This window comes from Polyodon spathula, chromosome 7 (assembly GCF_017654505.1).
Source record: "Polyodon spathula isolate WHYD16114869_AA chromosome 7, ASM1765450v1, whole genome shotgun sequence".
Taxonomy (NCBI): Eukaryota; Metazoa; Chordata; class Actinopteri; order Acipenseriformes; family Polyodontidae; genus Polyodon; species Polyodon spathula.
The window spans coordinates 31,492,146-31,634,255 of NC_054540.1; the positions used below are offsets into that span (position 1 = coordinate 31,492,146).

At 39.0% G+C, this 142,110-nt stretch overlaps 1 protein-coding gene and 1 pseudogene across 2 annotated transcripts; both read left to right on the forward strand.

Annotated features, from left to right (window-relative positions):
* The first annotated feature begins 63,437 nt into the window (after nt 1-63,437).
* Nucleotides 63,438-120,409, forward strand: LOC121318525 (peroxisome proliferator-activated receptor alpha-like). Of its 2 annotated transcripts, none has more exons than XM_041255282.1 (7): nt 63,438-63,601; nt 85,976-86,221; nt 90,101-90,261; nt 101,805-101,943; nt 109,136-109,335; nt 115,584-116,031; nt 118,872-120,409. In XM_041255282.1, the coding sequence occupies exons 2-7, from the start codon at nt 86,014-86,016 to the stop codon at nt 119,114-119,116; spliced, it is 1,401 nt and encodes a 466-aa protein (XP_041111216.1). In that variant the 5' UTR covers nt 63,438-63,601; nt 85,976-86,013; the 3' UTR covers nt 119,117-120,409. The 2 variants fall into 2 exon arrangements, with proteins under 2 accessions (XP_041111216.1, XP_041111218.1); XM_041255284.1 differs by lacking the exon at nt 63,438-63,601 and adding an exon at nt 64,740-65,015.
* Nucleotides 85,032-85,804, forward strand: LOC121318526 (annotated as a pseudogene).
* Nucleotides 120,410-142,110: the final 21,701 nt, after the last annotated feature.

The window sequence follows — 142,110 nt, forward strand, 5'->3', positions numbered from 1 at the left end:
TAGAAATATTAAATACTTTAACCTAATTAATAGTGAATACCAGAAAAAAAAATGTAAAAAGATCTTAAAGAAAATGTGTGTGTGTGTGTGTGTGTGTGTGTGTGTGTGTGTGTGTGTGTGTGTGTATATATATTATCCAGGCAAAAAGTAGATGTCCATTTACATTCTCATTTTGAACAGTAAAGACAGTTATAGTTTACATTTCACTTACTTTTGTGAAAATAATATTAAATATACTTTAATGCCAACATTTGTATTCATCTTTTAATTTGATCAAATTAATGCATTTCATCATATGTGAAGGGAGGTTATTTAACCTTTAAACAATCTATGCCTCTTGTGTGGTTTCTTTTTTCACACATTCTTTTTTCTGTCAGGCGTTGTGGTGTCCAGTCTGCAGTGTGTTTTTCATAAATGTAGTATTTTTGTTGTTTTTATAGCATCTTTATTTTAAGTTTATAGGTCTGTTGTATTTTTCAGTCAATGAGCACAAAATATTTAACCTGATAGGATAAGGACTCATGGCATCTAGAGACATGTTAAATTGGCTGTTGTATTAAATTCTTTCATTTATGCCTTTTCATGAAATAATAGTTTAATTATTTTAATTTTACATTTTTCTTACTTTATCTGGGGTGCTTTAATTGTCACTTAGGAAAGTTCTTGTTAATTTCAAATATAACATACATCATATCAAACGAAAAATGTTACTGTAAAAAGCTGCAGTTTTTAATTTTAAAATGGCAGAGTGAATCTAGAAGCAGAGAGTGAAGGGACTGCTGTTTGTTTACAGTTGGGGATATATACATGTACTGTGGGTTATCATTTGAAGAAGTGGAAAAAACTGTTCTTTGACATCTTAAATTAGGCGTGGCAGATGTGTAGTGGAGCTCAGGAATGAGGCAATATAGAAGCCTATACTGTTTAAGGATTTGGCACCCAGCCAGGAACTAAAGTTTATCCTCAAATGAACTTTCTGCCTTAAGTGTACAGTGGGAGAGAGCCCTGATATATATCTCAGAGTCTTAGTGAAAATATAGAAGTCAACACAAGCTAAGTATTCTGAAAATACCACATTGAAGACTGACTAATACTTTTCTTTAAACTTAAAACTGCTCAGCGACTTTAAAGCGATATATACTTTTGATTACATCAGGGGTTTTTCAATTGGTTCACAGACGTGGCGAGATGTGACGTAAAAGCACTTCTGCCTGAGAAGGGGATGCCAAAGCAGCCGTTGCTATGAGAGCTTTTAAAGACCCCATTTTTCTTCTTTTTTTTGACTAAGGCTAAGGGATATTGCAAGCAGTTTCAATTATACCAGGGGTCTTTGATAAGCTATCAGTAGTGCAGTGAGATGGTAAACACCAGATGATAAAAAAGAGATTCAGGCTAGTGGAAAGTACAGTACAATATGAAACTAACCAGCATAAATGGGGTTATTTTTCATGCAAGTTCTGCAGACATAATATGTGTGTGAGGCTGTGAGAGAAGCAGCGGCATCAGCCATGTTAGATCACAGACAGACTTTAATCAAACAGTGTTGAAGAAAGAAAGTTTTAATAGAAGTTCCCCCACCTTTTGATTTGCAAACAGTCCATAATAGCCCATGCTTCTCTTGCTGAAGTACGTGGATACCGTAAACATTTTAGTCCACATAGCGGATAGATTTTAAAAGAATCTTTTTTATGCTGCTACTTCAGAAGAAAAAAAAAGTTTGATCTGTTAACTTAGCCTTGTAGTTTCTGGAACCAGAGCCAAAAGAGGCAGGAAGTTGTTTTTAGAATAGCTTTACAGTAATCTGCCACAAATGGAAAAAGCCAAATGTTGGTCGAGAGAGAAAGAGAGGGAGAGAGGGAGAGAGAGAGGGCGAGGGAGAGGGAGAGAGAGAGAGGGAGCGAGAGGGAGAGAGGGAGAGGGAGAGAGAGAGAGGGGGGAGCAAGAGAGAGAGGGAGAGAGGGAGAATGAGTACTTACTGAGTGACTTGGCTTTTCTGACTGAGAGTGTGTATCCCGACGTATAACATGGGTAAGCTCAAGATAAGAAAAAAAGCAAGCACAGTTACTAGAAATGTGACTTTTGGCATAAATCCTTGAGTTTGCTTAAGGTTAAGGGATGGGGGAGGGGGGGAGCAGGCAACGCTTTTGACATTTCACAGCTTTAGAGAGGGGTCTTAAACTCAACCATTTTTTTTGTCATTTTGTGTGTGTGTGTGTCTCAATTCAGACCTGATGGGGTTTTTTGTGCATTCTCAATCAAATCTCAGTCATGGCAGCTGTTTTTCTTCCAGCACAGCGGTTGAGCTGTCTCGCCCAAATGCTTATCAGCTTTTGACTCTTTGCCAAAATAGTTAGAAGGGCCAAGCAGTTTTAACTGTGCTGGGCTGGTTTAGAAAGCAAAGGCATAAGAAAAAAGACAACAAGAAGTAGTTCATGTTAACGCATTTTACTTAGCAGCAATCCCATTTTGAAGTACTATGTTATCATTGTGTTCTGTTCTCTTAACAATGGCTTTTTGTGCCAGCATAAAAGCAATAGGGACAGAAGGCTGGAAAGATGTTTTTTAAGTGCCACTTTCTCTCTTTTTTGTTAATAATTTTTGTTAATTAGACAAGCTGCATTCAGGAGTGTGCATACATTAAAAATTCCTTGATCTGTCTATTTTCTCTCTCTCTCTCTCTCTCTCTCTCTCTCTCTCTCTCTCTCTCTCTCTCTCTCTCTCTCTCTCTCTCTCTCACCTCCCTCTCCTCTCTTTCTCACTAAACAAGGTGTAAGTGGCAGAGTGTGAAGGGTCAGTCTGCACTGGCGTGGTACAGCCCAGCAGAGGAGAAGCAGATCCCTAGTCAACCCTCCGAAGTACACATGCTGTCTTACACACTCAACACGCACACACAATTCCTTGCCATGCTGTGTGGATGTGTGAAAAACAGCTCACTCATGCACTGTGCCGTGCCTCTTATTTCATCATCAGCTGAGCCCCTCTCGCTAGCACACACGTCCTCCTCTCTCTCTCTCTCTCTCTCTCTCTCTCTCTCTCTCTCTCTCTCTCTCTCTCTCTCTCTCTCTCTCTCTCGTCTCCGTCTCTCTCAGTCAGTCAGCGAAGGGGGGGGGGGGGGGGGGGGGGGGGGGGGGGGGGGGCGCATTGGGCTTTGCAAAAAAGAACACGGTGACTGCTGCTATTTCTGCTGCAAGAGCCTCCCCTTTAGACAGCTTGTGCCAGAGCAGGAGTTTTTCACTACAGCTAACTGGATTTTAACCCTCTACCTCCAGATTTGCTGTGTTTGCTTCAAATAACGACCCAACACGGACTACAAAACATAGTTGTGCTTCTTTCTGTTCCTTTTTGCTTTTTTTAAATCAGTTGTCATAATATTATCGGGGAGGCCACAAGTTCCTCTTTTTTTTGGTTACATTGAATATTTTAGTTTGTTGTAATTTTTTAAAATCGCAGTTGCAGATATTTTTTTTTCCCTCCTCTTTTTTTCTTGGTTTAAGAAAGGCAGAGCTTTGTGCTGTCCATCAAAAATGGCTGTATTTTGTGAATTCACTGCGCATCTGCGGGTAAAGACAGCGTACGACTTGTAAGTGGCAGTGGCTATATTGGAAGTATCTCTCTCTGCCTCTCTCTCTCTCTCTCTCTCTCTCTCTCTCTCTCGCTTTCTTTTGCTTGCTTGCTCTCGCGCCGGCCCTTTCTCCCGAACAGGGGAGGGAGAGGGGTGTGCAGTCGAGCTCTTTCTGGGACAGGTGCCAACTCCTAAACAAAAGACATAAAAAAGGCAATGAAAGAATAATGCATAGATTTTTTTTTTTTTTAAATGTGTTACATAGCGAATGAAAGTAGTGACGTTTGATATAATATATTTGTCTTATCTTTTTTTTTATTATTTGTATTTTTGTGTCCAATAAAAAGCACAGTTAGAGTACTTTCTGTTCTCCAGTAGTGGAGTAAAGGCATTTGGGTTGAGTAGAGAAGGTGGGGATCCTTTTTCAGACTGTTGAATTATTCATAGGCCCAGTGTTGAGGTCGGACCAGCAATGTTATTAGCATGCATCAGACATACTGTTTGTCTGTTTGCTAGCGTTCTTCATTCAAAGACTTGTTAACTACCAGACTAGCTTAACACGCGTCTTCCAGCCACCCCTACGGCCTCCTATTGTTGTCCGTGCTGGCAGCCAAGGGGTATGAATGGCACAAGGAGCATGCGGCTGGGAGCTGAGGGTGGTTGCTAGGTAGGTACTGCCTTTTTACGTTCCTCAGGCCTGCCTTTACTTCTGTTTAGCAATGGAGCTGACTGCCTTTTTGTTTTGTTTCACAGGGCTGTGAAACCCACAAAGTGAAACCTTTTTTTTTTTCTTCTAACCCTTGCCTGTGCGTCTGGCTGCTGCTGGCTGGGTTCTCCTGCCGCTGAATTCTGGTAAGGGTTTCTTTTTTTCCTTTTATATTTTTTAGAATTATTATTTTTTGTTTTTAATCTTTATTCTTTATTGTATTATTTATTTCAAATGTTCGAATGAAGCATTCTTCATTTTTGACTGTCTCCTTCAGATCAGCAACTTCTATATTTATTCCCTGAGACTTTAGAAATTCATTTTAATTTATAAATTTGAGGCCAATTTAAAAAAAAAAAAAAAAAAAAAAGCGCGAATCATGTTCACTGCATTGTTTTTTTTTTTTTTGGAATCTGCTAGTTATTTTCAGTATGTTTATTGACTGTTTAATAGCTAAAATAAACATTTGATTTAATTTCTGGGTGAAGAGTAGGGGCAAGGATGCTTTCATAGTTTTTATTTTACTTTCATTCCACATTTGAAGGTTATAAGATTAGAGCCACCCTTCCTGGGTGATATTGTGGCACCTCCTGTGATGCCACACTGACCAGCTCTCCAGTCTTGATAAGGAAGGCCGTATGTTCGTGCTAAAGATTTTTCATGTTTCCTTTTGTTTAAATTACAAGATTTACAAATAAATAAAACAATGAATGATGAATGCAGTAATGCATGATGTGCATTACGTACTTGTGATAATATATATATATATATATATATATATATATATATATATATATATATATATATATATATATATATATATTTATTAGGTTATTTTCATGTAGTGTTTTTCTGTGTAAGCCTATACATTTAATAACTTCACATCAGATTTGATACATTTTGATTTTTTCCTAGGTTATGTAATTTATTAAGACCAAATAAAGTGAATCACAGGTTTATTTAGTTCACATTTTTAAAATGTAATCTATCTCATGCGTTGGTTTGTACAGATTTGTACAGAAAAAAAAAAAAATACACTAAAACAGAATTACGCTGGCATGAAACACAGAGTTTATCTGCTTTTGATTTTAAAACAACAAGTACCTTGTGATTTGTGTATTGTGGATGCATAATTTTCCATAATGGTGTAATCTGCTGTCACTTTCTGGTCATTAATTTAGTCACACATAGGGCCCAAATCAGACGGCTCTATCACAAATAAGAACTTGCAGCTACACTACCAAAAACCACACAAAGATGGTAATTTCATTTGTTTTACAAAATAAACTTCATCCTGTCATTTTTCAATTGTTCTTTCAGAGAAAAATGTAACTGTACTATAAATATGACTGAAAAATACATCTCAACTATTTTGAATGAATAAATATAATACTGTAGCTGTTTCATATCCCCAATTCTTATATTACATTGCAACAATAATGTAATCATGCAATTGCTGGATATTTAGAATGTTACAATGTAACAATGCTTTACACACACACATACACACACACACACACACACACACACACACACACACACACACACACACACACATATAGTTTTTAATAAATAAAAAGGGAAATAAACAGCATCTTCCATAATCAATGGCACATCTAAAAACCCTTTTTCACAAAGTTTGCGTTATATAAAAAAAAAACCTGGAATTCGACATAGGAATTTTATTTTCCTCTGCCAAATATATTATTTGTTGTGCTGTGTAAGTAATATATAATGTATTATTTTGTATCAGTACATTTGTAACGTTACTGAAATTGTTTTTTTTTTTCTTTTTAAAAAAAAAAAAATCCAAGCCATCCAAATCAACAACATATTATTTCAGTAAACATATTCTATAGATATATTAAATACAACATTTAATAATTACATTTTTATTGGATGAAAACAGCATTGATAAATATGGTGATGATCAATACAAGCAAGAAGCTAATTATAATATTGAGTTATCCTGTTGTATAATTATTCTAGTGATTATTTCTTGTGATTGATATTCTATTTGATTTAGATTCTTCACGGATATAGTGCTGTTTGTATTAGATAAATAATTATTTGCCGATATTGAAATGTTTTTAGTGACTAGCTCTAAACAAGTAATTGCCGCAATAAATATATATATAAACTTGTTTTTGTTTATATATAAACATGATATGATTATATATAAACAATATCTATTAAGATGACGATTGAAATAAATAAATGCCTTACATGTGTAAGGGAATTTTTTAGGTTACAGAGTTTCCATTTTACTATTGAGAATTTTGTACTGTAATACTGTGCTATAGTATACATTTTCTTCAGCTAATTAATTTTAAAAATATTAGAAAATTGTTCTATGTTTTCAAGGCGTATTTGAACCTGAAAAGTGTGTATTTGTCCCACGAACACTAACATTTTTCCACTGAGCATTGGCAATGGGGTTTGGGGGGGGGGGTTGCAATCAAGGGGAATACGTTTGAATTTGCTGCATGTAACAAAAGTGAAAGTGGTGGATAAAAGGCATTTGAAGCTAAATGGGCGCTTGTTGTTTGAGAGGGAGAAGACTTTCTCAAACACACTGGGATGACTTCACTGCAATCACGATGGGGTCTACCAGTCTGAGCTGCAAGGCTCAGGTTTGATCCAGCGCAGGGAGTCCTGAGTGGATCGCAGGCAGGTTTTAAGTACCTCAATGGACTTATTTATTATAAAGAACATATTTTGCATATGAATGTCAGGGTTTCAGTTTTAGAAGAAAAAATAAGCTGGGTTGCTATGTGTTTATATGGAAATCAGTCATTGAACAAAATATTGAGGTAAGCAGAGGGTATACCAATAATACCTACAATGCTGTATTTTTCTTCAAAGCTGTAACATATTCATTTTTATTTTTTGGACTAAAGTAGAACAGTGGTGACCAAAAGTATTGACACACTTCTATTATTTCAGTGTAAAATATTTAAGTCCACATTCATATTATTACTACCATACTGTAAATGAAAGTTCTTATCAACGTTTAATTCCAAACTCTGTATAAAACATCTGAATTTTACATTTTGAAATGAAAATGTATGTAAAGATAATTTGTTTTCCAGTTACAGCCCTTATTGAATTAAGATTTTATAATTCCAAACAATAAAATTAAGCAAGAAATGAAAGAAAATAGTTTATAACAACTTGTTTTCAAAAGTTGTTCGTTTAAAGTCATATGTTTTACATAATAGTTTTCATATGTAGTACATATATGGCAATTATAACAACATTTTGCAATAATTTGGAATATTACAGTATGTATACAGGGAGATTTGTAAACAACGCACACACACAATAGGTACAATGAAAAACAGAAACATGGATATCAGTCGGGACAGGAAAGGCAAGCATCACACCTAACATTGTAGACCATGTCAGAGCTAACTGAAATCTTAAAATGGCGGAGCGCAATGAAAACATGTTCAATAATAGAGTGCTTTTCATGTGGTGCTTTGCTTATGAATAAACCTGTAAAATGTATTACTTAATTATTTTGTATAGAAAGTCTAAATATGCCCATGCTAAACAGTGTAGGTCTATTGTATTAACAGTGACAAATATAAATAAAATAATTAAGATAGGGTGCTTTGTGCCAGAGGTGGTACAAATCAAATCAATTGAAGCAGTGTTTTTCTTTACCTCCGCAATGAGTGTTTTTTCAAAATGAGAAATCTCCAAAATCTTTTTCTATTGGTCGATTAAGTGTTTGTTACGAAAAAAATACTTTTTTTTTTTTGTTATATTTCTTTTCCGAGTGTAGTGAAAATAGCTAGCCTCCTTTAGAATGCAGTCTTTGATTTCCTGAAGTTAATTAAGGCCTTCAGTGAAAAAAAAAAAACCTTAAAAAGGATTTGTAGCAAATAGGCAAAAGTTACAATGGACTATAATTTACCACAACATCCAACCATATTGTTCTTTTTCTGAAACAATGCCCACTAATTTATGTGGGAAATAATTCCTGCATCTAAAATATAACAACAAGAAAAGGAGCACAGTACTGTGACATCATCAGGAGTTTAATGTGCAAGACAAATGCAAACATATTGGATACATGTGGGATATTTATTGGCCATTTCCCTGTGTTTTTTTGTATATAATACACATTCACATAAGATCAGACTACTCAATTTTGGGCTGTCTTTAGGCCTTCTTATATCAATAAAAAAATAGCCTTAACATCATTTTTTTTTCTGTTTTGGGCAGATAATCAAGTGGATGTTACTTTTACCAAAATATTTAGGAAGGTTATTTTCAGGTAGTTGATCTACTTTGCTGTTATTATTCTAACTGGGTTTAGAACGAGATTAGTTAACGTACATAAAAGCCTAAAATCAACTGTCTTATTTCAACCACATTTTAACATATATTTATTTGGTTACTGTCAAGTGTCCCGTGGGCTCTCAACCAGAAAGGCATTTGTGTTTATATCTATCAGACCCATATAGTTTCTGATTATGAGGATGTTTTTCTGGTGTGTGTTTTTTTTTTTTTTTTTTTTCCCCACCACCAGCATTTTTAAAATCTGCGAGAAAAAAAACAGTCTTGTAAATGTTAATGACTGTTCGTAACGAGGTGTGTTGATTTTTTAAATATATTATGGGGATGGGAACGCACACATTTTTAGTATTTTGTGTATATTTCACTGTTTTCAGTCTTTTGGGAAATAAGACTTCTCTTTTCTTTTACCAAATGAACTAATAAAAACAGTTATCAAATAAAGTAAATGAAAGTGTTTTGTGGATGCATTGTTTTACTGCATGTCAGCAAAGTGGATGCTGGGTGATGACTTTTAAGAATACAGATCTTTAACTTGTCAAAGTAAAAATAATTTTTTTTTTTGCTTGTTAAAACACGCATTTTGCAGGTCAAATTCAAAATAACATTTAGCTTGACTGCAATATTTGGAAACAGTAATGTAGTCAATAATCTCTGAATGGGCGTGTACGCATTGCTGTAGCCTAAGCAGTGTAACTGCATTGCAGTTTCTGCAGTGGCCTCTACGCACACAGTGCCTGGCATGCAATGAATTTTTTTTTTGTCTGAGCCAGTAGAAAAATAGTGCAGCTAGTATCTGGTGTTACAGACCAAGACACATGTCACCATTCAAATAAACATCTAATGATGTCCATTTTAATGTATATAGTCGTGGTTATATTATATGTTAGATACGTTATGTAGCAGTATTTTACAGTACTGTTCAGAAACTTAAAGAAATATTTTCTGTTTAGGAAATTCATCACTTCTTCCACTCTGCAATCAATATCAGATTGTCTTTTTTTAGTTTGTTTGTTTGTCCAGGTATGGTTTTGCTATCGGAAAGTTGATTTAAAAAATGTTAGTATGTTATATAAGGAATCACTTAGCTTTCACACGTTTTTTTTAAAAAGCATTAACTATAACTATAAGGTGGGGATATTGTGGAGTTTTACATGTACTGTATCTGATAAACTCCTTATCCAAGTATAATGAAGTTTGGTTAGAACACGTTATTGAGAGTATCATAATCTGGGGATAAAAGGAACTGTCTGTTTGTTTCCAATTATATCTATATCTGGAGACCTGCTTACCCTAGTGTGATGACACTTGAATCAGACAGTCTTGGTTATTTAAAGTTTCAGAATGGAGGACCCTGTTCTTCTGTCACACTTAAATGTCTACATGTACATACAGTGATCAAGGGGGTGTACTTTACATGATACTGGTACGCTGTTTTTTTATTTATTTTTTATTTTTTACAGCAGTGGAGAGAGATGTGAATACTAACATATGTGGCTGTATTTGTTTTTTAGGTGTCTTGAGAAAGAATTCAGGGAAGAGAAACATTGAATATGTGACAGTAACTGCAACAAGCTTTGATCTCCCATAATGACAGGTATTGTGGTTCGTTATTTTAATACTGTATATTCTCATTTTGTTTGTGTGTGTGTGTCAAGTTACATAGCTTGTGGGCGCATAACATTATTGTATGAGATGGGTTTAACCTTTTCAATCCTGATTTTTTTTTTTTTTTTTTTTTTTTTTTTGTCGAGCTGAAGAAGGAAGTCCTTTATTAAGTGTACATGAGAACAGGACAAAAGATTATGTTACATTATGTTAGACTGAGGCCGAGGATTCCCATGAAGTTCCAACATGATTTCCAAAGCATATGTTAAAATACAGCGCTAAGGACTGAAAGGGTTGAAAAAACAGATGGTATACAATATGTGATGGTAACAATATATTTTGATGTATCCTGTGTTTAAATACACTATATCAGAGCAAACACATGTAGGTACATTTTCCATTAAAGCCACACAGTGCCACAATCAGCTTTTGTTTTAAACCAAAATGTAATTCCTATGTAAACTCTATTGTCCGTATCCAATCATTTAACCATCTGTGTACTCTAAATCATCGCGAAGGCTTTGTTGACAGTCCAGTTTGTCCACCAGAGAGCACTGCAAAAATTCTAGTTCCTAAAAAGTAATGTAGCTTTTGAGATAGTACAGCAGAGAGCAATTGGGCTAATCCCAGGTCTGAAAGGTAGTGCTCTATTTAGCCTAGAACAAAGAAGGGTTATGGGAAACTTTATTGAAGTTAAACCTAGTCAATATTTTAACCACAACTTATAGAGCAGGAACATTTGGAAATTGAGTGATTGCTGCTGCTTCATGTGGTGCTTTAAGAAGCATTTAGACGAAGTTCTGGAAGGGCAACTTGTGCGTAACTTTTCGTATGTTCAGGATATTTTTTAGGGACATCATAGTAGGTAGTTTTATATCTTGTGGTAACTGACCAGAAGACAGTGTATCAGGGACACTATGACTAAAATCTGTTTAAAAAATATGAGGTTTACATATATGAGTCCATGGGTGAGTGGGTGGATTTAGTGTGCCACAAGTGATTCTTTGTTTATGTTCACGAAAACACAAATAGTGTACTTTAATGAAACCAGCATGTGGGCCTTTTGTTTGAAAGAAAGATTAAAGAAGCTATTCAGTCTAATATATGTAATGTTTCATGAAATCCAGGATTGTGTGCTGCTTTATATTAACCTGTTCCCACAAGACAGCATAAACATGTAAAATGAGTTAAAAGTGCATGGATTGTTATGGCAAATAGAGAATGTTTTTAAATTTTAGAAAGAAAAACTACTTATTACGCCAGAACTCACATTATTTGGTTGTGATTTCATACAGTATGATTTCTCTTTGGAGGAGCTTGTAATAACCTCAGCAGGGACCCTGCGCTGAATCAGTGCCCCTGCATGGTGCTAGTATAGCCTCAGCAGGGACCCTGCGCTGAATCAGTGCCCCTGCATGGTGCTAGTATAGCCTCAGCAGGGAGCCTGCGCTGAATCAGTGCCCCTGCATGGTGCCAGTATAGCCTCAGCAGGGACCCTGCGCTGAATCAGTGCCCCTGCATGGTGCTAGTATAGCCTCAGCAGGGAGCCTGCGCTGAATCAGTGCCCCTGCATGGTGCTAGTATAGCCTCAGCAGGGAGCCTGTGCTGAATCAGTGCCCCTGCATGGTGCTAGTATAGCCTCAGCAGGGAGCCTGTGCTGAATCAGTGCCCCTGCATGGTGCTGGTATAGCCTCAGCAGGGAGCCTGCGCTGAATCAGTGCCCCTGCATGGTGCTGGTATAGCCTCAGCAGGGAGCTTGTGCTGAATCAGTGCCCTTGCATGGTGCTAGTATAGCCTCAGCAGGAATCAGTTCCCTTGCATGGTGCTGGTATAGCCTCAGCAGGGATCCTGCACTGCCCCTGCATGGTGCTAGTATAGCCTCAGCAGGGAGCCTGTGCTGAATCAGTGCCTCTGCATGGTGCTGGTATAGCCTCAGCAGGGAGCCTGCGCTGAATCAGTGCCCTTGCATGGTGCTAGTATAGCCTCAGCAGGGAGCCTGCACTGAATTAACACCCCTGCATGGTGCTAGTATAGCCTCAGCAGGGAGCCTGCGCTGAATCAGTGCCCCTGCATGGTGCTAGTATAGCCTCAGCAGGGAGCCTGTGCTGAATCAGTGCCCCTGCATGGTGCTAGTATAGCCTCAGCAGGGAGCCTGTGCTGAATCAGTGCCCCTGCATGGTGCTGGTATAGCCTCAGCAGGGAGCCTGTGCTGAATCAGTGCCCCTCCATGGTGCTTGTATAGCCTCAGCAGGGAGCCTGTGCTGAATCAGTGCCCTTGCATGGTGCTAGTATAGCCTCAGCAGGAAGCCTGCGCTGAATCAGTGCCCCTGCATGGTGCTGGTATAGCCTCAGCAGGGACCCTGCGCTGAATCAGTGCCCCTGCATGGTGCAAGTATAGTCTCAGCAGGGACCCTGCGCTGAATAAGTGCCCTTGCATGGTGCTAGTATAGCCTCAGCAGGGAGCCTGCGCTGAATCAGTGCCCTTGCATGGTGCTAGTATAGCCTCAGCAGGAAGCCTGTGCTGAATCAGTGCCCTTGCATGGTGCTGGTATAACTTCAGCAGGGAGCCTGTGCTGAATCAGTGCCCTTGCATGGTGCTGTAGGAGGCACTGTGCTGCAGAAGGTTCCTCCCACAAGCCAGCTTCTCTGTGTTTCAGGGCAAGACACTCGCAAGTGTTAACCGCTGTTTATAGCCACACTGCCTGGCTGTGTTGACTGGAATTGACTAAAGCCGTGGAGTTAGTGAGCAGCTGATTTCAGCATCACTTTAGCGAAAGAGAGACACTGACACTTGTCCTCTAACGTACCGAGCCCATACCGATTGGCTCTGAGCCCTTTGGTCTGCACCTAGCCCATGTTGAGCATAGTCTGACTATTTACTGTCAGTACCAATGTTTTTTACACTCTGTACCGAGAGTGCTTTGGTCGGTATTATTATTATCTCTTTCTTATCAGACGCCCTTATCCAGTGTGACTTACAGTCGTTACAAAATCACAGTACCACAGTACAAAGTATCACATTGTAAGGTATTACATTTCAGAATGTATTGATCCAGCTCCAGCATTACATATCCAGCTCCGATCATTGCTCGCTGATACATCCTGCAGGGACATTGGGCGATTGCATCTGGTTCCGATTCAGCACCAGTTAAAAAAAAAAAAAACACATTTTATTTTATGATCATCTATCGCTTGCTATTTTCAGCTCCTGGACAGCTCTGCTGTACCATAGTAAATTTCAAAGCATCTTTGCTTGATGCCCCAGTTAATGTACACCGGATAAGATGCTGCAGCACTGTATCCAGGTACAGGAGTCCTCTAGAGTGGTGGCACGCCTTCTCCCTTAATAGAAGACCACAGCTCATAAGCCTTCAGCGATACACAGACTGTCTAGGCCTCAAAACCCCCCGAAGCCAGTACATTCTGCCATTACTTTCACAAAGGAGACGCTGTCAAACAGCCCTAGGGTTTTGCTGGCACAGGCCCAGGGCCCCTTTCACGAGGCCCTTCTGGATTACTGGCAATCATGCACCGTGAACACATGGGTGTTCACTACCATTCAGACCGGCTCCCTTTTAGGGCATGACCACAACAACGTTCATGAATCCACAAGGCACTATCTTGGTGTTTCAGGAGGTGTCAGCCCTGTTACAAAAATCTTCTCGATGAGTGCCAAAACGGGATGGCGGCCTCAGACCAATCGTCGACCTCAGGCAGCTCAATCTGTTCTTTAGGCGAAGGAAATTCAAAATGCTGACAACGCAACAGCTGTTGCAGACAGTGAGGCCAGACAACTGGTTCACCACAGTGGACCTCAAGGACGGCAACTTCCACATCCCCATAAGACCCAGTCACTGGAAGTACAAGTGATTCGCTTGCATGGGAACCTCTTACGAGTTCCGTGTCGTACCATTCGGCCTCCTATACAGAGGTATATCCAATCAGTAATGGATAACATTTCAATTTCAGGGAACCAGGGTTATGATATATAACCTTACGTTTTGAGGCCTGTATTGTAGGCTGTGTTGTTTTCATACCTGCATCGAAGAGTTTCAAAACAAAACCTTCTAGTCTGGACCCTTTTAAACATCATTCGTTAATAATCATAAAAAAAGATATAGGGTTTATTATTGGAAACAAACACAATTAAAAGCCTACAGTAAATACTTGCTTTGTAAAACACAAAATATGTTATCTACATACAATATACAATATGATAACTCCTATGCCTAACTATCATATACTTATATATATATAGATATATATATATTATTAGGATATATATATATATATATATATATATATATATAATATACTACGTTATATATATATAATATTACTGTACAACCATTTACCTGATTGAATTACCCGGTAACACTATGGCACAGGTCACTTCCATGTAATTACACAGTAGTTACCAAATAGGATCCTGTAATAACTAGTAATTACACGATTATTGCATGTATTAGATGGTTATCCGTGCAGGTCTTATCAATCTGTTTATGTTGGTTGTGTTTATATATGCTTAGTAAGAGCAGAAAGCACTGGTAGTTACCCAGTTGATACTCTGTTATTACATGGTTATGTAATGCCCTGTAATCTAAAGTGTATCTGTAAAGTGCTATAAATATATCTTTGGTTGTGTTTCGTTTTGAGTTTTCATTTTGTTACACAAACCAATAGTTTCTTCTTGTTTTTCTTGCGTTTAACATCTTTTGCTTATTTTTCTCAGTTATTACAATATAGGCTTGACAAATAGTTGCATCTGAAAACTGTATCAATGGATGAAGCCCACTGAATCCATATTTAATACTGCCCAGTAAAATAGTGTACATTAAATTATAACCATATTAATGAAATTAATTTAGTATTTACAAAACTTTATATTTGTATATAACACTCAGAAACACAGTAAATGTTTGGAAAATTAGTTATTATTATTTCAGATTTGTATTGCAAATGTAGTCTACAAAAATGTATATTTGAATGTATTTATCAAAGGCTGTACTTTGCTAAATATGTTTATTTTCCTCTGTCGGACAATAGAAGACTTTGATCTGGCTTCAATGGAATTTTTCCATTCATTCATCATTGGCACTTGAGAACCTTTCCAATGTTTTAGCCCCAAGGAAGCATGCAAAGAAACTAAGAAAGTATCCTTAATTATTAAATACTGCTGTGCAGAACTAGAATGCTGTTGCTACAATTCAGAAAAGTATGTTTTAATTCTGAAGATTATTTTTATTTATATTAAGAAATGCATTAAAACAACATTAGAGTTATAACTTGTCATGTATAGAAGCCATGTAAACATGTTGACCTTTGTATTAGCATTAGCAGTAGTTCTACAGCCCCCCTCCCCATTCTATTAAATATGTTTTGGTTTACTTATTCATTTACATTTTAATTTGGGATGCATTTTGAATGTGGATTTAACATTGCTGGTGCTTCCTTTTATAAATGGATCCATATAAAATAAATGAGCCTGCACTTTCCTCACCCTTTTTATTGTCATTAGTGATGTTAATAAGGGGATTCCGAGTGGCACATCCAGTAAAGGCACTCCGAGTGGAGTGCAGGATGCACCCTATAGCCTGGAGGTCGCCGGTTTAAGTCCAGGCTATTCCACTGCCAACCGTGGACGGGAGTTCCCAGAGGGCGGCACGCAATTGACTGAGCGCCACCTCGGGGGCTTAGATCAGCCAAGGTGTCCTCGGCTCACCGCACACCAGTAACCCGTGTAGACTGGCCGGGCACCTGTGGGCTTGCCTGTAAGCTGCCCAGAGCTGCGTTGTCCTCTGAAGTTGTAGCTCTGGGTTGGCTGCATGGCAGGCCTGCAGAGTGAAAAGAAGCAATCAGCTGACAGCACACATTTCAGAGCACAACGTGTGTTCGTCTTCACCATTCCCAAATCAGTGCAGGGGTGGTAGCGGTGAGCTTAGCCTAAAAAAATACATTTAGCTATTTCAAAGTGGGACAAAACCAGAGTAAAATCAATTGGCAATTACTAAATAAATAAATAAATGAAATTTGTGATGTTAATTAATTAGAGGGTCAGTAAACACCAGTGGGAGTAATATAGTGTTGAAGGACAGTAGTATTTTGGTCCACTGCATTCCTCCCCTGTCTGTCGCTGCTGCAGTCTGAACCTTAACTAGGGCCTCTTCTGTACTGTGGCATGGGGCAGTGTGGGGGTCAGGTTCTGCCAAGTCTGCCTACAAGTACTGCAGGGAATCATTGCCATATTCACAGAGCTAAGAGCTAAATGAAGAAGAACCAGCATTTTGTGTTTTTTCTTTGTTTTTCAGAAATCAATCACAGATAACATCTGAATTATTTGGTACTATGTACGGCGTATCCAAGCTCATGTCTAATAAATGTCATTCACGGGCTAGGGATTTGCAAGGTTTTCCATAAATGTGAATCTTAAGAAAAAAATACTTTTTTTTATTTTCAGATAAATGTATTTATAATGTATCTGCTTTCGTGCTAGTAGCATCAGGAATCAATTTTCATGGTGCTTTTTATTATTTGCTTTTGTATGTGTTTTTTAGTAGTTGAAGGATTGCATATTATATACAGTAGATTAGGAAAGTTGAAGTTGCTTTGTTTATAATGGATAGTTAACTTGAGTTTTAGAAGAGGAAATTAGTGCTTTTACCTTAACTAGAAAGTCGACTGTCTATTTAAACCGTAAGCTAACCCTGTTTAAGACCTAATCATTTAATTATTCCTGAACAGATTTTTTTTTTTTTTGTTAATAATACATTTGGAGGAATGCCCACTTGCCCATATGATTTAGTTGAAATCAGTGAAGTGACTGATTGGAAAATTGTAGCTTTAACACTGACAAACAAATAGTATTAGTAGTACTAGGTAATTCATCTACAACTTCAAAGCACAATTGATAGATGAAATTAAACCTTTTAAGATGACTTAGTTCCAACATTAAATGTCTTACTTGTTTATTTCTGGTTTCATAACTATTGCTGTGTTTTGCAAATGCAAATACTATTTGTTTAATAAAGTGTACTGCTTTCTTTGTAGTGCTGAAAACACTACTGGCTCATGTTCAGGCATATAACATAGTGCCAATAATCATTTAAATATTATAGGGTTGGGCACGCAACAGCCATATCATGCATGAGAGGTGAACACATTCTGTGCAATCATTTAGCACTGCAACCAGGCAGAGAAAAATCCCCATCTTGTTATTAAAAATAAAACATAAATAAACCCCAGGTGATTACAATGACAAGGTGCTTGTATATTTATCAGGACGTTTACATTTGAGAATATTTGTATATTTATCAGGACGTTTACATTTGAGAATATTTTACTACATGTATGAGTACCATAGGGATCAATATTAGGTCGTCTGCACTTCCTAATCTACATTAATGACTTAGGTCCTTGTTAAATTTGCAGACGACACAAATAGGAGGAGTGGCAAACACTTGCAGCACCAAAGGTCATTCAAAATGATCTAGACAGCATTCAGAACTGGGCAGACACATGGCCAATGACATTTAATATAGAAAAGTGTAAGGTACTGCACGCAGGTAATAAAAATGTGCATTATAACTAGCATATGGGAGATATTGAAATTGAAGAAGGAATCTGTGAAAAAGACCTAGGACTTTATGTTGACTCAGAAATGTCTTCATCTAGACAATGTGGGAAGCTATAAAAAAGGCCAACAAAGTGCTCGGATATATAGTGAAAACTGTTGAATTTAAATCAGGGGAAGTAATGTTAAAACTTTACAATGCATTAGTAAGACCTCATCTAGAATGTTGTATTCAGTTCTGGTCACCTCACGATAAAAAGGATATTGCTGCTCTGTTAAGAGTGCAAAGAAGAACTGCCAGAATTATTCCAGGTTTAAAAGGCATGTCATGTGCAGACAGGCTTAAAGAATGGAATCTATTCAGTCTTGAACAAAGAAGACTACACGGTGATCTGATTCAAGCATTCAAAATTCTAAAAAGATATTGACAATGTTGACCTAAGGGACTTTTTCGACCTTTAAAAAGGAACAAGGACCAGGGGTCGCAGATGTAGATTAGATAAAGGAGCATTCAGAACAGAAAATAGGGAGCACTTTTTTACACAAAGAATTATGGGAGTCTGGAACCAACTCCCCAGTAATGTTGTTGAAGCTGACACCCTGATTAACACACCAGTTCAATTTCAACATTTGTTTGACTTCCTGTAGATGCTGTAATGTTTATTATAGCCATGCCGAGGACAACATCTTTATCAAAATGGCAGCTTTCTTCTGCTTTCATGAAATCTAGATTGTGTTTATTTTTTAAATTTTTTTAATGAGGTTTCCTAGAATGTAATTGATGATGTTGGTGTTATTGTATTTGGCAATAATGCAGGGAATTGTGTTGTGTGCGAAAACAAGAACAGAGTATAGAAAAGATCTGAATTCAAATAGTGCACCCATGTTTGCTTCATAATACATCAATAAAATACAAACGTAAGGGATTATCAAAACAATATTGTATTTATCCCTCCTGTCGATACAACATTGATAGCAGTTGCTGTGTTCAAACATTGCTATTATTTTAAACTATATTTTAATAATTGTGTGAAAACTAGTATTATTTTTACTTTTGATGGGCTACGACAAGTGTACTACTACTGCTACTGCAACGGTGGAAATAAAAACAAAATATTCTACAATTTAACGTGTAGTGTTTTTCACAGAAACATGTAATATGTAGGAAGATTTGTTGCATAATAATTCTAGAGCAAATTATCAATTTTGAATGTGACAGATAACTTAAAGTTAAAGTACTTCCTGATCAATAGCAACGCGATTCGTACACACTGCCTTCACCCGGCAGCAAAATGGCTATTTCCTCCCTCCCCTAGCTCTGCGCATCCATTTTGTGTGTGTGTCTCACACTGCCGGAGCTGTTAGGTAACAGTATAAGAAGGCGAGAGTTGCAGCTTGGCATAAGGGAAATGGCTGTAGGAATACGAAATTTGGGTTTTCTTATTTAGAGGCTTAATTGTTGCCGACTGGCTGCATATAAACAAGCAGTTTTGCAGAGTCTGGATCGTTCCCAGTTCATTTGCTCAAAGAGCTGACCTTGGGTGGATGCAATAAACTGTTCTTTTCCATTGGCGCAAATATGTTGGCAAGGCTACAGCTGCACAGCCCCCCAGATAGAGCAGCCAGCCCAGAAACGGAACCTGCTTACAGTGCAAGAAGAATCCAAGCTGTAATTCATCTTCAGCAAGCTTACAGGCATCGACCCTGCCGTTCTGGAATTCAGTTCATGCCAAATCTGTTATTACGAGGCAGACAAGTACACACACCAGAGATACAGCATCTCATTTTCACTACTGTGAACCGAGCTGAGGAGGATTGTCACCAACCAACCAAACATCCAGTCAGCAGAGAATTGGAGGTCTTCTGCTGTGTGCAGAATTGAAAAACATTTAAAAATACAATGAAGTAGCTGTAAGTGGCATTAAAGTTTGGAAAGTGGAACTCTCCCCATATACAAAATGAAAACGTTTACCAATCTGTGTATAGCATACCATCACAGTCCATTGCACATTGTGAACTGGAAAAATACACACAAACAAATCAGAAAAGCAGATTAAAACAAAAACGGGGTCTAGGTGGTGCAGCTGACATGATTCTCGTGTCTTTCCTCTCAGGAGAACAAAATCCATTATCTTCAGCATACATTGAAATGAATATCTCATGATTGAGTGTTTTGAAGTTATTGCTGGACATTAGTCCCTAAAACCGCAACACAGTTTAGCACCATTGGCAGTCTCTGCTTGAGGAGGGTCTAGAATTGAATGGCATTGGGTGTTCAGGTCACAATTGAGATTTGTTGCTATGTTTCATGAGCACCAAATTTGGAAATGATGTAAAATACAACTAATCTATTTACAAATACAGACCATAATTAGCAAAGAGGTACCACATGATGACCACGTTAGCTTTGAATACCTTAGATATATAGTTCTTTGTTGAGTTCTACTAAAACAAAATACTGTATTGGTCTGTTTCCCCCATGCTGTAGTTTATTCATCCTTTCATTTTCCTTTTTTTATTTATTTTTTTGCAGAAGTTTGTGTTATATACCATAGATACTATAAAACCACCCAATATTGTTAAATTTTGAAATACTAAATTAAACTGATAGAAGACTAGGTAGTTTTGAAACCAACTTGTCTCTGTGTTAATCTGTGATCCTATGGCACACTTCTTCATTCTATATGTATGAATGTTATAAAGGAAGAAATGTATATAGAGCTGTGTTAATTGTCCGGCATATACATTTTTTAAAAATCATTATATTACTGATATTATTTTCTTTTTATATATATTTGGTTCACAGTACTTACATCTTTGATTATAGGTTTCTAACTGTTCATAAAACAGCTTATGTTTCCCAGAAAGAGTATGATTTTAGAATAATTATAGATTGTTGTTACAAATACTAAATGAAACTTAAATTCAAAGACAAGTGTTTTGGTTAGAGGTCTATTTCAATGTCTTCTGTCTTCCCAGCATTACACTGTCCTAATTAACAAGCATTACTGTGCAGTATTCCATGCAATGACAGTATTGAGCCTTGGAAATAATATGAAGATCTTGTTCCTATAATGACTGAACCTTGAAACATAACCAGAAGACATCATTTTCATCATGAATTTAACTATGTGAGATGTAAATTGTACTGTTTTGTTATGTTCTGGTAAAGTCATTTGTTTCTTGAGAGATTATGAAAGGCATATGTGCCCCCAAAACTGGAAAAAGATTAAATAAAAGGTGTAACAATTTCCTTATCCTGTTTAAAAATACATTTAGCATCTCCTGCACGTTTTGGAAACTGCTAAGAACTGGTTGATATGGTGTTGCAACAAAAGTTTATAGAGTTTAAAGGGCCTGAGGGCTAGCCTGGGAGAGTTGAACTGGATAAACCTACTGTAGGGTCTGTTCTCTTTCCTTGGGTTGGGTGAGCAATGTTGAAATGAGAATTTAAAAAATGTGACAATGGCTGTCAGAAATATGCTGAATGTGCCTAAAAAAAAAAAAAGTGTTGTGGGGTGTCTAAGTAGCAGGCACTGTATAAAAACTTGAGTTTTACGTTTAAAGTCACAAGTGCATGGACACGTCACCACTTATTTAAAATATTTACACCAAGTATCTATTAAAACGTAGATTTACAGCCATTTTCATTTTAACTGGGCATGTTAGCAGTGCTGGTGAGGGTGACTAGCCTGATCTCAGACAGCAGGCTGTCGTTTGCTGCCCCTGGACTTGTATGTGTGCGTGTGCGTGTGATGGAATGGCATTTGGAGCACGCAGCCGAGGGATGGTCATTCTGAGTCCCCAACAGAGGACACACACCTGCTGAGAGGTCACTCTAAGGGTACAGTGTCTGACTTTCACCAAAATATCCCCCCAGCTTGTAACTGGGCAGATAGCAGCCTTGTATATGTTACAGGACCTCATTAAGACTAGCTCTGATATAAATAGATGTGCATACCCCTTATGTTAGCCCAGCAGAGAACTGTGTTTCCCTTTTTAAACTCTGTGCATGTCTGTCTAGATTCCTTCTGCAGTGCCCTTGGTACAGTTCTGTGCAGTGACTTGTATTTGTGATATATCCAGGAAATGTTGATAAAGGCTAAATATAGAACAGATGTTCAGGATAGAGTGAACTAGCGTTGACTAAAGGGACAGCTTGTTTTTGCAATATGCATGGAGCCCCCTTGTGGTTATTTGAACATATAGTGGGCCCTATCCTGGTCCATGGAACTGTAAGCCCATCGATTTCTTATGGATATTCTAATTCCAGTGTTCTGTTTGGTCACCAGTCAGAGTGCAGGGTGTTCACATAATTTAGGATTTCTTGTAAAATGGGTATTCTTTCATGTGATTTTTTTGTACATGTAGGTTGTGTATTATTGTGTATTGTGTTAGCGTTTAACCGGTTGTCATTGACTTTCTAAGGGTATAGGTGAGATATTATAAATATACTTGCACATTCACTGTTGCAGCAGCAGCTTAGAGGAATTATCCATGTGTGTGGAAGGATCCTTGTTGTCAAAGCAGGATCACGTCCTGTGAGCTATTTCATTTGGAAGCTCTAGGAACCCCATCCCTTTTTAAAGTGGATCAAAAAATATTTTATCTATTAAAATTGTTAAACTGATGTTAAAGTCCTTATATTAAACTTCTGAGATGCTTGCTGCTAGATTTTGTAACTTAAGCAGTTGTGTGAACCTATTTTAGACTTTGATAAGTCTACCCCCTTGCACTGTTGAGAACCAGCAGACATGCTACCAGAACATAAGAACATTCAGCCCATGCTTGTCCTGCTCCTCGTAGCAGATAGAACAGTCCGGATGTTAAATGATCCGAATGATTCTGTCCTCTGGTCCTGGTTTCTGTACAGTGTTTAAAAGTATTGGCTGGGGTTAGCTTTGTTTTTAAGCTTTTTAAAACTCAAATCAAGGTGCTAACTATGCCATTCTCTTTCCTGCGGTCTGCTGTTGCTCCTCATTACATTTCTTTGTACCTTTTTTTATCCTTGGCATTTCTGTGAACTGGTCAAGTCAAGTAAACCCCATGCGTAAGACACAGACCCAATCCTTATAAACTTCTATGTTAATAAATGTGTATTTTGGAAAATCTATTAAACTACTGCAATGATTTAAAAAATGGTTCATTTTATTGTGGAAACAGCACTGATGCAGAGAATTTGCAAATATGGAACACATCACTTTGTAGGTGAAGTTGTCAGGACAATTGCACCATTGAGGAGGAAGATAGTGGGCATTGAAATAAGCACCCATACACTTACACACAGACCGTGTAGAACATATTCAGATATGAAACCTAGTGTATAGGTTTCACTGAGTGAATGTCTGATTAGGGATACCACCAGGTTAAACCGGCTTAAGAGATTAAGGTTCATGAAAGGTTCAATAAATTTAAAAAGGAAAACGCTTATTGAGATAATGCATATTTTTTACAGGAATGTCCTGAATAGAATAGAAAATACATACATCAATGCTTTATGAGGTAGAAGGGAGCATAGTGGTAAAAATGTGGTTGGACAGTGTAGATCTGTGCTGTTCTGTAACCTTTTCAATGCACATGGTAGAACTGCTACTTACCCTACTGTGCCACCACAAGAATTGCAACTTCACAGCTTTGTTTCATTATATGCAAAACCAAGCAATAAGAAATCTCAATACAGTCCAAAAAACAACAACAACTCTTCTTCTCACTATAGTTATTTTATTTATTGTTTATTTGTTATTTTATAAATTGGACAGGTGTCTTTGTCTATTAACAGTTGATTTAAAGATTAAACACTTTGAAAATAATGCAACCTATAATGCAATGAATAACTGCTGGGTTTTATAAATAGGTAAGATTATACTGGATTTCAGTGCAAGAAGAGCTAAACGAGACTTGTCTGGATTTGTTGTAGAATTTAAATTATCTGGCAAGAAGAAGAAAAGGACATTTTGGTGAATTTTGCTTGCCTGGCATGCTTTTTGAATGATAAAAACAACCCTTTAGACTGCCATTTCAATTGCACTGAAGTATGTTTACTACACATATCAACAGCAGACAAATCTGACAAACTGGTTGGAATATTATAATAGAAGGCATTGTAACCTGCTGAATTAGCCACTTCAAGTGCTTCATTGCTAAAGTGCTCTCCAGTGCTGTGTTGGCGTACTGTAACAGTTAAATTGTGATAAATTGTGGTTATTTTAAAACTGCCCCATACTCAATTGCCGTTTGTTCATTTGGATTTCTAATTAAGTTTTTTATAAAATTGAGGGCTTTGTTGTTTTATTTGTGTAGTCTAGTATTCTGGTATTGTTCAGGTCAGTCTACTAATTATAGATGGGTTTCTCCCACAGCTGAGTTACTGTTCTTTATATGCAATTTAGAAAGCTTATGGTCTACCACACTGAGACCTGGTCCCACGATTAGCTTAGGAATCTAGCCACAGCTTGTTTTCACCCTTTGGAAAACCACAAGTGTATGTGACGTATGATAGTGTCAGCATTGCATGTGGGTTACGCCACAGGTCATCAGAGCCAGAATTAACTTTGAACAGAAACATTTAATCCATTATGCACACCGGGGAGTCTATAGCTTAAAGATAGTTGTAGGGGTGGGTCGCACAATTAAAAACACATGTGATGTATACAGTAGCACGTACTTTTGTGCAAATGTGCTGGCAAGCTCTCACTTGCAAGACTCCCATACATTCTGCAACATATAAAAGCTGCATCTCCCAAGGCCAAATCAGTTATGATAGGCAAGACAGCAGATCTAGCAAACTTTGATAGGAGGCCTATAGATGTCACACAGTTGGCAGGTGCTTCCTTAACCAAGAATGCACAAATTACAATAAGTTGTGACTGTATGAGCTATTTTAGAAAACAGACTTCACCACAGATTGCCAACCCCATATTGAAGGAATGAGAGGCTGGTAATCACTGAAGTATGGTCACGTACTTCCAAAATAATTACTACTTTGCAGTCCTATTGATAAAGCTATCACAGGTGTTGCTATTTTTTTGTTCAGTCCCTGTAAGTGTCTTGACGTGAGGAGTAAAGTATTTTCAGGCCTGTCAAGAAGATTAACTCGTCATCTGCTGTTGCTTGTCAAAGCACTACTAGCTTCTGTAAAAAAAAGCCATGTGGCAATCAGCTGACCTCTGTTTCCTTGACCTCAAACCAGCTGTCCCTTAGCAAAGGATTCATCAGATAATATTGGCCTCTGCTTTCACCAAGGTAAAATAGGATGGCAGTGGTGGGGATCAACCAAGACGTAGCTTCGCTGTAATTTATGAACATTCAGCGCTTTTCATCCACCAGGTAACGTGAATTCTCTGTTGGTTCAGTGTTGATGGCTGAAGTGTAATGCTGGCTCCAGGGATCAGCCTATTTGCGGCCTCCATAGCGCCTCAGCATGGCAACTGTCTAGAATGGTCTGGGAAGCATTTTGCATGGGTCATCTGGTGGGCTTGGCACCTCCCATCTCCGGTGTTTCGTCGACTAGCCCACAAGACCTCAGGAAGGCTCAACAGAGATCCTGGCGTCCCAGCACCGCCACCCTCCATCCCCCACCCAAATCAACCCAGCTCAGTTTACTTACCTTAGCCGTTCATTCTTTTTCATTAATGTTAACTTGCTCCAACACCTCTATTTTGAGGTCCCCAATCGGGTTGCCAGTTGCTACTTCTCTCTGCCTCCTCGGATGGAGGCTTCACTATACGGTGCAATTCCTGTTCATTGAATCCATTATCTCTGAGAAGCCGAGTCATAGTGTGCACTACGAATCCCTGACAACCCACATCTACTGGATAAACCCGGCTTCTCCACCCCACTGTTCCACCTCAGTGGTCAGCTCAGCATACTGCAGTTTCTTCCTCTCATAAGCCTCATCCACGGAATCCTCCTATGGCTCCTATAGCTCCACCAGGAGAACAAGGCGTGCTGAGACTGACCACAGGACAATGCCTGCATTTTTCAATATCTAGCAGTCTTCAAATCTTAGTTCTAATAGCCTTTCCGGCTGGTTGCTGTCATGGACAGAGGAATGATGTTATCTGTGTGCCAGCTATTTCTCTGATATTGGCGAGTTGTTGATCTTATTATAACATTCTTCCAGTGCTAATGCCAAGAATCTCCTCCTGCTTTTGCACTTCAGTAACTACCAGCTTCCTTCTTTTACCTGAAGCTACTTTGTGCCATCTCGGGGAGCCAAACTAAAGCCAAGGCCTCTTCTTCCCTGTTGTACTTGCCCCATGTTATGACTTGATATGAAGGGCAGCCTTTGCATCTTCCACAGAGTGTTTGCTCCCCACTTTCCTCCAGTTCTCACTACGGATGCTACCTCCCTCACACACTCATTACGCGATTCCATCAGTGCGATTCCTGCCGAATCTTAGCGCACTTGAATTCCTCAATTAGAGCTGAGACCTGGAAGCTCCAGTTTCCCCTTACCATAGAGTGCTACCCTGCTAAAATCTGTTAGGTTGTTTGTTTGTTTGTTTTTACTCTATAGAAGTAAAAGTAGCTTCTACTAAGCTGGTGCCAAATCACTTCCTATGAATCATAAATCATGTTAAATATACACAGTGCTCCCTCGCTATAAGGCTCTCGATTATAACGCACCTCAGATATAACACTCCTACAGCACATCTCCCAGTTCCCTATACTAGTGATTCATGCAATATTTCTATAGTAAATACACTACCAGTGTTGTTCAAACTGTAAACAACTTCTCAGTCTAACTTCTGTTTCTGTCTCTCCCTTTTCACACAGTATCTGAACTGAAGAAAAGCTGTGCCGGCACTTTATAACACAGACATCTTATTCAGCATTCGTTCTATAACTAAATATATTAGGCCTACTGCATGGTTATCTTTCTTAATGTATTTACTTTTTTGCTGGGAGAGGAGCCGCAGCTTTCTTAGGGAGACGAGACGCTTCAGCCCCGCTCCGACAGCCGAACCTGGGGCGAGCCCATTCCCTCTTCCCCTCACCCGACCAGCTCTCCTTCTCGCACTTGGTTTGCTTGTCTGTCGCTTCAAACTGAATCCACAACCACTGTTTATCCAGGCTATTTATAGTTTAAAAACTGCTAATTAAAATGATTCACAAGTGGGAATGTTTTTTTTGTAAAGAATCTAGCATTGATTACATGGTGCTTTTTGCATTGTTAATTCACGGAAAGTTACATTTTTGCTTCACTATATATGCATTATAGAGAGGGAGTTATTTTATTTTGTATTTTAGTCAGATGTGTGTTGTTGTGTTTGTAACGTTTATAACGCTCTTCGGTTATAATGCTCATATTGCGTCTCCCCTTAGACCTGCGTTATAGTGAGGGAGCACTGGAGTTATATTTTTATGTCGGTTTTACCACATAAACTGCTCAAGAGTATTGAAAAAGCAAACCAAGCCAACACAACTTTTGTTGTTTGGAGATATTAGGAGGCTGGCAGGCTCGACTGCCTGACCAAACTTGTCCAGTCTTTTACTGCAAGCCATTCTACAGCTATGGCCAAAACCTTTGTATCACCCTTGAATTTTAGGATTGAGACATAATTTTTTTTTTTTTTTTTTTATTATATAAACATCATTTTATGTAACATCATGTAATCAAAGACACTACCAAATGACATCGCAAAAGTCTACTGGAAGCCATAATAGTAGTACTTTGTATTTGCATTGCATTCCATTGTGTTTTTAAGACTTATTTAATCCTGTCAGGCATGGACTCAATGAGGCACTGAAGGGTTGAGTTATCATTTAGATTCCTCCATGCAGCCTTTACACTTGATTCCAGTTAGTTTCGGTTGCAAGGTTGACTTTTCCTATCAGACCCCAAACATTCTCAATGGGATTAAGTGGCGTTATACTGAAGCCATTATACCATTTCTTCACTTGTTTGGCTCGAAGGCAAGGGGCGTTGTCATTTTGGAAGTAGAAATCACTGTTGGGAAAATGGTTCTGTGCCGTAAGGAGGAGGTGGTCTTGGAGTGTGTTCAGGTACCAGTCCTTGTTCATAGCTGTCCCCTTGGGTAAAGCATGTTGGGATATGGACAGTTTCCAGATGCTTTGTCATTGGGACATACTCTCTGGCTTGTATCTTTCTCCTTTGCGCCTCCAAACTCTTAATCCACCTTGGTTTCCAAAGACAGCTGAAGGGGGACTCGTCAGGGAAAATGACTTTGGCCCAGTCCTCTTTGGTGCAGTATTTGTATGTGTGACACATGTTCAAGTGATCTCTGATGTTTCTCTTGCTCAGAAGGGGTTTCTTAATAGACCTCTAACTTCTTTCCATTACCACATCCTGGCGAGCAGAGCTGGCTTTTGGGCTTCCAGAAATGGGGGCAGCTTTATACAGCTTCCAGTCTTCTTATGTCTCTGGATGATCCTAGATGCTGTGCTTTGGCTCGCATAACCTCTGTTGGATATCTGACAGATGCTAAAACCTTCCTTATGAAGTGCAATGATGGCTGAGCGTGTTTCCAAGGAAGTATGGCTCTTCCCCATTGCTTGCGCTGAAGTTACAAAAGCTATGTAAAAATCGTGCTTATAAAGCTTAGATCTACTCACTACCACTTCTAATTGTCACCTTTTGATTACTTTAAATTCAGTAACATGTGTCAAGATTTGTGATGTCTTTGGAAATCGTATTTTTTTCATGTTATATTTCTAAATTTCAAATTTATAAAATGTTGTCAGTTTTTCGTTAAGTATATGGAAAACTACAAAGCGGTAAAATTATACCATGTATTTCCATGGTTAACCGTGTTATTACAAAGCTTTCCAATACTATAGTAAATGTTTTAAGAGTCAAAATATTGTGCCAATGAACCAATGTACACACATATGGAGGGTCTTTGTAATCACGTTTAAATAAATGATACCCAAATACAACCTATTACTATATTACCAAACATCCTGTAATATATATGAATAAATCAGCATTACAGCACTGATAGTCATAATGGACAAGACACATGACGGACAAGATAGCAGGTATGGCAGATTTCAAATGAGGGCTCATATTATTGTGCTTTCGAGTTATACCAACCTATGTAGGTAAGATAGTCATTCAGAGAAAAACCCAAATTAATTATTTATAGCAGCCGTGGACCCATGTTCTTCAGTTTCAAAATTAGCCTGTTTACTGTAGTTTCACAGTGGAATTCAGCACATGGACTTTAGGTGTAAGGAAAAGACACTTTTTAAATGAGAGCCTAAAAATATCTTGGGCTTCTCTGTGATTTTCACCAATGTGAGCTTTAAGCATTGGTTCTATTAATTATGCAGAAGAAGAATAAAACACAGCATTGAGCCCCAACAATGGGTCTGTCTGCTTCCAACACCTAATCTCCTGCTATAACTAGATCTGATAAATGTTTTAGCAATCAAAGGCTTAAACAGGGGGTTGGCGTTTGTAGTGTTCCCCGTGAAACATAAGGAAAAACGAAGGCTTCCACTACCCGTTGTTACCCTCTGTTTGAACCTGCTGTGTTTCAAGTGTAATCTGTTCTTGAAAATGTACCCTTTAAAGTACATAGCTAACAAAATAATTCCAGTATATAATATGTAATATGTAATATAATATGCATTACAACACTTTGTAGATTTCACATTTTCCTATATGAAATAAGCACATAAGTTTTTTTTTTTATATTGCATTTATAAACAGTAAAATTGGTGATGTATCTTACACTCTTTACATGCTTGCTTCTTGGCATTTGAGTCTTTGAAGGAAGAACAATTCTAAATGACAAAGACTCTTCATAAGTGCATTTATATTTATTTATATTTCTCCAGAAAATAGATAGCTAGACATAGGCTCACTGCTTTTACATGACTGATACGATTTCAATAGCCATTAATCCTTCATGGTGAAGTTGACCGTAACTACAGTGTTGAAATATCTGCAATATTCAACAGCCCCACATTCATCTTTACCATTGTTCACATATGCTAATCTGAAATCAACAAAATTACAGCAGTATATATCAGGGAAGATTTACTGAACTTACATAAATGGCCTTTGTCAAACGCTTTAGCTGTTCAATTTTAGCTGTTTTTACATTGAAGTACTGTGTAAAAGTACTCAAAAAGCATTGGGACAGGTGAAAAATGCAGGATCAAATAGGATGCTTTGGAACTTGAGCATTGTACCTCAGTAGGCATTTATGCTAGAAACATATTGTTCAGGTTTTATATGCCAGCAGATAAACATGCTTTTGGTGATGCATTCTGTACTGTCTTTTATTTTTGCAGGTGATGTCTACGCCAGAAATGCAGTAAAGGTTGAAATGGATCGTTATCTTTCCCAGCTTGTGAATATTGCCTTTTCTTGTATGTGTGCAAGTGAACAGATGAGAACCATTAGCAACAGAAGTTAAACATTACAAATGTCTAGAGTTGTCTGTCTGGTCTTATAGAACGTTTGAGAGTAGGTCTGACATGTTAACCAAATTCGATGTAAACTAATTTGATAAACCATATCTGGTAAATAAATTATATATAAAAAAAAAAAATGTGAAAAAAGATTATTAACAGGGTTTGCACAAGTGCTTAAAATTTGAAAATTATGGATAATAACTTGATAAAATCAGTCCCTGGAAAACATTTAGTGTTCCTCTGGGTATTTATGGAACAGTAAAAATCACCACTCTGGTTGCTAGCAGTTCATGTAGAAGTGGAACACTGATCACTGCCTCCCACAGAAATGTTCAGGCCAGGGACAAGTTTTTACATCAGGCCTCTCTTCACCTCTCTGATCACCCTTATCAAATTATCTTTTATGTAATAGTTGTTTAAGTCAGTGGCTTGAGCCATCAGTTAGAATGGTACCACAGTGGTAACTTTTTTCATGTTTTGACTTACACAGTAGTATAGTGTGAACCACTCATACACACTGTTGCTAATCCACTGCATTCCCAGTAGTGTAATCCCTTAACTGCACCACTTGCTGTTCAATGTTTGCTCCAAACCTGTTGTCATTGCTGTTAATGTTGTCTACTAATTGTGTAAAGTTTATTCAGGGTTCACCCAACTTTCCCAGGTAAGGAAGAAAATATTTCCTATAATATCCCCTTACAGTCCTTGAGCCACAAATACGGTCGTGGGTTTTTCTCTGCGTACAAGAAAGCAAAATCAGGACTGATATGAAGGTGACATTGCTTCTGTGTGTTATTGACTTTTTTTTTTTTTCAGATGCATGATGCTGTTCCTTTTGGATAAGATGGAGACTGTTATGGTATGATATGAGAAAAGTCAGTTTTTTCTCCCCCATCATACATTTTAACAGGTAGATTGTAGGGTCTTACACTGGTGTATGCGTTTCCTGTTGGAGTTCGACTGTCCTTTGGGGTGAGGTAGTAGGTTGTATAGTTTTAGGGTTATACCCTTCCTGTCAGATAACTATACAACCTACTGTCTTTCCTGAAGTGGCTGTAAATTCGTCGCTGGATGAGTGCTCACAAACGCCTGCAGCGTGCATCTGTTTTAAAAACAACATACTGTATGTACTGCATATACACAACCTATGTTAACATATTTTTTGTGCTGAGCTAAGAGGATGAATCTCCCAAGTTTTAAAAGCTATTTATTTGTTCTTTCCAGTGTAGGCTCAGCAATATGACAGCGCAAACGTGTGTACAAGTCAGGGATTGTGTTGTGAAGTTGGGGTATAGGGACTTCGATGAAAGAAAATTAAGCAATATAATTCTAGCTGTTTTTATTTCATGTGCATTTGAGTAAATGTATCTATAAAATAATAAATATGATTTGCTTTTGTACTGTATTGCACATATTATATATCTTTCATCAGCTTTTATTTAATTATAAAAATACAGTGCAAAATATAGCATCTTTAATCTTTAGTGCAAAGCGCTTTGTAATACCTTGAAAGATTCCATATCGGTCCAATTGATTGTTTGTGTGTGTGGTTTTATACTGTGGCTGTTTCATTCTAGCAGTTCATGGTTAAAGGACATTTACATAGCATAAGTTACCAAGCTTTGAAAATGACCACTTTTCCACAAAGGTAGAACATTTTTAGCTGCTTAGACGTTTACTTCAGTCTTTAAATAACACCTGTTACAAAACGGACTTCTGGGAGTTGTGTCATTTCAGGTCATATCAAGCATGTATAAGCATGTATTGTTTATCATTTTTGTACCAGTAACATGAAAATGTATCCGTCCAGAAATAGGAGTTGATTAAAGACTGGCACAAACTCTTTGAAAATGTGCCCGATGGCTGTTCAAGGTGCTTCTCATGTATTAGGATTACAAATAAATCTGTTGTGGTTTCCTGTGTTATATTACAATGTTTAACAATGCACTTGAGGTTTCTCACGAGCTGTGTAAGGCTCCACTCAGTGCAGTTCAGTTTTCACTGGCCCACGTGCTTGTTGCTCTCTCTTCTCTGCTGATGTTCGCACAGGGTGAGGTAGTAGGTTGTGTGGTTTCAGGGTAGTGATTTTGCCCCATCAGGAGTTAACTATACAACCTACTGCCTTCCCTGAAGGGCAGCAATGCAACACAAAAACAAGCAACAGTAATCTTTAATAGTTTAGTTTCAGCAGGCGAAATATGTAGGGGACATTTTCAGTTTTTTCCATGCAACTTAAAACGTTTCCTAAAACTAGTGGTTTATTTGAAAATAAAAATGTATCACACTTTTGTGGTTGACTTGAAAATTAAATAAGATAAAGTTGCTTACCATGGTACAGCAGATGCATTTCAAAGTTTGTAGTGTTTCACTGTTTTCAATTAAGGTGTTCTCACAAAAGATAAACACACAGCACCAGGATATGCATCACCAGTCTGCTGTATGTTCCTTCTGAAATTATGTGTAAATGTGTCTTTGTTTGTAAATTTTCAGTACATTATAGATAAACAATTAAACAAGAATAATTAAAATGAGTAATTTGCTTTGTGTGTGCCTGTCAGGATGTGAGTAGTGTGTGTACAAAGTGAACTTCCAAAACTGTATTTATAATTCAAAACGTCCTTGGTTTATTACAGAACACAACAGAATAGCTCCAACCCTATACAAGCAATGGTATAGGGTTAGGTCCACGGTGGGTATTGCAGGTCCAAACACAAAATAAACACTCCAGTAACCACAATCCTCTGTGCTCGAAGCTGCTGTTCTGTGGGGAAAGTGGTCAGTGTCCGTGTCAGTGTCCGTGCTGTGCAGTGAGGGGAGTGCGCAAGGATTTGTGCTCTGTGGCTGCAGCTCCTGGCTTTAATCCTCCTCTGAAACAGGCAAGCAATACGTTTCACAAAAACAACACACACAGTGCTCCGGCTTCATTCTGTCTCCAGTAAGGGGCCTTATTCACATATCTGCATCCCCTGTACTACCAGAACTCCGCCCTGTAATCAGCCCGTCGCCATGGTTTATCCAATCGCTGCCTGCCCCGCAGCTGATCGCAGTGGAGTTGTTCCGTGTACGTGCAGATATGCGCTTACCCTAAGATGGCCGACTTCCGGTTTCCACCTACTTTATAGGAGGCTGTGTGGTCCAGTGGTTAAACAAATGGACTTGTAACCCAGAGGTCCCTGGTTCAAATCCCAGCTCAGCCACTAGCTCTTTGTGTGACCCTGAGCAAGTCACTTAACCTCCTTGTGCTCCGTCTTTCAGGTGAGACATTGTTGTAGGTGACTCTGCAGCTGATGCATAGTTCACACACCCTAGACTCGTATCTTGTAAAGCACTGGGATGGTGGTCCACTATGAAAGGCGCTGTATAAAAATAAAGATTATTATTATTATTATTATTACGGTCGACTCTGCCAGCCTAGGGGGAAGCATACCACCCACCTTACACAGTGCCTTAACTGGGAGAAAGGGAGATTTACAGCTCAAATACCTTCTCTCTATGTCACATATCTCACCACTCAGAGTGATGCCGAAGGAACAGTCAGCCAACTCTAAGTCCCATAATGGCCCCCCTTCCCGTGGAAAAAAAATTCTTACCCGCACAATGCTTCACTGTGTAGTGGAAGGGTTGCAGCGCCAGACACCAGCAAGTTATCCTGGTGTTATTGTCATTCATCGTGTATAACCAACTTAAAGGGGAATGGTTTGTGACTAGAGAGAAGGAACATCACAACAACTAATAGCCAAGAGCGTGAGTGGCCCATTTGATGGACAAACACTCCTTCTCAATGACGGAGTAGTTAATCTCCCTCTGAACTCTACTGGAATCTGGTGAAATGAGAGCTGGGGCATGGTATAATCTCCTCTTAATCATATCAAAGACCCCCTGACCTTCCCCTGTCCACTTAACTAATTTCAGAGCAGTCTGTAGTGAAAAAATTGAGCTCACAATGGTTTTTGATTCAGAAACACTTTATGTACAAGAAAGGTATGCCTCCAGTACAATCATATAAACACGAATTATAAACTGACTGTGGACAAGGCCTCAGTACAGCTCAGTGCATGTTTTATCAGAAAGCATGGAAGAGATGAAAAGATTTATGAAACTTCAAACAATTGTTGACTCCCCTTCAACACGACTGGTTTCTGTCCAATAACTGAGGTAGTCGTTCTCATCACACACTTCCTCTATGGAAAAGGTGGCAGTGTTCTATGACTTTATGGTCATAGAACACTGCCTTGAGAACACTGAGTCTTGTAATGCACTTTCCCCCCATCTCACAGTCAGCCACGTGTAATGTGACATGGTATATCCATTTTGTCTTTTAGTTCCCCTCCCCCATCGCACACTATCTCTGCTAATCTCCTGCCTTTTGGCGTTTAACTCGGACACCTTTCTGTGACTTTGAGTCGTGTTAGGCTATGCAAAACTGCACATAGCTGGATTTTTTTTTTTCCAATGGGAAATGAAAGAACTCGAAACTTGCACAATACTGAATAGAAACTTTATATAAAAGCACATTAAAGCAAGTGAATTAGTAAGCACATTAAAATGACTATAAAAAACATAATTACACAATTTACAATTTAAACATAATGATTAAAAACAACTGTAAAAGACACACATAATGCAAAACTTATAATTAATAACATAAATAATACCTCATGCAGAAAGCCATTATTACAGATCCACCAGGGGGTTAACTATGGTGGCATAGTCAGGGGTAAAACTGTGATAATAGCCTGCCAACCCCAGTAGTGATCTCATCTGAGACTTGGTTTTTGGGATTGCCGTTTCCACCAAATCCTGGCCTTTAGAGGCGACGGCTTTACCCATAATGTGCAGAGATATTGGGTCTCTTGTTTGCCAAATGGACACTTGCCCAGATTAGCCATCAGCCCTGCCTCCCGCATAGACTGTAGGACGTCTGAAAGTCTAATAATATCCTCCCTCACCACATCATCAATGTATGCGGTAGCATACTGCTGATGGGGTGTCAGGAGCTGAAAGGTGATGGGGCTCCATGCAACCCAAAGGGCATGGTCAGGAAATAGAACAAGCCATCTGGGGTAGAGAAAGCAGTTTTCTCTTGCGAGCACCGAGTTAGCAGAATTTGCAAGTATCCCTTATCAGATCCAAATTCGAGATTAACCACGCCTTTCCCAGTCGGTCAAGGAGTTTGTAGACCTCAGGCATGGGATATGCATCAGACTTGGAGATGACATTGACCTTTCTAAAGTCCAAACAGAACCAAGTGGAGCCATCCTTTTTCGGCACCATCACTATCAGACTGCACCACACTCTGGGAAGGCGCAATGACACCAAGCTCGAGCATTTAATTCACCTTCTGGCCAACAGGACCCCTGCAGCTTTCCAGGATCCAGTACAGTCTTTGTCACCTGCAGGAGTAATAATAGCATGCTTAATAATATTAGTTCTGCCGGGCAGGTCAGAAAAAAAACATAACAAAACCTTTTCACCAACTCATGGAGCTCACACTTCTGATCAGGAAGTAACTGTTCCCCCATCAGAATGTTAACTTTAGTTGGTGGATTGACAGTGGGACCAAAATCCTCTAAAATACTGTTATAAGAACCTGTCCCAGTGCTACTTGCTGGCATTACGGGCATTCCATCACTTATCTCGTCACCTCACTATAACTCCCATCCAATCAAGTCAAGCCACTATTCATTCCTGAGTCTTTTTGCTACCTAGATGTCCTGAACAACGTGAGCCAGCCGCATGATGTGACTTCGAAAAGACTGGGGAACGAGCAGTTGTTTTACAATCTGACCTGTGCTCATGGCTTGGGAAAGATATCGGGTCACCTGGTCCACCATGTGAGGTCTGACTCCAGAGGGCCATTGGTATTCTCGGAACTGGCAGCGATAGATTTCCTCCGTTATATCCATGCTCCGGTAGGCCGCCTGGACTTCCCCAATCAAGCAGTCTCAGTTGAACGGCCCAGTACTCCCAAGGCCATTGGGGGGGGGGGGGGGGGGGTATAGTGTAATTATACACTATTTGCTGTATAATTCTGGTGTACAAAACTGTGCTCTCCCGATTTACAGCTGAAATTCCTTCTCTCTCTGGCACATACCCCCTGTGGCAATGTGGCTGGTAAGGAGAACAGGTGTAGCAGTGATGCAGTGCAGGAGTGATGAATAAGTGTTTTTATTGCTCTTTTTCCAGGTCTGGTGACCGTCAAATAATAAATCCCCGGCAATACACAACAATGTGTAAAGCACGGGGATGATGAAAACAAGGGCACAGTCCCGAACAAAAACAATGGCACAGTCACCAGTCCTGGGTGATCGAGAACATGCAGGTGCTCATTGCAGTGATGCTCCGGATAGTGCTTTCCTTTCGACAGCTCCGGAGGTGTGTGTTAACTGTCCAATAGTGCGACAAAAAGACAGACAATGACTCACAGACAGAAATAAACACACAACACGTAAATTCTTTTACACTCTGAGAGCTCCTCACTCAGTCCTTCTCTCTCCCACCGTTTAACCCAAATGAAGGAAAAGATCAGCGTTACCCTGGCCCCTATATGTACTCCCGTATGACATCTAGTTAAATGGTTGCAGCTGCCTTATTACTTGCAGCTACCCCTCGCTTACCTTTCAGGTCAATACGGTCATACAACAGAGTCTCGCTTCTTTCCAGGCTGACCCACTTCCTGGTCCCGGAAACGAACTGTCAGGCCGGCCCTTCCAGATACTTCTCCACCTGTTCTTTAGCGCCCTCACAGGTCGAAGGAGATTTATCACCAGAACTCATTGTATTTCTGTCACATATCCCACCGCTCAGAGTGGAGCCGAAGGAACACTCGCTAAATCTACCTTCCCCATTACTCCCCCCTCCCGGGAAAAATAATCCGCATTTTGGTGTTCTTTCTCTGCATGATGTACCAAATGGTACATGAAGGGCTGCAATGCCAGATACCATGAGTTATCTGGGCATTGCTGTCTTTCATTGTGCTTAACCATGGAGTAGTTACATTCCCGAGGTAACATTTATTTGCTCAGGTACAATATCAGGTGTTCTACTCCAGCTACTTTTTGGAACAAGACTGCACCCAAACCTACATCTGATGCGTCAGTGTGGAGGATGAGTCTCTTGGTAAAATCTGGAGTAATATGAGTGGGGGCCTGGCAAAGTCTACACTTAATAGTATCAAACACCCCCTGACACTCAGCTGACCACTTAATTAAACTTGGAGCACTCTTTTTGGTGAGGCCGACTAACGTGTTAACCACTGTGGTGTACTCAGGGATGAAGCAGCAGTAATAACCAGCTAAACCCAGTAGTGACCTCACCTGAGCTGTATCAACCAAAGCCTGGATTTTGGTGACCACAGGTCTCACCCTTCCATTCCCCATTAAGAATCCCAAATATTGCATCTCTGTTTTGGCAAACGCACATTTCCTTAAGTTAGCTGTCAGCTGGGCTGCCCTTACAGACTGAAGAACAGCTGTAACCCTAGCCAAATGCTCTCACCAGGTGTTGAAAATGCTGTTTTCTCTCTGGAGCTTTTGGTTAAAGGGATTTGCCAGTATCCCTTCGTCAGGTCCAGAGTGGAAATAAACCTCGTTTTTCCCAGTCTGTCTAAAAGTTCGTCAACCCGAGGCATAGGATATGCATCGAACTCAGCAATAGCGTTTACCTTTCTGAAATCCACGCAGAAGTCGTTGGTGCCGTCTTTCTTGGCCACTATGACAATTGGACTGCACCACTCGCTCCTGGAAGGTTCAATCACCCCAAGCTCGAGCATGTACCATACCTCTTTGCAAACGCCACTTCTTCGACTTTCAGGGATCCGGTACAGTCTCTCTCGCACTGTGACACCTGGTGGAGAGAAAATGTCATATTCAACTAAGTTTGTTCTGCCGGGCACATCAGAAAAAACATAGCTGAACTCCTCAATAAGCTTACGCAGCTGTCTTTGCTGATCTGGAACCAACTGTTCCCCCATAGAAATCGTTCTTGTGCTTGGGGTCTCTGGACAGGGGCCTAAATTATCCTCCATATTGCCTGGGGCTATAAATAAGACCTCCCTTGCCTGCCAGGGCTTTAACAAATTAACATGGTAAATTTCACATTCATTCCGGCAATCTGGCTGTGTAATTTCATAATTTACTTTCCCTATAGCCTGAATCACCTCATACGACCCCTGCCATTTAGCACACAGTTTTGACTCTGATGAGGGAAGTAGCAGCATTATCTTGTCCCCTGGTCGAAAGGTTTTGAATCCGTGCATTTTTGTTGAAATGCTGCTGTTGTCGGTGCTGAGCAGATCTGAGGTTTTATTGGGCCAAACGACCAACCAAATTCAGACGATCTCTTGGTAGGAACACATACTTCACCACATTTTTGGGAGGGAGATTTATCACCAGAACTCATTGTATTTCTGTCACACCCCCACACACTGTTTACACAGACTGGACTTCCATCCTGCCACACTTCTCTTAGAAACAGTGTTGTCACGCGTCTGTGTATTCACTGGTGCCTGATGGCTGCTTGGTTGAAAGTGCTGAGAAACAATTATATGCCGTTGCTGGGAAATGCTGAGGACCAGTGAGGCCGTGCATGAATGTCATCTGTATAAATGAAAATTCCAGCAGAAAGACATTGTAAGTGCAAAATATATTTTCCCTGCTGGGGATGAAAATTAAAAGTGCAGAGCCAGTGACCCCCCCACCCCTGTCAAATTGCATGCTGCAGACAGATAATATGTTAATGAAAAAAATGTATCTACAACACCACGTTATTCTAACGTCGCGATGAGTGATGTTTTTTGATGGTAAATGACTTATAAATCACTCGATGAAATGCTGTCATGTTAAACGCTATTAGTGGCATGATAAAGGAGACTAGTTGCATGCATATGGGCCCTGTACCCATTTCCAAATAGTCAACCGCTTTCCCCCACCTGAGATATACCTGGGGTCAAAATACCTGTGGAAACAGGAATACATATGGTCTTTTCTAATTACTAGATTAAGTACTGTAAATGGAAAACTGCTGTTAAAAACAAACTAAATAAAATAAAATCCAGGCTCCCAATAAGTCTGCCGAAACGAGTCCAAATTAAGAGTCCAAAAAAAGGTTGTGCTTCTGAAAAACAAAACAAAGGTTCCAATTTAAAACATATTCAAAAAGCAATTCTCAACAAAAGACATGCATTTCTCACAACAAATGCAGAAGTGTAGAGAGAAAACAGATTTTTTTTAAAGTTAAATATAGGCTTTCTTTAAAAAATTGAACTCGAATTTTATCATTGATGCTGTTTGTCTTGTGCGGTATTGAATCCAGCCAGAAGCAGCACATTGTTTTGAAGTGTATTTCCAAAAGCTAATTTGTTGAAAGTAGAAAGGGTATATCAGGCAGTCAAAAATGACTATTAGCAAAATGCTTACATGTTAAAGTGTTTAGTGCAGTAGTCTGTTAGTGTTAAAGCTTGTTGATGGGCACTCGCTTATTATATGAACACACTCAATAGGTCTGGAGTAGGGAATCCAATTCTAGACACTTTTCCTTATCCTAGGATTTAGGGATTGATTTTTTAGTTGTGCAATTCTATTTTTGTAATAATAATAATAATATCGTGCTTTTGCTTTTATTGATAATTACCAGTGTGGAGGTGTAGGGTAATGCATTCACACAACAAAGGAGTTCTTCAACAAATTAATTAATAATAATGAAGAAACACGTACAAGAATTGGAAGTAAAGATAACAGCAGTGTCACTCCAGTTCCAGTGCAGAAGAAGTGAGTGATTTCATGGCCGGCCCAGCTCCCTGTGTCCTGCCCCTTTTTGCTACCTGCCACTTTTTGCTTCCTTCGTGAACTGCGCATGCTCTTTGCTATCTTTGCACACTGCGCATGCTCAAGATATTTACTGTGCCCGAAATAGTTACCCAACCCAGCCAAAAGAATAAAACTATTTAGAAGGTAAGATACTTGAATTTCTGCAACTGCTTCTTTATTATTAATAGTATTACTTTTTAGATTGGAAAATATTGCAGTTGTTTATATACATATGTGAAAAAACATTCTTAAAAAAAGATGCGATAGTTACTACACTCAAACTAAATAGCTCAGAACACTCAATATGTAAAATATGTTATTCTTTTGTGACATTTCCTTCATTATTCACATTGCTCTTTAAAAACGGAAAAGGTCCCTTTCAATTCGAAGACGACCCCTATTACATTAGGTATGGGATATTCCCGCCCACCAAGGGAATAAAACCATCACTCACAGGAAGATCCTCCTCTTTTTCCATCTCAAGATGGTAAGATAAGACCTCTGTGTTGAGCTGAGCATGTTGATAGAAAAGAGCTGCTCGAGTCGATTTGAGTCGGTTGTATTTCCCTTGCATTGGTGCTGAAAGCCGGCTTGCTGCTTTCCTGGAATCAACGACTTAAAAAATACCTTTTTGCCTTTCTGTCTTTCAGCGGCCTACCACGCAAGCGGTCTTTATATCTATCTGTTTGTCGTATGTGAGCGACTGCCTGTGCAGTCATCTGCGAATGATTATCTTTACTTCCTGAGAGTACACGTGTCCTCCTCGGGGCTAGGCCTTGCCATATTCCCGCTAACGAGTGACCCTCCCAGCCGCACTCTCCTCCATGGGGCTAGGCCTTGCCGCATCCCCGCTGTCGAGTACCCTGCTGGCCGCACAGGCCCACCCACCTCTGTGAGTTGGGCTTTCTAAACAAAAAGTGTACTCTCCCTTTAATATCTTTCTACCGTGTTTTATTGTCTGCTTAAACTCGTCCACCGCAGCTTACGCACTGACAAGGTGTATGTGTTGACCACGTGGTTAGGGTAGGCACATTGCATAGCGGCCTCCCCGCGGCACATGCATAGCATGTGATATCTATTATCTCGGGGCACAGGTGCCCAGCGCCTCAGCGGTAGTGCACAACAGCGCTGCACGGTACGCGGTGCACTTAGTGCCCTCAGTACTCTGTGTGTGCGGTGCTCGGTTCGCACAGTGCACGTGTGCATACGTGCTGATACCTGTACCACTCTAGTGCGATTACGCATGATAATGTACGGTACCTGGTACGTACGGCACTTGGGATGCACAGTGCAAGCAGTGCACTTGGTGCACGTTGCGCTGGTTGAGTAGGTACTGCTCAACCTAGCGTATAGCTCACAGTGCTGCACAGTACCCAGTGTGAAACAGGATACACTCGGTGTGCACAGGGCTCCGCATATACGGTGCACACGGTGTACATAGTTCACGGTGCACACGTAAACTGGTACTACGCTAGTGCGCATAAGGTGCTGCATGGCACGCTGTGCACAAGGTGCCCACGGTACTCGACACGCGGTGCGCAATGTTAATGCCTGTGCATCCACCCCGGTATATGCGATGCGCTACTTTGGGTTGTGTTGACTTCACGCGGTTAAGGCCTCTCAGTGCTTCGGCACCCTCTGTGTTTAGATGCTCCATGTCTCGGTGCTTAGAGTCAACACCTACACTCAGTGCCCCCGATGCTTCGGTGCACCAGTAGTGTATTCTACCTCACTCAGTGTCCTCGGTGCGTCTGCACCCTTGCTGCCTGAGTGCTTCAATACACGACTGAGCCGTATGCAGCGTTGGGAGCCCCTGGCCAGGCAACTGGCTCAAGCACTCGCTGTGGCCCCAGCTCAGCCAATAACGGTGGCCCCGGAGCTGTACATGTGGTCTCGCCGGATGTTACAGAACTGGATATCAGCTTTGCTGTCACGGCCTCATGGGAAGGTGCACCTTCCTTCAAAAGCAGCCCCTACCTCCCCTGACCATTACTTTGGACCAGCGGTTGAGGAATTGCTGCAGCGTTCCAACCGAGAATGCCAGGCGACTCGGCAGGTAGAGAACAAGACACTGGCGTCCGCTGTACTCGCCAGGCTGTCCTGCCAGACGAATTTTAACACACTGGACCGAAAGAATGCGTATTCCACGTTCCTATGGGTCCAGCACACAGGAAATATCTCCGCTCCGCCTTTCCGTGCTGTGATTCGGCCTCTCCTTAGCCCCTGCATGTTTTCGAAGGGCATGGATGCCATCCTAGCTCCCTTGCGGTTGCAAGTGATCAGGGTGATGAATTACCTGGACGACTGGTTGATCTGCCCAGTCGCAAGAAGAAGCAGTGGCCCACACAGCGATCTGTGATGTAGCATCTGTTTAAGGCTGCGTCTCGCCCTCAACGATGCCAGAGCCAATTAATACCAGTGTAAAGTACAGTCTGCTTGAGTCCCCGGCTGGATTCCCTTACGATGCAAGCCTACCTGTCGGATGACAGAGTAGCTGCCATTCACAATTGTCTGGCCCTGTTCAACAAGGGTTCACAGTACAATTGATGTTGTATTAAAAACTATTAGGTCTGATGGCCGCGGCTTCATCACCCACCCAACTAGGGTTGCTCCTCAAGCACCCGATCCAAGTGTGGCTCAGTGCCTTCAGCTACACCCCGAGTGCGACAGACACTGTTGGCTGACTGTGCTTCGCCTATGCTGGGAAGCTCTACGCTGGTGGAGGCAAGCCTCTGATCTGAGCGAAGGCACAAGGATAGGAGTGATACACAACTGTCAATTGGTGATGACAGATGCACCCAACTCTGGTTGGGGGGGCAGTCTGGTCAGGTACAGGAGTTCACGGACCCTGGTCAGATCTCTGGACACCCCTGCACATAAATGCGTGGAGCTGAGAGCAGCCCACGAGTGGCCCAAAAGCGTTTTTGTATGCTTTCCCGCCTATACTGCTGCTGCCGTTTTTTCTCGAAAAAGCCTGGTTAGAGAAAGCGTCAGTTCTCTTAGTGGCCCCCAAGTGGCCCAGGAGAGTCGTTCGTCCCTGTGCCAGCCCTGGGAGATTCCACTTCGTTGGATCTCCTCAGTCAGATAAAAGGCTCTTTTTGGCACCCGGAATGGGGCAAGTTCCGGCTATGGGTCTGGCCCCTGAAAGGGAACTCTGGCTAGCCCTAGGGCTATCAGATGTGGTTGTGGGAACTATGCAGAGCGCTAGGGCAGACTCCACTAGGTCTTTGTATACCTGTAATGGAAGTATTTTCAGGCTTGCTGTCTGGCTAGAAGCTGTGACTCCATATATTTTTTTGTTTGTTTTATAAATCTGTTTATTGTCTTTTTCCCTCTGGAAAGGCAAGAAAAATACACACACACAATGTACAGGTTAATATACCTTTCAGAGGTATTAAACAACAATAACCATTAAAGGGTTATGGTAAAATAAAAAATAAAAAAGATATACAACTATACAAAATAATAATATAGCAGAAGATTATAACAGTATTTAAAACACAGAATCATTAAAAAGCAGATAAAAAGAAGAAAAAAGAGGTTAAAGAGGAAAAAAAGAGTTGGTTTTTGAGCCATGAGAAGGCTATGAGGTAGAATTCAGTCAGACATTATTGACGGGAAAGGTTGCCATACTTCATGAAGTTTTTCTGTATTTCCCCTAAGAGTGAACTTAATCTTTCCCAGTTTAAGAAAATACATCATATCATTAATCCACTTTATTAGAGTGAGTGAGGCAGCCTTCTTCCAATTCAATAAGATTAGCCGTCTTGCCAACAAAGTTGAAAAAGCTAGAATGTCTGACTGCAGCTTGGTTAAAACAATACTATTAGGTGGAACGGCAAATAAAGCCACGAAAGGGTCAGTATCAAGAGTGACTTCAAGTACCTGCACTAGGCTTGAAAATATTGATGTCCAGAACGGTACCAACCTTGGACAGGTCCAATACATGTGGATTAGAGAGGCTGGTTCTTGTTTGTCACAGGTTGTATCTGTCACAGGTTGGATCCACGCCAGGGTATGTTCTTGCTAGTTTAGTCTTGGAAATGTGTAAACAATGGAGGATTTTGAATTGTATAAGACCGTGCCTTGCACATATTGAGGAGGAATGTACAGGATAAAGAATAGAATCCCAAATATTATCCAGGAATTTAAAACCTAGCACTTACTCCCAGAGAGTTTTCAGTATATTAAGGGAGGGGCAATAAAGGGAATGAAAGAAACAGTAAATGACCAATACAATGCTGCAGCTATCTGGATTAAGTTCAAGAAGTTTATCAACAGGAGATTTATGTGGTAATAGGGAAATCCTGCGAAACTTTTTTGAACATGATTTCCATTACACGACAGTAGATGTTGAACTTCATGCTGATTTGAACTCGGCTCTTGCCAAGATAAGCACCAACTAAGACGCAGCTTTTCAGTAAACCTATGTGATCCATCTGCACCTCCATCCATTTGCATTGTTTTCCATTTGATGATGTAGATATCCTTCTGGCTGGTGTTGATTGCTGAAGTATAATGCTGGCTCCAGGGATCAGCTCATTTTGCCACCCCAGCGCATCAGCATACACAACGGTTGTGATGCTGGCTCCGAGGATCAACCCAGTGTGGTCTCCCCAGCGCATCAGCATAACAACCGTATGGATTGAGCTAAGTATGGTACATCTCTGGGGTCTTCAAGTGGGCACCTTCCATCCTCAGTGTTTCATTGACTAGCCCACAACACCTCAAGAGGGCTCAACAGTGATTCTGGCGTCCCAGCATCACCCCCCTCCATCCCCCACTTAGCTCAGCCCAACATACTTACCTGTACATCAGCGTCTCTTTCTTTCTATTGTGCTTGAGATCCCCATCCAGAATTTTTCCGTCTCAACCACAGCCAGTTGCTGCTCCTTTCTGCTGCTTCACATTTCTTCATTGTGCGACGCAACTCTTGCCACTGAACCCGACGTCTCTGAGAAACCGGGTTGTAGAGTGTGCCACAAATCCTCGACAACCCACCTCCACTGGGTAAACTCGGACTCTCCATCCTCACTGTTCTGCTTCAGCAGCTAGCATACCGAAGTTTCTTCTTCTCATACGCCTCATCCACAGCATCTTCCCATGGCACTGTTAACTCTACCAGATGAACAAGGCATGCTGATCCAGACCACAGGATAATGTCTGGTCGAAGGTTAGTGGTGCTAATCTCAGGTGGAAAAATAAGCCATTGACCAACATCTGCCAGCAACTTCCAGTCTCTAGCAGCTTCCAGTTGTTCTGGGTGAGGCTTGGTTTTAAGACCTTTTCTTGGTGGTTGCTCCCCTGGATGGAGGAATATTGTCTTTTGTGTGTAATGCTTTGATGGAATTGGTGGCAACTTATTGGTCAGATTACGCTTATCTTCCAATGCTAAGGCCATGCATCGCAGCACCTAGTCATGGCGCCAAGTAAACCGTCCTTGACTAAGACCCACCTTACATCCTGTCAAAATGTGCCTTAATTTTATAGGTGATGAACACAAAGGACAAGAGGGATCCTCACTCACCCAGAGGTTTAGGTTCTTTGGTTATGGGAGAACATCATATGTTGATCTGATGAGGAAACTGATCCTGCTCTGTTCCATTATCCATAGGTCTTGCCAGCAGATCTTGCGTTGTTCCACACTCTCCCATCTCATCCATTCTGCCTGCTTGGCCTGGTAAACGGCCTTTACACACCTGATCCACTCCTTCTGCTTTTGCACTTCGTTGACTACCAGCTTCCTCCGTTGAGCTGTGGTTGCCTTGTGCCATGTAGGAGGAGCTGAACTGAGACCAAAACCTCCTCTTCCACCTCTGTTGAACTTGCCCCATGATATCACCGATTTGAAGGGCAACCTTAGCATCTTCCACAACTTTCTTTGCTGCCCATTTTCTTACAGTTTTCAACACAGGAGTTGCCTCCCTTACTCATTTGGCCTGTGAATCTACTAATGTAATTGTAAATGTAATCGGACTTTGGCGCGCTTAAGCTCCTCGGTTAGAGCAGAGACTGGTGGCTGCAGTATTCCTTTACTATAAAGTCCCACTGTGCTGCAGCGTGGAACTCCCAACCATTTCCTGACATATGAACTGATTAAAGCTTCCAGCTTCTCAATTGTTGTCAAGGAAACCTTGTGCACAGTCAGTGGCCATAGCAGTCTTGGGAGTAGACCAAACTGAAAGCACCAGAGTTTCAGTTTGCCTGGTAAAGCACTGCTGTCTATGCTCTTCAACCTTCCATGGCTTGTTGTCTAACTTCTCTCACACGAACAGTGTAATTTAGATCCCCATCGTACCATCTCTCTAGACTTTTCACTGGCTTCTCGGACACTGTTGGTACTGCCTCACCATTAATGTAGAACCTTTTATCTACTACTTTACCTTTAATTATAGAGATGCTCCTTGATTTAGAGTGTTTGAATTGCATTCGTGCCCATTCAGTGTTATTGGTTAATTTGCCCAATAACCGATTAGTGCAGGCTACTGTTGTAGTCATTGTTGTCATGTCATCCATGTATGCTTGAATTGGTGGTAGTCTCATTCCAGAAGCCAAGCGCTCTCGTCCCACTATCCATTTTGATGCCCTAATAATTACTTCCATTGCCATGGTAAAAGCCAGTGGAGAAATGGTACATCCTGCCATTATTCCAACATCAAGGCAGTGCCATGTAGTGCTGAATTCTGAAGTTGAAAAACTGAATTGCAAATCTCCAAAGTAGGCTTTCACTAAATTTGTTATTGTCATCGGTACACTGAAAAAATCAAATTCTCCCCAAAGAAGTTCATGTGGCACTGAACCATATGCATTAGCCAAATCCAAAAATGTCACATGGAGCTCCTTCCTCTCCTTTTTTGCTGATTGAATTTTTTGTCAGATTATGCTGATGTGTTCTAAGCATCCTGGGAAACCTGGAATGCCTGCCTTTTGTACTGAAGTGTCAATAAAGCAGCTCTTAAATAGGTAGGTTGACAATCTCTGAGAAATAATGCTGAAGAAAATCTTGTCTTTTATGTTTAATAGGGAAATAGGATGAAACTGATCAATGCTTGTAGAATCCTTTTATTTTGTTTATAAAGACTCCACCTGCTCGGCACCATGCTCTTGGTACAGTCTGTTTTTCCCAAGCCACTTTCATCAATTTCCACAGGATTCGTAGAACTCTAGAAGCACTCTTGTACACTCTGTATGGAACTCCATTAGGCCCTGGAGATGATGATGCCCTTTCTTTTTTCACAGCTTGCTCTACTTCTTTCCACTTAGGTGCACAGTCCTCCATTTGGTATTCTGGTGGATTGATAGGTGGGATGTCTGAAGGAATTGATATAGGCTCCTGCCTTTTTGAATCTGTATGTGTTTCCTCCAAATATCTCTCCAGCTCAAACATAGATGATTTTAGTGTGCCATTTTTCTCGCTGGTGAATATCTTCTTTACAAATTTGAATGGATCTTTATGAAAGTTAGTTCTCACACACTCGTTCTTTTTGTAGCGTTTCCGTAGGTGCTCAGCTCTGCGCAATGTTGCAAGCTTATCTTTTATGACCCTTTGTAACAGATTGAGTCCCTCCTTCTGACTTTGTTCTGCTTTTCTCCATTGCTTCCTCAACTGCCTCCTTTCTCTAACTAAGCAGTCAATCTCCCGCTGCCGTCTAAACTTTCTAGGAATAGTTTGTACTTTTTCCTTCCTTTTTTCAATTCCAAACCTCTCGCTTCCATATGCGTAGATAATGTCCCCAAATTTATCCAGCTTCTTTTCAACTGTTCCATTTAACCTTTCCAAAGTAAAACAGAGATCCCTGTTTACTGTGTCCCACTGAGTTTTCTAACAAGCTCTTGGCCATTTAACTCCAGGCTTGTGCCCGTTGAGGTTCTTTTCTCTCTCATGCTGGTTTGTCTGACCGGGTTCGCAAGGATCATTAGGTTCATCACTAGTTGTATCCATGCAAATCCTCCTCACGTCTATGACAGGGGTGCTGATATCCTGCAAACTGTGGTTTGCTTCCTGTCCCTGGATTTCATTCGACTGACTTGACTGACTTTGTAAGAAGTACTGATCAATGCGAGGCCCTTGTCCCTTCTCCCTCAAACATTTCATTCTCCCTTGATGAATCTTGAAACCCCTGACCATTGTTGCCTTGCTCCAACCGGACACACAAACCTGGAGTTCCATTTCTTTACTAACTGCAGATCTTGAACTAGTCTTTTGTGATGTACTCTCCATTCTCATATCCGTTTCCGTTTCTAAGTCGTTAACTGTGTTATCCAACAAAACTACATATCTCTAAATATCAGAAGAAATGAGAGCGAGATAAATTAAAATGTCTAGAAAGCTATTCAAAGGACATAAAAGTGTCTTTAACCCTTTGCGGCCTTATGTCGGACCAGGTCCGACATTACAATTTTCCCTTTCCAGTCCAATTTTGGACCCTGTCTGACATCATCAAAAAAATGTAAAGCACAGGTCTCTAGTCGTTTTTTCTCCGGAAAAAGTTGAGAAAACCTTTCAACGGCCGAGTGAGACCGATAGGAGCCGAATGAAACCAAAAAAAAAGGGCTTATCTCATAGCCCCATGCATTACAGAGATAACACGGACATAACAAAGGAGATAGCTGCTTCCGCATCCAGCGCTCAAAGAATATCTAGGACATTTGCAGAGCTTTTTGAGATGTGATAGTAATAAAATAATGACTTGGATCGCATTATTGAGAAGTTTGGTGATAAAACAAGTGATCAGGAGAGGATTTATCAGTCTACAAAGAGGTATGTGAAAAATACAGCAGACAAGGTGTGGGGCTTGGCTGTAAATACAGTACTGAGTGTTTTTTTGTGATTCAATGCCTTTTGAACCTGTTTTACTCTGAAAAAAAAAAAACAGTGCGTGTAAAATAAACTGCATGTGTGAAAATAAATTGGACATGACGTGCCTGATGAGCGCTGAATAAATGGACTGCAACGGGTTAATATACAAGTCCCAGACTACTCTAACTCCTAAGAAATGCCAGATATCAAAGGCTGATGACTCCATATCTTGCCCTATGTCAGTCATCTTGCAGTTTCTGCAAGAACTGCTTGATGCTGGAAGGTCACCTTCCACCTTGAAGGCGTATTTAGCGACTATCTCTACTTGCCAAGCCCCATAGATTCAATGTCTCCAGGTGCGCATTTTTTGGCTACCGTTTATTTAGAGGTGCTCGCCGATTACGTCCTCCTAGGAGGACTGTTCTCCCTGAATGGAGCCTTAATATTATATTGGAGGCTCTCACGAAGGCCCAGTTTGAGCCAATACACTCTATAGAGCTGAAGTATATGTCTCAAGACAGCCTTCCTCTTCGCTGTCACCTCTGCTAAGCGGATCAGTGAGCTGCAGGCGCTGTCTGTGCACAGTTTCTGTATGCGTATTTGGGAGGATGGTGTTTCTGTGCACCAACCCTGCTTTCCTCACCAAGGTGATCACAACCTTCCACATTAATCAGTCTGTGGAATCGGAGTCCTTCCTTCCACCTCCGTTTGCTTCAACAGAGGATGAGAGATTGAATTTCGTCTGCCCAGTATGGGCATTGAGATGCTACATGTGTGGGGCAAGAGCTCTGTGTCAATCTGACCAGCTCTTCGTCTGTTACTGGACATGGACCCTAGGACAGCTCCTCTCTAAGCAGCGTCTGTCACACTGGATTGTCTAGACTGCGTATGATGGTGCTGGCTTGCCCCCACCAGGTAGGGTAGGCACACTCCACTAGAGGGTTGGCTACATCTTGGGCCCTTTTCAAAGGTGCCTCGATGTCTGACATTTGTACTGCAGCTAGTTGGGCTACACCGCATACTTTCTCCAGGTTCTACCATATTAATGTGGTAGACCCTGCTTTGCCTTCTGTAGGCACAAGGATCCTTGAAGGTGTAAGTTCACACTGCTAACCTCTGGGTTAGACAGTGTTGTGCGTCCCTGGTATGCTGCCCTTCTCCCTTGTGACGGCTTTGGTATACATTATCCCATACCCAATGTAGTGGTGGTCATCTTCGAATTGAAAGGGAACGTTAGGTTACTTGCTGTAACCCTGGTTCCCTGAAAGAGAAGATGACCACCACCTGCTTCGGTCGCCCTAACGGGTTTGATGGAAAAAGAGGAGGATCTACCTGTGAGTGACGGTTTTATTCCCTCGGTAGGCGGGACCGAGTAGGTCATCCCAGGAAGGGGCTTTTCAGTAGTTCTGGTATAGAGCGCTAGCAATACCTACCCAAAGGGCAGATATATCCCTTCCCTAATGCAGTGGTGGTCGTCTTCAAATTGAAAGGGAACCAGGCTTATTGTAAGTAACCTAACGTTTTTTTTATAAATTTGTGGGAATGCTGACTGTTTTCCTCAACGGTGTCATGGCAAATTCCCCCACCCCCCATTGTTTTCTGTTTAAAATACAATATTAGAAATGTATTCATCTCCATGGTTTACCATGAACTTTCGGTATTACAAAATACCGAAAAATGTTTCATTTTAGACACCAAAACAGTATAAAAACACAAAATAGCTTGTGAATGTCCATTTACTCACATTACGTTTCTTTGAATCTAAATTGTGTGATACGAACATGCTAGTAATAAGACATAGTTAACATGGTTTGCTGTTAACCTTCCGTATTACAAATGTAATGTACATTTTAGACATATGTATACATAGAAATTGTCTGCACAGCAGAAGCTCTTCTGTCTGCGAACGTCCTGAAATTTTTATATTTTTAACCATTTAAATAATTAAACCTTTTGTGTACATCCAACACAACCTTTTCATTTTTTTCTATTGTGTTTACTTACTATGTCTTATTGCATCATACGGACAAACTGCAACGAAACATTGGGGCAAAGTTCGACATGACACAGGGCAGTATTGCCACTCCAAAGTATGGTTTTATATCGCGTAATTAACGTTAGTAAGTTATACTCTATATTATGTTGTGTTTGTGGCTCTAGGGCATTTTGGTACCTTAAATACATATCTTTAAATAATTTTTTTTTTTAATTTGGAAAGCTACCATAATTGCCTTCACCTCTTCACAAACATTTGTAATTTTCTGGTGGGACTCGCTTACATGGCACTTAGATATAGTAAAGAAAGCACGCCGCAAAACCTTTCAGTTTACTTTTTTACATTTTTCAGGTGCAGTGTTTCAGGTGTGCACGATGGGCCCATGTCAGCTGCGTCAGGACAGGCGGAAATGCCAACCTCAAAAACATTGATATTGAGTTCTTATGTGCTATGTGTGCAATGTAGCCTCAATACTGATGGAAATATGTTGCTTTATTATCCTATTAAACCATTAAAAAATTATTTTTTTTTTGTATGTTTATGTATATTAGATAGTGGCACCAGTACCAAACCCTGTACTTATTAAAATTATTATTGTTAGAGTTACATCAATTAAATGTTAAGTTTTACAACTTCTTTGTGTCTGTTCTTTACATATAAAAAATGGTTTAATATAGTTCATAACAGGATAATAAAAGGTAGGCAGACTTATACAGATCCTTTTTGAATAATAATTTGGGTTATTGTAAAATGTAGGTGTTTACATTATTGAGGTATATTATTATTATTATTATTATATTATTATTATTATTATTATTATTATTATTATTATTGTTTCCTAAAAAAAAAACATTAACCCTTCCCTGATCATTTTCACCCTTGCTGAATTAGCTGGATAATTCACCCCAAGCATAGATGTGATTGTTTGCTGGCCTGAAATCAACATACTAGCTTTTACTTGTTCACTGGGACTCGAATTTCATTATGCAAGTAATATATATATATTATGTAAACATTCTATATTATGTAAACATTCTATGTATTGTAGAAGAGTAATTGACAGAAAAGGAAGTTATTTAATGACCAGTGCAGAAAATATTGATATTATTTCTTTAAAAACAAACATTTTTTTCTGTTTTGTTTCGTTTTAGGTTTTTTTTTTTTTGGTTTGTTTGTTTGTTTTCTTAACTATTTTACAGTTAGACTAAGTTAACCTGAAACACTCAGTATAGCTAATAAATAGTAAATATGTATTCCTAAGCTGATCAACAAACTTATGTTTGTACAGAACAACTGCATCAACTGTGTCAGGAAAAAGATGACTAGGGCTCCCCCTTGTGGTTTACTTGAGTACAACTTCTTGGTATCTTAGAGAACAAAATCTAGTTTTTAAACCACAATATATTTCTATGTATCAGTTTTCTATACAATTCTGTCTCAAACTTTTTTTTAATTAAAAGTCAAAGTTTCAGTGTTCTCTCTTGAATACATTATATGTTACTGATCCACACATGTGGTTCCAGTGTATAAACTTGGTATACCATTTTGTACAAATGAAAATATTCACACTTAAAATTCCTATTCCTATGTTTTTTGTGAATTACTACCAGTAGTGGAATATATTAGCTTGGAGCAGCTTGTGAAAAAAAAGGTTCTTTTTCTGTCTGCAGTACTAGTTTCAAACAGCAGATGACATCAAAGAACCATATTTTCTACCAAGAGTAAAGTCTTGGTTTTATGGCTTTTGACAAACATATTAGCATCTAAAAATGTTTACATAAGAGACTGGGTTTGCCCTACAGAAATCATCATTACTACTGGAGCACAAATAAAGAAAATTCCTGTTCTACAAGTACAGCTGTCTAATCTTGACAGAGAGTTTGGAAAAATAATCTCTAAATCACTTGGACTCTGAAGTGAATAGAATTTTCAGGTTTGATATGGGCTGTGGTGGTTCCTCTCATAACTGCTAGATGTATATTAAAATAGATCTGTTACCATTGCAGTCAGTTGCACTGGAACACATTTTAAAGTGCAGGTGCTGAAAGCCACTGAACAAAACTGTAACCCCTGTATATAATGGAAACCGTGCACCCCCAGCACCCCTAGTTCCAGTGCCCCTAATTACAGCTTAGAAGACCAACTCAACTGTTGCCTGACTGGTGTACAAATGTTCCCAGATATTTACAATCTTTGTTAGCAAATGAAGTAAATAACCGCTAGATTTTAAGGAACAACTTGAAAACGTCTCTCATGAACAAGGATAGGCCAGACATATTTTATGTGTAAAGCTATCGAATTCTGGAATCAGTTACCCTTTGAAATTCTAAATACAGCGCCGCTGTATACATTTGAATCATTATTTCTAGTTCAAACTATATCATCGAGCAACGAGAATTGTGTGTGCGAACGGATGGTGTTAAATATATATGCTTCCCTGGCCCCTCTTTCATACAAGTTGTCTTTGACTAATTAAAAAAAAAAAAGCTTTCTGTGCACTCTACTTTATCAGCAAGCACACCCTGTTTAAAGTCCAGTTGATTTGCAGTGATTTGCACATTTTCAAGCAGTCGCTATGCCTATTTCGTTATTAAATAATCGTCCTAATGTAATTTCCTAAATTACGTTGGTTTATGAAATAATGTTAACATCTTAATTAACAGTGCTTCAAGCGACTATTTCCTTTGTTTGCATGGGAATTTAAAAGGAAATCTGGGAAAAGGAGGGGTTTAATTGACAAAAAAGTATATAACTCACCTTGAAACAGTATTTAAGTTCTTTGGTGTTAAAAAAAAAATAGTGCTGCTGGGAGTGGCAGTAGTAGCTGCAGCAAATGTTACTTTAGAGCTTGAGTAAGAGCCAGAGATTGACAGACCCCGGCTGCGACGCCGACGAGGCAGAGAGAGAACAAGTGTACAGGACCAGGGTTAATTTTTTACAGACTACCTAGATAATTCAGTATTTGTAGATGTGAAAACATTACTGATTTACTATAACCACTACTAAAGAATCCCATCGTATCCCAGAACCCAACCCTACAACATGCACAGTAAACACCAGACACAGAGGAGGTCAGTTCAACAAAGACCATTTTATTTTTTTCCACAAGCAAAATCGTAAAAATACCATTCAAGTCCAGGCTCTGCTCTTTTTTTCTTTACAGATAATACAGGAAAGTATAATCCCGCAATTTAATATGTGATGCTGGCAGATTCTTCCCCAAAATGTTACAATGATAACAATCCGAAATAAACCATAGTACCATAAAGTGTTTACAGCCACCAATTTACCCACAGTTCCATCACTGTTCTTTGTACAGCGTTGTATGATAATGTTTGTCCATGAAAGGCGCTATATAATATTAAGCTTCATGGATTATTTGCTTGATAGCATGTTAACAATCCTTCCCCTTCTTTATCCCCACAGAAACCCTATAAAATATTGCTAGTATATATTCCCCACACATAAAACACCAGAAGTACTAAAATACCTCTTCCCTCCCTCACAATAAGCGTTATGTAAAATATATTAGGCTGCAACATACATTACACTTTATGCACTTTAACTTGCTAATAAAGAATAATAATAATAATAATAATAATAATAATAATAATAATAATAATAATAATAATAATAATAATAATCTATCCATTATCAATAACCACTTAATCCTTTAGAGGGTTGCGGTGAGCCGGAACCTAATCCAGCATACACAGGGCTCAAGGCAGGACTACACCCTGGATGGGACACCAGTCCATCGCAGGGCACCACACACACATAGACCAAGGGCAATTTAGAATGACCAATCAACCTGACCAGCATGTCTATGGACTGTGTGAGGAAACCGGAGTACCCAGAGAAAACCCACACAAATACAGGAGGAACATGCAAGCTCCACGCAGACAGACCCCTAGGCTGGAATCAAACCTAGGACCCTGTCGCTGTGAGGCAGCAGCGCTAACCACTACGCCACCGTGAAGCCAATCATCATCATCATCATCATCATCATCATCATCATCATCATCATCATCATCATCATCATCATCATCATCATCATCATCATCATCATCATCATCATCATCATCATCATCATCAACCACATGCCCTTAATCCTTCTGGCTGGGGTGCAATGTGTCACACTGAACATACAGTTTATTACACTAGTTTATTAACTGATTATAGCACCCCCTATACCCCAAATACAATCCCCTCAATAAATCCCAATTGGTTTTGTTTCAGTACTTAAGTTATCCTGGTCTAGGTTCTCTCAATGTCTCTCCAATAGTCCTGACCCCTGCCTGTTGCAATCTCACTCCTTAGTTGGTATAATGTTGCTATGATCCTGAGCGTTCCTGCAATACATGTGAGAATGTGACTGTTCCCAAACGAGATGGTTAGTGCAAATTAGGAACAGCCACACAATTTAAAAAGGGAGCTTGAAACACCAATACAGAGAGGACTGCCAGGGTGCTGGTAACAAGAGGAAGTGCAGTACAGTATAGTACAGTGTGTGTGCGTGCGTCTCTCTCTCTCTCTCTAGTTCTATACTTCTGAGGACAACATTTGAGAAAATGTCTTCACAAGTATAGCAAATGCTGAAAATAATGACTTATGAGGAGGTCCTTACAAGCCAAAAAACATTTTTAAGAAGTAAATATATGTTAACAAAAAAAACAAAAACTGCCAATATATTTAGTTTGTTGTGGACTTTCACCCTGTGTGGAGTTTTGTCTGACTGGAGTTAGAAATAGTAAATACAAATATAATTAGAGTCAATGGGAAGTCCTCACAGAGATAGAAATAAAATGTGTGTACATGTATGTCTACGAGCGAGAAGTTATACGGTACTTGTAGAGTATAGGTTTTGTGGCTAGTAAACAGCTTAGCTGTTTGGTTTTGTTAAGGAAAACAAGTGAAGGTTTTGCCCAGCCTGGTAAAGGGATGGTTTTGATGGGAAACCAGCTTAGCTGTCCAAACCCTTTAGTTATACAATAAGCTGTTTAGTTAGTACTGCCAATTGGAGTTAGACTTTTATTCTGTTTATTTTTGTTTTACTATCTGTAAATAATAAAAGTGCACAAAAGTGCTTAAACTTACAACCCAGCCTCGGCTGAGGCTTTATCACAAAGTGTATAACTGGTCAGACTGTGTTAACTACAACCACCTAAACCCAAACTGCCTTGTACTGTCAGACATAAATTGATCCAAATGCAAAATCTCCCAGAGATGACCCAATTTAGAAAGGTGCATTATAATTGCATATGATGATATATTGCACAATATGTTTTTGCAAAAGGTCAAGGATATCCACTCAATTGCCATAGCTGTCTTATTCTGTGTTGTGTAAGCTGCACCACCGAGACATCTGCTGGTCCTCACAGTGCTGAGTTGAGGAAAATATACATGCCAATTCATCAATGGCAATGCAACACATCCAAGAGAGCTGTGGTGCAATGGCAACACATTTGCAGTTGGGGAGAGTGGAAAGGGGGTGAAAGTATAAGGATAAATATTTATGTCGATTTATTGCTGACATCATTTGGTGCTTTCTGCAGCTCTTTTCTGTAGCATTGCACTTGAAACTGGCTTTAACGACATGCATGCTTGTGCTGAGATTTCCATTGATAACACGGACATCTTCAAATCTCATATCAAACTTGTGCTATTTTTCCAATAGAAGATGTTAAGCCAGGTTGCCGAGCTAGATTTCCAGTATGCATGCTGTCAACTCTCCCTTACTGGCATGAGTGTAATTAAGTTGGAACCAGATTTGGGAGGTTAGCAGATACTTCCTTACACAAAGAGTGGTGAAGGTATAGAATGGCAAATGGGTTACCTAGCCATGTTGTAGACGCAGAATCATCAGTGAATACTTTAAGGCCTGACTTGACAAAGCTTTGAGATCAATTAGCTACCAGAAATTGGAGAAGCATTGAAGCACTGAATGACCTCCTCTTGTTATTCATTTTCTTTACCCTTTTCATATGTTTTTTTTTTAATATATATATATATATATATATATATATATATATATATTAGCTATATATATATGTTAGTATTTATACTATAATAAATATAACTGTACAGAAGCGTTAGTCTTTAAATGCCAGTGGCATACTTTAGCTTTTTCAAACAAAGAAAAAGGGAACAAAAATAGGCTTCTATAAGAAAACAAAGTTCAGTGGGTTTAGTACTGGTAATAAACAGAACTGTACAGAAGCGTTAGTCTTTAAATGCCAGTGGCATACTTTAGCTTTTTCAAACAAAGAAAAAGGGAACAAAAATAGGCTTCTAGCCCTTTAAGAAAACAAAGTTAAACACTAGCTCCCTTAGAGCCATATCTCCTGTACTGTTAAATAGGTTTCTTCCCTCTAAGCTTATCTAAATAACAGAAAGCAAAAGAAAAGTATTTTGCAATCCACAGATATGCAGTGTTTGTACAACAGAAGCTTTTAACACAGCTTTCTACTGCTAGGAAACAGACCCTGGCTGCCTCTTCCCAAATTCATACACCTGAGCATTTACACACCTTGGCTCATAAGGTGTTAAGGATAAGCTGCAGGACTGCCTCACTACTATTGGGAAAAATATTAATTTACCCAATTTAGCCAGCCTGCCCTCAACAAAGATGACCTTAAAAAGCCAAATTGCCATCCCACAATGCATCACCACTGTGGTCAACAGAATACCTATTTGGCTCACAAATACCTTAAGGCCAGTGGCACTGGAACCATTTCACAAATACCTTAAGGCCAGTGGCACTGGAACCATTTTAAAGTGGGGGTGCTGAAAGCCATTGAACAAAACTGATTCCAAGTCAACTATTTCAAGTTAGCTATAATATTTTATAAGTAACTTGAATTTAAGAGTCTAGTTAAACAATTGAGAGTTGAGCTCAGTTGAAATGAGAACCACTGCCTTACAGCTATGGTTACGTGTGTAAACTCCATCACAGGCATAGAGGGGGTAGAGTTCAAACTAAGACACAGCCTTGGACAAGTGAAATAACAGAACCTTGGCTGTCATTCCCAGTCGGAATTAGATCCAATTTCATGTCCCTATCTAAACCATGTGTCCTTCCTGGCTTTTGTTCTAACTTTGCCCTAAATTACTGAATTGGACCAATTATTACCAAGTATTGGTCTAATTAAGTAATTTAGAGCAGAGGTAAAACAAAAAACAGCAGGGACACCAGCCCTCCAGGACCGGAATTGCCCACCCCTGCTGTAGAGCTATGAGGCAACCAAGGTACGGGCCTCAGTTAAAATCAAACAAGATAAACATACCAAATTGGACGTGAGATGATCCTGTTCAGGTGGACTAACTTAGTACTATGAAGCATAAGACTAACTTAGTATGCTTGACAGAGAGATCTGGACCAACTATCTCACAAGCTACAGGCGTGCATTTGCAGTGGCCAGGGTGAAATACTTCTCTGAAATCATAACTATGGGACACGGTAAACTCAATGTTCTCTTTAAGACAATTAACCAAATCCTACATCCAGCCACCGACAGATCCAACTCTGATCCATCCTCCTCTCTTACCTGAATCCTCTGAAACTCTCAGAATGTGTCTCTGCATCCCCTCTAACTGGTACTCTCCCGTCCTCAGTTGATGATGCGGTGACCCTCTACAACGCCAACCTTACTCATATCATTGACATTGTTGCCCTGCTCAACCAGAACCGTCACAAACCCAGTCTAGCTTGAGCACAAGTGGAGGTCATCTGGACTAACGGTTCACAGAGAGATCTGGACCAACTACTTGGCGTGCATTTGCAGTGGCCAGGGTGAAATACTTCTCTGAAATCATACTCAATGTTCTCTTTAAGACAATTAACCAAATCCTACATCCAGCCACCGACAGATCCAACTCCCGTCCATCCTACTCTTACCTGTCATGATTTCTCCTCTTTCTTTTGGAACAAAAACAACAACATCGATTCTACGCTTGCCCACCACAAACCCAGTCTATTACTTGACCACCTTGATACTCCTCCAGTTGCCCCTCTTGCCCTCTCCTTCTTCTCTCCTCTCTCCATTGCTGATGTTTCCGGCTTACTGTTTTAATCAACTACTGCCACATGCCCCCTGGACCCCTGGCTGACTAATCTTGTCTGTCTCTGTGCTTCTGATCTTGCTTCCTTCATTATGCATACTCTCAACCTGTCTCTGGACTCTGGCTCGGTTCCTAGTGCCCTCAAGCTTGCCCGAGTTACGCTGGTACTAAGAAAACCCTCCCTTGACCTGGCTGACTTATCTAATTTCTATCCCATCTCCAATCTCCCATTTCTCTCAAAAACTCTCAAAAGGACTGTAGCCAGTCAGCTGATAAAACATCTCATGCACAGCATTCTGCTTGAATCTCTACAGTCTGGCTTCCAGCCGCATCACAGTACTGAAACTGCTCTGCTCCGGATTGGTAATGATCTCCTGCTCAATGCTGATGCTCCCTCTGTGCTTGTCCTCTTTGACCTAACAGCTGCTTTTGACACCATAGATCATGTCATTCTTCTTGATCGCCTTCAGACGTATGCTGGAATCTCTGGAACCTCTCTCCTGGATGTCCTCTTACCTATCAGGACATAGTTTGTTTTCTATGCTGGACGCAGTGGTGTTACAAACGCAGTCACTTGTGGTGTTCCCCAAACATCTGTTCTTGGACCTCTTCTCTTCAATATCTACATGCTTCCCTTGGGTCACCTCATCCGCCAACACAGCCTGATGTTTCACTCCTATGGTGACAGCACCCAGCTCTACTTATAACTCGACCCTGGTAACTCCTCTGCCATGGTCCGGCTCTCTGCGTGCATTCAAGACATCACTGCCTAGATGTCTGCCAATTTTCTTCAACTGAACACTAACAAATCTGAACTCCTTCTAGCAGGATCTAAAACTCAAGTTAAGAATCTAAATATAGCTGCATTGAACCTCGGAAACTGTCGGTTGCTGCCTTCTCCCACAGTACGAAGCCTTGGTGTACTTCTTGACAGCGACCTCTTCTTTGATGCCTGCATCTCCTCCGTGGTCAAATCTTCCTTCTACCATCTTCGAAACATCTCCAAAGTCCATCCCTACCATTCCCTCCCAGATGTGGAGATACTTTGTCATGTATTTGTCTCCTTTCAACTCGACTACTGCAACTCTCTATATGGTGGTCTCCCGGCACGTACCATAAACCAACTGCACCTAGTTCAGAATGCAGCTGCTAGGATCCTTACCAGATGTAAAAAATAGGATCTCAACCCCTGCCCCCACACCCGCCCCTGCCCAGCTGCACTGGTTACCTGTAAAGTTCAGGATTATTTTCAAAATTCTCCTGCTCACCTACAATGCCCTTCATCACATATGTCCTGAGTACCTCCTCAACCTGCTGACCCGCTATGTCCCTGCTCGCAAGCTGAAGTCCTCCGACTCTGCCCTGCTTGTTATCCCCAAGCAAAAGTGCACCACACTTGGAGAATGCTCATTTAGCTTAATGGCTCTGACTCTTTGTAACTCTCTCCCAGCTTTGGTGCTTGATGCTCCCACCGTCGCTCGCTTTAAATCAACTCTCAAGACTCACCTGCATTCTTTTGCTTTCCATGCTCTTTAAGTCTGATATCTGCTATTAGCTGCTGTGTTGCTGCTACTATTTCATGTATTATGTTACTATCATGCATTATGCACTCAGTCTGAACCATGTGAAGCATTCTCTCACTGAGTCACAGAACTATCCTTAATAAAATTGACAATTGCACTATGTAATGATATAATGTACCTTAATAAATGGTTAATACATTATATCAAGCAATTACACCATGTAACAATTTTTATATTTTATTTTTTTGGTTCCTGGGTAGTAAATGTTATTTTTTAATTGCTTATGCCTCAAAAGTATAGAAAATGGCTATTATTCCCCACTGTGACCAGGACAGTGATATTTTGAAATGTACTTATTTTCCAGAACATTCCAGATAGATTCAGTGCTGAGTAAACTTGGAGTAACTTCTAGAACTTTCTAGAACTTTCCAGTAATATAAATAGTAGTATAAATACAGGGGCCTTAAGCCCACCAGTTCAGTTTAGTTCCAGCTGCCTAAATGGATACATATCTGCATTTTTCTGAGATGGCATCAAGAAGCTGCAATGGTGGCATTCCTGATGGGTCTCTAAGGCGGTTTTACCAAGTTTCCCTGCTATCTTTGCCTTTGGGACAGCAGGGACACCAAGGCGCACTACCACAGCGGACCAAGTTCTCTGTGGGGAGGAACAACGTCAAGTGGGAGCCACTGGTGGACCCCCACCACTGCACATCAAATTGGGCCTTATGAAACAATTTGTCAGAGCTCTAGATAAGGAGTCGGCAGCCTTCAAGTACCTTCAAGACTTCTTCCCTAACTTGTCTGAGGCAAAGGTCAAAGCCAGTGTCTTCGTCGGACCACAGATAAAGAAGATCCTGGAGTGCAATGAATTCCCCAAGAAGCTCACTAGTAAGGAGAAAGCGGCTTGGAACAGCTTTGTGGCAGTGGTTCGGGGCTTCCTGGGCAATCACAAGGCCGAAAACTATGTGGAGCTGGTTGAGACTCTGGTGAAGAACTACGGCACAATGGGCTGTAGGATGTCCCTCAAAGTCCATATCCTTGATGCTCATCTTGATAAATTCAAGGACAACATGGGAGCATACTCGGAGGAGCAAGGCGAACGCTTCCACCAGGATATACTGGACTTTGAATGCCGCTACCAAGGACAGTATAAAGAGAACATGATGGGAGACTACATTTGGGGGCTGATTCATGAAAGTGATTTACAGTATAATCGTAAATCCCAAAAAACTACTCACTTCTAAATCTTTTGTAGTCATTTTTGTATTACTTTAGTATAAATACATGTTAATTTGGATTCATATGTTGTTTTTTTTCTGACTTTATGTGAACGAAAAGACCGTTTTCTCATTGGAAATAGGTAAATTTCAAAATATTACTGTCCTGGTCACAAAAGCAAAGTTTGTGGGGAATAATAGCCATTTTCTATACTTTTGAGGCATAAGCAATTAGGAAATAACACTTACTACCCAGGAACAAAAATTGTGTTACATAGTGTTATTAATTTTCTTAGGTAGACAGCGAATGTACACTGTAATTTAAATAAACTACTATAGCAATGGGGCACCCTTTTCCTTTTGTCTAATTTGTTATGGTTGAGGAACAGAGTGTTCTGAAGAGATTGGCTTCGTTTTTTTTTTCTTAAAATACTGTAAAAACTTTAACAATGTGCTGCACAATAAGATACGGTGTATTTAAATAATAATAAAGCAACACTATTGATGTGTTCAATTTAACCTGAAATGTCAGTGTAATGCGCGTGTAAAATATAAACAACAAATGTAGAATTTAATGTTCAAGTGTGATCCGTGTGCGGAATGTGCATGAAAAGACAATTATATTACGAATATAGGTGTGCTTTTACTTAAACGTGTTTGCCAGAATCATAATAAAAACAATGTTATCATTAATATATTTATTATTTGCTTTTTTATACCTTTTCATATTTCTGACTTTTTTGCCTGTTCAATATCTTCAATGTAGTTTATATTTTTATTGTATTTTTATCACGTGCTAATGATGACAATGCAGGTAGGCTAAGTGTAAAGTCTAAGTTTGTCTTTACACTTTAAATTGTGAATTTCCATCCGTATTTGTAACAGGTTATTATGGGTTAGTCCTCATTACCGGTCTAACTTGTTCCACTTGTTCAGTTCAGCGAAAAACATTTTTCACGATTACCTGCTTGCTACGCTGCAGTCAGGACTAATTTAGTACAGACCTACAGGATTTGCTAGACCGCATTTAGTCCACGTAATGCGGACTAAGTCACTGGTACGCTGCAATCGACCCTCTCCGTCACCCGCGTAACTCGTTTTATTGGTAAATGTGATTTTATAAGTAATATCACACAAAACTTTCTGTGTGCTTGTCTTGTATTTTGATAATGACATCACTGTTAAAATTCACGTTTGATAGATTAGGAGTTAAAACTAAGTATAGTATATACAACAAATATTCTGGCATTGCTACATTTATTATTTTCTTTTATATTCAATTTGAATGTTACAAAGATAATGCTACTTCCTTGAACTGTACAAAACCACACAGGTCCTGCAAATTTAACCTCGGGTACTCAAAATTCGCAAGTGGTATCATTCAAAACTGTTAAATAAACGTTTGTATTTAAATAAACAACATATAATAATGTCATAATATCTCTTTTATCCGGTATAAAAGCTTAGTGTTGGGGAGGCACGGCAAGTGCCTCTGTGATTTTTCATGGCTGGCTATGTCCCTGATATCCCTTATCAAATATTAATTGTGAACATTCTCATGCAATGTTAGTGTCGTTGTATTTTACCAATACTATTTTTAATTGGTGATATTCGTAGTCCATGAATAGTATAGTAAAGATAATTAAATGCTCTGCTTCAATCAAGAAGCTAAACTCTTAATGTTTTTTGTTTTTTTTTTCTGCGTTGAGAATGCATTACCGCTGTTCTACCAGCAGTAGTGAGTAAGCAGCCGCTTGCACAACGAGTGTCATTCATCACAGCAGCAGTGTAATTGTAACTTAAGTAAGGGCTGGGGTAGCTGTCGTGCAACTTCATTTGCTAGGAGCATAGGTGTGTCTGGAGGTGTGTCAGTCTATCTGTCAGTCACGCCGTCATTTCCTCCAACAGGCAGTGTTCCTTGGCTTGGGTTAGTTTGTGTTCTGTGAAAACGGGGACAAACAAGGACGTGCCTTTGACTGGTCGTGCTTGCCGTCTATTCCAAACTCTACTATGGTATCGATGGCAAATTGATCGTGGGCAGCCGACATGAATAAGGTGAACTGTTAATTTGTAAATTAGTTTGCGGCAGTAACAGAATTGGTGTTGTTTAGTTGTATTCTGACTGTACTTGTGAAAGAGCTGGGCTTAAAGTAGGGACTTTCTTTTAGATTTGAACTAGAGCTAGTACAAATTAGAACACGTTTTAAGTTCAATCGTTTTGACAGCTCAGCCGTGTTGTTTAGCATAATTCGTGTAGGATACCGCAGTGACGTAACTTTGGTTTCAAAAGTGTGTGTGGGGGGGGGGGGCAGTTTCATTAGCTGATGCATGCATAAAGATTATTCTATCTGAAATAATGAAAGTGAGGGGGGTCGTGTTTCCCGTGTAAATTGCGTCTATGCGATACCGTTTCAGATGTTTTGTAAAGGACAAAACAAAAAGGCTTCTAGTACCTAGGTAGCTGCTTCATCCCGTCTTCCTTTTACCTACCGCGCCTGCGCAGTGATGCATTCATTGCATAGCGCTTATCTTTGTGAGGATAAGTTCTCGATTGTAAGTGAAGGTAATTTGAGAAATAGCTTTTGCTGTCTGAATTGTTTTGGGGGAAAATTCATGTAAATTGAAACTAACCTAACTGAAAGAAGGTACTACAGCAATAAAAAGCAAGTTTTCTTATTTCTGGATTCACTTTATTGGCACCTCTTTATGGTTTTATATTTCACAGACTTATACAGAAAAACTCCAGCATTTTCTGTTAAATTGTTTTAATAGTTCAATCACAAGTCGGTTTATTACTCACCTTGCTGCATTTCAATTAAACTGTATATGTTCTCAGTTACCTTTTAAAATGATATTAAATTGTTATTATAACTTGAAAATAGTGGCATAACTTTGGTTTCAAGTGTGTGGGGGTGGGAGGTTCTGTAGCTGGTGCATGCATGAAGATTGTTCGATCTGAAATAAAATATGTTACAAACAAGCCTAACAAAGCCTTGTATGTCTGAGTAAAAGACCCGAAGACGTTGCTGCGTAATCATTCAGAACAGTACGTGGTTGACACAATGTTGTCATGAGTGATGAGTGGGCAACTAGCTGTATTCAGTTGCTTCTGAGTCATAGAATTACAATCCAGGATCAGATCCCTTACAACCAGCCCCTGAGGCAGCGTTGAGCACTAGAGCGAGTGTGGCATAATGCAGATTTAATGAGAGGGATGAGAATTGCCCTTGAAATATATTTCTAGAAACATTGAGGTTTCCCCACAATTGAAATACTTAAGATAAAGCCAGTTTTGCTATTGAAATGATGCTCATACTGTATTGGTACTTGTTTTTAAGAAGTATTTTCAGCTTCCATCCACTTTAAAATATGCACGCTTGAACCTCAAACCGCAGTGTATCGATGATGTAAATAACACCAACCTCCAGTCAATGACTTTCAAACTTTAAACTTGTTCCTGTTTACACAGGTAAGAACAACTTTACTATGATGTTCGCTATGCTGATTGTTTATTTATTAGTTTAAAAATGTTTAATAAAATGTAAAAGTGTGAGTTTTTGGAACATTGATGAATAGAGATGCAAGAGCTGTGCGGTGTATTTAAACGTGCAAAATAATTTAGAATCAAATATATTATTTGAGTAAAGTTTTTATTGATGTCTGTATTTATTTGCACAAGGCACAAAGGTCATTTTACCGTTTCAATTTAAAATGAGTAGTTACACTGTAAGTAGACGGAAACCTCAGTGTGATAACATTGGTAAATAACGAGCTATGGTGAATTACAGACTTAAACCATTTTCCTGTGTTTTGGATACAGCAGTGGAGTGAATCCTCCTGTCTTCCGTTTGCCATTTTCTCCCAACATTACTGCGCTCTCAGGCTGTATACACACTTATCAGCTGGGGCCTTTAAACTACGCACCACATATGTTCACTTCTCATTGGTCAGTTTCCCTAGTTAAGGTGTGTGCAGCTTCAGGATCGGATCAACATTACAGATCAGTGGAGCCTACAGATCCTCGTAGTAAAACACCATCTCATGATCCGGCTCCCGTGATCCCATTTTTTTCCACTGACTAGTGATTCTACCAATAAATTATCATGAAATAAGTTTTAGTACTCCTTCAATGTGAGGAGGACATTTCCCCATCGTTGAAAAAGTGAGGGGGAAGTGTCCACCGTGTAAATAACGCCTATGCTTGAAAATATCTTAAAACCAAGCATTCACTGAGTAACGGTTATAAGTTCCTTTAATTGTAAATACTATCTTCTAAAATAAATGTGATAATTAAAATAAAATTAAAAGTCGGTAGCTATCCACTTTGCAACAGCATTGTTTATACAGGGAGTCCCACTGAAAAAAGTAGCCCAGCAAGTATTACAACATACAAATAAATAATACATAATCATACAATGGAGCAGCACAGACATGCACAGGAATCCTCGCTATTACAAATTATAAAAATTATATACTATATACAAACTTTATGAATGTCATTCCCAACGTGAACATGAGTGACTCAATGCCAACATCTAACTGAAATACTTATGGGGTTACTGTCAAGTGATATGGTCCTTATTGTACTGGCATGATATAGCTTGATTCACGGGGGGTGTATTTACAACACGAAGGTTGTACAGCAGACAAGATGCATTCTGCGATACTGGAACTAACAGATACAAGTAACAGACTTTCTGTCCATAATATTAATAAATAAATATCACTTGTCATGACACACGTGCATCAACATATGAAATTAATAAGCAAAAGAAAAGCAATAGGTAAGTTTGTTAGTAAACTATAATAATAAAGTAACAGACAAACTAACGTTAATAAACTGTCAAACTAAATTAACATAGCACCCCTACACGTGAAAAAATGCAGCAGCAATATACAAGACAGGCACATTATTTAACAGAATGGGAAACACCAAATTGCTCTGCGACTTGTGCTGATTCGGCATTTTTTTTCAAGAGCTAGACCAATTTCCAACTTTTTGTAGCAAGAGAAACTGGCACATGTTGCCGTTTGTTCACATGCCATTTTGTAGCGATGAGGTGCACTCGTAGAAATCGGAATACAAAACGAGTCAATGATATGAAGGCGGTTCTGGAAAGATTTAGTAAACCAGTCAGTGTGCCTCAGACATGGTCGCTTTTGAAAAGACTGAATAGACCATTTTAATTTAAGTTTGATGAGGATGGTGAGTTATCCAGTTTCAAAACAGTTCTTTATCTGTTGTGAACGAATTGTTATCATTGCCAAGAAGGTGTTCTTGTAAGCGAAGTTCCTGTTCCTTTAGGCGGAGCATTTACAATGGGAAAAATCAGTTTCACCACAAGGGTGTTCCCTTAGGCAAAGTGTTCTCTTGGGAGGTGTTCCTATACTCGGAGACTACTGAATTACATATTGCAAACCTTGCATTTGGTGTCTGTAAAGGATTTGCTACTGGGAATGAAATATATGAATACCCAGAGAGGCCCCACCCCTCAACACCTCCACTCTTTAGAAGGGTTGCCAGATTTCTGACAGAAAAATAGCAACCTCGTTCTGGTCACACTTAAGGAAATCATTTTATGACATAATTTTTAACCGATCAGAATGCTCTGTTCTGGACAGTTGAAAGTGTGTTTGTAATAGCCAAACACAAGAAAGTGAGAGAACATGAAACACATTGGGCAGTAGACCTATTGAAATTCTACTTCAGGTACTGCAAAATCAACAATTTACACCCCCCCCCCCCCCCCCCCCCCCCCCCCCCCCCCCCCACCCCCCCCCCCCCCCCCCCCCCCCCCCCCCCCCCCCCCCCCCCCCCCCCCCCCCCCCCCCCCCCCCCAACAGTTCGTCCCTATTACTAGATGTACATATTTAAAGTCACAATATAAAAAATCTGTGTGTACTTTTAAGATGTTAACTGTGTAACCACATAGAAATTGTAGATCGTTCACTTCAACAAGCTTCTGTGGTTGATGACACTGTGTTTAGTGCTCTAGTGCACTGACAGTGTAAGGGTTATTGCCCACATTGTCAAACAGGTAACAGCAATAACGGTCCATGATGTAGTACAGAACAGAAAAGCCAGAGCACTTGTTATGTTTTGTTTTTTTTCTTTAATCGCTCTTCCTGCAGGGATTTAGAGGATATATTTCAAACCCCAGTGCACTAGAGCAGACATTTTGAAAAGAGATTTGAAACAGCCTTTAAGTTAGATGTAAAAAGTTACCATGCTTTTTTAAACTAATAATTAATATCACATGTATTTATTTTACTGTTCTCCAATGTATCTGAATGCATATATGGCCTACAGACTAGAGCCATGTGTAGCTGATCATTTGATAGCTGAGTTCTGGCTGCTTTTACCTCTATGCCAGATACTGTAAATAAGTGACTGATGGCCAGACTCAGCTGTATTGAGAAGGAGTTGGATTGTTTCCGTAATGTTGTAATGACTGTGGGAGGTATTTCAAGTGGAAAAAATCCTGTGTGCTTTTTTGAAAGAATGTAGCTGGCCAGGCAGTACTGGCCTGTACACCTCCCAAAAAAGTCATGTGTTTTGTTATTCTAGTCCAAGAGTTGCACAAGGTGGAAGAAAGCCCCTTAACTTTTAAAACACTCAATTGAGAAATCTGAATAAATGTTCAAGGCAAGGATAAAATGTAGTCTACTGGACTTGAAACGGAATGTATGCTGTAACGAAGAGTATATATTTGGACCTTCAAACGTTAGGAACACGTTACTGAATGAAGGTTCGAACCTTCAATAGTACTAATTTGCATAATTTACTGGTGACCGTCACCGTAGCTACTAGTTTTAAATGTGATTTGAAAATCCTATCTTGCAGGTAATCCATATAAATGGAGTAACACATTCTCATGTAGTTTAAAAATACATTATATAGAAAGGTAATCATGTTTTTATCATTTAAGTAAAAATACACATTGTTTATGTACATGTAATTGATGCGGCTTGCGATACTCATACATATGTAGTGTTGGACTGTAATGTCATTTTATTTTATCACTTGTAAGTTATCACTGTAGTCGTGATTTATCGTCTAAATAAGATATAATATACAGTTCCTATTGAAAGTCTACACCCCCTTGAACTTTTTCACATTTTGTTGTGTCAGTGCCTCAGAGTTTCATGCATTTAAATGAGGATTTTTTTTAATTTATCTACACACCATACTCCACACTGTTAAGGGTAAAAAAGTTTTTATTGAGAAAAAAATTGTATATTAAAAATACAAAACTGAAAGATCATAATTGGATAAGTCTCCACCGCCCTGAGTTAATACGTGGTGGAAGCACCTTTGGCAGCAATTACAGCTGTGAGTCTGTTGGGATAGGTCTCTACCAACTTTGCACACCTAGATTTGGCAATATTTGACCATTCTTCTTTACAAAACTATTCAAGCTCTATCAAGTTCCCTGGGGAGCGTTGACGGACAGCAATCTTCAAGTCATGCCACAAATTTTCAGTTGGATTTAGGTCAGGGCTCTAACTGGGCCATTCAAGGACATTTACCTTTTTATTCCTTAGCCACTCCAGTGTAGCTTTGGCTGTGTGCTTTGGGTCATTGTCATGCTGAAAGGTGAACTTCCGTCCCAGTTTCAGCTTTTTTGCAGAGGGCAGCAGGCTTTCCTCAAGGACTTCTCTGTACTTTGCTCCATTCTATTTTTCTATCCTGACAAGTGCCCCAGTCCCTGCCAATGTGAAACATCCCCATAACATGGTGCTGCGATCACCCTGCTTCACAGTAGGGATGGAGTTCTTTGGTTGATGCGCTGTGTTGGGTTTTTGCCAAATATATCGCTTTGCATTTAGGCCAAAAAGTTCCATTTTAGTTTTGTCAGACCACAAAACTTTTTACCACGTGGCTACAGAATCTCGAGTGTTTTTTTGCATACTTCAAAACGGGATTCAAGGTGGGCTTTCTTGACTAATGGCTTCCTTCTTGCCACCCTACCATACAGGCCAGATTTGTGGAGTGCTTGGGATATTGTTGTCGCATGCACACTTTGACCAGTCTTTGCCATAAAAGTTTGTAGCTCCTGCAAAGTTGCCATTGGCCTCTTGGTAGCCTGTCTGATCAGTCTCCTTCTTGCTCGGACGGCCTTATCTAGGCAGGGTCTTGGTGGTGCCGTACACCTTCCACTTATTAATAATCGTCTTGACCGTGCTCCAAGGGATATTCAAGGCCTTTGATATATATATATATATATATATATATTTTTTTTATACCCATCCCCTTATCTGTGCCTTTCAACAACTTTGTTTGCGCCTTGGTGCTCATGGTTGAGTCTTTGCTTTGAAATACATTACACAGCAGTGCAACCTACAGGAACTGCTGAATTTATCCTGAAATCATGTGAATCACTACAGTTTAACACAGATGGAAGCCACTTAACTTGGTTTGTGATTTTGAAGACGGTTGGTTACACCTGAGCTAATTTAGGATTGCTATTACAAGGGGGGTGGACACTTATTCAACCAAGCTATTTCAGTTTTTATTTTTAATTCATTTTCTACACATTTCTAGAACATTTTTTTTTACTTGGAACTTGTGGTTTAGGATGTGTAGATAGATAAATAAATTGTTTTTAATGCATTTTAATTCCAGGCTATAAGGCAACAAAAGGTGAAAATTTTGAAAGGGGGTGTAGACTTTCTATAGGTACGGTATAACACTTCTTGTAACGTGTCTTGCATTTACATTTCTAACTTGTTTGCAAAATAAATAAGTGTTTCAAAAATGTTTTTCCTGTTGCAAGTTCTAAATTGCAATTAAAAAAATATCAGCTATTGAACAGTTTTACATTCCAAACAGATTGCATGATAAATTAATTTAACCAAAATAGGGCTAACCATTATAAAATAATGAATAATTAATAATTCTGCTTTATTACTTTTTTTGCACAATGCAGGGCACCCCAGTGTATCTTTGTGAAACCCGTTCTTGTACACTAGGTATTCAGTGCATATTTTATTGAAGCAATAGAACCACTTTAGGTATCTCACCAGTGCTTTGGCATATTACCCTCCTCCAGAAACAACAGCAGCACCATAGAGGCGCGACTTACAAAGATTTTGTAGTGGATTTTAATACAACAACTTCTGTTTAAGTAGTAGGCATTATACAAGTCAAAAGATCGGATTTTGCATGTGATTGAGATTTAATGTGTGATTTATAGTATTCACACATTGTCAAGCAGATTCTGTTACAGAAAAAAAGAAAAAAAAAATCTGACACCTTTGAATACCTGTCTAGGGAACGATTTTCAATTTTGGTTTTATTTATTCATTTTTTTAAACTGGGAAAAAAAACCTTTTGAGACCGAGGCCTCATTTACAAGTGTCCTGGCACGATGACCAGAAACAGACAGCAGTAATTTCACATCCCTAAAAATAACATCACCCTAAAGGCCTGGTCACACGGGCAACAAGGGGACGACAGATGTTGCCGGCTTGTTGCCTCGTATGACCATCCTAGTCAACACCCTGGCGACGTGTCTCCCACTTAGGACGATGTTCTCTTTTTCAGGCGACACGAGGGCAACATTTTCAGTGCCAGCCAATTAAATTTGACAGTGTCACATGATAAGGACATAGTTACACTGACAGCGTATGGTACATTCCGTTTCCTGCATTTCCCCAATTATATGTAGTCTATAGCTATGCAATATTGTTTATATGGATAAGCAAATGTTAATGTCCACAATAACATATTTAAGCTATGAATAAAATTCTTACAATATACGTGTAGCGTATTTAAAATGTTTTGTTTTAAATTAGCCATGTATGCAGTATGCCTGCCATTCTTACATTAACCCCCAAAATCTCCCTCCCAACCTGTGAAGACGCTAAGAGGCGAAAAGTTAACGTGTATTTATTATTTGGGCTGTAATCCCTGTCTTTTCTACCTCCATGCTTTACACATTGGGACCTAACGAGCCTGAAAGGCGCTGAATAAATGGACTGCAAAGGGTTAAGTGACATCCAATTTAAAACAGCCAGTAACTGTCGGTGATGGGTTTGAGGGTAGCATTCTAATACAAATCTGGCTGCTTTATAACACGATTTCTACTTTGAAGAGTGAAGTTTTTTCGCTGTCAAATAAAAACCCAATTTTTTAGTTAATTTATTTGAGATAGTTAAAATGTGTAGATCAAACTTCACCAATGGATCTAGCCAGATCCCAAGATATTTATAACTATCCACCACCTCAAGAGACTCTTCAGTCAATGAATGAAGGATTGAGGCTTGTTTCAAACTTCTAAATTTAGGTCTGTGGCAAAGTGTCTTGCAGTGATTAATGAAAAGGCAGACAACAAGAGTCAAAGTGCAATGATGTTTTATTTCTAATCCCGGTCTGGCAACCGCAAATAATAAATTCTTGGCAATACTCAGAAATGGGTATTGCACTGTTGACAAAACTGTGTTACAGTGCCAAATAATAACACAGTCAGTTATGCAAATGCAATACACAACACAGTCACCAGTCCTGGATGCATGTTTTAGTGCTCGTGATACAGGTACAATGACAATGTAACTTTTTGATGTAGTTCTGTTCCGGGTTTGTGCTGGCCCTTGGCAACAGCTCCGGAACATGTTAGCCGTCTACTAATAACAAGCAACAATTACAGACCAACAAACAAACACTCGCGATACGTTTTTCACACACAAATCACAGGTCCTCCCAGGTTGTAGTCCAACCAAAACGAAGGAACAGATTACGTCGCTTAGTCCCCTATTTGTACCATCACACATGACCCCTTTGTAAACGATTGCAGCCGCTCCTTTCCCTTCCGGGTCGATGAGTTAGTGCACCGAAGCGCTGCCCCTTTTTTTAGATGACCGACTTCCTTTACCCCTGGGAATGAAGTGTCAGGCCAAACAGTACAGGGTACTCTGTTCCCCTTACTTAGTGCCCTCATAGGTCAGGAGGGAAATTTACCACCAAAGGTCATTCTATTTCCATCACAAGGTCCAAAAAACATTAACTTTTATTTTTTATTAATTAACAGCTTTAAATTCCAAAAACGCTGTTGTACAGTATTGAAAGCCTGTTTTTTAAATGCACCTGTGTCAGAGTATCCACTTGTATAAAGCACTGTATCATCTGCATATAGATGGAAATTGAAAAGTTTACTGGGGGGGGGGGGGGGGGGGGAATAAAATCTGGTTGGATCCAGGAATCTAGTTCAATTTAAATGTATTTTATTATATAGTCTTTCATACCATAGTATCTCAAAGAGCTTTACATTCCTATTAAAAAGAACAAAAGTATGCAGTACTAAATAACATGAACAAATCTAAAAAAAAGAAATGAAAAAAGGAGTGTATAAGAATGATAGACAAAATGCAAAGAATCACAAAAATAAAGGCTAAACTGTACAAGTAACCAACACAGCGTCTCTAATAGAAACAGGCAGTGAGTTCCACAATATGCAGCCGTCATTATCATGATTGCAGCTCATTGTTTGTGCGTATTGAGTCATTTGCATTGCTCTTAAGCTTACATAGGCCGCAGTGCAAAATAATTGTGTGGCCGCTTGGCAGTTTGGATTTTGCAGCCGCAATTGTTTACACTGCCCATATCCTTACATCAGCCCCTATGAGAGTAAAATGTATTTTGAGTAAAACAGTATTACCTTGAAGTCATGAGTACTTTCAATAAATACTATATACAGTGGCTGTCAAAAGTATTCACCTCCCTTGGACTTTTCCACATTTTATTGTGTTACAACATGGAATAAAAATGGATTTAATTAGGAGTTTTTGCCACTTTCACTCAAAGTGAGAAATAAAATCTACAAATTGTTCTAAATTAATTACAAATACAAAACAGAAAACTATTGATTGCATAAGTATTCACCCCCTTCAGTCAATATTTGGTAGAGGCACCTTTGGCAGCAATTACAGCCATGAGTCTATTTGGATAAGTCTCTACCAGCTTTGCACATCTGGACACTGCAATGTTTGCCCATTCTTTTTTGCAAAATTGCTCAAGCTCCGTCAAGTTGGATGGGGACCATTGGTGAACAGCAATTTTCAACTTTTTCCACATATTCTCAATTGGATTGAGGTCCAGGCTTTGACTGGGCCACTCCAGGACATTGACCTTTTTGTTTTTAAGCCACTCCAGATTTTTTTTTGTGTTGATCAGTGGCAAAAACTCCTAATTAAATCCATTTTGATTCCATATTGTAATACAATAAAATGTGGAAATGTCCACGGGGGGGTGGTGAATACTTTTGAGAGCCACTGTATACTTCAATGCTAAGTTATGGGGTATGTATTAACAACAGCCTTGCATTTGAACTATAATGTTATTTTGAACTACTGTACAAAAACTTGATCACAACAAAAACAGTTATTCTCATTTGCTTTATTAACCACAAACTTTTTTTTTTAATTCCAATGCTGCAGCTGGAATATACTTAGGGCTTGAATTTTTCTGGTTTTATTTTTTGTTTAGTTCGGGGGCGTGTTTATCATTTTTTATTAAAATTTGTCAAAATATGTTTCTATAAAACATTGAATGTACATTTCACTACTACATATACAGGGTTTTCTTCAGGAATTCTATATAGCTGCTTGGCAGAGCATTATAGCAGGGAGCATTTTTAACAGATAAATAAAATTCCCTTAAATATATATATATTGATAAAGAATTTGAATAATAATAAGAAATTGACTAAGTAAGGGATAGCACATGACAGAGTGTGCCTATTTTTGCATTAGCAAAAATGTACTTGGGTTGGAGACAGTAAGCAAAGGACAGTGCCTTCAATCAACAAAGCCGTATGTTAATGCAACACATTAGAATGAATGAATCCTCTGTGCTGGTCTCAAGACCTGTTGAAAACAAATCAAAAAGGAATAAAATAACAGTTGTGATAGTGTGTCCTTGTAAACTCCAAATACATATCAGTAAAATAATAATAGCATCTGTGTCTATCTAGCATCTATTAAGAGACAAAATAGTTTTCTTTAACATTCCGATATGTTGAAAGTGAAATTTACCTCAAAATGTCAGCTGTTCAGCCGGTGCCTCCCACATTTGTCAAGTGGTTTTCAGTGACATGTTGTGTGATTTTTTTATTTCAACAAAATAGAGGGGCTCGTATGTTTTTGGAGGACTGCCTATTATCACTGTCAAGTCTGTCATACTCACACCTGATGTTTTTTAAAGTTGATCGCAAAGGAAAGTGCAATTGTTCTCATTGAATTTGTTGTAACGCAATGAAGCATTGAAAATACAAATGTATGCTACTTAAAAAAAGTTATTCTTCGTTCCTGTGTATGAGGATTCAATTGAAATGAGGATGCATTTAAAATAAGTGTGCTACTTTTGAATTTACTTTGTTTTTGTGCATTCCTGTGTATCAGGGTTCCAGTACCATAGCGAGACTTAAATGTAATGCAATATGTCATTGTATGTAAAACCTGATGTACAAGAACTTTGGAATCAGTATCGTAAAACACTTAATTTTGGCCAGAAATATATTGTATTGGCCAGCTTTGTGTGGGGGTTCTGTCGGTCAATGAAGAAACAGACAAAAGGGTGCAGCGAAAGCAATAAAACGTGCTTTTGTATTTTTTTCAAATCGTTTCCACAGTGTTTTATTCTCTCGCTCTCCTGCTCTTCAATTCCTTCATGGCACGCAGCAAGCCCTTTTATGGACGCTGACTCCACCCACTCATCCATTGACTCTCGAAACAGACTCTCATCACACACCCACTCACATCAGCGGACAACACAAGAAACATTATGTGTACAGCATACACTTGCCGACCCCTGTTTAGCCACTGTTAAGTGTTCCATTGCAAAACCCAGTCTCTTCCATGTTAATTTGTTTGGCGGCAGCTTTTCCAGGTAAACCATATTCCTGTAACTTCCTTAGAACAGTACTACTGTATTATTGACTGATACATCATGCTTTTCTTGCACCTGTGCAGTTATTTCAGGGGAACTTTTCAAGTGATTGAAAATTAATATTAAACCAGTAACCCAGTCCTGATTTCTGCCAGTTTTCCCATTATTCTGCAATGCCTGTTGCAATGCATTTCCAACAAATACCTGGTAAACGATAAATTACTTGGAAGAGCTGAGTAATTTATAGTTCACCACTTCCTTTTGCAATACCAGTTTTGCCTTTCCTTTCCAGTTTTGAAAATGCAAAAGTGAAGATTGCTACATATATTTGGAAAGCTATTGTGTTTTATAATCAAACATTTAGATTTCTTCACAATCTAGGCAGTCAAATGACTTTTTGGTGGTGGGCCTAGATTTAATGACCAGTGTTGAGAAATATTCACCGGTGTCAAAGAAGTTCTTTCATAGTGAAGTTCAATTACTAGTTTTGTCCAGTAAAAAATTAACCCTTTCACAGCTGCATTGTTTTAACCTCATATTGTGATCACAACATTTCACATAGGGGTTATATTCTCAAAGCCAATGTTCCAGATAAGTTGCATACTTTGGGTTTTACACATTGAAAAAAATTGAATTACTTATGATATTTCAGTTTTATGCAAAAAAGAATATGCATAGCGATATTTTGGAGATTGCATGTTATCAAGCTTCATGCACCTCTTTGGTTCCCAGCATCTCAATGGTCAATTGCAGTGTATGTTTGTGACTGGATTCTTGATCCTTGGGATTTTCTGTGCTGTCATGGTCCCCCTCAACCTAACCTACCAATTTGCCTAGCTGTCAACCACATTTTTTTGATTAATACAATATTCTGTGTTTGGAGAAAGTTGGCGATCAATAAGGAATGCAATACTGTTGTTTCTTAATTTTCATTCATGCAGTATCAGTGTGGTTTTTTTTGTTTGTTTGTTTGTCTTTTAAACTGTTAGAAATATATAGTATGTGCATGTAGGCCTTATGTTAAGTATATTACATCTGCAGCATTGGAGTGAAAAAAGGTGTTCTGTTTCTGTGTTTATTTGCTTCACAGCAATATTGTTTATGGTCAATAAAGCAAATAAGAATAATTGTTTTTATTGTAAGACCAAGTTTTTGCACAGTAGTTCAAACTAAAATTACAGGTCAAATGCAAGGCTGTAATTAAGGCATACCACACAAGTTAGCATTAAAGTATGTACAGTAGTATTTATTAAAATAACTCATGACTGTGGTAATGTTGCATTTTTACTTGCCCAAAGTACATTGCACTCACAAGGTCTCTAAATTGGAGAGTAAACTATTATCTGGAGTGCTGCTCAAAGCTGTTTACTCCAAATCCTCATTAGCACAGCTTTTATCTAAAAGAAAAAGCAAACACCATTACTGTTATAAGCAAATACGAAACAACTACTTAAAAGTTTCTAAGTTAAAAGTCTGAGTTGTTTATAGCCTGGTTTAGTAACTTTATTGGGTGTGTTTCTCCTTTCTGAAAACAACGTGCTAAAGTGATGGTGCACTGAAGATTTAATTCTTACAGCTGTGCTGAGTGGCAGGTTATATAGCCAGGTCAGCAGGCATACAACTCTAGAACCCACATTATAAACTCTGCTAGTTAATGTGCATTGAAATTGGAGCCGGGTAGGGAGCTGTTCTGGTAGAGATCTGCTGGGGAAGCATTTTGACTGCATTAGTGCTATTTTGAGTGCCATGCCATGGAGTTCTGGTGTTTCTCTAGAAACATCACAGATTCTGTTTTTCCTTGTGCAGTTTCAGGTCATAGAGTTTAACAGAACTTGATTTTCCAGCTGACTACTTTTTGTTTTCTTTTTAAGCGCTCCTTAGATTTGACTATGCTTGTTTGACACATTTTAAATGCCTCTCTTCCGACATTGTAAAAGTGGCCAGAAGTAAAGCCATGTTATTTAGGGGAACTACAATAAACTGTGTTTATCACTGGAGGAAAGAAACACGAAAAAACCAATGGTGGTCATATTACAGAAAAATTCAGACATGCTTAAGTCTGAATTTATTGACTATTAACCTTTAGTTAAACATTAGTGAAAAACATAATTTCCTGGAATAATGCCTGATTTATGACATCCTACAGATCATTGAAATGAAGGTGTTTGACATTCTTAATAGGTTGTGGTTGTATAACAGTTAATAATGTACAGTTATAGCCAAAACCAGTTATTTACTATCAAAATTTACAAATTTTGTTGCCTTATAGCCTAGAATTTAAAATGCATTAAACTAGTTAGTTTTTTTTTTTTTTTTTTTTTTTTTCATTTATCTACACATCCTACCCCACAATTTCCAAGTGAAAAAAATATTCTAGAAATTTGTAGAAAATGTATTAAATAAAAACTGAAATAGCTTGGTTGGTTAAGTGTCCACCCACCCTTGCAATAGCAATCCTAAATTAGCTCAGGTGTAACCAACCATCTTCAAAATCGCTCACCAAGTTAATTGACCTCCACCTGTGTTAAATTGTAGTGATTCACATGATTTCAGGATAAATTCAGCAGTTCCTGTAGGTTGCACTGCTGTGTAGTGCATTTCAAAGCAAAGACTCAACTCAAGCACCAAGGCGCTTTCGGGACAAAGTTGTTGAAAGGCACAGATGGGGATGAGTTTAAAAAAATATCAAAGGCCTTGAATATCCCTTGGAGCATGGCCAAGACGATTATTAAGAAGTGGAAGGTGTATGGCACCACCAAGACCCTGCCTAGATCAGGCCGTCCCTCCAAACTGGAAGACCGAGCAAGAAGGAGACTGATCAGAGCGGCTACCAAGAGTTACAGGCTTTTATGGCCAAGACTGGTCAAAGTGTGCATGTGACAACAATATCCCAAGCACTCCACAAATCTGGCCTGTATGGTAGGGTGGCAAGAAGGAAGCCATTACTCAAGAAAGCCCACCTTGAATCCCGTTTTGAATATACATGTTTAGATGAATAGATGGTGAATAGACATGTGTGGTAATAGGAAATGTCTCCTTTTATTCAACAATAACTCCATTTTTTCTTTTACTCAGGGATATATATATAATGATTTCGTTATATATATATATATATATTATATATAGAAATATATATCTATATCATCTAACAGTATCATTTTAACAGTATGGTGTGTAGATAAGTGGGGGAAAAAAAAAAAAAATCATCATTTAAATGCATGAAACTCTGAGGCACTGACACAACAAAATGTGAAAAAAGTTCAAAGGGGTGTAAACTTTCTATAGGCACTGTAGTTAACAAATACACCCAATTAGTGTAGCCTGTTACTTTTTTGTACCCGTGTGAAGGGCATAATCATCTGTTTGGTGCCCTGCCAGCATTGTATAAGAAATAATGCTGTCTCACTGAGTGAGACATTTTTGACAAAAATATTATTATATTATATTACTGTTCACTCCCTAATTTTATATGTCTAGTGATAGTGATTTGAAACCTTATACAAATATAAATGTGCTTTACATGTTTACACGCAGTGAAAGACCTTTTAAATATAAAGATAAATTTATTAATTTGTAAACGTGTAATTTATAAACACATTCCAAATTTAGTGATAAGGTTTCCTGTACTATCACTAACATATTCAATTAGGGAGTTACACAGTAATATATCTATATGATGGTATATTATTATAATATATTTTTTTTTTTATAGTATCATTACTCAAGGTTTGGTGTACAATAGTTTTATCTTATTGGTTTAGTTCTCCATTGGTCAATACCTTACTTTCTTACACTATTTACCTTTAAGGTCTAAAGTCCTTTCTGGTCTTGGTAGTAGCCTAACAGGGAAGGTGCTGCTACTTGTTGCTGTAGCTTCATCATTACACAGGTGGGGGCGGGGCATGTTAAATACATTGTTTTCTTATAGGTGAGAACTGTGCTCTGAACCATTTCTTATAGTTCAGAGCACATTTACCATTACCCTGATTTGTTTACTCCTGGCACCTGGTCATTTCAGTAATATACCTAAACAAGGGAAGTTCTGAAACTCAGGACAGAGTACAGGACTAAATGCAAGTTTCAGGCCCTGTAGTACAATACTGTAGTACCCTTTCCAATTAGGGCTCTATGTTTTCAGTAATCCCTTTATAGAAGAGTTAGAAAAATAACATTTGGGGGACGAGGAGTACCATTATTATATAAGTGAATTGCCCTAAGCCCTGGTACAGTCTGTTTGCAGACACCAAGCAATGGCAACCCAGTGGATTTGGAAACATAATTTAACAGGCAGTGGTTTAATAAACATTGGTACTGATCTGATACTATGAATAACCAGTAGTGTCAAAATATAACATTACTATTCGACCTGAAGATCATGCCATTGTAGCTGCTGTAGAACGATTGAGCCGGACCCTTATTTATTTGTGAACTTATCTCTGTATTGAGTCATGTATGCCGATGACGTAAGAAGAGAGACAGTAAACAGCAACTGTTGCTGGCAAGTCAGTTAAAGATGCGGTAGAGCAGTGGTACTCAACTCTGGTTCTCGAGATATATTCCAGTCCTGGTCTTTATTCCAACCAGGTCCTAAATTATTTACATTAGAACCTGCTTGGAGTAAAAACATGGACTGGATTTGATCTCGTGGGCCGGAGTTGAGTACCACTGCTGTAGAGTATTGGGCTAGTTGGATATTGTATGTATGAGCACAACAATATCTTGGAATCACCGGCCCGATTTTTGATGAAAGCTTACATGGTCGTTCCTGACTAGAGTTGTTCCACAGCCACATCAATGTAGATACTGCTGACCTGCGTTTTTAAAGTGATGTTGCATTGGCTGTTGGAGCAATTGAATGTGATTCACGTCCATTTTTATATTCAGTTATTTTATCCAACAGGTCTTATGTCAATCAGTTCAATAATTGGTTAGTGACGTTGGGATTCTGGAGGTATCACAATAAATGTCCTGGACCCAGGACTATTAGTTCTTAATATAGCTACACCCTTTCCCTTTCACTAAACACAAAGACAATAAAAAATAAACATGTATCTTTCTTCATCTTTGATAAACCAGTAAAACACTAAGAAAATATGAAGTCAGGCAAATGACGTGCCTCTATTTCCCTTTAGAAAAAAACCCTCCTGATGTCTGAATTATGACTGGTCTAAATATTGGGGTGTCTGCATTGAACCCAACTTTTTTGTGAAATGTTGCCTTTATATTGTTTATTAGAAAACGATTAAGTGTGAACAGCCAATCAGCTTTCAGATCTAGCGGGATTCTATTTTGCATAGATGCCTGCTGAAACTGTGACGTGCTTAACTGTGAATTACTTTTTAAAATCAATCCACGCATAAGTGCCGGCTTTTTCCCTTAACATTCTAATCTACAACTAATCTGATAACAACAACATAAAAAGCTACTTGAACATACTTTCCGATTCTGGTCTAGAGACAAGAGAAATCATGTCTGTGACAGAATAATGAAGGCTCAATTTGCAGCTACTGGACAGCAGATCAACAGGTAAGACACGATTGGTCCACAATTCTGTCATTGACTGGATCCAAACAACACACTCCCTCAAAATTAGCCAGGCAAACTCCCAACCTTGTTTCAGTTCTTTCCATACCAGCCATTCCACTCCCTGCCTGCTTGAATGACGCCCCGCCTCCAACAACAAGTCAGACACAATACTACATGGACCATTCAACAGTTGTACATGTCCAGATAAATTATAATAAGAGTAAGACCCCAATAAATAAATATGTTAGCAATAATAATACATTTTAATAATAACATTTTCTCTACGTGTATGTTGTTTTTCTATTCTAACTATGCTAACACTATTTTCCTCAGCGGAAAGTTAACTTTCGAAATATCAGAAGTTCAAGGTAAATATAGGTTTTAACGTTTTTTTAAAAGAGAAAATAAAGAAATAAATTGTTTTCTAATAGCATTAGAGCCCTCTCAATGCGGTCTCTACCATGTGGTAGATGACCTTGACTTTCATTAGCGCCCTGGCCTTCGGCTCGGGACGCATAATTCCAGTCGCGGTCATCTACCGCAGCACGGTAGAGCCCACATCGACAGGCTCTATCCCTTAAATGTTATACCCCGCTTTACCTAATACTGTATATTAATACATTTAAGACAATACAAAATGTAAAATATAAATACTAGTGAATTGTACTCTAATATTGAAAATCTTAATGTGCAGTTTTGCACACAGACTTTAAGAACTCATGCTAAATGTCTACCATTTTACAGATCACTGGCATCTTCTCCACTATTGCTTGCATGGTTCGGAGCACTTAACGTTGTACAGTAATCCCTTCTGTATCTCTTTCAAGACCCAGGTATATCTGAACTTTAAACTGTTACCCAAGAAATGAAGCCTATCATTGGACTGTCTATCAATATAGAATGATAAGAAACCTATGTGCATAATGTATCAGTGGCGCCGGAGCCTTTCTAAAAGTGGGTGGGCCAACAATAGTATGATGACTACTACTACTACTGAGCTTGGGTAGTGAGTGGTATCCCACAAACACTGTTTAAATTACTTCAGAATAAATTAAATGTTTGTTTTTGTAAAACAAACAAACAAAAAAGAAAATGACCATGTACAGCATTTACATTGATAAAAAATATTAAATATCTGTCTACAATGTATTTGTTTAGCTTTATAGCCTATTTATTTATTTATTTTTTCAATTTTTTATTTTTTTTTCAAACTATAGTTATTTACTGCTTCAGACACAAATTTGCATGAAATGGTAACACGTGTTTCAACAGTTCTCTAGTGTTACAAGATGTAGCAGCATTCGCTACCGCACATAACCTTGGCTTCTCTGCACTCATTCTTTCCCATATGATTTTTTTCCCCTTGCCCTAGCTGTTAAAAGTACGTAGGGAGACACCCCACCCCCTCTTTTTAAAAAGTACATGTGCAGTGGCCCTTAGGCCCATCCATCTACAGAGCCTATGTAATGTACCTGGAAATATGACAAACGAAATGTAAGATCATGAATTGATAAGTCAGTGTGCTGCTCAGTCAAACTCCAAGTGGAGTAAAGTACAACAGATAGTAAACCAGGATTAAATATTAACTCCTATTGCACACAGTTGCCAACAACATTATGGATTTCATCGATTAGGATTCAAGAGTTAAAATCGAAAGTGTTAGGCCGTACACACACACAACTTAAATGATTGCTGTTGCAAAGAAAATATGGTATGCATGTCCTGTGTTGTTTACTCGTTACATACAGTTTAAATGTTATTTTCTTACTGCTAGACTACAGCATATAGTACAGCAGGTCCTCGGCATCTTTTGCCCCTAGTTGTGGATAGCTTTCTATCTATACTCTTCTCTTGAATTTGGGAAGAGGCTGTTCCTGCTTTGGAGTGCTGTTCGTGTATAATGTATAGTAAAGGCCCTTTTTGTTTTCAATGTAAAGTTTTTATTACATTTAAAAAAAAAAATACAGTGGTAAACAATGTAATAAACACAGCTTAATTGTGTAGAGTAAAATGAACAGGCTAGATTTCACTGAAATTCATAACTTTCTTGAGATTTAAGCAGGGATGCACAGTACTGCGAAAACTATAGCTAGGTTATTCTACAGTACTTTGGTGTCTGCCAAATAAATAAATAACTGATATGGTCAGCTCTTTTTATATAGCTGACCTTGTGAAGTGGACTGATACGTCGTTCGGTTATATGTGTAGTTGAGATAAATGTACATTGAACACGCACATTGGATACAATGACCTCTGTGACAAAGACTTTCCTGTGTGAATGAACTGGGTTATCATACTCCTCCAGACCAAAATTAACCTGAAGGTCTTCAGGCATTAACCCTTTGCCCGCATTTCAGTAGTAGCAAGCCAGCAGCTATAAAAATACTTTTTTTCATGTGTAAAGGCAGTAGAGTACTATTAGGCATTGCTGGTCAGGACATCTTTTCTGTTATTCTCGGTGATCTACTTTTTCATTGTTATTGACAAGTCCACATTTTTGGTGGACTTTTTTTTTTTTCAAATTAAATACAACTATGTGTTTGTTTTGAGATGCTTTGTCAGTTTCTGTGGATGTCTGTACAGTAGGTCATGTTCACTGACTAATGTGCATGCATGTTTATTGTCCTGTTTAAATACAGTAATACAGAGAAACATAAATAAAGTAATAATGATTTCATATGTTTACTTCATGTAAATGATGTCTGGTGTAAATTCATACCCCAAAATAATTCATTTAGGCAACCCTTAAGTAAAACAGAACGAAAAGAGGCAGTTTGGTCCATCAGTGATTTTGAGGTTCCTAGTAGCAGATTGATTCAAGAACGTTGTCTAGCTGGTTCTTAAGGGATCCCAGTAACCCATTCCATACACTCACCACTGGGTTTGAAACAACGACTTGTGTGGAACTTTGTTGATTCCTTTTTAGGACTTTGAATAAATCTCCTAACTGCACTTTATCAGGGATCTATGAAATTTAGTTGTTTTTTTGGTGTTTTCTGATTTTATTATTTTCTGGGTTTTTTTCTTGGGTTTTTTTTTTTTTTTTTTGGTTTTTTTTTTTTTTTTTTTTTTCTTTAAACCAAAAAAAAATTAATTCAGTGTTTCCATTGTTTTAAATAAAAAAAACTGTGGTAACAGTTAAGTAGCCTAAATTATGTGGGCCCAAAGTAAATAAGTTATTGAAATAGGCATCCTGGGTTGTGTTTGTTTCCATGTAGTTGTTTTCTTTTAGCCAGAGATTCTCTTTCCAAATGCAAAAATCAAATTAATATTAAAATATGGGAGGGTGTATTTAAATATTTGTCAGAGTTCCAGTTTAGTCTTTTGTGAGTATTGATATTGTACAGCTTTCTTAAACTGGGTTTCCATGAACTTTTTAGGCTGTGTTGAACACCACAAGTGCAGCTTACCTCATTTGGCACCAAAAAATTGTGGGAAAGAAAACAAAAGCCAATATGGCGTTATACAAATAATAAAATAAAAATTTCATAAGAAAGTGCTGTGTACTATTCATGTATTATTTGCTAAACCAATTTTTTGACTGCATATACATTTATTATAAACCTATTATACACGTACATATATAATATATACAAGTTTTTCTACAGAACTGTGGCTTCAGCAAATCTGATCAGTCTACGAATTGAGCTAATTTTAGGTTACTAATATAAAAATGATCTCGTCAAAATGTTTAGTACAGTACATTTTTGTTGGTTGTAAATTGATTGTAAATCTACAATAGGCTACCCTACTTGCCCACATTTATACTACATAATATTCTTGTAATAATAATACTACTGTACTACTATATCACAGGTTTCATTGTCTTTTATGATTTGTAGTGCCTTAAGAGGTCCGTTACATATAACCACACAAACATATTTAAATATTTCAGGACAGATGTGTAGCAGAAAAAAAGTAGTATTAAAATATAGCCTCTACGTTTTTCATTTGATGATTACTGGGATAATCTTACATCAAATTCAAAACTGCTGAATTGACAATACGCACACATTGTCCTTCTTGGAGGGGATCAACCCAATCACGCTCTTTTTGCCCATCCTACTACTATGACTACTACTACTACGAGTAATTCTGGTTATTTCGGCTCAAGGTACAAACACGGTTCAATGCCTGACATACCATTGTAGGTTGTCCTACAACACCACCACCTCCAGCAAGACTAGGCTGTCACAAACCCATCATAACCAGATTATGTATCTCTACACCAAAAAGGTTGGCAAAGCCCCCCAAGTCTGCCTGTGGCGTCTGCCCTGGAAGACTCTGTGGTGTGCGTGTTGTCGGACCCAAAGTCCTGATGATGCTCTCAAAGACAAATAAGCATGTCAGGAGAGCTTATGGTGGTTCCATGTGCACTAAATGTTTGCGAGACAGAATCAAGCGTGCTTTCCTTATTGAAGAGAAGATTGGTGTCAAATTATTAAAGGCACAGGCACAAAGCCAAAAAAACAAATAAATGTTTGATTAGTACCATGACATTAAGTTAATGAAAAAAACTAATACTAACAAATACCTGAATCCGAATTCTGCAAGGACAGTGCAAGGTTCTTGCCAGTAGAATATGGTTTTATATATATATATAGCCAGCCATGAAAAATATCCGAGGCATTTGTACCTTATGGCATCCCGACCCATTGAGCCTGCAGCTCCCGGGTCTGGGTCAAAGTAAAAGGTTGAACAATGCAATGCAATGCAATATTAGGTAGGCTGGGCATTTGCCTTCACCATGGCCATTCACCTAACTCATCTACTCAAAAGGTGGCCACTCCTCAATTAGCACTCAGTTACCTAACTGGGGAATGATCACACCTGTGATTGTTGGCAGTGACAGAATTAACCCCATCCCTGCCAACGTTACATTCCCACACACATTATTTACACAAGCAGGGCTTTTTCCCTGCCTGAACACCCAAAAACAAAAAAGGCACTCCTGATCTTTGTACAAGAATATGGAAAATACTGCATAGTGATGCTTATCTTATTTGTTTGTTTTTCAGTCTCATGAGTGATTCTCTGCCAGGCTTGGTCCGCCAGCATGGTAGACACCCAGAGCCAGTTCTGCCCGCCCTCCCCCTTGGAGAACACTGATCTCGGGAGCCCGCTGTGTGCAGACTTCATCCAGGACATGAAGGACATCCAGGACATCTCGCAGTCTATTGTGGATGACAGTATGGGCATGTTCGAAGTTCACGAGTACCAGTCTTCAGGGAGAGGGTCAGGGTCCGAAGGCTCAACAATATTAGGTACGGTTTTAGACTCTCAGGATGGGGTTGTAACTTGCTTATTTACTCTAAATTTCCTAATTACAGGACCAAAAAGTGACCCAGGATGCAAGTCACATTGAGTTTTTAGTAAAAACACACCATCCTTACTAAAAATAAGAAATCTAACATTTAAATCACATGAGAGTAACGAAAGGACCAGCATGATCACCAACTACCAAAAAACAGGAAGAGAAAAGAAAAGAACATGCTGTAATGACCCGTGCCCTTGGAGGAGAAAGCAGAAGACAGACGCGTTGCCAGGGTGCAATGAATAACCACTTTATTGGTGAAATTAACACGGTCCTTGTTTGGGCCAAGACCATGCCACAAAAACAATAAAACCCTAACTCCTTCCTTCACTCACTCTACCCCACTGTCACTCTCTCCCAGGCCCCTTCCTCTTGCCGTCTTTCCCCAGGGCTCTGCGGCTGGGCTCCGCTCCGCACCTGAACCCTCCCACTACCTCTCTTTCATTCAGCTTCCCCCCCGCAGGTGTTACTTATACACCCCGCTGCTCCCGCCCACTTCACCCAGACTGACCAACCGGGTCTATCCCTGCTCTTCTCCCATTCTAGTTGGCGTGGTGGCCTCTTAACAATACATGTAACAAGTACACAGGACAAGACCGACAAAACAAACAAACAGGACAACATAAAACTCCTGCAGACACAGCTACCAAACTGGACATTTCTTAGGGATGTGACAGCAGATATATACTTTTCCATTAGTTTTCCAACTCTGACTTGCTTATTTCAAAACTCAACCCAATACACAAGACAATATAAAGATGGCTGTCGCAAGCAGCGCTGTAGACACAGAACCTTTCACAGATCACAAGATATAAAAAGCAACTCAACCATATCATGTTGATAGAGGCTGCGATAAAATATTTGAGGGATAAATAAAGTAACCAAAATATTGTGGATTACATGCATTTGTCCTGCCACGTGAAAAGAGCATAACACTGTAGCAATTTGTGACACTGTTCTGTTAGTGTTTTGAAAATACACTGCGTCAAATTGTTAATATAATCTAAGCGAAAACAAGCTGGCTGTATGTGGTTACAAACTTTGCCCAGAAATAATATATCCTGAAACCTCTGGCGCATTAAGAGACAGATGATGAGACCCCTCGTCTAGAAAATTCAGATGTCCAGATTTTTTTTTTTTTTTGCAGTCCCATTGGTATGACAGAAGCTACAATGTGCAGATCCATTATCTTAGTTGAGCTCTATAAACATACAGCTCAGTGTGATGCTTCCTGGCTGGTGGCTGTAAACAAATCTGTATTTACTTTGGTAAAGCTCCAAGTTGAAGGGTTTGCAACATCACATAGACCCCTTTCACTCTTACGATTTAAGGCGGCCCAGGGCCGCCTTTTCTCATATGTGAACGCTCCGAAAGGAAAAGAAAGACCAGGGCCGGCCTAGATTTAGGCCGCCGTTTTGATGTGGCCCACGTCCTGCAATCAGAGACCAGGGCTGGCCTTTACATATGTATGAACACAAAGCACTTAGGCCGCCTTTTCATATCACTTTACCAATTTGATTTTGTAAGAGAACATGGAAAAACTATGAATTTTCTATAACGTCCGAATTTTTTTTTTGTTTGTTTTATATTTGGGGAAGGGCAACAAACACGTTTGTTTGATAATAACCAAATCAGTACACTTACTATATATAAACATTAACACATGTAACTTTGCTTTAAATTTACGTAAACATACCTGTCTAATAAAACTGCTTCCGGTATTCAAGTTCAGTGCTGAATGAGGCTTCAGTTTACTTCAGTGAGTATCCAGAGCTGTTCAAAGATGCTGAAAACAGTAACAATTACCCCTAAAGATCGTATTGAGTTTGGCAAGGACGAATTTCACGTCGATGGTAATGTGCTGTTTTGTACTTGATGTAAGGCTGTAGATTACACTCGTATGCAGACAATTGTAGAACACATGGGAAGCACTAAACATGAATTGAATGAAAGAAAACGTAAACAACAGCAAACTTGGGATTTCTTTTCTGTGCTCAACGTCAGCGTTTCATGACAATCTGGATGGAGAAATACTGCAGCTCTATTTGATGAATACTAACTCTGAGTTGAACAAAAGTGATTTTTTTTTCTTTTTACAACAGGTAACTATTTGTAATATTTGAAGTAAAAAAGCCAAAGATGTTTATTTTTTTGATTAATGGCACTGGTAAGCTTATAACTTGCTTAGAATTTGATAGTGTCAAAAATTGTATTTTCACTGTAATATTTCAATGCCTGTTGTGATTATTATTGTTAATGTTATTCTACTGGCGGTAGAGCAGTAGTTTATTATGATCCTGCATGTTGCTGAGCAAAGTGTGTTTGATATATGGTGTTGTATTTCTGTATTTAGATTAGGGCGCTTCCCTTAATGAAGTTGCCGAATTTGTAACAAGGGTTTTGTTATAGCCATATGTTATAACAAGGGTATAGTTTAACGACTGTGTTTTGTAAACAAAGACGGTATTCATGCAGCTTAAACAAATATGTATAACTGAGGAGAAACATGTGTAATGTAAAATATGACTGTTTATTGTAAATGGAATGAATGTTAAATTGTTTTTTTCGTATAAAATGATTCCAGGTGTAACCAGTTAATGAATTATTATTATTATTATTATTATTATTATTATTATTATTATTATTATTTTAATGCCGTGTCTTTCCTTAGGAGGGAGCAGTAGTATTAGGTGGTCAGTTGTGAGCTTGCCCTTGTATGTACAACCTGTAAATTCTTTGCAATTTGAAGGAACCATTATGAAAATAAATATTTATACATGTGAACACTACAAGTTGCTGTTTCCCACATTCTGAATACCTCAGTGTTCTTAATAGAGTAATGTGATTGTGGGTGGGAGGTCGGACTATAATAGTCTATGTATAGATATTTTTTTAATATGCCATACAATTGCTACTGTGCTACAAATCAAGAATTAGTGTATCTCCTAATAGCTCTTCCATTATGAGTGCAGACTATCGTTCCATTTAAAAAAAAAAAAGTAGTTCTTAGACGCCCATACGATTGTATACAAACAATAAATATCAAGAATTACAGTACAATTTTCAAGCAAAATACAATCACTTCAGTCCTAATAAGAGCAAATTCAAAACACAGTACAATTTGAAAACAGGGCAGTTCAAGAGCAGATAAGTGTTGATAGTTACATCAGGGTTAGATATTAGTGCAGGTGAAATACAAAATACTACAGATTGGGTTAAGTGCAGGATTAAATACAGTAAAATAGAGAGTATATAAGTGCAAGTTAAAGTGCATTAAAGACTGAGTTCTATGTTGTCCAGAAGGGAAGAGTTGAAATAAATAAATTTTTAAAGCAATTTTGCCACATTTCAGGCCTGCTTTTCAGTCACATATGTAAATGAGCCGTAAACCAAAAATGTGAACGGGGTTGCAGACCTAAATATGCGTCGGCCCTGGGCCAGCCCAGTAGTGTGAACGGGATCTTAAACGTTTTAATGCAGTAAAACATGTAATATTTTATTATCTAAGCAGCACCAGAGGTGTTTGGTATGTTAACACCCACTGAGGCTTCAAGCACACAATCACACTGCATTCTTAAACAGAAAACCCCAGTATAGAAAATAAATCTTTTCCTTGTAATAATGAAGATCTGTACTGCTACACATCAAGAGAATTAATCACCATTGCACTTTACAGAGAGTTGCTTATAGATCGTAGGTAGTCCTTCATTGGCATCTGCTCTCCTCTTGTGTGAGTTTATTATACAGTACAAAATACACAGTGCTCTGTATCTATTACAGAATATAAAATCTTAATTTGTTCCTGTCTTTCTTTTTTTATGCCTCCTAGATTCCCTTACGCCAGCGTCCAGTCCATCCTCTGTGATCTTCTCAGGGGCTCAAGCAGGCCTGGACGAGCTGTCCTCTGCTGCCCTCAATCTGGAGTGCAGGGTCTGTGGGGACAAAGCGTCGGGCTACCACTATGGAGTGCATGCGTGTGAGGGCTGTAAGGTGGGTTGCCCTTCTCTCTCATACTCTCTCCTGTTTCTTTGAGTCTGCATGTTCACTGTAGGGATATTACATCACTTGTTGACTTTCAACACCGCTCACTGGCACATGAAGGCTGTATGTGCAGTTGAATGTAAATTTCATCATATTTAATTAAGTTATTGTTTATTTTGTGGAGACAGTGGCATTGAGCAAACCATCCACAAGTAATAAACAAAAACATGAGGCTTTAAACCAACTGGGAAAAACTGTTTTCTGAAAACAGTAAGCCCGTGTCTCATCTGCAACAGATCACTTACACATTGTGTTCTGTACAAGGCGAGCAACCTCAAATGTCATTATGGAACTGTGGCAAGATGGCGAGTGGTATGACATCAGGCAGGCCAGAAAGTAAACAAAGGCAAGGCAGCAAAGGTAGGGGGAACGAGACGCGATTGCGCTCAGCTTTTAATAAATGAAATAAATAAAACACTTTACAATACACAAAACAAAAGGGCTTGGTGGCCAATATAAAACAAACAAATACCGTGTGGTACAGAGGTAACAGTTGCTTCTCGTATGTTCCCCAGCTCAGCACAGTACACCCATCTGTGGCTGAAAATGCATCGATCAGCCTGGAACGGGTTATTTTAAGCTGTGGCTGGAGACTTAATTATCAGTAAAACAATTACCTTGTTGAGGCTTGAGCCACATTCTAACAAGTTTTAGTTCAAAACAAACAATAAGCACGACTTTTTCGCCATCTGTGACAGGCTGGTGAGTGGATAGAGGCCCAGAGACAGACTGCAGTTCAAAAAAATAACTCTTATTATAAACACAAAAATAAAAGGGCACAAGGGCCAAAAATAACAGTATTTAAACACAAATAACAAAAGGCCAAGAAAAGTTACAAAATGAAGGCTTCCAGGCTGGGCCATGGATCCATGCCAATTTCATAAACACAAATAAATAAAAATACAAATAATAATACAGGGACGGGGTGTACCCTGTCACAGAAACAAATCACAACACATTTTCATCTGAATGTCTTCCTGGATCAGACCGGCAGATGCTCCTCTCCGCTTTCAGTAATACAGAAGCTGATTTAACGACTCAAGCGAGTTTTGTATGGCAAGCATGGAATATCGCTCGTTTTCAAACATCCTTATTCAGATTAATTAATCTTTTTTATAAAATTGTGTGGTGCTAGACTAGAGAATGCATTTTTAAATGTTATAGTGCAGATCTAAAATTTAATATTTACATATCTTACGTCTCGTCATGAGCAGATACTGTAATCCCTTTCAAAATAAATAGTCCATTTGTCATCCAGCAAGCTCTCAAGTATTTAATACATGCAGCAGTTATACAAAAAAATGCTTTTTTTTTTTTTTAAACCCAGCATTCAGATCTTCCAAGGGAAGAGCTTGTCAAAAAGAGTCCTTACAAAAATGTGTGTTTATGTGGTATTTTTGGTGAAATCAGGTCAGTTATTGAATTTTGCTTCTTAATAACTGAATGTATTTTATTTAAAAGTGCTTACTACATACAGTGTAAACAGAAATAATGGAAAAACACCAGTGCGTTACATTTAAAGTTTAATACACTGTAGATCTACAGTACAATACAAATGACACAGAAACTGTGTAGGAAATGTTCTATCCCTTGTGCTTGTGTATTTTGCTGCCTAACAACTACTGTACTGCACAACAGTGCTAGTATTTAAAATGTCTTGCTCTCGCAAACATTTCATGTTTTACAGTATGTGTCTTGCGGCTCTCGGCTATATTGAAGTGTTGGTATGCGGTTCATAGGGTCAGGAAGTTTGGCCGCCCCTGTTCTATGTTCTCTCCAGGGTTACTGTGTTCTGAAATAGTTTGTGCAATTTGAAAGGACATCTTTTAATAATAAATAACCAACACTGCAACAGAAATGTGAAAGGCATAATATTACAATTACAACATCTATTTCATTTTTAGCACTTTTAAAACAAGCAGGTTTTAGGGTGTATTGCAAATGCTCCAATGTCTATTAAAATGAAATCCTTAGGTTAATGTAATCAAAATGGAACTTTGAGGGGTGACCTCACTATGAAGAACTGAGCTGTATTTTGTAGAAATGTGACATTTTAAATAGGCAAGCTCATATCTTTACAGAATAGCTGGGCAATGACTGTGCTCACCCAATATGGGAGCCTGCTTCTTCCTCTTCTGTGTCTTAGAATGTGATTTTTAGAAAGATACAGTTTAGGTGCAGATGTTAAAGAATTCCGATCCTGTCTCTTTCCCCCAGCAATTGAGAACAGTACAGGTTTCTTATACTATTTTCTTTAGTCCTCACTCGAAGGTGAACGTGCTGTGCAGCTGCACAGCAGACCCCTGAAGTTCTCCAAACAGGTGCCACTGTTTGAGTTTCATTGAACTGACTGAACTCTGTGTTTTGAAGTCTACGTCACTCTGGATTTCCACCAATTCAATTCACGTTCCAGTCAACAAGACAGCTGGTTCAGGGTGACCAGACATTGCCGGAAAGATACAGTGCTTTGAAACCTTTTCCCTCCCATGCTTTCAACTGCCGGCTACGCAAGGCCACATAAGCGCAACACAAAAATAGTCAATGAAAGATGGAAGACTTGTCTGATGGTTTGTTTATTTTTGTCTTGCCCATGCAAACCGTCTGTCGTGTTTTCAGTTTGTCTTGATTAAAACACAAGCGTACCTACTTCAAATTCAGTGTTTACACAGGGACATTTGTTAAAATGAATTAAGATTAATGTAATAGCATGAGTAGTAAAATTAAATAAATGAACTTCCACAAGCAAAAGAAGGGTTTATGTTGGGATGAAGCTGTGCAGTGGTTTTTGTTAGGATGCTACTCCTACATGTAGATGTAGTTCAAGGTGACCTGTTCTTTCAAGGTCCCAGCACCAGCAGAATGATTTATATTATTGGCAGAGACACTCAAAAATATATAGACACACTGTGTTCTCATTAATCAATGAATTGATTGATGTGATGCCAAATAGGCAAACCAAAACTCATCTTAATAATACACAAGGAAATCAGTGTGGTTCCTTCTTAAATACTTTCTAAGACAGTGGTTCTCACACTAATTTTATTGGTGGCCTCACCATATATCTACATTTGCTTTATTTTTCATATAATATATACTGTACTTAGTATTTTTAAGAAAAAATTGCAGTGCAGCCACAAGAAAATGTTGGTGGCTGCACTGCTCATTTATCCTAAAAATACTAAGTTTATTTCTATAATAAAGTCAAAGTGTTTCTCATTTAAAAAATACAGCAGCCCCTCTCAACTCTGTACTGGATCTTAATTCACAGCCCTAACAGACTGGAGACAACAAATGTTTACTAGATTTTTTAATGATTATTACTGCTCTGACAACAGGTCAAAATTAATAGGTTAATCAATCATATAAATTAATGCAATACCTAAACTAAAGTATATTACTAACGTATTGAATTTAAATAAATACAAAAAATACTTTTGCTTACCTGTTACAATCACATGCTGCACAATTCTCAACTAAATCGAACAAAAGTATAACAATTTGCAATGCTGTTATAACATTATACTGTATGTAAAACTAGTATTCCAGAATAATAGGTTGTGAAGGCCTTACTTTGCCTGTCAACAGTAAAAAAATAAATAAAAAAAAAAAATGTATTTTTTGGTTTTGTTTGTTTTTTCCCAGCCATTGTAGTTTCTTCACAATAAACAAAGTTTTCATAAACTAATAACTTCATTAACAATTTACTTACGCAATGCAAGTGAAAAATGTCACATTTAATTATTTTAATTAACTCTTCAAAAAATAAATGTGGAAAAAGGGGGCATTGTACAAAGAAAACAATGGTTAAGTTTTGGTTTTCATGTTACTGTCCTCATAACAGAAAATAGTATCAAAACAAAACGTTGATCACTAGTAACATGGACAGGGTTTGGAAAGCGTGAAGCACACCTGCATTTGTACACCCCAATTTGCTTGACAAAATTGAAGCTGCATTTTGTTGTTCCTGTTTTTGTCCCATGCCACTTGCCATTTTAGAAACTGTTGCGCAAATTCTGGCAATGTGGTAAATTGGTACAAGGCAAAACGTGTTGTGATACATATTTCTCATATCTATCAACTATGTAATTTATGGTGGACACAGATGTGGATTTTTGCCTTCGAATTCATGTGCAGAAATGTTGTTTTGAATATTCAGATAGTTTTTCCTCACTAAAAAAAATAATATTGCTGTACATACCGCTGTTTTCACATTGCACTGCTAAAGTCTTCTCTTGTTGATCAACCAATAAACACTGGCGAAATGGGCAGTGATTTGTGATGCAGCCAACAATCTTATCAGACTGAAAGCTAATCAGCATGCAGTGATTACACAGATGGTAATGCTGGCCAATAGGCTCTACCAAACAGATAGATATTAGAATACAAGCAGCATGAGGTGTGCTGAATGAAAGGTTGAGGAGTTGCTGGGGGGCTACAGTGGTCGCATTTGAGAAACATTCCAGGTAATCTATAAAGGATTGCAATAAAAAAAAAACACAGACACAGGGCTCTATCACAAAACTATTTAAATTTCGCACATGTGGGGTTTTAGACATTTTTCTTATTACTTTAGCGTTTTGTGTGTGTCTAGAAAACAGCTTGGCCAATTGTGCTGAAAGATGGTAAGAAAATTCTTAAGAACGTGTGGTAAGGTCAGAACCTCTGGCAAGGTTGTTACTCCCAGGAAGAAGACTCGAGACAGAAGCTGCATCTTTAAGCGCTAATGTGCGTGTTTATTTATAACAAATAACACAAAACAGTCAAATAGACACAAGGGCCAAAACATTTGAGCAAAACAATACATACACTTCTCAGTACCCTGTGGTTTCAGGCTTAGCAGCCACTTACAAGGAAACACGGCTTCACCAACTCCCCTTAACACCAACGATAATTCTTACATTAACACCAAAGCGCCACAAAACATGCCTTCACTTCTAGCACCAACATTAACTTTAATATTAACACCCGTGATCACCCTTTTTATACACCTGTGGAGCCTCATTAACCATTAATCATTTATTCAGTTTCCGGCTCCAGCCACATTCCCACGTGTGTTCTGACGGAGGAATTTAACCCTCTCCCTGCCAACCCAATATTCCCCACACACCCACCGGCTGGGCTTTCACTCTGCCACAACATGTAATTAAACTGGGTCACAACATTCTTTACCACTAGTAACCTGGGAATGTATGAGTAATCTACCCATCTGTACAGAAGTGTTGATACTTTTAATGTACATAATTATGCAAACTTAAATAAAAGAAAATATTTCTTACCAATACTGTGGCACGTCTACAATGTTGGCACTGTAGGCTTTTGCTCTTTTGAAAGGTCAGAACATCTTTGATAAAAGTAAGAAAAAAAAGGTCCAGCAGATAAACAGTGTGCCAACTGAGGAACACATTCTTTAATCACACTGCAGTCAGGCTGGTCTGGAATGGGTAATGCAAAAGACCTCATGTTGCAAATGAACTCCATGACTCTCTGGCATGTGGCCTTACTTCAACCTTGCTTACCACATAAATCAGCTTGTAGTGTTGATGTTCCCAAACCACCAATAAAACATACAAAAACAATGAGTTGGCCTTAGCTGCTTTCTTGGGCTAATCTGTTTTGTAATCACAGAAACATAAAGTATATAAATATGTGGTGGTGTCCCATAAGGTTTTTTTTTTTTAAACATATTAGCCCATGTTGAAAATACCAGCTCTGTATGTGAAATAGTTACTGGCAGCCCTCCAGATAAGGTTTTGGGTCATTGAGTAATTTACTCTCCAATTTAGACACTATGGGGTAGATGCACTAAAGTGTTGCACCTGTCGCAATCGAAGTCTACAGTGGAATGCACTAATCATGAGCAAGGCTGTTAACGACTTTTTAGGGAATGCTTTATAGCAGCAGCTTTTCTTTGTGGTTCAACCTTCAGGGTTCTCGAATATTATAATGAGATGTACTAAAGCACCCGGCAATTTGCACTAATCATGAGCAAGGCTGTTAACGACTTTTTAGGGAATGCTTTATAGCAGCAGCTTTTCTTTGTGGTTCAACCTTCAGGGTTCTCGAATATTATAATGAGATGTACTAAAGCACCCGGCAATTGCAACACAAATAATTGCGTGAATTTGTTTAATGTTGGGGCGCGTTTCATTAACATATTTTCTCCTGGTACGTACGACAAAATTTATACTTTGCGAATTGTCGCAATGAAATTGCTAATTGCAGTATGTTTGTGCTGCAACTGGCCCATCTTAGTACATGTACCCCTATGTGATTTAAAATATAACATTACCAGGCATGAGTACTTTCAGTAAATACTGTACATACTTTAATGCTAACTTATGTGGTATGCATTAACTACAGCCTTGCATTTTTGCTGAAATTTTACTTTGAACTGCTGTGCAATAAATACTTGGTCTTACAATAAAAACAAAACAACAATTATTCTTATTTGCTTTATTGACCACAAACAATATGGCTGTGAAGCAAATAAACACCAGCACTGCAGATGGAATATACTTAACAAAAGGTCTGCATGCACATACTATATATTTATAAAGAAACGATAATATTGTATTCATGATTGATCGCCTTGCTATAGCAATATCAAGCATTTCTCCAAAAACAGAATATTGTATGTATTATATAGATTTACCTTCCAAAAATTTAGACAGACGGATAGTCTGCCTGGGACCAGAGCACTCCACGTCTGCCTTGGCAGACAGATCGTTTTGTGCATTGTGTGCTAATTTTCAGCCGCGCACTCTTCGCCAGAGGGCGAGGAAAGCAGTTGGGAGCCACTCCCCCTCCTCTGGGTCGTCTTACACCTTGTCTGTTCCACCGTCGTCTACAGTGACCGCCTGTCAAACTGCGGCAATCCAGGAGCCCCTCTCAGCTTACAGCTGGTCAGAGATCCCCAGACCATAGACATGCTCCAGAATGCTCTCGTAGCTCGTCTGTCCGACCTCGAGGCCCCTCCCCTCGCAGGGAACGCCCTCGCCGGTCACGGTCTCGCTCTGTGTCACCCCGCCATAGGGGACGCTCTCGTTCCCCTCGTCGGAACAGGCGTTATAGGGACAAGTCAGGCGTGGCGGAGCTCACATCAAAGTTTATGGATGTGGTGATGGGTCAGCTATCGCTGCTCATGTCACTGACAAAAATGGTGCCACAGGCCACTGACGCACAGGTCGGGCCGACTGCCAATCAACCGGCTCTGCCCGCCCCAGTTGCCCAACAACCCCAAGGGGTTTGGGACGTAGATGTCATCTCAAGGGATGCCTCAGAAGGGAAGCCTCTCCTTGAGGAGGACAGTGTGGAAGCTGAACAAACCTCTCACAACTCAGAGCAAGACACTGAGTTGGAGGTACTGGACACCAGTGATCCCTTGTGGTCACTGGTGGAGCGAGCAACTCACCACCTAGGGATTGAGTGGCCAGCCGTAGAATTACCTCGGCGGTCACTGTTTGAGTCGCCTTCTGTGCAGTCTCCACAGCCCAGGATGCTCCCAGTTTTCCCTGATTTTATTAAGGAGGTACAGTCCACCTGGGGGGCTCCAGCTTCTTCACCGGCAACTTCACGGAAAAGACTTCCGCGTTTGCCATGCAGGGAGCAAGTGAGGCGGGACTGGCGTCCTTCCCACCAGTTGATGTCGCCTTCGCGGCTCTAGTTAAAACACAGACGCTCTCGGGCCTAACTAAAGACCCTGCATGTCCTAACAGACATTGCAGGACCACGGAGGTTCATTTAAAGAAGGGCTATTCAGCGGCTACATAGGCAGGTTGTCTAACGTGGCCAGCCTCCTTTCAGTTTACCAGGCATCGCTGGTGAAAGATCTCCTGGAGCACCTTTCGGCATCTCTGAGGGCGGAATTGGCACTGGTCGCTCAGTTCCTTGTAAAGATAGTCCAGCTAAATGCACGGGCCCAGGGCAGGAGTATCACATCCCTGGTAGTTGCCAGAAGGCAGCGCTGGCTCTCGCAGGTGAGAGTTCATGAGCCTGACAAGGCCCCACTATTAGATGCTCCCATCACACCGGGGCACACATTTGGCCCAGCGGTGGAGTTAATGCTAGCGCTCTGCTAAAGCCTGGGAGGCATCTCAGCAGATGGCGAAGATGTGGCCGCATAAGCCCTTCCAGCCTAAGCGCCAACAGGAGCACCAGTGGCGTAGAACACCACCGCAGCACCTACCGCGGCCACAGGGTGCTAAGACACCTCCTTCAGCTGCAGCAGCGCACGGTCAGCCTCCATTTGCAGGACCGCAGCACGGAGGGTGGCGAACTAAGGGAGGTGTCAGGTGTCCCACAGCTCCAGTTCTGGCAACAATGCACCGACTAAATCTGGGTGCGCAAAACTATATCCACAGGGTACACCCTTCAGTTCCGGTTAAAGCCTCCCCCCTTCAGGGGGGTGGTCGTAACTGCAGTGAAGGACTCTGAGTGTGGAAATACAGGCATTGCTCAGGAAGCGTGCCATTCAACAAGTAGACCCTGCTCTGTTCGACCAGGGGTTCTATTCCAAATACTTCCTGGTGCCCAAGAAGGACGGCAGACTCCGCCCTATTTTAGATCTGCGAGTACTGAACACATACCTGTGGATGTTATCGTTCAGGATGCTTACACACAGGCACATCATCCAGTCTGTCCAACACGGCGACTGGTTCACCACCGTGGACCTGACAGATACATACTTTCACGTTTCCATCTGCCTAGGTCACAGGAAGTATCTGCATTTTGCACTTCAGAGCAGGGTGTACAAGTTTTGTGTCCTCCCATTTGGCCTGTCACTAGCTCCTCGAACCTTTTCAAATGTATGGACGCTATTCTAGCTCCCTTGCGGGCTCAAGGCGTCCGACTGCTGAACTATCTGGACGACTGGGAAGGCACTGCGTTGGTGGAAAGTTCCGTCGAACGTCCGCCAGGGCGTCGCTTGGGTCCCATCTTCTGAAGGGAGGTTGTCACGACCGAAGCTTCCAACCAAGGTTGGGGAGCAGTCTGGAACGGCTCAGGGACCCGTAGAGTGTGGTCAGGACCCTGGAGGTCAGCCCACATCAATGCTCTGGAACTCAGAGCAGTGGACCTCGCCCTTCGGCACTTCTTGCCAGTGCTTCTAGACAAGCACATGTTGGTGTGGTCAGACAACACCACGGTTGTGGCGTATATCAACCGCCAGGGCGGCCTACAGTCCTCCCACCTTCACCAAATGGTAGCACGGCTTTTGCTATGGGCACAGCCGCGTTTGACCTCTCTGCGCGGTTCACCTACCAGGCAGAGTCAATTATGCAGCGGATCTCCTATCCAGAGGAGGTCCTCTTGCAGAGGAATGGCGTCTCCACCCTCAGGTGATAGAGTGTATCTGGGAATGGTTCGGCATAGCGCAAGTAGATCTCTTCGCTTCGCGAGAGACCACGCACTGCCCACTATGGTTCTCGGCGAGGGACCCCGACAGCCCCCTAGGAGTCGATGCACTGGCTCACGAATGGCCACCAGGGCTCCTATATGCATTTCCACAGATTCCGATGCTCCCTGTCTTCTTAGAGAAGATCAGGGTAGAGCAAGCGACAGTGATCCTGGTCTCTCCTCAGTTGCATCGGAGGATATGGTTTCCGAGCTTGGTGCAGTTGCTCCATGGTCAACCGCGGGAGCTTCCCCTGCGAGCAGACCTATTGTCCAAGGCCGAAGGAAGGCTTTGGCATCCAAACCCCAAGCTCATGCAGCTATGGGCTTGGCCCCTGAACGGGAGCACCTGTCAGCCTTAGGGCTCTCGAAGGCGGTGATTTCGACCATTCAGAGCGCTAGAGCGCCCTCTACGAGGTCGCAGTACACGTACAAGTGGCTGTTGTTCCAAGATTGGTGTCTGGCGGGGGGGCCATGACCCAATATCTTGCCCTATGGTAGTGATATTACAGTTTCTACAAAAACTGTTAGATGAAGGGAAATCTCTTTCTACTTAGCCGCCATATCAGCTTGCCATGTACGCATTGACGGGTTATCACCAGGTTGCCATTTTTCTGGCATCGCAGTCTCTCAAGGGCGCAAGACGTTTGCGACCTCCAAGAACGACCAGTTTACTGTCATGGAGCCTTGACGTGTTGCTAGAAGCCCTTACCAAGGCACTATTCGAGCCTCTCCACACTGTGGATATGAAGCTCATGTCTATTAAAACCACGTTTCAGCTGTCAGTGATATCAGCCAAATGCGTTAGCGAGTTACATGCACTGTCAGTGCATCTATCATGTACTTGTTTCACAGGAGACGGTTCTAAGGTCTCCATGCGCCCAAATCCAGCCTTTTTACCAAATGTCATACCCCTGTTTCATATGAACCAACCAGTTGAGTTGATGGCATTCCATCCTCCTCCTTTTTCTTCCCCAGAGGAAGAATGGTTACACATGCTCTGCCCCGTGCGGGCATTGAGGTGTTACATTGACCGTACAGTGACTGTGAGACAAACAGAACAATTGTTCATATGCCATGGTTCTAAGACCTTGGGTCAGCCGTTGTCTAAACAACACCTTTCCCATTGGATAGTGGATGCTATTAAATTAGCTTATAAATCTGCTGGCCTTCCACCACCAGGGCAGTTGAAGGCGCATTCCATTAGGGATATGGCGACATCCTGGGCCCTCTTTAGAGGGGTGCTGTTGTCTGACATTTGCGCGGCAGCCAGTTGGGCTACACCGCATACTTTTATGAGGTTTTACTGGTTACACTCTGTGGCACCTCAGGATGCCAATATGGTGTTCGCTAGTCTACCTTAGGACAGGTGTCATTGCGAGCATAGACGCTGAGGTGCAGCTCCGCATATGCCTAGATGTATTGCCTACGCAGTTGCGTTATGACATAAGTCTGTCCTGCCGAGAATCCTCCCTCGCGACGACTTGGGTACACTGTTCCCATACCTTGATGGTTATTTTCGACTTGAAAGGGAATGATAGGTTGCGGATGCAACCCCGGTTCCCTGAAAGAGAAAATAACCATCAAGCCGTGAGGTCGCTCCGGAAGCCTTCACGGCCTGAAGAGCAAAAGAGGAAGAGAGTCCACGCGTGGGTGAAGTAAGCTCCCAGGGGGGCAGGCTTACACAGCAGCTTGCGCAGAGGCCTATCGGCAGCTTTGCCATAAAGCTCAGCCAATCTTACTGCCTGACGGCAATATCCCATACCTTGATGGTTATTTTCTCTTTCAGGGAACCGGGGTTGCATCTGCAACCTATCGTTACTGGTCTCAGAAAATAACACTATTCAGTTGTTTGAGAGCTATATAAATGTTACAAACTTTAGCTGTTACTAAACTGATACTGTAGCTACATAAAAAAAAAAAAAAAAAAAATGCTGTATAATTTGAAATGTTGAGATTTGTGAGAAGTGCTCTTGAAAGGTGTGGGACAGTGACACTGGCTACAGTCAGGCTACCTGAACACCTGCTGCCTGCCTCTTAAATATCCTGAACGGGTGTAAACCCCTTTTCAGCATTTTTTTTTTCTGTTTATTTTTCCTCAGGGGTTCTTCAGGAGGACAATACGCCTGAAGCTGGAGTACGATCACTGTGATCATAGCTGTAAAATTCAGAAAAAGAACCGCAACAAGTGCCAGTACTGCCGATTCCAGAAGTGCCTGTCAGTGGGGATGTCACATAACGGTAAGAAAATCAAGCATTCAGTATTTTGATAAGGAGCTTGTATGAAACGCATTCTGTTCTCGAAGGACCGCATTTACTAAACCTTTCAAAAAGAAACTGAAGCACAGCTTGCCACGTGATACAGCTGTGGTGCTTATGTAACCCTTAGTTGTTTACCTGACCATTTAACATTAAGTCATGCCAAACATTTTGGCAAAAATGTGAGATAATTATCTAATTGTCTCATTCGCAGTGATAGGCTTTCTGTGGTTCGGGTATTGGTTATGAGTGCAAATGTAAGATGTGGCTTAAATGTTGATGCATTAGCTTTAATGTACAACATCAGGGCAAGTGGAGATAGGAACGGTGTTCTGTAGGTGGGTTTCTTCTAATCAGCTGAAATAGCATAAAATGTCAAGCACTTATCTTTCACATAAGTTCATTGCCATTTGTGTGTTCATTGCCTGATAGCACGATTATGCAGTAACTGTTAATATTGATGATGTCAAGATTAAGAGTTATCTTTTCTTTCTTGTTTTGAAACACATTTTTCCAAAACTCTAGAAAACATAAAAATACAGTCCGTATCTAGTTTGTCTAAAGTTTGTGTGTGTCCAACTCCCCTTACTGCATGTAACTGTAAAGCCACTTTGAGACCTGTACATGTCTCCTGCTTATGTCGATAGTGCTGTATATCAGATTATCAGCAGCAGCACAATGCTACATTTAATAAGCAGCAGTGTACCATTATACTGTTCGCATTTACGCTAAAATAGAATTCCTTGGTATAGGTTTTGTAGTTTTTCCATAATGTTGCCTTCTGCATACTCTACTTCATTAGAAATCGCACATTAGGCCACGTTACATGAGTTTTTCACTCTCGAGGCGTCTGTTTCTCATGAAGTAAACATGGACATGGTGCCTTTTTGTGTTTACATTTAAAGCCTCTCATTCCACTTTTTAACGCCTACTTTTCCCCGAACGCTATGCAAATGAAGGAGAGTGGGAGGGGGAACAGATTTAAATTAGCCATGCTGACGGCCCACTTAGATTCTCGTGCTGTTGTTAATCGTGAAAGTCCCCAAACTACTGTTTACAAGAGCAGAAAAAAGCTTTATGAGAAAGAATCCACGGGTCATGGTGTGTGTGATGTAAATGGCTATTAAAGATCTGATTTGCTGATGGACAGTGCCTGCTTTTTTAATCCTTTGTTTTAGTGTTGCCACCCACACTGCTTTTCACACATCATCTGTCGGGGGGAGGGGGGGATCTTTATTCATAACAAACTGGGCCAAATTCGAGTGGTCGTTGAACAGGCATTTGAGCTATTGCAAGAGAGGGGGCAGATACTACTGAAGCATCTGAAGTGAACCACAAGCAATTGTTCCCCAAATTATTACAACCTGCTGTATCCTGCACAGTCTGCGCCAGGACTGTAAGGAGGTGTTCAAGCAAGCAGAGAAACAGCTACCTCAGCCTCCAGCAAGAATTGCACAACAGCCATATGAAGAGGGTCTAGCTATTACAGATGCACGGCTATCTTTATTTTTGTAAACCGATGGTGTACTTTTATTTTGTATCACATTTTTGTTTCATTAGCTTATTTTGTATCTCTTTATATCAAATATAGCTCATGAGCGCTGTACTTGTACAACTGCTTCTGCTTAATAAAGAATTGGAATGTTGAGGTGTTGTTGATTCAGACATAAGACATAAGTTGCAAAAATTCCACACCACATTTTATTTTGAGAGTGTGCATTGTATCAAGCTGCCTCTTCATATCCTCTTCCCTTATGATATTAACACCCAAGTCTCTTCATCACTCCAAATGACGTAAATGGAGGATGGACACAGGTTTTGCTCAGGCATAAGTAACTAGGAGAAATTGCATTGGTGTATAGTTTTATACACATTTAAACATAGTACTTAGTAGTACTTTACAATAACGAAGTTGTTTGGAAAACTATTTCCAAGTGTATTCTGTACTGTACAGTAGCTGTAACCACCTGAATTCACAAGCCCACGATGTAGTTTATCAAATATTTAGTAGTAGTTTTAAATAGAAACTTTGTAAATACAACCTTTATGATACTTTACAAACACATTTAGATCTCTGTGTGATTAGCATTATGCAAGGAAATACTCAACAAAACATTAATTTCCATGTGGCTATCTTTGGACCATGGTAACTTACACACGTATTCCCATGTGACTTTTATAGCAGCTTTAGGAAAGGACTTGAACAAGCTAATTAACATTGTCACGAAAAACTTGTGTTTACGTGTGTAAGTGGGTGTTGATTTCACAAGCATTTCCTGGAAGCTCACAAGAAATGGAGACTGTCACGGTAAAATACTGAGACTGTTTTTTGGGACATTTTCACAAGCTTTCCCTGCCGAGTTTTACGTGCATTGTCCATTCACGTGAAACAAACTAACATGTAAACTGGTCTATTGATGTCGGTTCAGTTTGTTTTACAAGCTAAAATGACCAAGGAAGTACAAGAGAGTGTAGTACCAGATATCGTGCTTTAAAATGGAAATATGTGTTTGCTAAAGCATGTGTTTCCTTCAAAGCTGCTCCAATGCTGGATTCAAAACTATCTGCATCACCTAGTGTCATGAAAAACATTTATTCAGTATGTTAGTTGTTTTTTTTTTGTTTGTTTGTTTTTTCTCTTTACAGCATTCCAGCACACAGAGAGTAATTTTCTGTGAAGTCAGAGTTATCTTGTGATCTGCTGTAGACACCAGTTGTCTTTAGATGTGTAAAACATTAAACAAGAACTGGAATTTCTTGAGCATGTGTCTAGGTCACCTGATCTGTGGTATTAATAAAGCAGTGATGTGTACCTTGAGTTCACAGCAAGCATGGCTCCACATTTGAGTCAGGCGACTGGGTGCAAACTCGAAGGTCATTTTACAAACAGCAGGTGAACCCGGGCACCCCTCCTGCACTCACTCACCCAGCACATTTTGCATACCATGCCAGCAACTGCCTGCATGCCTGTTATTATTGTTACTATTTTCCATAAAACGGGGGCATGTACTAAATGGTAGGTCATCCATTGAGGAGATTTTCCACTAACACAACAGGAACTATTGGCATCAACCCCACCTGTGGTGTGCCAGGTTTAGAAAAATAGGGAAGCCTGAAACACAAATATTGACAGCAAAACATTCTGGTGATTTAAAATATTGTGCTACCTTTCATAAGCGTGCCGCAAAACCCTGTTTATTACAACTCTCAAGGAGAGCAAACCAATTTTTTTTTATTTATTTATTTTTTTTACCTGTTTTGATTTTTCACTAAGAATCCTGTGAAAATAGCTTCTAATTGTCATTCTGCCACCTGTGCTGTATCACTGTTGATGTTACAACCTTTTGTGGCTGTAATTTTACAAAGTTGTGACCACCGAATTGCCAGAACACCGTAACTTGGAGACCATTTGATGAAGTGCAGGGTCATATAATTGCTATATTGCTGGCATATGCCTTAAAGTATTCTGTCTTATAGCCCAGAAACTTGAGTTATTGTCTCACTATTTCATACACAGCAGTATGCTTTGATTTTATCAATTAGTTTCCATTACTGGTGCTGTCCAGTAAACCGTAACTATTTTACTGCTACAATGTTTTAACATACTACATTCTACAGTAGCCTAGGCTGTTTTACATGTATTTAATTCAGTGTATATAGTCTGTAGGCGGAATACTAAATATGAAATACTGTATTAATCTTTTTTATACTTCAAACTGAACATGCAAACATACAGCACTGTATATTTTCCACATTTATGATCCCCCTTCCATCAACCCCACAGCAATGGTATCATTATATTTATCTTTTAAGTTTACCAGTAGTGAGTCCTATCTTGAACTGGTTGCAGTGGTACAAGAAATATGGTACCACTTCTATGCTCTGTGTGGGGTTTCTGTACCCTGTGCATCCCGACTAAAAAGGAAACCCACACCTCTTCAAACACCTGCATTCTGTTTTGTATTTTGTGTATCAGTATTTCATAGGATGCTGTCTCAGCTGAGGTATCGTACCATTCCTCATAAGGGATTGGGGTTTGATCTTTCCAGTGATGCAGAATAACTCTTTTAGCTGTTGCATTTGCCAGTCCAATTAAATATTTTACCCTCCACCCTTATGTACCATATGTCCAACACTCTGTGCACATCTCCAACGTGTTGGCGAGTCCCTCAGCCCCACTCTACACATTTTTGATAGAGTCCAGTACAATCTATGTAGTATTTTAAACTATATTAATTTAAAATGTGCTTCTTTCATGGGTCTTTTCCTATTAGCAAGGAGATTATCCCAGTCCTCCTGACTCAGTGTAATACCCAGGTCTTGCTCCCACGCTGTTTTCACTCCAGTCAGGTTGGGAGTTGTATTCTCTATGAAAAGGAATATAATGTATACCGTTTTTTTTTTTTTTTTTCAACTTTCCCAGTTCATACTTTTATCTCCTATCTGCCTTTTAGGATTTTTCCATATAGGAGAGTCTTGATGCATTCCAGTGCTCTGTGTCTGTGCCCAGACTGAAACAGTAAGAGCAGCATTTCAGTGAGTTCACGATTCCGTGGCTGATTTTATAGGCAGATTTTGTTATTGACCACACAGAGGCCCTTTTACTTATGCTTAGTTGTGTTGGATGTACAGTAATGGATTCCACAAAACAAAAGAATGCATTTAACCATTTATTTACAATTTTACTGATGGCAGCCTGAGTGTTTTTCACGTTTTCCAACAGTGAAAACACTCTGATAGTTGTTTTTTTTTTTTCTTTTTTTCTTCCCATAACCGTATGAAGATAAATTTTGTGGCATTTATTTTGATATTTGATACAGAGATATTGCTTGTAAGCCTTAAAACATAGCACTTATAAAGGAAAATTGTCTAAGTAATGCAGCTGAGACGAAATCAGTTTTAAAACCATTGCATACTCGCACATATATTCTGCAGTTCAAAATCAGTTATTATTTGTTTATTTAACAGACGCCTTTATCCAAGGCAAATTACAGAGACTAGGATGTGTGATCTGTGCATCAGCTGCAGAGTCACTTACAGCAACATCTCACCCGAAAGACGGAGCACAAGGAGGTCAAGTGACTTGCTCAAGTTGAGTGAGCTTGGATTTGAACCTGGAACCTCCTGGTTACAAGTCCTTTTCTTTAACTGCCTAATTTGTTTATTAGAGAAAGAAATATATGTTGAAAGGCTGAGTTTAGCATAATAATGTGTGCTACAAAATAAGTAATTTTTGTTATTTTCAGATAAAGGGTTGTTCACTAATAACGTTTAAAAAATATAGCGCAAATCTTTCACACAGAACACATTGCACCAGAAACCCTTTAACCACATATATTTAGCACAGAATCCCAGTTGTTTGTCTAAATATATATATATATATATATATATATATATATATATATATATATATATATATATATATATATATATAGATATATAGATATAGATATATATATATATAGATATATAATTTTTTTTCTTTTTTTTGCGGGTGTAATAATTGATCTGTTCACCCACTGTGACCAAAACCACAGACCCTTGATTTATAGTGGAGATGGGATAAAGTCCTTTAAAGTCTAAGTGAAAACCAAAGTCTCCAAAACAAAGTGCAAAAAGAATTGTAAGAATGTTACCCCTTTACCAGAGTCTTTGTTACAATGGATTAGCCTTGACGTAAGTTTATGGTTGTATACCAAAGTAAACAAACACATTGACGCAGCTAAGTATAGTATAGCTAAGGCAACTGTGGTGAACTACTAGGGAGGTACAGTGTGGTTAAGCAGTGTAAATGCATATTACAATCATGACTGTACTGCTGTAATGGCTCTGCTATCGTGTTTTCTTCAGGGTAATATTGTACACATTGGTATTGTAATGGCAAGGGTGACACTATTATTTTTTGCCTGTTTGGTTTCTCAAAGCTTCCTGCACATTTTAAACAACAATTCGATCTCAAGAGCACTTCTTGTATCACCTCGTTTGACAGGATTGTCTTTATAGCATGCTGTTGTGTTCAAACTGACCGGGTGCGTGGCAGAAATAAATCTTTGATAATAGTTTTACTGATATACACATCCAATATATAGATTAATATACAGTGTATATAATATAATAAAATACATTAAAAAAACAAAACAATACAGAGTTGCTCTTAAATTTTCAGTTTGTGTGTGTGTGTGTGTGTGTGTGTGTGTGTGTGTGTGTGTATATATATATGTTTTTTTTAAGAAGGATGTGGTCCAATAACAGAGCCTCCCAATTAAATAACTCGCCCTGTTTTTAAAAGGTTGAAAATCGAACTTTTATTGATGATCCTGGATTTATTGAGTTTATGGCATAATAATATTTCCTCAGTTCTTTCAGAATAATATCACAATATTTTACACAACTCATTTAATATTATCATGATATTTTACACTCATTTACCTGTTTTTCCTTATTTCACGAAGACCTCTAAATGAAAATACTATAGGTGTGTGTTGTAAAATGCTTTTTCTGCAACAGAAAACTTTGATAAACAGAGGAGACCCCTTCATGAAAGTACCATTTGTAACCTCCTCCTGCGTCAAGTAGCAGCAGAAGCATGGCTGATTTAGATCAGAGAGATAAAGGGGCCAGCAGATTGGTCTAAACTGTGGGAGAATGTGGTGTGTAAATTGGAACATGCATGCATGACAAGGTTTGGCTGTATTCAGTCTGTCGAGAATGAGTTCCATGTATGCACCACAATTAACTGAGGTGACTTTCCTGAACTATATTGTACATAAAGTGTGTATAACCTACAGTCACTTTTAAAGGAAATATACAGCTGCACATATTGTGACATTTGTATGATGTTTGCAATTACTCAGTGCTCAGTTTCTCTGTTGTGGTATTTTTTCCATACCTGTTTTACTTCCAAGATTTTAAGAAATCATGTTGCGTAACCTTTAAACTCTGTTAATTACACCTACTGTATGGTATAGTATATAAACTGGTTACATTTACTTTTCTTAACTTATATTACAGTTGGCTTGTCAGAAAATTACCATTTCCATTGAATGGGGAATTCAATACATATATGTAGTGCTCTATAAAAAAAGGAAATAAACTCTTCTGGGGTTCATAAAAAGGCTCTGTGTATGTCTTTATTATTACCCGTCCCCTAAAAATTCTCTCTTGATTTCTCCAGCAATTCGTTTTGGCCGGATGCCCCAGTCTGAAAAGATGAAGCTGAAAGCAGAGATCCTGACATGTGAGAGGGAGGTCGAGAATTCACATCTGGCCGACCAGAAAACCCTCGCCAAGCAAATTTACGAAGCATACCTGAAAAATTTCAACATGAACAAAACAAAGGCACGAGCTATCCTGATCGGCAAGGCCAGCACCCCAGTAAGTGCCATTGACAAGTCTTGAAGACAGTTGTGGAAACAGGAAGGGGTTATTTAACCTTTTCAGTGCCCACCTTGTCATTTCATTAATGTATGAATGAGAATTTAGAATGCCTTATATTGCTAAAAATAAAGGCCATAAGGGTGCATGATCCACAATTAATAATCTCTGAGCTACAAGATCACTGTCTTTTTTCTGAGTTCATATTTTGATCTACATGATTATGTAGAGATGCTGTGGGTTACAGTAATGAAGATCTAGAAAAAGTATGCTTTAAAAAAAAAGTTGAACCCTTTTTATGGTTAAAATACTTTTTCAGTAAAAAGAAGAGGATTTGTTTGTTTGTTTTTTTTAAACAGAATGTGCAATGCATATGAAAGTTATGAAAAACACTTATATTTATTGATGTCCGTTTTAGAAATCTGGATGTCACTTGGTTGTAAAATAACAGGTCAATCTCCAGACCTGAACCCCATTGAAAACCTCTGGAATGTGATCACGAGGAAGATGGATGGTCACAAGCCATCAAACAAAGCTGAGCTGCTTGAATTTTTGTGCCAGGAGTGGCATAAAGTCACCCAACATCAATGTGAAAGACTGGTGGAGAGCATGCCAAGACGCATGAAAGCTGCGATTGAAAATTAGGGTTATTCCACCAAATATTGATTTCTGAACTCTTCCTAAGTTAAAACATTAGTATTGTGTTGTTTAAAAATTAATATGAACCTATTTTCTTTGCATTATTCGAAGTCTGACAACACTGCATCTTTTTTGTTATTTTGACCAGTTGTCATTTTCTGCAAATAAATGCTCTAAATGACAATATTTTTATTTGGAATTTGGGAGAAATGTTGTCAGTAATATATATATATATATATATATATATATATATATGTGTGTGTGTGTGTGTGTCTTTAAATACACCGTTAATTATGTCGACAATTATGTTTTGTATTTTCGCCCGTCACCAATTTGGTTATGCACAATTGTAGCTTTTTACTGAACTGGAGAATCTCAGGACAGATCGTACCAATTTTAGTATTATATTGCGGTTTATTGTGAAGGCTGGTATTTCTGTGAGACAAGTACCCCAGAAATGTTATACCAGTTATAACCATGGCCGTAACTCAGGACACCGAGGTCGTGTCCTCTGTTTTTTTTTTTGCATCGTCAATGCTGATGCTCATATAAAAATTCTGGTAAGGTACAAAAGACTTACTTTTCTTTGTTGGTTTGCTGTGTAACACAGGTTTGAAGGTTGAGTAATAAATACCAAGCAGTCATATAAATATTGCCAGCTATAGCTAAACCGAAGTTTGACCTGTGTAGCATGTCCACTCTGGTTATGACTGTTTCTAACATAACACTGACACGGTCGATTCACACGGGAGTACAAAGACACAGGACGCCTGAGTTTGAAATTTTGCAGAAGGTCCTGTAAAAAAATAAAATAAATAAAAAATCAGAGGACCACTGAAAATGATCTGGGATAAAAAGAAATGGACAGTTCGCACGTGACTAAATTTTACTGATGTTGGTGAAAATTCCAAAACCACCTGTGAAAGAAAAAAGGAAAATAAAACACTGTAACAAAACTACAAAAAAAGGTGCTGCTATGAGATTATGTGACGTTCTCCTATTCCCTCAATACTTGCCCAGATCCCCCCTGAGCTAAAATAAATATTGTCCCAGGGACTGTTCCTTACCAGTATGGGTATGTGATAACTAATAGTATTGGTGGTGTCTTAAGCCATCTCTGCTACCTTTTCTGGTTCTTCACTGCCACCTGCTGCTGTATCATGAACTGGCAGTTTCATTTATTTATTTATTTTTTCTCGGTCCGTAGACCTTCGCTCACTCTGTTATTTCATTTCTCGAGCCAGTGCTTCCTCTGGATTGTATCTTGCTATATGCAACCCAAGGAATTAGAGAGAGCATCACATCATTCTTATGGGATTGCCCCCCCCCCCCCCCCCCCCCCCCCCCCAAGACCCACCCCTCAACCAATCAAAGAGGTCCAAGCGACACACCCTCGCTCAACCTCTTTGTGTAAGTGCCATGATTGGCAGGCGGATCAGAGGGAAACATATGCTTATCTGTACAGACAACACAACAGTGGTTGCTTACATCAACCGCCAGAGCGACCTCAGGTCGCCCAGTCTCCATCACATGTCCAGCAAGCTTTTGTTCTGGGCACAACTTATTATTACTATGGGCAGTACATCTGCCCGGGGTGTCAAGCTGATCTCAAGGAGAGTTCCCAGAGCCTCAGAGTGGAGGCTGCACCCGAAAGTGGTAAGCTTCATTTGGGAGAGGTTCGGGAGAGCAGAGATAGATGTCTTTGCCTCCTAGGAATAAACCCACTGCCCCCTCTGGTTCTCCATAATAGGAGGCTGTGACCCATGGTCCATAGATGTCTTGGCACACCAGTGACAGAGGCAACTGTTATATGCCTTTCCATTGCTTACCCTCCTCCCATTGTGTCAGGAGAAAATCATGCAGGACCAGGCCAAGGTGCTCTTAATAGCCCCTTATTGGCCAAGGAGACTCTGGTTTGCAACCCTGTTGCAGCTCCTGAGTGGTCAGCCATGGAGACTGCCCAAGTGCCGTGACCTGCTGAGTCAGGCTCAGGGAACCTTATGCCATCTCGACCCATCGAGCCTACAGCTCTGAGTCTGGCCCCTGAACGTCTGCATTTGAGCCGCCAGGGGCTTTGTGATGGGGTCATTGGGCAAGTTTACACGAGTGGTTTGTCTCGCGTGAATTAGCAATGCACGTGAATGTTGGCAGGGAAAGCTTGTGAAAATGCCTTAAAAAACCATCGCACTATTTTAACGGTAGTGTCTCATTACCTGTGAGAATCAAAGAAATGCTCATGAAATCAATGCCCACTTACACATGGAAAATCTTAATAAGCTCACTCAAGTGACTAGCCTAAAGTTACAAGGGAATATGTAATAATGTAAAGTACTACTAAATACTATGTTTAAATGTGTATAACTATACTCACATGCAATTTCTGAGCAAATTTATGTCTGAGCAAAACCCACGTCCATCCTCCATTTACATCCGTTGGAGTAATGAAGAGGCTCAGGTGTTACTATCCATAAGGGAAGAGGATATGGTGAGACAGCTTGATACAATGCACAACACGAACATTGTTTAAACCACTCTCAAAATAAAGCATGGTGTGGAATGTTCACGATTTATTTCTTGGGAATCAACAATACTACTCAATATTCCAATTCTTTATTTAGCAGAAGCAGTAAAACAAGCACAGCACACGTGAGGATGTTGTATTTGGTATAAAGAGACACAAAATAAGTAAAAATGTGATACAAAATAAAAGTTCACAGTCGGGTTACAAAAATGAAGACAGTGCATCTCTAATAGCAGGACCGTCTTCATGACGCTGTTGTGCAAATTTTTGCTAGCGGCTAAGGTAGCTGTTCCTCCGCTTCACTCACCGTCAGCAGCCACGGATTCCTGAACACCTCCTTACGGCCCTGGCACAGACTGTGCAGGATACAAAAGCTGGGCTGCACTGGAGATGAGGCGGCTTCAAATACCTGGGTGTCCACCTGGCCAGTGAGCAGAGGAACTGAGATGGCTATTTTACAAGAGGAGGAAGAATAGGATAAAAAGTCACGAGAGCCGGCATGCTGTGTGTGTTTTTAATTTGTTGGTTCAATTGGAATATTAGGGATGGGATGAATACAGTGGTTCCGAATAATTTTCCTTTAAGGTCTCACTGAACCGACACATTTCAATTGGAAGCTGGTTAAATGTTTAAATCACACAAGCAGTTTGTGTTTTGTGTGTGTTATCTCCAAAGTGCTTTCAATCCAAACAAATTGTTGCCTTTTAATCTGTAAACAGGTGTGTTTCTGTGGCCGAGTCAGATCCACATTATAAACACGTAAGCATAACAATAGTGTGTAACGTCTTTTTCACCAAAACTGAGGAAATATGTGTTTATTTGAAATTGTGACTTTCTAGATGAGATCACTGATCAATGAACCTGCTGAAGATGTCCCCATCTGTGGGATCAGTCAGTGCTATGGAACAAATACTGCTTGGAAACAAAGGGAACGTGAGTTTATCTTCAAACTAGGAACTTTGGACCTCTTGGTATCAAGATTACGTGACAATCAAGGCATCATCCACAGGATTTTTTACTGCATTGTATTTACTTTTTTTTTCTACAGAGCTGAAAAAGGGCTTTTGTCCAAAACAGTCTGAAATAAATTATTGTTTAATCATTTAAACATTTTGTGGCCATGCAAAATAAAAACAATATTTTTGTACACTCCAGTTATAACCCCTTTCAAAACTATGCATGCCACAAGTTTCACTCTGTGGGACTGGCAAGATACCAAAATGAGAAAAAAACATTAAGAAATATTTTTTGCATTTTTTGTTATGATCAGTTATTAACCCCTATTCTTCTGTACATTGAAGAGTGTATGCCTGTAGAAAGTCTAGACCCCTTTGAACATTTTTCACATTTTGTTGTGTCAGTGCCTCAGCGTTTCATGCATTTAAATCCACACTTTTAAGGGGAAAAAAGTTTTTATTGAGCAAAAAATGATATATTAAAAATATAAAACTGAAAGATCATAATTGGATAAGTCCCCACCACCATGAGTTAATACTTGGTGGAAGCATCTTTGGCACCAATTGCAGCTGCGAGTCTGTTGGGATAGGTCTCTACCAACTTTGCACACCTAGATTTGGCAATATTTGACCATTCTTCTTTACAAAACTGGTCAAGCTCCGTCAAGTTCCTTGGGGATAATATTTTTTTCACTTGGAAGTTGTATGGTAGGATGTGTAGATAAATGATATACAAATATATATTATTTTGTATTTATTTTTTAGTAAATAAAAAATAATATATATTTGCTTTAAGGGAGATTTATAGTTTTACACTGTTAATATGTGGTTAATTATATGCTGACATGCTACATTAATTGTAGTAAATATTTCTCAGTTATGCATTATGTAGCCCACTATAATAAATGCATGGCCTGCCAAAGGTTTTTTGTGTTTTTTGTGGCCCTCTCCTATCTCAAATCTTGATGTATTTACAGGCAGTGGATTACAAAAAGAAAGGGTTTAATGTTTCACCTGTAGCTTTCATTTCTAGTTGGTGCTGAGGAGACTAGTTGAGATAGCTGTAGTATTTATATCAGAGTTTTCGATATTCTCTATCATTGTGCTTGACTGGACAATTGGAAGTATTGCATTGTTTGTGTAGGTGGGATTTCTTTTAAAGTAGGGTAAATTAGACTGGGCGGGACTGAAATTTGTCTTTTGAGTGTAGGGAAATGTTTAGTATGTTAATTATATGCTCATAATAGTTCATGTTAATTACTTGTATAACTTGATACAATGTTAATTCAGTAGTATTTGACTTGCCTTGCCTGAGTGATCAACTCAGGGATTGATCAGCTTAGGCTGGAGAGTGCAAGGGAGTGAGAACAAAGATGGCAACTATACCTGCTGTTCATCCTTGTATAGATCTGCTTGAATGATCCAGTAAAGAGTTTTAAGAACCCAACAACCTCTGTAAAATCATGAGTAACATCACTTAAAGAATAAGTAGCAGAGTTCCGAAAAATATTGTGTTATAAGTTCCCACGTGTTGCTACCATTGTTTTAAATAACATATATATGTCCTCCTAAATCCCTGCAGGAAGAAAAAAAAAGCATAAGTACTCTGGCTTTTCTGTTCTGTACCACATCATGGATCGTTATTGCTGTGTTACCTGTTTGACAATGTGGGCAATAATCCTTACACTGTCAGTACACTAGAGCAGACATTTGTAAAAAATGGTCAGGATGTTAACAATAAAAAGATAAAATAAAAGGTATTTTATTTAAAGAGTTGTAGCAACACGCAGGAACGTGTATCGCTATAGTTTTTGGAACTTCGCTACATCCTCTTTTATATTCTACATCAGTATGAATAATAAATAATATTTTGTTGCATTTCTTGCAGATAATGCAGTATGCCATTCCTTTTTAAAAGATTCATGGATGTTCAGTGGTGATTTAGCGCCTCTGATCTCAGTTCATGTATTTACAGGTAGTAAGTCATGATCTATTGCATGATACACTGATGACATCTTTGGAATTTCAACTCACTTATGGAGATTTAAAACAATTCTTTCAGTCAGTAGCACATCTCCACCCAGCTCTACTTATGTATGTATTTATTTATTTGTTTGTTTGTTTGTTTTCAGCCCTTTGTTATTCATGACATGGAAACCTTGCGTCTTGCAGAGAAGACCTTGGTAGCCAAAATGGTGGCCAATGGGATCCAGAACAAGGAAGCAGAGGTTAGAATTTTCCACTGCTGCCAGTGCACCTCTGTAGAGACTGTGACAGAACTGACCGAGTTTGCCAAGTCAGTCCCGGGCTTTGTGAACCTCGACCTGAATGACCAGGTCACCCTGTTGAAATACGGAGTTTATGAGGCTATGTTTGCCATGCTGGCTTCCAGTATGAACAAAGACGGATTGCTGGTGGCTTACGGGAATGGCTTCATCACGCGCGAGTTTCTGAAAAGCTTGAGAAGACCATTTAGCGAGATGATGGAGCCCAAGTTTGAGTTTGCAATGAAGTTTAATGCACTGGAGCTGGATGACAGTGACCTGGCCCTCTTTGTAGCTGCTATTATTTGCTGCGGAGGTAAGGAAACAGATTGATTTATTTATAAATGCATTTATAAATAAATGGTTATAAATGTATTTGTTGTTTCTTTTGTGTTACATAAAATGTATTGGGGGGAACATATTTACAATTAAAACATTTTAGGTTGCCTAAATTGAGAAAGAATCTGTAAGAATGTATACCACAATCAGGGTGTAGGAACAGTTCAATGGTTAATATATGGGTTGATTCGTTCTCTCAATAATAATATTTAAATTGACATGTTCTAAATATCGAGGATTTACTATGAACACACATTCATGCGCAGACACAAGGAGTGGTTAATCAGTAGTAGCATTTTATTAAGTACACAAATAATAAACATAAATCAGAAAAGTCAGAAAGTAAATCTCTTAGTTTCTAAGCACAAAACACAATTCCAAAGCTCTCACTACATTCATGCTTGACTAGAAGGCAGTTGAAATATGACACTGCCTTTCTCCACACAAACAGCTGCTGCAGCAAGCAAGCAGGCTGTGACATAGCTAGTCCCTTGCTCACACACACACGCCCACATCCAATGCACAAAGTACATCTGAGATAATGCAGACAATCTTAAGAATATATCTCATTAAGCTTATTAATGGTATATAGCTTAAGTATATGGCAAGTTTACTTTTAAAGAAATTCTTCATATAACAATATGAGGTAGATTACTTATAGTTACTTCATCAAGTTTCACTAAAAGTTATTTCACACGCAAAGTGTGCACTAAATAATTAACAGTTCAATTCTATGTGAATGTGTTACAATTAATTTAGTTCCATGAAAGGAAAATGCAACTAGAATTATACTTAACGGTTCCTTGAAGCTTAGACTTTTGGTCCGCTGGTTTGGAAACTCAATCTGTTGAAGTGTCCAGTACAAACTCTCCTGTCAGCAACAAAGTCTTCAATCCCACAGTTGGATCGAAACTTGGCAACAAGGTTTCAATTCTCGATAGAATCAACAAACAGCTACAACAAAGTCGCCAGTCCTCGGTATAGCATCCACAGCAGTGCCCACCTGCTCTGTTCACTTTGTTGAATCTTTAGCTAGCCGGCAGCAGGCCAGAGTTTTTTTGGACACTGTGGGGTTTAGGTGTAGAGCAGACCCAGACTGGTTTGTCTGATAACAGTCGTTGTAAGATTTACGGCAGTCTTCTCGCCGGGAATCAGTCTCGTTGCTTGTGGTCGTTGACTTGCTTGCAGCTTGCTTCCTCGTCTTGGGTCCACCCAGGCAGAGTCCAGGAGCTGCAGCTTTGTAATATGGCTCTGACTGTGGTTTGGTGGAGCCCCATAGCCTTAGAAATGGCTTTGCAGCCCTTTCCAGACTGATAGGCATCAACAACTATTTTCCGGAGGTCATCAAGAATTTCTTTTGATCATGGCATGCTGTGCCTCTAGAACAGGAGTCGGCAAGTGGCGGCCCACGGGCCAATGGCGATGCATTTGAATGTCAAGTGGAAGTACGTAATCAATGCTCATGCAGTAACTGTATGCGAAGTGCTGAGCCAGCAGAACGACAATTCCAAATTTGGCCAAATTAAATAAATTGTTTGTTTTAATTTGTTAGAGAATTTTTTTTTCCCTTGATGGGAGCAAAATGTACAATTTAATAAGTGCATGTAATGTTAACTGCATTTGTTTGTTATGGCTGCTTTTGGTGTGAATCCATGTACCTTCAAAATACTTATTTTACTTATACTTATTCATTGGAGTTTTTTTTTTCTTTGAGAAAGTAAATGAAACCCATTTAAATAGTTATTTATCTTTGCTTTTGCACAGATTAGTGTTAAGCACTGTTTGAATTTTGTGTGGTTTTACATTGTGAATTTTGCATGGTTTAAGTTTGTTGACTGAAAAGACGATAGCAGCAGTATAGCGGTAATGTCTTTGTTCAAAGATTTCCTTTTTAATAAATACAGTATAATTGTATTCCATGCTTTTCCCAGTGTGTTTCTGTAAGTATGTTTGGTACTGTGTAGGTATTACAACCTGACAGTTGAGTTAAAAATTATTCCGTTTTGTTGGTGGCGGCCCACAAGCCATTTTACATTGAGGTTGCCGACCCCTGCTGTAGAACCTGTGTGATGACAACTTCACTCTGATGGTAAGGGCCAAAGTTAATCAGATTTATATTGGGCAGGGCTGGCCCAAATCAGACCTGATTGTTAACCAAAGTATTCAAACAGCTGACCCTTATTATCCCTTTAATTGGGTTGAGTTAACTAGTGGGGGCAATAACTTTTTCACACCTGAAGATTGCATGTTTGATTACCTTGCAAATCAAACAAATGAAAGAAGACCAAACATTGTATTTTTTTCTCTCAGACTCCCTCTATATACTACTACAACCCACAAAAAGATCTGACCAAATTCAATGTGAAAAATGTGCAAAAATGCAGAAAATCATAGAGGGGGCAAATACTTTTTCACGCCACTGTATGTGTGTGTGTGTGTGTATGTGTATATTTTTACTGTATAAAAGGCATTCCCTGTCAAGTGCATGTTTTCATCACTTGGCTGTGATTTGGTTAATTCAGACGGTACCTCATGGTACCTGGAAAAAATCGCTCTGGATTTGATCTGAGCGGCCCCACTCGGCAACACTGCAGTATTATATAGCTCTGGTCTGCGCAGAATGATTCAGAAACATTGCTAGCAATATTGGCAGTGCAATTATGTCTATATCGCGCCAAGTGTGTCCTGGCCTTTAGGAAAAGAATCTAAATGTTTAACACTTGTAAAGTGCTGAATCGTGATGGGCATCCCTTTAATACGTTTTTAAGGGTATGAGAATATCATTGTGATTTCATATTTGATTTTTTGTCTTTGTAGACCGTCCTGGACTGGTGAATGTAGCCCACATTGAGAATATGCAGGAGAGTATTGTACAGGTGTTAAACCTTCACCTCCAAACGAACCACCCTGACGATGCCTACCTTTTCCCCAAGCTACTCCAGAAACTGGCCGACCTGCGACAGCTGGTGACTGAACATGCCCAGCTTGTTCAGGAAATCAAGAAGACAGAAGACATGTCCCTGCATCCACTGCTTCAGGAAATTTACAGGGATATGTACTAACAATTAGCAACCTCTGTTTGATACTAAAATATTCCTCTCTCCAGCAATATTCCTTTTAAGGTGTTTGATAAAATAATATTGATAATAATACAGTGCTCCCCTTTTATAACGCTGTAGTCATTAGCCATAGTTGTGAGAGTGCTATTTGTGTTCCACCTAAAAACAAAAAAAGATAGTGCCAGTGTTGTGGCATTATGTGGCAAATAGGTGCTATGACCATACCGCCTTATAACCTGTTCCGCAGTGTAAAAGGTCTTCATATAAATGGGGAGCATTGTAATAAGTTAAATTAAAGGAGACCAAAGCCATCATCCCAATATTATAACACTGTGCTATTTAATAGTGTAATTCACAAATTGTTTATATTTAGATTACATTGAGTATTTTTAGAGTATTTCTAAAAATTCAACACAAGCATTGGCTGCATTTCCAAACTCATATATAAGGTGGTTATAATATAAGGCAAGTATTTTGTAACAGAGTACTGCATTTTGGTAGTTAGAGTTGTCACATGAGGTCCTAGTCACGTAACTAACTGTTTTTAAGGATTTTATTTGAGTGTTTCCTGTTAGATTAAACAGTACTTTGAAAAAGAAGAACCCACTTCTACTCTTCTGTGAAACAGTTGAAAAATCTTTCATAAATCTGATTAGGGCCCCATGACCTAGTCCACAGAGGTGCACTGAACGACTGAATCGGGGTAATGTTCAGCAGTTCACATGGCAATACCAAATTACAGTGATCTGTAACTGTTTATGTAGAAATTGATAATTGTCAAAAACTGGTAATGCTGTATACAAAGCCTGGATTAAATGAAAATGATGGTGCCCCAAAGCCTTTACAAGGTTGGGCAGTGGCACTTTTAACTTTGATCTAATTCAGGCCGTAGTCATAGTGTACAGATTCTTCCCTAAAATGAGTTCCTAAAACTCACATATATATACCAGTCCGTCCCGTCCCGTCCCGTCCCGTCCCCCCCCCCACACACACACACACACATGCACAAACAAGTTGTTTTAACAATGTATGGAAACACAGAAGCAGAACGGGCTATCCAAGGGTGTCTGCATATATTCCAGCTCTTACTGACACACTTGTTTCCTATAAAAAATGTTTTAAAAAACTACTACTGATAATTCAGCTTTTATTTGTTTGTTTTAAAAGCTTTTAAATGTTAGGTAGTACTAATACATTTTATTCTTGGTTGGTTGTACATACCAATGTACTATTACTGTATTGGATCATATTTTTATACAGAAGCAAAAAAAAAAAAAAAAAAAAAAAGTTTTAAAAGTAATGAAGCTCTGTAAATAGTCCTAATTTGAGATTCTCATGGTTTGTTTGGGGACATTCTTTTCTTGCGTAACTTCCAAGCAAAGTTAGGAAATGCAGACCCAGCTATTATTTGTGGAGTGGTGCGTGTACATGATGTTCTTTAGGGTGTCTTCTAAACAGTTGTATCATATTTAAAGTAGATGTACAGAAACCGGCCTAGATCTGTTTTTTCAGACAGATGCCAGAATCTTTCAGAATTTGTGTTCTTACAGTTTCAAATACAGTGACTCTAACAGAGAAGCAGAACACAGATATAATTATGTGGATAAGTGTGTGAAACCTTTACTGTCTCTTCTTTTTTTAATTTTTTTTTATAAAGGTCTATTACTGCTTTTTGATGAAATATGAAGTTCAAAAACAAAGACGAGACATATTTAGTACTGTAGAAATTTCAATCTGTAAGCAAATATTACTTCTCTGAATATGTATGGTTCTGCTATAGAACTGGAAACCATGAAAAATCCTAACGTGTCATTAGGTGTACCATTTTTTAAGTACCCTGAACAAAACTATAAATGCAACATGTAAAGTGTTGGTCCCATGTTTCATGAGCTGAAATAAAAGATCCCAGAAATTTTCCATATGCACAAAAAGCTTATTTCTCTCAAGTTTTGTGCACAAATTTGTTTACATCCCTGTTAGTGAGCATTTCTCCTTTGCCAAGATAATCCATCCATCTGACAGGTGTGGCATATCAAGAAGCTGATTAAACAGCATGGTCATTACACAGGTGCACCTTGGGCTGGGGACAATAAAAGGCCACTCTAAAATATGCAGTTTTGTTACACAACACAATGCCACAGATGTCTCAAGTTTTGAGGGTGCGTGCAATTGGCATGCTGACTGCAGGAATGTCCACCAGAGCTGTTGCCAGAGAATTGAATGTTCATTTCTCTACCATAAGCCACCTCACAACCGCAGACCACGTGCAACCACGCCAGCCCAGGACCTCCACATCCGGCTTCTTCACCTGCGGGATCGTCTGAGACCAGCCACCCTGACAGCTGATGAAACTGTGGGTTTGCACAACCGAAGAATTTCTGAACAATCCGTCAGAAACTGTCTCAAGGAAGCTCATCTGTGTGCTCGTCATCCTCATCAGGGTCTTGACCTGACTGCAGTTTGGAGTCATAACCGACTTGATTGGGCAAATACTGACCTTCAATGGCCACTGGCATGCTGGAGAAGTGTGCTCTTCACGGATGAATCCCGGTTTCAGCTGTACCGGGCAGATGGCAGATATCGTGTATGGTGTCGTGTGGGCGAGCGGTTTGCTGATGTCAATGTTGTGAACAGAGTGCCTCATGGTGGCGGTGGGGTTATGGTATGGGCAGGCATAAGCTACGGACAACGAACACAATTGCATTTTATCGATGGCAATTTGAATGCACAGAGATACCGTGATGAGATCCTGAGGCCCATTGTCATGCCATTCATCCGCCGCCATCACCTCATGTTTCAGCATGATAATGCACGGCCCCATGTCACAAGGATCTGTACACAATTCCTGGAAGCTGAAAATGTCCCAGTTCTTCCACGGTCAGCATACTCACCAGACATGTCACCCATTGAGCATCTTTGGGATGCTCTGGATTGACGTGTACGACAGCATGTTCCAGTTCCCGCCAATATCCAGCAACTTCGCACGGCCATTGAAGAGGAGTGGGACAACATTCCACAGGCCACAATCTACAGCCTGATCAACTCTATGCGAAGAAGATGTGTCACGCTGCACGAGGCAAATGGTGGTCACACCAGATACTGACTGGTTTTCTGATCCATGCCCCTACCTCTTTTTTTTTTTTTTTTTTTTTTTTTATAAAGGTATCTGTGACCAACAGATGCATTTCTGTATTCCCAGTCATGTGAAATCCATAGATTAGGGCCTAATGAATTCAGTTGACTGATTTCCTTATACGAACTGTAACTCAGTAAAATCTTTGACATTGTTGCATATTGTGTTTATATTTTTGTTCAGTATATATTTCAAACATGCAGTAAGACAGTTGTTGACAGATATTTCAACAAGAATTCTGTGTCAATGTCTCTAATTTTAAGTCAATACTGGAAGCCAGATTGTGTTTGACTGTAGTCTGCCAAATAGTTTGAAATAGTTTAACTTTTATCTCAGGTAGAGGAGCAAGTAGCAGAACTGGGTAGACACCTTCAGCTATGATGTACAACTTTCCATAGCATTACAGATTCAACCAGCAACAGGCAGAACAGGAAGTGATGTTTCTTAAAATATGTTGTTAATTTAGAGTGCTGTCAGTTAATTGAAATCCATTTTTAAGAAGCACGTATTGTTAAAGGAAGAATATGCATATAATTTGTGTGTGCTGCATAGTTTATCTGGTAACCATTTAGTGCCTGTTTTGTACACAGTTGTGTACATTTTTTCTTGTATTTTTCCTGTCAGTGATCACTACTATCTATTTTGAGGCCTGCTATGCACAGAGTCTCACTAGATTGGAGCAAGTTTCAGGACCTCTGTACCTGTCAAGTAAGCCAGCTGTTGTTTTCACAATCAGAAACACTGAATTCATGCAAGTTACTTGTGTCTAAATGCCCACTTAAGTCCCTGCATGCATATGTACAACGTTAAGTTTCCTGTCTATGGATCTATTTTATAATGCATGGGTGTGTGTTCAAAGTTTTGGCAGGGCAATGTCTCGAACCTGAATATTTTTGTAAGTGAATACAAGTTCTAAAAATTACAAGAAAACAATTTTGACCGAAGATATATAAAGGATAAGTGTCCCATTGCAGTCTTTAAAACTAAATATCTTCTTTTCCGTAGAATGGTACTTGAAACTTGTCAACTTTTCTTGTCATATTGTCAATTAAAAAATAATAATTTATAATAAATTGGGAACCCCAATGATCCCACTTTGGATGGGAGTGGTACCAGAAACGCACACTGACCTATAGTTTTCCAGAGCTTTTGTGGGATAAAGGGGAACATAATTGAACATCTTAAATTGGAGAGAAAACATGTAAAATAATAGCACACTTTTATAGCTGGTTGTGCACCAGCAAAGGATGTCTTTAGATAAATCCTTTGAAAAAGTATTAATGTGAAAATTATGAAAATTGAATTGAATAATAATAATTTTACCTAAGATTCATATCTGATGTTAAAGTGGTTCATCATGAAAATGCTGTGAACTATAATTGTTTTTTATTCACTCATAGCATGGACTTCCAGATAATATTGTTCCTAAACCCAGCTATCTACCTTTGTGTACTTTATCTTTTTTTTAATCGGTATAACAAAAGTCCCTTATCGGGAACTGTTAATCTTTCTCTTTTAAAACTCTTGTTCACTGTGACTTCTTTGGTGAAGCCTGTTTTTGTTGCCACAAACCAGTGGGTTAGGTGAAACATTCTGCTTTAATTGCCTTAACTGGGGTTTAAACCTGAAAGCACGTTTTTCAAGGAAGACCACCTCATAACCTAATTTTAAACAAACGCCAGCTCTGTGTTTTGCTCAATACTGTAGTAAGCTGTTCGTTTCTTGAGACTGCTGCTAAAGTCTGTTTTTAAAAATGTTCATAACATCTTGTTACAACAGTAACAGTTTGCAAGTTTTCCATATGAAATAGTTTAAAAAGTACCCACACATAGACAGTGTCATCATAGAACAAGTCTACAATAAACCTATAAATTGCTCAAGTGTTTGGAATGTTGGAGTGGGGTTTAACTTAGACCAATATAATGGTCCAACTGTGGTTGAACCAGCCCTACATTTTGTACCAAGATAATGGTCTAAGTAAGGTGCATTGCTATTGACCCAGTAGGTTTGATAAATGTACTTGTGTTTTCTCTTCCCACTTGCTGTCTTCCAGGTAATCAGCTCTCTCATGATCCTATATAATTTCTTATGTGCAATTCTGAACATGTCTCAGGTGGGGTCCTATTACCTGTAACATAATTGGATGTATATGCCTAATTTCCATCTGCAACTGGCATAGTACTGAAAGCAATTTGAAATTAGTAAAATCGGCAAATTAGTATTAATATAATTTACTACAGTAGACTTTTTTCCGGCCTGCCAAATGCTGAACAGCAACCTACACTGAGACTTAGTGAGTTGTAAAATGATTGCAGTGCATTTAGTTTGATTTTTGTTAACCTAAACAAAGTAAACTGTTATGTTAAAACCCAATTGTGTGAGTAGATTTCTGTGTATTTAGGTAATCTGTTTTCATATCAGCTGTGGCCTTTGCTGTTGAATTCTTCCCTAGTGATGGAAACGGTTGTAGTTTGACTATAGCCACAGATCAAGTTGATGGGCTCGATTTTGTGGCAAAAAAAGTAGGCTTTCCTCAAGACAAAGTGATAAGGCCTAGAAAACAAAAAGAACAATAACTTGTTCTGAAACCGACAGTCATTCAACTCTACATGACAGTTCTATTTCAAAAGCAGGGCTTTTTAATCTTTATATTCATAGGTGCCTTTCGTACCCACAGACTGCTGCTTTTACATGTAGAGGTACAGTACACACACATTCAGCAGTTTGGGGGGTTCTGTATTGCCCTCGATAATTCACTACATTGGTTAATGCACTGTTAGGCCATGTTGACAGTTTTTAGTATATTTTGTAATGTAAAAGGGTCTGCACAAATTCACTTTTCAATATTTCACTTTTTCTTTATATACAGTAGAAGTCAGATAGCAAAACAGAGGGGGTGCTATATGATTGGTAACCTGAGACAGTGACTGACGAGTTGTTTTATATATATATATATATATATATATATATATATATATATATATATATATATATATTTTTTTTTTTTTTAAATCAACAAGGGAAACGAAATATAATGATGTGTATCAGGGAATAATTGGTCTTCCATATTTTGTACAAGCTCAGGACACATTTTGGTACTGTTGACAGGATTTTGTTGACGGCTATTAATTCAACAGACCAGGGACCTGTAGTCCCTTTTGAATTTGTGTTGAACACTTGCACTTTATTGAAAGTTTATCTTTTCTTTAGGTATATTATATGTGACTGCAGTAATAGGAATGATCCCTGATGTATAAAAATAGAAATTCACTTTTTTTTCCCTCCTTTTTAGTCATTTGTGTCTATATAAGGGATTGGCTGACACAAGTCTATTACAGAGGCTTTGTGTAATTGCATGGGTAAGTTGGAAATAATACCGTAACTGTATGACGAATGTATCTCTATTCAATTAAACACCAGATATGATTTGACTTTAATGGTTTAAAAAAACAAAAACAATAAATGTGTTTTCTTTTTCAAGCAGACTGTTCTCTAATGTGTGGTTTCATCTAGTGATTGATTTTTTTTTTTTGTTTTAATGTAGCAACATGATAGTGTTTTAATGCAATGCAATGGTAAGGGCATAGGCAGGATTGCAGGGGGGAGCAGGGGCCCACTGTACGCAGGTTAAAAGTTAAATACCAATTGCAATGAATTTGGCAGCTGAAGTTAGTCCCCAGCTGCTTACTAAAAAAGGTCTCAATTGCAACGAACCCAAAAATAACTGCTGCTGCCCTCTAGAGGATACTAAGTACGAGACTAAGTTAGTCTAATCCTTTCTATAGACTAACGATTTATAGCACCATACTAAGTGGAACAAATGTGAAAAATCCCAACATGTAGTGACAACTTTTGTAACTGAACAATTCGTAATCACAAATCCAGGTACCTATATTTTACATATAAAGACATATTCACTTGTATATATGTTTTTTTTTATACAAGGGATGCCATTTCTGGCATTGCAATATATTCGTGTAGCGTTGGAATGAGTTTCATGACATTATAACAATACAGAAAACGATACCCCCACACTGATCAAATTATTTCCACAGTGAAAAAATGATCTAATGGCAAAATATTACAATTATGGTTGAAAGGATTTATTACAAATATCATGAAATAATTGAGAATATATATAAAGCCGTACAGTAATTATGTATTACCCACATGGAACAGAATTGCAATATTTAATATATGAGTAATATATTTTTAAGTTATATATAACAGGTTATATGTATACTTGTGTCAAAGTATGCTTTTAGTAGCCAATGCTGGTAGATGACTCAACAATATTGATACATTCGTAAGGGGTCTTGTACAGCAGATCGGCACTGTAGCTGTTGTGCTGGAGGTGCTGGGTTTAATCTCTACCCATGCAATGCATTTTCTTTTTTTTTTTTTTTTTATATATATATATATATATATATATATATATATATATATATATATATATATATATATATATATATATAAAATTCAATGTTTAGACTACATACAACACTGAACAAGTTTGTCTGTGCTTGCGGGGGAGGTCTCATTTTTTATTTAATAAAAAAACTTCAAAAAATCAAAATAAATAAAATAATTAAGATGTTTAGGTTTTATTAAAAAAAGAAAAAAAAAAAAAAAAAAAAAAAAACAACCTTTACGAAAAACCACACTTTTAAAATATAATTTGTACCAATAGCTCAGATTTTGAGCCCTGACCCTCTTCTGTTCCTGTCTGGAAGCACACCAAAACAAACCACAATCCTTAGTACCGCACTAAAGCTGGAGATCAGCTAGTCCCCAACTTTGTTCCACTTCTTTTTTCATTGCAATTGGTGTTAAGTTAGTACACAGCTGGGGATGATCTCAAGATAGTGCCGTACTAGCTAGTACGCAGCTCTGTACTAACTGTGCAAGTTCGTTGCAATTGACACTCCGAGATTTGCAGCTGAATGAACTACTTGCTCTTTAAATTGATCCAGAACAATGGTATGGATTTGTATAAGTATGTAACAGGATGGCTGGGTGGATAGAGACTCAGAGACAGTAATTGCAGGTTTTAAGTGCTGGGGCGCATGTTTTATTAAACAAAAAAAAGCAACATTTTTGTTACTTAAAATTTCAGGTAGTAGCATTAGGTTAGGTCTGCATCAGTTTTCCAACAGCAGCAAAGCAGTTTGTATGATCGTAGCATCTGATCGGCTATTATTTGAGCAAAAACATGACCATCCTACTAAACCCATCCCCTACCTGCAAATACACGACCTTTCTACTAAACCCATTCCTGCCTGCAAAAACACTACCATTCTAATAAACCTATCCTCTGCCTACAAAAATACTACCATCCTACTAAACCCATCCCCTGCCTGCAAAAACACTACCATTCTACTAAATCCATCCCGTCCACAAAAGCACCAACAATCCTACTAAACATCCCGTCCACAAAAGCACTACCAACCTATTAAACCCATCCCCTGCCTGCAAAAACTGCCATTCTACTAAATCTATCCCCTGCCCACAAAAACACTGCCATTCTACTAACCCCATCCCCTGCCTGCAAAAACTGCCATCCTACTAAATCCATCCCGTCCACAAAAACACTGCCATTCTACTAATCCCATCCACTGTCTGTAAAAAACACTACCATCCTACTAAGCCCATCCACTGCAGCATGTACCACTAACTTCTATTGAATCAAGTTAGGATTTCCATCAATGTGCCTGCCGCTGGATTGTTCTTCTCCAAGTTTCAGTATCCGGAGAGTCCACTCTCTTTACAGAATGTCTGAGTCTGTTTCTCTGTACAAAAATGCATCAAGACCGAAGGTGACCATTTAGCCTTACCTCTCCTGCATGTGGATGGCCTGCTTTTATCTTGGTTACAGCAGCACCAAGTTGCTCATCACATAAAAATGAAAATTTGGTTCCAGTGATATTCTGATATGCTCAAGTTAGTTTGTACAGAGTGGCTCTTGAAATCCCAAGTGTGGATGCAACATCAGACGAGGGCATTTTTAATGTGAGCAGATGTTCAATGTCATCTTTAGGCACATTTTGCTTGGGCAGTCCAAGGTTTTCATCCTTAAAAAATTGCTTCATAAAACTTTGACAACTTTTGTAAATAGAAAAATAAAGCCTTGGCTATAAAGACACTTTCTAGATTTAAGAGCAACATATAAGTGTGGACAAGCTGATTGGAAACCTCCTAAATGAAATTATTCAGATTCTCTCAGAAACTTGTGCTAAAACCTTATTTTCCAAGTTATAGTAACAACATAGTCAGATTGCATGGGATTGTACATAACATGAATCCACATGCATCCACATCTGCAGCAATCGTTTATATTGACTGCCGTGTAACATTTCAGGAACACGTTGATACGCTAGAAATCTTTACTTGAAATCCAATCAAAAAACAGTTTCTGCCATTTGTTTTAATGATAAGTTGTTTTTTTATTGCATTCATGAAATAATTGCTACACTATTATTTGAATTGTTTATATTTGTTGAAATCTTACCAAAAAGGATTAAACAAAGCATTTTAAAAGTGCTGAATTATAACATTAATTTTGATAGTGGCTTTATACAAATCGTACCTTTACAGTTTATTACATTTTTATAAATAAAACTGATCCAAGCAGAATAATCGCTCAGTTTCTAAGAAACCATTATAATTAAGGCTTCTGATTTTTTTTTTTTATTTTAACTGATAAACACTGATAAAACACCCCTGATACCAAGAAAAATTAAATTGGTGTGTATCCAATAAACACCAGGAAAACACTGGAAATGATTACTAATTCTTGTTGACTTAAAATAAAATAACCTAAAAAAAAGGAAGGAAAAAAACATTCCCAGTGCAATTGGGCAGTGTCCCTCTTTCCTGACTTATCTCGCATTGATTTGTTCTGAATACTCAAACACAAGCCAACTATTGAGTGGCAGTGTAGCAATTGCAGCCAACGGCGTGTGATGTTATGCAGGAAAGCAGACATGAACAAAAGGAGCTGGTGCAAACTTACATTTTTATTAAGACCAAGAAACCAAAACATAAAGAATAAACTATATACACTACTAAGAACTTTAACTATTGGCATCTAAAGTTCTAGATGACAATAAAAAGTAAAAGGCAAGGCAAGGCAAGGCTTCAAGCTATCCCTTGGCCTCTCTCACCCCGACTGACTAAACCAAGTGAGTGTTTGCTGCTATTAAACTTTCAAATATTTATAATAAATACTCACAAATATTTAATAAATCCTAATACAAAACCATGATAAAACAAACAAACAAACAAATGAGTATCAAATAAATAATATTTGAAGATAAACAATTCATAAAATATTCTCCTTTATTGTTACCTTTGGGTGCTGCCCTGACTACAGGGAGTCAGCACAGAGGTAAATATCAAAAGACCCCTTACCCAAGATGACGTTTTTTTCACTTCCTCAGGCAAAATGGAGGGCAGCAGTACCCTATGCAACTCAGGTAACATTTTTAACTATATATATATATAATATTATATATATACTATAGATATTATGGCAATATAATATATATAGATATATATATATATATATAGATATATTATATATAGCTGTACTACGATAATGTGCACCCTTCCAGTGTGCCAGCGCCTCAAAAGTGACAAAACCCGCCAACCCCTTTTCCTCCTTCAGAAAGCTCACTGCTGCAGGACAATGAATTACACACAACAGGTAAGTAACCAATTTGTTGTTTTTCTTTCTCTTTTGTTGTGAGTGAAGTTACATATTTGCTATAAAAGTTACTGTATTTAATTAAAGTACAGTTAAAAGAAAAGTCCAAACAAGTCCATTGCTGGTTTTACAATGTGAAGGACCTTGCTTACCCACAGGCAGCAAATTCCTACATTTCTATTGGAGGATTGTACACACGATTTAAAATGAGACTACAAATTAGAAACTGAAGATTGCTCTTGCTCGCAAGATAGGAACCACTTAATGTTCGACAGGGTGAATTTACACGCTTGTGGAATTTAAAACAGAATTGCAAATTGCGTCAAAATGTAAAAAAATGCTTAAACACACAAAAACCCCAGAAGAATATGCCTGTGACCATAAGGATTTTGTTGTAGAAGACAGCAAAGGAAAGAAGGTACAAGTGTGTAAATACTGGCGAGTTACAATACAGTCATACAGTATATAAAAAGCAAAAGCCCAGAAAAAACTAGATTTCAGGGTATCTACATAAAATGAAAGCCCTAATTATAATACTGTCCATTACATGATTGGCTATATTAACCCTTTTATCAGTTTTAGCATTACAAAGATATTGTAATGGCAAGTTCAGTTGGGATATTGGGGCTGCACCGTTTTGGCCCACTTTTGCCTACCTTTCTGCAGCTATGTGTGCACGGAACATGAGAGACAGAGCTTGCAGGGGCTGCTACAGAAAGGCCCCAAGGTGTTCCCTTAGCAGGGGATTCAAGGGATTTAGGGGATGCACCTGGACTAAGAGAATCGATGGGGGCCCAGGACCGAGCAAGGCTTTTGCATGCTGCTTTGAAAGCCAGTGGTCCAATTTGCTACAATTGACAGTGCACTTTGGGTTTGCGAAAATGTTTTATGAAGTGGCCACAAGCCAACGGTAGCGGACGCCCTGCTGGAGGGTTTCATTTGTCAGTTCGGGTTGCTGCAAGAGCTGTATTCAGACCAGGAGCACTAATTCCAGTCCAGGGACTTTGCTGACATGTGCCAAATGCTGGGGATCCATAAGGCCCATACCAGACCCCTGCACCCCCAGAGCGATTGCTGGTGGAGAGGTTTAACAAGACACACTCTGCCCAGCTAGCCATCATCACTGCTGACCACGCGGGTTAAAAAAAAACGCCAAATAGGGACTGCCCCTAGTGGCTAGTTTTGGGCTTTTGGGGAAAAAAAAAAAAAAAAACGATAAATTATAAATCCAGCAATGGGGCAATTTCACACAATATGAAAAAAGGAAGAAAAACATAAGGCAAGAATTACCATGCCTTATACCATGATTGTACTACTTTGGAAGTTTGGGGTTGTGAACTTAACGTATACGATGGTACTGTGGACACGCATCTATGTTCGTCGGGTGATGAATTTTATTTTAAGCACCCCTATTGAAAAAAAAGAAAAGTACACTGTACAACAAGATATTTTGGTTTAAAACGTAAAAAAATAGTATGAAGAGTAATATGGTTTAACAGATGTTGATATATCAATGGAAGATGTAATACTAGCAGGCTACTTGATGCATTTTGTAATACAGAATTATCGTAAAATGCAACAGAAAAAATAGCCATACCGTTGACTCTTTGCCAAACCTTTTTTTCCCCTCTAGAATACAACTGATAACATTACTATCATGGAAAAACTACAGATTTCATTTTTTTTTTAAAAATGTAATGCAGTATTTCTACGGATAAATGAATACAATATAACAACTATGTCAAATATTGAAGCAGGTTATATGTTTATAGTCTACTGGTTATTTAAAGTTTGAGCAAAACAACAACAATACTATTGCTACACTACTACGACTACGACTACTGCTGCTACATCTACTGCAGATTGTATTTATATATGACAAATGTCAGAAACTACTGCTTGTTTGATAACAAGTTGCTATACTGAGAGGGTGAACAAAAAGTCTTAAAGAATTGAATAACATTATCAAAATCATAAAGGACCAACTGGAGGTCGCCTAAAAACTACAGTAACTGGGCAGAATTCTGAGTAGTTGCCATATGGAGTGGGTACAAAACTAACGTACAACAGGACAGGTGCTCTTTAATAGAATAGTACAGTAAGGTAATGGAGTTAGTAACGGTTGTGCACATAGAATTTCCACGAAACAATAAAGAGACCAAAGGGGTAGTAAAATAATAATTGAATAGTGCATTAAAAAACAGGATCGCTCAAAAAATGACCATAGGTCAGATATATCAGGGTTTTTACACCAAAATGTGATTATCTTTTTTTTTTTTTTTTTAATAAAGTGGTTATGTTACATGAGTAATAACAAACTATTGGGGTATTTGTTGATGTCCGCTACATAAAACAAACGTCTAGGTTGTTGTATGCATTGTTTTATAACATTAACGGGCTTTTTTTTTTACGTTTGCAGAAGACGGTGATATTTGAATTTTGGTCCAGCTCCAGCAACCATAAAACTAAAATTAAAAATAAAAAATGTAGCAAATACATGTGTCAACTGTATAGCCTACCGATTATTTTAATACAACGTGTAAATAAAATACAAATTAAACAGCAGCGTAACGCGCTAAACAAATGATTTGCATGTTAGCGGACCCTATGTACGTGCCCTTTAAACTTTTGTACATGACTAAACGTGGGTCATTGCCAACAAAACTAAATGGCACATCCACAACAGTTTGTCTCTTATATAAAAATCCATTACTGGTTGAACCGAGACTGGATGGTTCGGATACTGTACATTATTATATTTTACAGGAACACTTACACATTACAAAGTTGGGTCAGAACCAGTGTACCGCTGATTTTTTACCCCATGGAATTATGTATCCCCTGAGATTTTTTTTTACTTTTACCCCCACCTACCCCACCTACCCCATCCCCAAAAGACTGCTGAACGGGTTCGCAAGATACGTGTACGGGCCTCACTAAATTCCATGGGACCGGAGCTCGTGCTGACATTTACACAATTTAAAATAAAACAAACGGTCAAGGTTTCGCTTCCACTCACTGCGTTCTTATTAATAATTTGCAGTTTGTTAGTTTTTATTTCTCAGAAACTCCAGAGAAAAAAAAGATGCAGTCTGTTATTTTTTGGGCGTTTGTTTCTCTTTTTTATTTTTGTGGCAATGTTTACACCGTTTTAGAGATCCCATTAAGGATACTGTGTTCCGAGATGGACGGAGAGGTTCACAAGTTTACAGACACGGATGTTTCTTATACCTGTCTCTGGCACAACGAGGTGGAGTTACAATATATACCAGGAAGTAAGATGGACAAGGACATACTCCCACCGCCCGAATGTACATGGAACAAAAATGAAGAAGTAGTTGCAACCACCAATCAGTGGTCTGGGACAGAGAGGCTTGGCTTTGTAGAAAATGGTGAGATCGAGATACAGTGCCATGCAGATTTCTGCAAACTGCCATGCGCGTTTAGCCTCATTAGAATTTCAGTCGATAGTAACAAGAATAGTGACATTTTTCAAATAACTGAGTCTGAGACCATTTATGAATTTCATAGTATTGTAGATTTTGCTTGGTGTTCTTTGTTGAAGAATGCAGTTTGGATTTACACATTAGACACTCCAAAAGCAATGACTGATACAATTGTCATACCTAGTGCATCTTACACAGACATTCAAAATATACCTGAAGCTTATAAGGATAAATGTGTGGGGTACTACAGCTATAAAGTGAATGTGATATATGCTGAACCAGGTGATCATACTATTACCCTATCAAGTGCCCTTTTTGGCAGCAGTATTAATGTAAAAGTGCATCAGATGCTTCTACCTGTTTATAGTGCCAACTTAGACAATTTAAATCAAAATGACATACTACAAGTATTCTGGAATGGAATCGACTACGGTGGTGCTATTGGGTATCAGCTTTCATCAAAAGACAGAAAGCAAAAGTGGTCTGTAGACTACAACCAATATGCTGTCGGTGCACATTTTTGTTCAGGTAGCAGTGAGTCGGAAGAACTGGTTTTAGTCAACATGGTTATTGAGACTATGGCACAGCTTGGCAATTTTAATGGCGCTATTACATTTTCCAAGGATACAATTGAACTTGCTATTGGCAAAAGCATCACTAATGTGGCTTTGAACCATCTAACACATCAAACCTTGTATTATTTCAGCAGTAGTGGTGGGCTTTACTACTTCAAACAGGAAAATGGAATTTACCTTAACAGCATGCATTATGTCGTTTTTGAGCAACAGCACTTCTTGCACTTGATCAAATTTAATTTCACCAAAAACAGCCTTTATACCATAAGTCTAAGTGTATATTTAAATAAAATAGCAGATATATTCAAAAATGTTGATGGAAAAGAAAGTGACACTGATATTTACCTCTACAGTGGTGATCCTACAGTTGTGGGTACTACACAGTATGTTGTGTGGTTCATGTCTCCACTGTCTCCACTGCAGTACTGTCAATGGACATTTAATGTGCAAGTAGCATGTCCCTTTAACAGCTTTATCAGTTTGTCATTCAATTACAGTGATAATGTCGTGAATGCAATTAGATTTATTCCTGGTGTTTTACTGCCATTTGAACCAACATCTTATACAGGATTTGTGGCTGATATTAATTGTTCATCAGGAATTGGGGAAGGTTCTGTTAACTTAACAGTGAATTTTAAAAACACTTTTTTTAAAAGGCTTAATGCACCGGTGTATTTTGTTCGAAAACCTTGCAGATTTCCAAGAATGAGCATACAGAAGCCAAGCCCCCCAATTATAGCAATAACAAAAAAGACGGAACAAACTATTTTTGCTTCAGTTGCAATTTACTGTTCTGATGAGAGTGAGATAATATTTTCCTGGAAGATATACAATGTTACAGATTACAATTCTTTGCCAGCTTGGGAAAATAATCTGAATATTTCACACATTTCCCCCATTGACAAATCTTTTTTATTTATTCCCAAACATTCTTTAGAGATTGGTTTGTACCTACTAAATTTTACTGTTAGATTTTCTACATCAGATGGATTTCCCCTCACAAAGACTGACAGAGTTTTTGTAGAAATCCAGAAAAGTGATCTTGAAGCTGTCATTGTAGGAGGCTCTTCTAGAACACTTGATTTTAACAAACCTTGGGTGCTGGATGGATCACTTTCTAAAGACCCGGATGCCCCTAACCCATTAGATGGGTTGGATTTTGTTTGGTACTGCTCAACAAATGCATTGGATTACAAAACAATGTCTTTATCTGGAAATAAAGCCTGTCATTCAGAGCAGACTGATCTTGTCTGGCCAAAATCATCAAAAGCCATTGTTGCGATGCCCTTGAAAATGCTAGAAGGAAATATTTCTTATTACATCCGTTTATATATTCATAAGGACACAAGAGAGAGTTATTTTGATCAAACAGTTAATGTTCTGCATGGCTCCCCGCCTGAAATACAAATCAACTGCATACAGAACTGTGGTGCATCAATTATCTTAAGTAATCGACTTATGTTGTCTACTAAATGTATAAGCTGCAGCACTGATGAGAAGCCCTCTTTTGAATGGTCTTTGTTTTCAATGAAAGGTACTTCTGAGATTGACTTTGACTGGCTAGGAAAAACTGAAACTGGAAGGTTCATCAGATACATGTCAATCAGTAATTTTACACTTCAAAAGGAAACAAATACTGCATTTGAATTACAGGTCAAAGTTAATACAAGTGGTAGCACACCAAGCACACAGAGATATCCTTTTCGTATCAATGAACCTCCAAAAGTGGGAACATGCAGTATTGCCCCAACCAGTGGTATAGCATTAGTAACAACATTTATAGTTCGGTGTTCAGACTTTGTGGATGAGAACCTTCCATTAAAATATATAGTTAGAGCTTCTGTGGATAGCAGTGAAAGTGCGACGGCAAGTTCATCACAAGACCTTTCTCAAGGTACAATTGTGTACTTTGGATATCAGCCTGTAACACCACCATTTGTACTTCCTTCTGGCATTCCTTCACAACACAATGATGTGACTTTATATATTCAAGTGTATGATCAACTAGAGGCATTTACACAAGTATCTCTACATGTAAAAGTCAAAGACATCAAATCTGTTAAGGGTAAGTTTACAGTGGCTGAAAAACTTAGTGAAATCGCAAGGGGTTCACTGACCAGCTCATTAAAAGGGAGAGACTATGTCAAAGCAGGTGGACTGGTCTATGCATTGGCCTCAGTTTTAAATGCTCCTGACAGTTCACTTGAGTTGATGCAAAAGACTGCGCTGCGGGAGTTTCTTCTCAACATTTCTTCAAGCATGCCCATGGACTCCATTTATGAAGTCAGTCAATTAGCTGCTAGCATATCTAAATTAACCAAAGAAAGTAGTGAATTAAGCAAGCGCAGTCAGGAACTTTCTGTTAGAAAACTAATGGAAGTTAGTTCTGCTCTTAAAAACTATTCTAAAAATGGCATAGGATCTGAAACAACAGAGAATATAGGTGCTACTGTCATGTTAGCTGTAGCCAACATACTTGAAGCTTTTAGAAAATATAAAGCATCAAACAACACTGATGTCTCACATCAGACTGAAGGTGTGGGTAGTGCTTTCACTGCTTTAAAATATTTGTCTGATGCCATTTTTCATGGAAAAGTACCGGGACAAAATGCAACTCAATTTAAATCAAAAAAGATGAACATTACTTATAGCAAAAATGAGCCTGAAAAAATAACTGATTCTATAATAACCAACAGTGAGTGCACAACATGTTTTTATCCCAGATTATCTCAAAACATAACTTTTCCCCCTGAAGCTACTGTATCTGTTGCTGTTTATGGATTTGAAGACAGCCCTTACTCTTGGCTTTCTAATGGAGCCAATTTTTCAACTTCTGTTACTGCCTTTGAAATGCTGGTTTCAGATGACAATGGTAATGCAACTGACCTGCCTGTAGAGACTGTAGAAATTGTGATGCTCACTAAACATAACTCTCTGACAAAGACAATAGTTCTAAAAAAAAACAAGAAAAGTTTAAGTGCAAAATTAAATTTTGAAATTATTCCAGATGCTGATTCAGATGTTTTTATGCAGTTTTTCTCTAAAACGCATGTTTCGTTTTCTGTTGACATGTATCTGGGTGATGATGTTTTAGAAGCAAAGCATATGGTCTCATACATATTACCTCACAAAAATACAAAAGCATTAAGAAACATAGTTCAAGGAAATGAAACTGTTATACTTTCTGTTCAACTTCAGAATCCCTATGTTGTATATATTCCTCAAAATTCAACTGTAAACAAAGGAGTCAATGATAAGTACAAAGTCACAGTTTTATTAAAAACAGTCAACAATAGTAGAAAAAATAATGAATTAGTGTTAAATATTTCAGTTTTTTCTGCACAGTGTTTAGGTTTTGATGAGAAGTCTAATATTTGGGACAAATATGCTTGCAAGGTAGGACCACTTACAGACAAGAACACGGTGCATTGTGTATGCAACAGCACTTCCAATGTAAGATCACAAAGTTTACAGTTAAATCAAAGATATATGCAGTCTGTGGCAGGGAAGATTTTTGTGATTACTAATTTTGTGGACCTCTCCAAAGTCAGCAGTATATTTGGAGAAATAGGTAAAAACATGATACCTTTGACTACTGTTAGTCTGATTGTTGTTATATATATTATTTTAGCAACATGGGCTATCACAAAAGCCAATGAAGATGAAACAAACAGTGACAGAGTCATTATTTTGCCAGACAATGATCCCTTTGATAAATTGTGCTATTTAGTAACTATTTACACAGGCACTTGGCCAGGATCTGGAACGAGTGCTGATGTTTTCTTCAGATTGATAGGTAGAGTTGACCAGAGTGATAGCCATCTTCTTAAGCACCCAAAACATAAAACACTCTGCAGAGGTGATGTTGATACATTCTTGGTCACCACAAAGACTGACTTGGGTGAAATACAATCTGTCAGGTTTTGGCGCAATAATGCAGGCAATTCACCAGACTGGTACCTCAGTCGAGTCAAAGTTGAGAACTTGTACAATAAACAGGTGTGGTATTTCATTTGCAGGAGATGGTTTTCTACAAACAAAAACAATGGACTCTTAGACCAAACCTTTTCAGTTGCCAATCAGAACATGTACGTAGGGAAAAAAGACTTCTTTGCAATACAATTGTCAGTTTACTTAAAAGAAAATCATTTGTGGTTTTCTGTCTTTGAACGGGTTATCCAAAGTTCTTTCACCAGACTTCAGAGATTATCTTCTTGTTTAGCCATCTTGATGAGCAGCCTTCTTACAAGCATTGTGTTGTTTAAGAGACAACAATATTCAGATGAACGAGAGATACTGATAATGCAGTCATTAATTGTTGGATTTGAAAGTTCCTTTCTTATGGTGCCAGTGCAAGTTATCCTATCTAGTTTATTTAAATATTCTAAACAAGAAACTGTGACTCCAACATATGCTCCTTATCATAACATATTACAATATCTAGAAGAAAACAGGTGCATAAATCAGTGGTTAGTTAGAATGTCTAATGCTCAACCTAGAGATTGGAGGGAACGCCTACAAATATGGTACTTGTTGGAAGGGTCTGTTATTTCCGATGGAGATAATTATAATATAAAGTCAGAGTCCCAGAGTCTTAAGTCCTATACTGCGAGTTTAAACTGTGTTTTGCCTTCTTATTTAACAGAAGCAATTTTTACTGAAGACAAGGTTGTAAATGATGTAGAAGAAAGTGTAGAGGCTCAAAACAAACCAGAGGAACCATTAGCAAAGGTGGATGTAGTAAAAGACAGCTATCCAAAAATTACATCAATGCGGTTTACAAAGGGTTCAGATATAATTATTTCATGGTGGTGTATGTATATGGCATGGTGCTTAATCATTATCCTTATAGCTGTATCTGGTTTCTTTATCATACTGTATGGCCTTTCCTATGGCACAGAGTTGTCATTAAAGTGGCTTTTTGCTTCCACATTTTCAGTTTTTCAAACTCTGTTGATTGTACAGCCTGTGAAAATTGCATCCTTTGCTGCCATCAACTCTTTTAAAAAAAGACATTACAGTGAACTTCACTGGTCAAGTTCAACAAAACTGTTGGAAATAGACCTAGGAGAGGTTCCTGAGAATATCGATGACATGCAAAACATACATTATGAGTTGATCTCAACAAGAAAAAGCAAAAAATATAAACCTCTGGATCATGATGAAATTCAAATGCTGAGGAGAACAGATGGGGTTAAAAGTAAAGCTTATGTTTTCTTTAAAGCGATTGTTGGACATTTCATATTCTTAGGCCTAGTGTTAAACATGGCCTACACAAATGATCATACACAAGTATTTTTCTATAACAAGTTTATTAAAAGCAAATTTTCTGCAGATCTAAGTAACGTTGATGCAATAGATTCATTTTATTCTTGGATGAACGACAGGTTTTTACCTTTGCTTCATGATCCAAGCACTCCACCATTTATATCGGAAATCAATTCCATAATTGTTGGTTTGCCAAGGGTACGTCAGATTAGAGCAAAACAGGGAGAAGTCCACTGCTTGACAACTGATACTTCTTTATATGGCACAGTGATTAAGAAAGGCCATTGTCACCCTAAATATAGCAAAGACCGTGAGGACAAAAACAATTACTATAATTCCTGGGAAAGCATTGACTGTGTAACTTCAGGAGAAAATATCAACGCATATACAGGCTGGGTCTATGAAAGCAACTCTTTCCCATGGGATTATGAAAGTTATGGAGAGCAACTTGTTTATGGATCAGGAGGCTACACTGTGTACTTCTTTCCCAATATAAGCATGGATAATTCTTCTCAAAAGCTACTGGATCTGAAGACGAACAACTGGCTTGATGAAAACACGTTGGCTGTAATTTTAGAATTGACCATTTTCAACCCTGATGTCAATTTGTTCTGTGCAATTTCAGTTGTATTTGAAGCGAATCTCATTGGGGTTATTAATGGGGTTTTATCAGTCAAGTCCTTTCCAATGATTACCCTTGATAAATTAAGTGATTCTGATATTATCCTCAACATTACCATTATAGTTTTTCTGATAATATATGTAACAGATGAATGTATAACAGTAATCAGAGAAAAGAAAAGATACATCAGAAAAGCTAGTAACCTCATCAATTTAGGACTTATTTCATTCTTTATAGTTGCATTTGGACTCCAAATTGCCAAGTTTTGCTTATCTTCTGAAATGCATCAATTTTACAATGTTCACCTAGGGTCATTTATTCCTTTTCACACCTTGTCTTCCATTGATGAAACATTCAAAACAACTGTTGGATTTTTTGCTTTCTTTAGTGTTTTAAAAACTCTTAGGTATTCCACATTTTTTTACAATGTGCGTCTCGCCCAAAGGTCCATCCAGGTTGCACTGCCTGGCATCTGTTCTATGGCAATGGTAGTATTGCTGTTTTTTTTTATTTACACTGCTTTTGGGTATTTAGTATTTGGCCAGCAAGATGTGCATTTTGACAGCTACCTTCATGCAGCTGAAACCGTCATGTCCTACTGCGTTTTATCTTTTCAAAAGACTGAGTTCACAAACACGGCTCTTGGTGGTTTTTATCTGTCAACCTTCTTGCTAATTATGGTTTGCATATTAATAAACCTGTTCCAGGCTGTGATTATATTGGCATATGAGGAAATGAAGAGACCTGTCTATGAAGATCCATCTGATGAGGCAGAAGTGGTAGCTTTTTTAGTTCAGAAATTGCGTCGGATGTGGTATACCTTAATAGGGAAGAAGGTTACAGAGAAGGAGATTAAGATCCTAAACACTGTACTATATGGGCAACCTGAAACAATGGAAGACAATTGCTTAGGGCTGAAGACAAAGAAAGTAAATGGTGAGAAGCTTGTTTACTTACTTATTTGACTATAAAGTAACTTGAGATAACCTTTATGTGTACTTCAGCTGTGTGTTTTACAGTTTAGGGGCTCTTTATTTTATTTGCATTGTTGAAGTTATGTTTAAGCTTCTAATGTTTGTTATTTTTATCATACCAAATAAATTTGTGTTTTTTTTAACTGTAATGCTTGTTGCACTTTATTAATGTAATTAAATCTATGCAGATATACCAGAACCCTGAGATGAAAATATGTTCTCATTTTTTTTTTTTATAATCCACGTATATTATGTTATAAAGAAAGAGAATATGGTGTTACTAATAATATAATGATTTAGGTGGGGAAAAGGTAAGGACATAATACAGATGTTAAATAATAATAAATAAACCTATTTTCGTATGTGACTAAATAGACAAAAAGTTATTTTTGATTTTTAGGCAGGTGTAGTCAGGGATGGTAAATCACGTATGTTAGTCTAGAAGACTACATTCTCTCCTACAGGTAACATTGGATTTAGATGTGTCAATGTAGGAGTGATTTTGCTGATTGACTGGGCAGAATATGAATTAGGATTTGAAGCTCAGAATTGGATATATTGAGTTCTTAGGGAATTGTAATGGTCATTTGCTTTTCTAAATGTATTTATTTTGAAAACATGAACAGTGTGCTTTACAATAAATGGCTGTAAACCCCATTACAACTGGAGGCAAGCCCACAGGCGCTCGGCCAGACTACAGGGGTCGCTGGTGTGCGGTGAGCCGAGGAAACCCTGGTCAACCTAAGCCCCCCCCCCCCCCACCCCAGCAGCGCTCGTCCAATTTTGCACCGCCCCCACAGTCGACAGTCAGTGGAATAGCCTGGTCTCAAACTAGCGTCGTCCAGGTTATAGGGCACAGCCTGCACTCCACGCGGATCGCCTTTACAGGAAATACTTGTTGATGCAGTTCTTTATTTATATAAAATCTTCACGCAAGGCAAAGGATCAATAGATCCCGTGGCCATACAAAAAAGAAGATGGGATAACATGTTGAATGTATTTTGTGTCAACTATGCAGTTTTCAGAAAGCATATATATTTCTTCACTCTTGTAACCAAAGCAGCAGTCACTTCAATCACTATTTTAGACATGGTAGATTGATTTATAGAGTTGTTTCCGATGGATCTTTGAAAGCCCCCTGTAGCATAGACTCTTCACTGCCAAAGGAACTGCAAAGCTGAGCATTGTAGAGCTATCCAAATCCTCTGGTAGCTCCTCACATAAATCCAGTATTGCTTGTGTATTTAGTCAAAAACGACTAATAATCTGATCAA

Excerpts from the sequence above, each read along its gene's own strand:
- LOC121318525 (XM_041255282.1), top strand. The coding sequence starts at position 86,014 with ATGGTAGACACCCAGAGCCAGTTCTGCCCGCCCTCCCCCTTGGAGAAC. Across the intron at positions 86,222-90,100 it reads CGAAGGCTCAACAATATTAG|ATTCCCTTACGCCAGCGTCC; the intron begins GTACGGTTTTAG and ends TATGCCTCCTAG. Across the intron at positions 101,944-109,135 it reads AGTGGGGATGTCACATAACG|CAATTCGTTTTGGCCGGATG; the intron begins GTAAGAAAATCA and ends TGATTTCTCCAG.